The sequence below is a fragment of the Episyrphus balteatus genome, chromosome 2, assembly GCF_945859705.1.
Source record: "Episyrphus balteatus chromosome 2, idEpiBalt1.1, whole genome shotgun sequence".
NCBI lineage: Eukaryota > Metazoa > Arthropoda > Insecta > Diptera > Syrphidae > Episyrphus > Episyrphus balteatus.
This window is the reverse complement of record NC_079135.1, coordinates 72,412,024-72,533,919: the sequence shown is the minus strand read 5'-3', so window position 1 is coordinate 72,533,919 and position 121,896 is coordinate 72,412,024. Positions and strand designations below refer to the sequence as shown.

Genomic DNA, 121,896 nt, shown 5'->3' with positions numbered 1-121,896 from the left:
CTCCTTTCCGATCTACCTGCATAAACCGTAGACCCGTAGCCCGTAGGCAATTCACTTGCACCTGCAGCTATATGCCAGAGGTAAAAACCGACCGATAAGGCTTGACAAAATGTGGATAAAAAAAAATTGATCCACCGATTAGGAAGCCAATACACTTGCTTTCAATGCCGAATGAAGTTTGGGGTATTAAATTGTTATAGCCAGCACAACAGCACAACGATGATGTTAAAGATCATTACTCATGTCTTCGTGGTGTTCAGTATGTGGTTGGCGCAGTGCCATCATGTTTTGTTGCCTCGGAATTTTTGGTTAAAACCCGCTGCAGCTGAAGATCACTCTGCCAACTATACGACGGGGATCAGTGGGTTCCGCTAAAGTTTTTCTTTTAAACAAGTGAAGGCTTTGGATTCGTGGTTAATAGATATTTCACTTTCAACGCGTTCGGTTCGGTGAGCGAAAGGTGAATTATTTGATTTCGTTTTATTTTTTTTTTTTTATAATTTCTTTTACGCAAGAATTTGTAAACACGTTCAGCTACATTAACAAACATGAATTGGTCAATATTATCGAGTGTGATTGTTATAATCGGTGTGTTCACAGTTGTTCTAGTTGAATGTCGATGGTATCAAAGTGGATTGGTTTTCTACGATATCGCAACCAAACAAATGATTCTTCCACCCACCGTTTCGATTCATCGGGCGCGTAGTTTACTTATGCCAAATATACCAATTTTTTCAACACTGGGAAAACCGTGCACTTGCCAAGGATTAAAGTGCGGTTGCTGTGCGGGGCTTGAAGTTCGAGAATACAATTTTAATCAGAAAAGTATGTGGATATTGTGCAGAAAATTTTTGGAAAAATGAGTTTTTAAAAGAGATTTTTAAGGGTTTTCTGGTTTTCTGAATCCTAAGTGTGAAACTTACAATTTCAAATTGTTTAAAGAAAGGACCATAAAATACTTATTTTTTATAATATTTCACAAACTTCAAAATTTTTCCAAAGATTTCATTACGTGTGATTTTTTTTGGATTTTGGAAAATTTTTATGGATTTTCAAATTTTTGTTTTTATAATATCTTGCTTACAACGTGTAATGTTTAAAGCAATTGCAATAAAACTACATTTTTTCGGTTGGCTTTTTATTCAAACCCCTATCGTTCCATGAAATAAAAACAGACAGTGCGTTAATTTTTCTAACCATATATGTATAAGCCATAATTTATCTAACCATGTATAAGCTCTCGTTTCGTTTCTTCTACATGTTAAAAATTAAAATAGATTTTTGTTTTATTGTTTTAACTATTTTTTTTACTATGGTGTTTGTGCCTGATTTCTATACTTTTAAAATAGTTTTTTAAAATCGTTGGTATGCATTTCCTAAAAATCTAGAGCGCGTAGGTAGGCTGTAGGTTGGGCTGAGAGCCTGAGACAAGAAAAAATATAGATTATTCACCTTTGGAAAAAATTATGAAAATAATTTTTTATTCTATCCTGCCTGAATGTTTAAAAACAAGAAGAAGAAAGTTTAATGTTTCATAAATTAGCTCTCCAACAAGTCCACCCAAAACTAATTTGTTTTACAAATTTAGAGTTTTTCAAAAACTACTTCTTAGAACAGCTTTTTTAGTAACTGTTGAATTTCGATATTTTTTTTTTCCAAAGTTCATTATTTGATACATGTTGTTTGCATCATTAATTAATTAATTAAAATAAGAAAAAAGGAAGTGTCACACGGATTTACGATTTTTTTTGAACTTATAGGTACTTCTTTTCCGGCGTTTATACAGAGTGAAAATGTACTTTTTGACAAGGGATTATACAGTGATTTTAGTACCAACCAGTTTTGTTAGTTATAGTGTGAACCTATTAAGTGAATTGTTGTCAGTGAGAAATATAAATTAAATGTCGTGTAAATGTACACATACGCTTTTTTTTTACTTTTTTGTAATTTAAATTGTTTTCAAAAGCAGTTCGCAAACATTTTATTTTATTCATCGTGAGTTTTTTTTTTACACGCAGAAAAATATTGGACCTACCTAGAAGTTTTTTTGGTGGGTTAATAAAAAATGTGTTAAACATAACGTAGTCTTGGTTAAAAATTACGTAGTTCTCGTTGCTAAAATCAACGTAGTTGCCTCGGTCAAGTTAAATTGTTTAAAATTACCATTTGAGAAGGTTAATTTAACTGATCAACTTGTTTATATTGATGAAGAAACTCGGCAAAAATTTGAGATATTAGTAAAATTTAACTGAGAAAGTGGTTAAGATGAAACAATTTTGAATAACCGAGTCAACTCGTGTAATTTTAACCGGGTTAGTTTGCAGGTGCTATATTAACAATCTAGTTTTGTTAATTTTTACACGAGTTTTACGTTGTTTTTAGCCGACCATTTGCTGCGTGTAGATCCATTCAAAAGCGCGTTCCATAAAAAAAGGGCTCTATACGAATGAAAATGTTTAGCACAATTTTCGTAAGTTTTTTTTTATAAAATCGTCAATTGTTTTATATAATTTTATCAAATGAATTTTTGTTATTTTGTTAATGATTTTTGCAAAATAATTACAGCGGCAAGCACAAAAAACGTGCCGTGCTCAACTAAAAGACCCATTTAGGGTTATGTATTTTGATGTGCTGAATCCAAATCCGATGTTCGTTTGACCCGCAAATGGCCATTTATGGAGTTCACTCAAAATGAGGATCTGTTGGGACCAAACGGATTCAGATTCAGCGCATCAAAATACATATTTTTTTGCGTATCGGTTTAATTTAAAAAAACAATTTCAGCGTGATTGATTTTTTTATAGCTAATTTATTACATGTTGTGCAAGGTGCAAGCTAGTTTTCCAATGCTTTAATTTTCTGCCATCCTCATTTCATACTAGTTTAGTCTCCCATTCAAACTGTATTGAGGTTCATATAAAAGTGGAAAGTTCTGAAAAAATTGTTTTCTCTGATATTGGGCCATTGAATTTTTTTGTAGGACTTATTCCACTGAAAAGACTGTTAAACAACCTAAAAATTCATTAGTTTTGGAATAAAAAAAAAGTTTAGAATTCGATGGATTAAGTAGTAATAGATTTGTTCTCAATAAGTTTTTTTTTTTTTAAATGCATTTTGTATTTATTGAAATTTCAAACAATATCTATCGTTTTTATTTCTGTGGTAAATCTAAAACTAAAATTAATTGTTATTATTCTTTTATTAAAGACCCGACAAAGGGGATAAAGATCAACGAAAGTTGCAAAGTAGAAAAAAATAGGTACATTCTTTTAATCTTCAAAACTTAAAACATTAACGGCCAATTTCTTCACAAAAGTCCCAAGTCAGCTTAGTACCCGACCTAGCTAGACCAGGTACTAGTACTAGTACTCGGTCCTAATGAAAAGTTAGGACCCGAGCATTTCTTCACACATATAGGACCCGATCTAAATTCACAAGAGAGTCCTAAGAACTAATACGTATAAAACTGGTCTAACTGTCATTCTGACTATATTTTGATAAATGAAAAAATTTATTTTGATATTTTTGAGGGAATTTACAAAATTAAAAATAGAAAAAAGTATAAAATAATAAAAAAGAAAAAATAATGTGATGAAACTAACAAGAAACCAACAAGAAAAAAAATTCAATGAGTTTTGTCAAGAATACATTCATGAATGCTGAATATCTGGTAAATGTAGACGAGGCTAAGAAACGCGGATCCGTCGATTTTAATGCAGCAGATCCATCTTAAGTTAAAGAGAGTTTTTTTATAGACTTTTGCAACATAAATGTATTTTAATAAAAATAAAATAAAAAGACAAGTTTAAAAAACGCAGTCTTGTGATTATGTCTTTTTCTATTATAATGCGACTAGCATTATTTTATCATGGCATGTTGGCGAGCACGAGACAGCCGTAGGTTTTCTGACCACACGTTTCAAGACGTTGGTGTAAATTTAATTGTTAATGGCTTTCTATATGAAAAACTTTGATGCAGGCTCCAGGTCATTATTGACCTGGAGCCTGCATCAAAGTTTTTCATATATATACTATTTGAAGAGGTCACTACAAAAATTCCTATAATAGTTAATGGCTTTCCGCAATATCCATAAACAGAATTCTTAAAGCAAGAATATTTTGTGCTGGAAGTTGGATGTCGGGTGTCGAGAAATGTAAATGTAGAATGTCTATGTAAAGAGGGCCTTTCCAGTCTTAATTGTCTTTTTTCGAAAGAATGAGAAATGTAGAAATACTTCTTTATTAAGCAGTGTACATTTGTTTGTTCTTCCCGTTCTGGCATAGCATTTGCCATTTTTGTTAAATATTAAAAAAAATCAAGTCATTAAAATCTCCCAAAATGCTTGTCAAGCGAAACAACACTCAAAAAATTGAAAAAAAAAACTGCAATACCTCTTAAAAAATGAAATTCATTGCTTTGATTTCAGTATTACTGCCGCTAGACTACCGATTTTGAGGTCCTAAATATTACCGAGTCCTAACTAATACTCGGTACCAATTTGACAGTCCTATAGCTTAGTACTTGTGTGAAGAAATCACTTGGTACCGATTTGAGTACTAACGATTGGTATAATAACCTAATTTTGAGGAGCTAGCTAGTACCGAGTCCTAACTAGTACTCGGTCCTATATTGACAGTTCTAGGATTTAGAACCTGAGTGAAGAAATGAGTTGATACCGATTTGAGTACTAACTTTAGGACTAGGACCGGTATTAGCGCTAGGACTCTGTGAAGAAATCGGCCGTAAAACAGGTCACCAATTCATCAAATTATTTAATTTGTTTTGTTTTTCAAACACTTCTGCTTGAGCTTTAACCATAAGTAATACAAAAAATGGATAAGTCATAAAATGTTGGTAATTTTTACTTATTTTTATTTAAACATAAACTTTTTTTGTAAAAAAAAATCCCCTTTCAAGTACATAATACGCAAATAAGAAGAAAAAAAAAATAGTTTTCACTCTTTCGGTGAATTCTCAATGTTCACCGTGAAACATTTTGTTACACAACTTCAGCATCCAAAAAAAACGTATATTTAATCACCTCAGCAAAAACAATTATTTCACCAGAACTTTAAACTTAAAATGTTTTTAATTTGAGTGGACTATATCTAATATATATATGTATATATTTAGTTAACAAAAATAATTAACCGGTTTAAACTAAAAAGCTTATTCAGATACATATGTACATACATTACATTTATGTATATGATTCAACTCAGTATTATCCAATTTTCAATGATATCTTTACCCAATTACCATAATAGCAAACATTTTCCCTGTTACATAATTAATTTAAATTTTAATATTTTCATAATCATAAAAGACTCCTGAGAGTTTATAAAAGAAATGCAACACATTAAAACATATGTCATAACCGCATTTTTAAATTAACAAATTACGAGTGATAAAAAAATCAATCAATCATCTGCAGCGCGTGGCTGGGAAGAGGAATTAATTTAATAGAAAAATTATTCATAAAGTAGATACTAAAAACATACATCCGTTATAGGACCAATTAAAAATCGTGTTTCAAAGTAAAGAAGCATCTGTGAAGAAATAATTATATATTCAAGAGCATTTTGAATAATATTACTCGTATTTGAATGGGAAACAAAATTAATTTTAAATTCAAATTTTAATAGATTTTTAAACTTTGAAAAATGTAAACAAATAATAATGCCGGTAACTCGTTTAAAGTGTTAATTTTTATCCATATGGCATACCTTACATTAATTTTTAGTAATTAAGCTCGAGTTTTAAATCAAATGTGACAATTTAATTATAATGCCTTAACTTGAATCATATGCCACGGTATTTTTCCTGCAATCTAAAAATTATGGAAAATTTCAAAATTCATTTAATGTTTTTATTATGTAATGTAGGTAATACATTAAATTTATTGAGAATCAAATTGTTATTCATTATGAAATTTTGTGGTTTATCTGTTTAGCTTTTTAAGTAGATTAAGTAATGTGAACTGCATCCAAACATTCTTTTCTTTTATTCGGAGGCAGATATTTGAATACCAAAGTCTCGAAATAAGTTTTGGTTTTCAGATATCAGTTCACAGTGAACATTAAGGTAAAAAAATTAGAGATAAATTGTTTTCAGACTTTCAAAAATAGGAAATTTTTAGAAAAAAAGGAGGTTGTCTGTAAAGCCGGTTTACCGACGATGACTTTACGTGATAACGTAGTAAGAAAACAAGTTGTATGTTTTTAAAATGAGTCAATTGAAGCGTTTATTTTATTTCAAACAATCATAATTTACAAGAAAAAGCTAAAAAAAATTACCTTTTTTCTTTTCTCATTACATCCTTTTTTTTATTTTAAAAGCTTACAAAAAAATTATACCATTAAAAAACCAAATATTTCTTCTAAATAATTAAACCATTTTTAAATTTTTCAATGCGCAAAAAGTATTAAAATAATTTATTAAAAACAATCATTTCTTATGAAAAAAGTGAAAAAATCATTTCCATCACCCAAAAATTCATTTTTTTGATATAACAACCTATAATAAATTTTATACCACCTGAAAGCTTATTGCTTCAGCTCAAAATATATATATCGATCATGTCTATTAAGCATCTACAAAATGAGCTAGAATTTTTTGAACTCGATCATTTTCATCAAAAAAAGCAAAAAAACATAATTTTATGTTCTCACGCTATTGAAATTTTATATCATGTAAAAGCTTATAATTTCACCTTTCATATGACGTTTTAATCTTATTTCTGCGATGCCTAGAAAAAAAGTTAGAAATTTTTAAAGCCAACCATATCGAAATTCCAAACTGAGATTACGGTAGGTACTTCCCACACTGGTGGCATTTGGTATTTGGTATTATTTCGCAAGTTTTTTAATTTAACATTGTGTAGCTTGTAGTGAATTTGCAGTTATGTGTGATATACCAAATGAAAGGTAACATCATCAGGATGCTCAATAAAGTTAAATCAAATTTGTTTTTGTTTGTATTTATCTGTTGAAGAAAAAAAGATACAAATAAAAAACGGTCAAAAAAACTTGGGACAAAAAAAAACTTGTTTTTTCCGTTATTCGGTCAAAAACCATTTTGAAATACCAATTTTTTGCACATGTATGGGCACAGTCATACACTACATATTCTTTAAGTTTGAGATTTTTTGAATGCTACAAAAAATTTAAAAAAATAAAAACTCACCAAAAAAATACCCCAAAAAATCGTATTAGACCCCTAACTTTTTTTTTTTATTATTATCTTTCGAATGAAGTTTTTCAAATTGTCAAAAAAAATTTCCCCTACCTATAATCACTACTTTGTCAAAGGTGTACCTCATGTTTTACCATTTTCAGTCTTGCAATAAATTTATCTATTGATTAAAAAAAAATTCAACTCTTTACATTGTCGTGTTTAGAAATAGTCAATTTTTTGAAATTAGGTTTTACCCCTATTTACCCTATTAAAAGATGGAATTTTTTTAAATGTATTTAACTTTAGGTTATTATCTTTCAAATAAGCTATATAAGATTTTTGTATCTCTAATAGTTTATTTTTTACTTTTAATTGAAATTTTTGCCGCACTGTGAAAGTGCGAGAGTGGAACACTAGAAAATGGCGTCACTTTTTTGTGGTGGCTGCCATGGTTCATCGATTTATAAGACGTTATCACTTCAAAAAATTTATTTTTTTTTTTTTTATATTTTTTTATATAGGTATTAAAAGTTTCTATTATTTTACAAAAACAAATTGGGATCCCATTCTTAAGTAAAATGTTCATCAACACGTTTTCAAAAAAATGATTTTATCAAAAATAAAATTTAAAATAATAAATATTTTTTTTTAAATCCAAAAAAATGTGTTTTTTGAAAATTTTGTAAATTTTTTATGTTAATTCTACTTTGACCTTTTCAGCTTAAATTTTTTGTTGAAATTGGCTTAGTTGTTCACAAGAAATACAAATAAAAATTATTTTTTTTTACACATTTAAATGTTGATACAAATTGTATGAGTGGATTTTGACGTTGACATTTTTTTTCAACTATATCGATTTAATTCACCATATTGAAAATTAAATTCACTCCTTTGCAAACCAAATTCACCCTTCTGAAAATCAAATGCTAGAATATTCTTCTCTTGAATTAGGCAGGCTTTTAGAAAATGATAGGGAATTAATTGATAAGTTTCAGAATTAAAGAGTTTCACGAATCTTGTATTAATGAATTTGCAAAAAACCTAATATGCAAAAACTGTAGCATTTTGTTCGTAACTAGATAAAAACTTAATATTGACGTCTTGTCCTTAAAATTAATATATTTTTTTCTCGTTTTACTTTCATTTTAGTGTGCGCTAATGTGACTTACGTTCCAGAACAGGAAGAAGCCTTACTCGATGTATTTCTTAACGAGAAGAGCAGAGCCAGATATGGTGTTTCAGCTCGTAATCCATCACCCATATGTGTTCCGATCATGATGCCAATTCCCATGGCAGCGTGCATTCAAATGACACAAGTTGGCCTCAAAGGTGATAATTTACACATGTGCATGGATTTTGTGATGAGATTGCACACAACTGACGCCATGGAGCTTCATTTCAATTGCCTGTCAATGGGATTAGATGGATTTCAATATCTGGATCCAAACGGAAATCCAGTTCTTCCTCGTATTGAAGAAACAGAAGACGACAAAGAAAACAATATTGATGATGACGAGTACTATGACACTACGGAAGAAAGTCAGGAAAATTATTCTTCAGAAGTGACAGAAAATAATGAAGAAGAAAGTGATGATGATAGTCAAAACAAGGTCATTGAGGACAATGAAATAGATACTGAGTATTATGAAGATACAGATGATATTGCCAATAATGAAATTGAGAATTATTCCATGGAACAAGATCATCAAGAAAAAGAAAACAACAAAGTGGAGACGACAACACTGAAAGACCGCCATAAGGATAATCTAATCATAGTTTACGAGACTGTGTAATAGTTTTAAGGACTTGTTGTATAGTTTCATAGTTTGGTAGGTTTAAGTAATTTATTTTATTTATATGTAAATAGTTGTTATTTATTTATAACATTTAATTTAAAAAAGAGCTTTCTTTATACCCAATAAAATTCTTGGTTATGAAAGATTTTCATTTTTCTTCATAGAAATCGATTAAGGAGGTGTTTATGTAATAGCAAACATTTTTTTCTAAGAATTTTATTGAATCCAATAAACTTGAAAATAAAAAAAAAAATTATACAAATATTTTTGCATCATTCATCTATAAATGCTTCATATATTGAAACGTGACTTTCTCGCAACCAGCAAGGAATTTTTAATCGATTGTGCGTAGGTATAGAATACAATGGAGTTATCCCTCATGGCGTACATTATTACGTGTTAGTTTGAGATTATTCCCAAGCACTTAGGTATGTTCAAATAAAACATAACACTGAAGAATTTAGAATGGAATTTAACCCTCAACTGAATAGAACGTTTATATTATACGAAGTTGGATTTGCAATCTCATTTTCTAGAAAATGATGTACGAGTTACCTCACAACGGTGCACGATGTTGAATATTTAATTAGATAAAAGAGAATTTAAAAAAATAAATTTACGTCATAGCCGCAGTAAAGTACGATGATAGTTCAATAGGCAAAGTTGTTGTTTATTGCTTTCACACAGATGACGCATGGCACCCAATAGTCATCCTTAAATCCGTGGATAATAAATGAGCAAAATCAGGTTAAGTATACCTATTTATTAAATGAAGACCGACACTCTAGGTTTGATCAATTGAACTTTAAAACCAAAGCAGGTTTTCATGATGAGTTCTCAGAATCGAAGTTAAAAGCTTTGCTCGCTTATCCCAATGTGAGGAAATAGGCTATTGATAATCAATTTTATCAAAAAACAAAACCAGCTTCCATTTATCAAAACTGGGTTTTATGATTTTTCTCATAGTGTCTATAGCCATAACTGGACGAAATTGAAATGGGACCACACTTTTTAATACAAAAAGATTTATCCAAATTGGTTTACTTAGTCCAAAGCTATGAGGTAGAGAAAAAAAGTGGTTGTCTGTAAAGCCGGTTTGCGAATGATGATTTTACGCGATAAGAAAACAGGTTATGTGCTTTTGTTTAAAACGAGTCGATTGAAGCTTTTATTTGTTTCAAACAATCATAATTTACAAGAAAGAGCTAAAAAAAACCTTTTTTTCTTATTTATTTTTTATTATTTATTATTTTTTCTTATTTTCTTATTATTAATTTTTTTATTTGAAAAGCTTACAAAAAAATGAAGGTAAACCCCTTGCCTAAAAAATTGAAATTTTCAAAAATTGTTTAAAAACATTATACCTATTATATATCTACAGTCTAAATTTCATTTATTTATCTGTTGAAGAAAAAAAGGTAAAAATAAAAATCCGTTAAAAACGGTCAAGAAACTTGGGATAAAAAAACTTGTTTTTCCCGTTATTCAGTCAAAAATCATTTTAAACTACCAATTTTCATAAACTACATACATGTTCTATAAGTTTGATTTTTTTAACGCTAAGAAAAGTTTAAAAAAAAAATAAAAAATCACCCAAAAATACCCCAAAATAAGTAGGTGTTCTTCAAAAATTCATATTTCGAAACACAGAAACTTAAAAAAAAAATCTGTATTAGACCCCTAACTTTTTTTTATTATAACGTATGACGTTTTTTAAATTGTCAAAAAAATTGATTGAAATTTAGATTATTTCAATCAATTGTTTTCGCAATACTAGTGAGTTTGATAAAGAAAGTAGTTTTTTTATCTTTCAATAATTTTCTCAAAAAATGGAAGGCATAAGAACATTTATGATTTTCAGTATTTGATAAGAAATCAATTGAGGCAGTTTACTATATCCGTCAATTTCGTATTGAAATCCTTAGTCTACAAAAATAGTATTCAATGTGTTTTTAAGCCTTTTTCAACTGTAAGTGTTGCCGTTGTTTTTAATATTCTTTTTTTTTTATATAAGAATTTTGTTTAGAAAACGGGAGGAGATAGAACCTATTCCAATAGCAAACAATGATTGTATTAAACCTACAAAATCTACAAATAACCCATATAAATTCTTGGTTCCTAAATTACTAGTACTAATTTTTTTTAAATTTATAGCAATACAAATACATATTGTTTTTGGGATGACAAATAAATTTAAGCAGTGCAAAATTCTCAAAAATTATTAAAAAATAAATTCCGAAAAAAGTTTTGTTCGAATGATGCCAATCGATTTCTCTGGACCAAAATAAGGCGAAACAGCAAATGGTGCAGATGTCTGAAATTTTGACTTTCCTATTGTAATGCATAAAAAATTTATAACCATACCTTTGCGCCATATCAATGTACCAAACTAATTAAAGTAGACATTTATAATAATTGAAATCGATACTTTCCCATTCAAGCGTCACTTATCGGATGATTTAGTAATTTAATCAGGTTCGTATCACATCACATCACAACAACAATCCAAACAATGTCCTACGATCGAAGATATTAATTGGATGGTCATGTGCATCTCTACTTTCGCATCATTAGTAATTTTATTTTCCAACATTGCTTGTTATTCAAGGTATCTTTGACTTCAACAAACTTTTGCTTTCATTTGAGTAACTGCAAACAAATTTCATTTAATCCGAAGTAATATGGCCTATCTCTCGCTTATTAGGTAATAATACCCACAGTACACATAATAAGGTAATATATTCCGAACGTTGTCAAAATTTGTTTGTCAAAAATGGGCACCAATCTGTCAGGTCGGCCCTTAATTTTTATATTTCAATCGCAGTAAACAGGAAATTAGTTTTTGTTTTAATTTATAAAATGTCATTTTAAAATATTATAAATTGAAAAATAACAAATTTTCTTCGTGTTTCATCGCGGCAAATGGTAAATAATTGTTTAAAAATTAGTGGTGTGCGTGGTTTATCAGTTTTTGTGCATTTTTCGTCGGTATTTTAAACAATTAAGAATTCGGTAGCTGACATTGGTCGCCAAAGTGTCATGTTTTGACAATCTGGCGACCAATGTCAGTTCGGAATATATTACCTTTTTATGTGTACTGTGATAATACCTACCAGTTACCAGTTGTTTTAAAATTGAAATGGAAGCTAAAAATGTATTATCAGTTTTGATATAGAATGATTTTTCAAGAGCTTTGTATTGTTTAAGTTGTCACTTTATTTTTTTATTTTCTTCGAACACTTATGTCGTTTTCGATTGGCCGTCCGGAAGCGTCCGGAAACATTCAGAAACCTTCTGAAAGCGTTTTATTCACAAAAAAATGACAGCTAGAACGCTTCTCAGAAGAAAAATTCTCTTCTCGATTTCAAATCAGTACCCACGTTCTGTAACTTAGTCGAGAACTTCTCGCATCGAAAAATTGTGAAACTTAAATAACTTAACAATTAAATAAATATAAAACAGTGATAAAAAAATGTATCATATTGGTTTGGAAGCCCGAAGATGGAATGTTAATTCCGAAACGCGTTGCCATAATTTTAAAATTAAGTTGTATTAAAAGACTGAGTTATAATAAAATAACCTTTTTAAATATTTAATTTATTTCATTTTATTTTATTTATTTATTTCATTTGATTAATAACACAACTGGAGACGAAAATCTAACATCATGTATGGTAATATACGATGAGTACAATCGACGAAACGCTATGCGAATCGAGCGCCGGCGTCTTCGTGATGCTCAAGATCCGTTCGAAATGCCGGATGAGCAATTTCGTGCGGTTTATCGATTTACTCGGGAGTGTGCCTTAAAACTAATCGAAGAAATGAGCCCTCATATGGCAAAAGGGCAGAGAAAAACTTTTGTGCCTATCCCTTTAAGGATTTGCACCGCCCTCCATTTCTTTGCAACGGGCTCGTTTCAAAGAGATGTAGGGCAAGATTTTACAGCTGCTCTTAGCCGAACGATGGTATCACGGTCAGTAAAAGAGGTGTCCACCGTTCTACAAAATAAATTGATGCCAAAGTGGATCCAGTTTCCAACTGAAGAAGAATACGAAGCCATTAAACTAAGGTTAATATTGCATATGAATAAAAACCATACTTAGCAGATTTTGTTTTAGGTTTTTTGAAGAAACTGGATTTCCAGGAGTCATCGGTGCGGTGGATTGCACCCACATCCGAATCAAAAGGCCGGATGCCGAAATTGAAAGTGCTTACCTCAACCGGAAAAGTTATCATTCAAAAAACGTGCAGTTGGTAAGTTTTATTAATGTAATTAAAAAATCAAATACATTTTCCAACGCCTCTGCTTAAAGGTATAACTACATACCCTACTTTTTAAATAGAATTATTTTATATTATCTTGAAACTTGTATATTTACAGCCTTATTTATTAGATTTCACTAAACAGCTCTAAACGGCTGCATAGTTATACAATACATAAAGTTTTATGTAGCCTTTATGCAACGTTACATAAATTTCAATTTATTAAACATTTTCCTAGCCATTATTGTTATACTAGGTTTGTGTCCAAATAAGTACCTACTAAAAATGGAAAATTAGTACGACACACAACTCCATCTGTCGATAAAATAACTCCATCTGATTCAAAAATAAACAAAAAAAAAATAAACAAAAACGTGAACGAAAGTTCTCAATGTCATATATGTATGTAGAAGGAAATCTCTAATATAAATAAAAACACATTTCATTTGATAACAAATTGTTCACATGTATGAAAATGTAGACACATAAGAAAAAGATGAATACACAGACGCACATGAATTTATAAGCACTGCGGCCAAAATTTCTCGAAAATTATATCAGGAACAAATCTGCAAATTTCTTATTTTTTGATGTATACATCTATATACTATAGTTGACTTCAAGTTGTTCATTTAATTGAAAATGTAATCAAAAAAATAAATTTTTCAATGAAAAAACAAAAATATATACAATTATTGACATTTTTTTCTGAAAATTATGTGAAGTTCAAATGACATTTAAGCAAAATAAATTCTTATTCAGGCTCTAAACAACCTAAAAACGCGTTTAGCTTATACAGTAAAACCCGGATAAGTGCCTCTCGCTTAAGTGCCTAACCCGCATAAGTACCTTTGTTTTTTTAGAACCAAAATTTTAAGGGTTTTTTCACATAAAATTCATCTTTTAAGTACCTTTCGCTTAACTGCCTTTCCCGCTTAATTGCCTGGCTTTTCAAATACTTATAATTGAATTAACTTGCAAAAAATTCTTTTAAGTACACATTTGAAACAAGTTTGAACTGTAAGAAAAACTTCGTTTCCTAAACCGCTTTAAAATTCTAAAATTCTACTATAGGTAGAAATTAACTAGTTAGCTATTTTAAACTTTCAAAGTAATTTTCTTTTGTGAAGATAATGTTTTTAGTAATCAAACTTTTTTTTTTTTTATTATTATATAAATATAGAGATAACTGCCTATGAGCACTTAAGCGGGTTCTTGTAAGTACCTTACCCGCTTTAGTGCCTATCAAAATTGGGCATCTAAGGTGAGGTACTTATCCGGGTTTTACTGTACAACCTTTATTAAACGTTGCATAAATATTATAAATCACAATTTTTTGTTTAAATACATTATAAAGCGTACATAATGCTATGTACTCTCTATGATGAGTTTTTAAATAGGGCTGTTATTGTATATTTTATTTTTTTTTTTTTCACGTGCGTTGTTTAATCGATAACTCTTGAAAGCCTCATGGTTGTTGGGTAAGTTAGTTGTAAAGGACTTCTTAATTCTTAATCTTGTGTATTTTCAACATCTTAATTGAAGGTGATTCTGGTTACCCTTTGCGTCCATGGATAATGACACCATATCGCTCAGCAACTATCCGAGATGAAATTAACTACAACAAAATACATTCAAAGGCCCGAAATTGCATCGAGCGTCTGAATGGCAATATAAAGTCAGTGTTTCGGTGCCTTCAGCGCACGTTATTCAGCTCGCCGCAGGATGCAGGAACGATTATAAATGCTGTTTGTGTTTTGCATAACTTAAGAAAAGGTCACGGAATAAGCGATGACTCTATTTTTGATATTCCTATCAACATAGACGAAGACATAAGAGATCCTGAGGAGCCAAACGTTTTCCTAAGAGAGGCTGTAAATATACGTAACAGAATTAAAAGAAGTATTTCTTAGTTTACATATATCGTTTAATAAAAAAACATATAACCATATAAATGAATAATTAACGTTGTTGTGAAATTTAAAATTATTTAAAGGAAAACGAAAAATGTTTACATACATTTTTAATGCATGTTGTATTAAGAGAAAAGAATAAATAAAGTAAGTAATTAAATCATATGATAAAATAAATAATAGGTATACTAAAGTAAATAGGAACGTAAAATCTTTTAAATTCTTGAACAATTTAATGTGGTAATTTTTATAAAAATTTTTTGGGCGGTGTTTGGAGAAAGGTCATCCTCTTCATCAAGTCCTTTAAATACAAATATTATATAATGAATACAACTATCTTAAAACCCATAAAAAAATAATTAATTAATACTTAGTATTGAACAATATTTGTTGAGAGACAAAAAATTTTTGATTTATACAAAAATAACAAAATATTTAATAGGAAAATTAACTCAAATATATAAATATATAGTACATACTATATATTTGAGTTAATTTTCCTACTAAATATTTTGTTATTTTTGTATAAATCAAAAATTTTTTGTCTTTCAACAAATATTGTTCAATTGTAAATATAAATAAATTATTTGTTATGGGTTTAAAGATAGTTGTAAACTTCGCAAAAAAAATTGAATGAAAAATATATATTGGTCTTAAATCTTTAATTTAAACATCTGTTCGGAACAAATTAATTAATAAATCAACTTTTTGTAACAAATCATTGTTTTGCTTTTCAATGATTTCAATTTTTTTTTCCATGTTGTCGATTTTTGTATGTATTTGTTTGATGTCTTTTACCAATGCACCACGCATCTCTTTTGCTGTTTCAATTCCAGTCTTGAATCGAGCTGATGGTGGTGCTTCGGTGGACTTCGGTTTTAAGGAACTTGATGGATCAGAAGTTTTGATACTTGGCTCAACTTTAGATACTTTTGGTGGTGGCTCCAAGTTACTCTCATCGAGTGTTATATCTTCTAAGAAGTCATCTTCTAATAACTCGACGGAGAACATAGGTTCCTGTAAAAAAAAAATATTTACTTTTTATTAAATTAAAGTTTTTAAAAACTTACAGCAAGTGGAGCCACGCCTGATTCTACAGCCGTTGAATCACCATGCACTGCATGGGTTCCCATCACACCCAAAATTTGCTCCTCAAAACCGTTTAAGTCATTTGGAACATCTTTGATGCTCCCTCCACCTGTTTTATTCAAAAAGTTTCTTTTCAGGTTAATTTTTTTTTTACAGCAGATTTAAGATCTATCCAACACTAAAAAAAAAAAACATGTATGATAAAAAGCTATATAATATTTAAAGTCTTAAGATAAAGGCATTTCATCAATACCTGTGTTTTTTGGCATTGCTATCCGTATCCACAGTTTAAGTTTACATGTATTACAATAACAAGACCCAACTACCGATAAGAATAGAAGCTAAGTATAGCTGCGAATTGAATTTTTACGAAATATTTTTGTTTATTTGTTCCTTTATCTTGGTACATGCATATAACTTTTTTTAATATTGATATTTGGGGAATCCTACTGCGTATATCTTTGCCAAAAAACACAACTAATGACTGCAAAAAGAAAATGACACTACGCCTTGGTTAAACTGGACAAAAAACGCAGACGGGGCTAAACAATTTTCATGTTAAATGCAACAACAACTATGACTGCATTTTGCTGTCCTATTTAGCACAGATGTAGTAAAAAAACACCTAATAGTAAGCAATAAATAAATATAATTTGTTTAGAACCGTTATTTTTGTAAAGAAAAATGGTAGTAAAATCCTGTAGTTACCGTTATAATTTGACTTGAAAATTAAACAAATCATGTTTAATTTTTGTAATACATTTTAAAACTTAAAAATGAATTTCTATATAAGAAATAAATACTTCAAAGAAAAGGTCTTTCCCTTTTGCAAATCCAAGTGAAATTTGTAAAATGTTTACTATTAAATAGTGCGAACATTAACTAAGATGAAAAGCATACTATCAGGATATGCAAAAAAGGAATTCGCCAGGTGGCATGGAAAAATATACAACATTTTCAAAAGTTATTTTGATTATGTAAATAAGTATGTAAATAAACAATTTACATACCTTTTTCCACTGATCCGTAGTTTTGTTACTACCGCGCAAGGAGTTTAATTTTGTAGTTAAAGCCAGCCAATCTCCCTGGCTCTTAACATTAGCGTTGGTTGTTCCGAATTGCCCCCTTGCAAATTCTAAATGCGTGGACATATATTCCACCAGCTTTTCTTTTTGGTTTTTGGAAATTCTTTGGTTTTTCTATAATAATGAATTGAAAAATTCAGTTTTGTTTTTAAAAAATAAAATTTAAAAATATTTACCGGCTCTTTTTTTTCAGACATCTTTCATTGATTCCTTTCTCACATTATTTTTGCTTGTGAGTAATTTTGACAGAAAAATCGAGGAATTATCTCGATAATTTTTTTACAGACACAGTTTTATTCACATTTTTCCAGGCTTCCAGTCAATTTTATTCCGAAACGTTTCAAGTCGAGAAAATTCAAGATACAGACACAAGCGAATGTGAGAAAACAGTTTTTGTGCCGATTCACATTATTTTTGTTTCGATTTGCCTGTTTCATGCGAGAAATTTCTCGATGCGAGAGTTACAGAACGTAGGCACAGAATCGACTCAAAATTACTTATACATAGAAAATAAATGTCAAACAAAATTTTCTCATACAAAATTAAAATTTTATATTTGACTATTCACTAACACCGATACAAACTATCAGAATTGAGTGGAAGCGATTCAAGCTGTTTTATTGGATTTCAGAATGAGTGAATCCTTGAGTGAAACCAATCGAAAACGACATTAATCTAGATTCCATGTGATTTACTGTTTACCTTTTTTAAATTCGTGATTTTTCATACAAATTAAAATCTTCTCAAATCATGATCAACATGAGATTTTGTATATTGCAATACTTGCAGTTACGGTTCGCTTAACCGTCATCTTTATTCCTCAATTTATAAAACTGATTTGAAAGGAAGATGAAACAATAACAGAAACATCGGTTTTGAGTTGCACTGGTCGTTTGTTTCATCGCGGCTACCAAAAAGTTTGCAAGCTACACATCTTTGGCGCCGGGTACAAAGGGGTTAAGTCAGAAAAGGTAGTTTTGAGAAAAATGGAATTGAAGTTTCAATTTTTGTTTGTAAATCTGAATATTATTATTTAGAAAAAGTAATGACGCAGAAACATCATCTATAAAAAATAAAATGCACGACTGGGTCGCACGAACTTGCTCTTAGAGCTCAAGTTGCTTAAATATTTAAGACTTTTTATATAGAAACTTGGGAAATGTAGGTATATAAAAACAAAAAAAAAAAACAAAAAAAATTCATTTTTCAAAAAAATAAAACAATATCTGAAATCAAATCGCCCCACAAAACAAGTATGCAGTTGTATTTGATATATTAAGGTGCATTTTTAGAAAAAAAATTTTCAAAATCGTTAGAGCCGTTTTTTAAAAAACTAATTTTTTATAAATAATTTTTTGAAAAAAAAGTTTAAAAATAAAACTGGTATGCCATTTTGTAGAAATAACTAATCAACATCTAAAAACAAAATTTCAAAAAAATTCAATGTCCCGTTTTCGAAAATTTGATTTTTCAAAAAAAAATTTTGAAAATTTTTTTAAAAATCCAAAAATTATTTTTTTCAAAATTTTATTTTTGGCTTATATTTAAATTGTATAAATGCTTTTGTATAAAAAATTTCGTTGAAATACAATAAGTAGTTTTGCAGAAAATCCGATTTGAAAAAAGCGGTCCTATGGCAGGTACCGTTAATAATGATTTTCAAAAAAAAATTTTTTCTTCAAAAGATAGATCTTGTTTAAAAACTAACATTTGAATTTTTTTAACAAAATCGTTGGAGCCGTTTTCGTGAAATTAAACTTTTCCGAAATTTTTGTATGACAGGTACCGTTATTTTTGGTCCAAAAAAATTAATTCCAAAAACCCCTCTGGAGAGTCTCCAAAAACTGCTACATAGCAAGTTTGAAGTCAATCGGTCCATCCGTTTAGGCTCTAGTTCCTTATACAGACAGACAGACAGACAGACTGACAGACTGACAGACAGACGGACAGACGGACTTCCGGGACCCACTTTTTTCGCATTGTCTATCATCGTAATGTCATGGAAAAATGTTATCTCAACTTTTTTTTTTTGTACGAATGCATAACTTGATATATAGTACCTATATCGCAAGTAAAAAATGTGTTGACTTAACACTTTAGAGCCATTTAGTCATCAAAAATAAACTTATTACAAAGGAGTTATGTCAAGAAAAATCTTTGTTTACATTGATAACAAGGTTTAATTTGTAAAAGAAAGTTGGAAATATCAATGTGATTATTTACCAAATGTGAGAATTCTTTTTGAGCTAATATAATACTGTAGAAAAATGAAATTTCCTTTTCTGTCTTCCTCTTGACTTAACGCCTTAGGAACATTTTTTTTATTTTAAAATTAAAAATTAATGCAAAAACCAAGGAGTTAAAGCTGAAACACAATCACGCTTTGCCGTCGATTTTGACAACTGCCAAAAGTTCAACCATACGAAATGTGTATAACCTCCCACAATGGGCAGGTTCAGAAACGTTAGGGACTAAATATTTAGGTAATTTCTCGGTCTCTGATTGGTCAGCTGTCTAAAAAAATCCTTCCAATTTAGGTAATATTATTGGAAAGCTGACTGGAAAGTTAGGCAAGAAAATTTTACCTAAATATTTAGGAAAGTTTTTTTTGTCAACATGACAGCTGATTATTTTTAATTATAGAATTACTGTAACAGAATTAAATCTATTTGTATGAAAAACGAGTGAAAAGTGCATTATCGGTTGTAACTAATATTAAAGTGAATTGAAATTTGGTGTCTGCCCCTGGCGCTCTGTAAAATTTTCAAGTAAATTCCGAAATTTGACAATAATGGCGTATCCAAACTAATTTAGTCAATTTGCTCAAATTTCCGTTCGGAAAATGACGTTGCCTAAATATCTAGTCCCTTATATTTCCTGAACGTGCCCAATGACGCTTTTCTTACATACGCTTTTTTTGACAAACGTAAGGAAACGTAAGAAAGCGAGCAAAAGTTCAACCAGACTGAGCTTTTGCTCGCTTTCTGACATTTATCAGACATAGTTACAGTCACCCACAATATTATTGGGCCAAATGTGAATAAAAAAAAATTATTGCAAACCTAGGTGTGTTTTTTAATTTCTCTATATAGATTGTGCACAAAAAAACGACATCGAGATATTTTAAATCAAAACAATTTACGTATTATAACTATAAGATTAAAGAATAAACAAATTTCTATGCATTTTTTAATCACATTAATATCTTTCTTCATTTTTCCACATTTAAATCAAGATAAAGACTTGGCCCAATAATTTTGTAAGTGACTGTGTTTTTTTTTTTTATTTGACAGCAGATTTTATGTTTCAATCAGCTGTTCGAAGTCAAAGTGACAGAAGCGCGCTTTGAGGATTTCTCAACGTAACGCGATGACGCGTCTGGCAAAGCGTGATTGTGTTTCAGCTTTTAAGTCAACTTACGCCCTTAGTACCTACCACAAAATTTTAAAATTTTTTGACTTAAACCCTTTGTACCGAATAATTTCTAAAGGAAGGAGATACACTAGAACTTTGGCGATAGGACCAAAGGAAAGAAAAAATAAAACTGACTAAATTCCAATAAAAATCCGAAAATCGATTTTTTTTACTTAAACCCTTTGTACCCGGCAGCAAAGATATATTGAAGCAATTTGAAAGATTTATCTAAATCATTTTTGTTTTACAGATATGTACATGTAGGTACGTCAAATTGATTTAAATATTTACAGGAAATCTACTTTACACTTACCTACTAAAAGTGACACTTCATGCCGACTTTTCATCAGTCGATTTTTGCCGTGCGGGAAGCTTTTCCACTCGTGTGAACGTAAACCGCAAGTGACTAACGGCCATATTATTCACTAGTTTAAAAAATACATCTGCATGTAAAGAAATTGAAATGTCAAAAATAAATTCAAATCTATGATATATATAGAGACAAAAATAGTCATTTTTAACTATTTTTTTTTTAACTATTTTCATAGTTAAAATCGGGATAACTATTTTGGATTTGGATTTATTGTTGACATTTGACAATTTTAAATTAAGATGTATTTTTTAAACTACTGAATAATATGGCCGTAAAGCCTTAACTACATTGGCTCAAAAAGTGAAAAAGTACAGAAGTGAACATTTTCAAACGCATTTTTGTATAATATTTCGGCCTGAAAAATTAAAACAAATGATGCAGAAAGCTTATTTTTTGGTCTAATAAACAATGTGTATACTCTTTTTTACAAAACAATTGCGCTAGCCAGAAAAAAATATTTTCAATTTTGTACTTTTTCAAAAAGTGGTGTACCTATGTAGTTAAGCCTTAAAAATGTATTTAAAGTATATTTTCTGATGTTTGTTCTGGAATGTTTTGATATGTATTCCTATTATTTTGACTTTGATTATAATACTCTTATACTACGTATCCACCTACCCTTAATCTGAGATGATGATGCGAAACGAAATTTTCCATACAAAATTTCGTTAGCGAAATTTGAGAGAAATTAAATTTGTTTTGTTTTTGCTTTTAAACTTATTTTCTGATGTTTTTTCTTAAATTTTTTTACTTCTATTTTTATTATTTTTAGTTTTCTATAATACCCGATGGTATTTTTTTGTTAACATGTTCGCTGTTGACTTTGGAGACTGAAGCGAAACGAAAAATTTTGAAGTCTTCAAAGTCAACAGCGAACATATTAAAGAAAAAATACCATCGGGTATTAAAACAAAGAAAAAATAATAAAAATACAAATCAAAAAATTCAAGAAACAACATCAGATAATAAGTTTTAGAGCAAAAACAAAACCAATTTCAAGATTTCGTTAACGAAATTTTTTATTGAAATTTTTGTTTCGCTTTCGCTGAAGCGAAAAGTTAGTAATGAGTGAAAACTCTCCAATTTTTCGCTAGAGCTGCGTACTGAAAAACGAAAAGCAAAACGTAATTTTTCGTTCAAGATTTCCTTATCGAATTTTGTAATGGAAAATTTCGTTTCGCTTCAGTTGCGTACTAGGCTGTATCCAAGAGGACAACGAAATACGAAATCTCGACGGAAAAATATTCACAAATTATAAAACATAAATAATAAAAAATAAAAAGCAAACACGCATCTCAGAAAGGCATGCATGCAATGACAAAATGAACAACAAAAACAAACAAAAAACTCAAATGTCTTTTTTTCGGACACAATAATTAATTTCGATGCCAATTATTGTTTGTGTGCGAAAAAGAAGTGTAGACACGGTTGCCACAATGGTCAAGGTTGCCATTTGGTTATTTTTTTCTGAAGAAATGAACAAAGTATCATAGCCTGCGCTATCTTTATTTTCCAATGAAAATTTTTACCCGAAATATTTTTGTTCGACTAGTTTCTTGACTGCCACCAAAATTTAAATGAGACACGAGCTGTTGACAACCTACCATATAACCAGAAATAAAGTTCGAAATACGGGGAGTTTTCCGAACGTGAATAACTTTTCGACCAGAACTCAGAATAAATGAAAAGTGACATTTAATTTTTCCGGGTGTAAATTTGTTCAAGCGAAAGCCACGTATAAATCCACTTTCAATTTTCAAGTCCTCAAAAAATGAAAAGATGGCATATGTTGAATATGAAAATAAATATATCAAAAATATTACCTTCTTCTTGTCCAGAGGAACAGAGAATTTTGTTTGCGTATATTAAAGATGATTTTATAGTAAACAAATCTGAGAAACTTCTAATCTAAAACAATCAATTTTATCTTTAAACATTTTAAGTAACATCAATGATCTCCAATTCGGAAGTTTCAGTTTCAAATTTATAGATAATTTTCCCAATTTCAATTTTTCCTGAAAAGGGATAAAATTCTGAAGTTTCAGTTTCAAATTTATAGATAATTTTAACAATTTCAATTTTTCCTGAAAAGGGATAAAAGTCGGGTACTTTTCCATAATTAACGCTATTTAAAAAATGTTCCGTTGTGACACTTGAACCCGAAAAATTACGATCATTTTTGAGTAACCATAAACAACTCTACAAAACTTTAAGCAAGGTCTGATATTTGAATATTTGAAAAATTAATTCGGAGATATATTGAGTTAAAGTAAATACACTACCATTAAATCTTATGGCATGGGGAAAATTTTTCTTTGACAATTTGAAACGCAACACTTTTTGACCAAACTAATCACAGATCTGAAATCTTGCGCAAGTTTTTGTACCTACTAGATTTGAATTTATTATTCACTTGGTCCGTTATGGTTACTGTTCTATTGTCCCTTACGAATATTCTTTAGGTATATAATTTTGTTTTTAGTTTAAAGTTTTCAGAAACAAATTAATTTGGTCATTTTTAGTTGTTTTTAGTCATTTTTAGTTATGTCGTTTTCCAAAATTCAAGGAGTGACACTCCTAGCTATATAATCACTCCGAAAGGAGTGATTTCAAATTCCAAAATTGAAAAAGGAGTGAATTTTTGGAGTGAATTCTTCACTCCCAAAATTTTGAAGGAGTGACGGAGTGATTACCAATACTTCTACATTTGACTTCATGGACTGACTGTCAAATTGTTGGGTGGTTGTTTTAACTTTTTTTTTGAGGGAAATTATACTTATTTACAAAAAAAATTCAATAAAGTATTGTAAAAAATCACTAAAAGTGAATTTAAAAGATTGTGTTATTATTTTATTCATTATTTCGTATTACAAACACATGCAAAGCAAACGTCAAATCACTCCACTTGTCAAATTCTTCGTGAACAAATTCCAAAATTGCACGAAAAAGGAGTGATTCACTCCCATAATTTTGGAAAACGACATTACAATTTTGGTCACAATTTTTATTTCGAAGTGGCAAACGTTAGTGGAGACTTCTATTTCGGTAGTAGTACCCAAACAAACCTATTATCCTGAAACACTCCATCAATTTACAAAGATCTGAATGCTTTCATTTGAACTGTCAAACAAAAAAATCTCACTGCTTCTCAAACTGTCTCCCGCTGTCAGTTACACGTGCGATAAAACGTCAAAACAAAAATTTATTTTTTTATTGAAAGTACGAAATTTATTTAAAAGAAGAAAAATCTTAACTTTATTAACTAATTACACCGATTAAATATGGATATTCAACTAAATATTAATAACAATGTTGTAGCAGATCGCAGTAAAATAAAGGTATGAATAAAATATGAATTATAACTCAAAAAACTAACTAAATAAATTCAACAGAAAACCCTGCTTGTAAAAAAACCCAAAATAATCGCCAAGAAATCTTCCAAAAACCATGCTCCAGCAGGGTTTTCATTTGATTCACAACCTTCCAAAGTTAAAGCAATTGTTGCTCGACGTCGTCCACAAAAGACTAATGAACCAACAAAATCGAGTCCGCTAGAAACTCCTCCCAGGCGGCCCATGGTATTAAGACCACCTGATACCACCGCCGAGGATAAACAACATACACAAGGTGAACTTATGTTGAATATAGTTTCAGGTGTTCCAAAACCAAAACCACAACAAAATAAATCGAAATCATCTCGTTTCGACCGAAAGAGCAAAAAAGAGAATTACAAAAAGGACAACCACAAAAATGACAACAATAAAATCAATCCATTCACTAAGAGAGTTCTGTCCAACAAAGAAATCGATGATGGAATTCGTAAATTCTCTCAAAATCCTAACAAAAGACAAACTAATGATAATAAAGATGATGATAAATCACAGCAAAATGGCAACTCAAAGCCAGTTAAGAAGGTTTTCCGACCAAGCGATCGGGCAGTGAGTAAAATCAAACTTTTTACTAATAATCCCGAGACAAAAGTTCTTGGTCAGAGACTTGTTAAACCTCTAACTGAGAAAATCTTCACTGGCACACCAGTGTCATCGATTGACCTTCATCCACATTGTATCAAAAATTTGGCTGACATTCTCAACATCACAGAGTTGACGACAGTCCAACAGAAAACCATACCCGAAGCTATCAAAGGCAAGGATGTCCTCGTGCGTTCTCAAACTGGGTCTGGTAAAACTCTTGCCTATGCTTTGCCTGTAGTCCAAAAGTTGCAAGAGATTCGCCCTAAAATCACTAGAGACGATGGAATTCTAGCTGTGATTATTGTGCCAACCAGAGAATTGGCAATGCAAACTTATGAACTGTTTGTAAAACTCCTTAAACCATTCACTTGGATTGTCCCAGGTATTCTTATAGGAGGCGAACGAAGAAAGGCCGAAAAGGCTCGTTTGCGTAAGGGAATCAATATATTAGTTGGAACACCCGGCCGTCTTGTCGACCATTTGCTTCATACTGAATCTTTTAAACTGGACAAATCCAAATTCTTTGTCCTAGATGAAGCTGATAGGCTTCTTGAAATGGGTTACGAACGCGATGTGAAGCAAATTGTTGATGCTATTGATGAACAGAGACAGAAAGCTGCTGCTGAAGGTAAAAAACTTGATAACCTTCAACGGATGTTACTATCAGCTACTCTTACATCTGCTGTACAGAAATTAGCTGGTCTAACATTGAAAGAACCACTATTTATTGATAATAAGGATGAAGATCCTGCGACTACAGTTCAGAAAATGATTGGTGGAGAGATGCCAGATGTAGATGAGGAGGGAGCTCTTGTGATTCCGGAGAATTTGCAAATGAGTTTTGTTGTTGCTCCAACTAAATTGAGATTGGTTACATTGTCTGGATTGTTGGCCAAAGAGTTGCAAAAAAAGAATTTTAAAGCGATGGTGTTTATGTCGACAATGGAAATGGTGAATTTTCATCATGATTTGATGAATGAACAGTTGACACAGAAAGTACTCGATGATGAAGATGAACCTAATGAAGATGAAGATGATGGTGATGAGCCGTTGCTGAAGGGAATGCGATTCTTTAAGTTTGTTGTTATATTTAATTTTAAGTGTTTTAGTATTTGATGGTTGTTTTCTTGTAATTTCTTTTAGATTGCATGGTTCGATGACACAAAATGAAAGACAAGGAGTTTTTAATGCTTTTAGAGATGCTAAGGCTGGTGTACTTTTAGCAACGGTAAGTAATTTTATTTTATAATTAGAATCTAGAAAATTATTTCAAATCACTTTTGTAAAATATGTACAATTTTTGACATCAAAACTGCCTTTTCAAACTATTATAGTTGTAGACTATTTCTCTTTTAACAACTTAACTATCCCCATAGAAACTCAATATAAAACCTTATACGTCCATCATTATTCTCATCAACAAGTCTATACGTCCCATGAAGCACATTGGATTCATATAATTTTTTTTCCCTTGCCGCCAGAGTCCAATGAATCATATATGATACATTCACATATTTTCATAAAATAGAATTTACTGTCCCCATACAAACTCCTTCAAAATCATCTCTACGTCCAGTACTTTTTTTCAAAAACAAACATTACTATTTACAAATAATGCAATTAGAATTGGTTTCTTACCTGAGTAATTGGTAAATATTGTTAAAAATGTTTAGTTTTATGCTCCTATATGATTCATGGACGTATGATATTTGATTTTCATCGCCACAAGTCCAATGAATCATATAGGAGCATAAAACTAAACTTTTTTTTTAACAATATTTACCAATTACTCAGGTAAGAAACCAATTCTAATTGCATTATTTGTAAATAGTAATGCTTATTATTAATGAAAATGTGAAAAACTGACATTGATACCTTATAGGCTAAAAAAGTTATAACTTATAAGGGTCAAATGGTCCTTGAAATAATTTTTTTACAAATATCTCGCGACCTATTTCTCGAAGGTCATCAGAGGGCATTGTTCGTCTCTAAAATCAACCGTTTTGGGTGTAGAGCGCGGAGAATATGAACTAAGTTGCACTTACATATAGGAAAAAACACATATTTTTGGTTTATGTTGCTCAATTTTTGAGGTTCTTATCGAAGCAGCTTATATTTTTTTGGTCTCATTTACTTATGATCATTATTTTTATACGTATTGACTAAAAAAAGTGCAAAAATGTACACATTGAGATAAAAAGTAATAAACAAAAAAGAAAAAAAAAAAAAATGTTTGGAAATTGTGTATGTTTCCCTTACTTGTGTATGTTTCCCTTACTTTCTCTTACTTCTTAAAAGCACATATTAATTGTTTGGCTCTCTAATTAAAAAAATATTCATTCTATAGGAAAATTGTGAATTTAAAAAAGAAAGATAATATAATTTAGGGGCAAAAAACGTCCTTGCAAATTTTCTGTAAGATGAGTCGTTTTCGAGGTATTGATCAAAACGTATTTTTCAAAACGGCTGGCGTGTGGAAAGCCAAACAAGACAAATCACATTATCAGGCCTCTTTTAATTATCCTGCATTGCTGCATTCAAATTTTGATGCCTCTACAATTTTGACTAGATTTGTTTTTTCAGTCGCTGATACTATTAACGGTGTTTTAATTTTCTTATTATGAACCTACCTATGCAATAATTGTGAATCGTAGTTAAAAAAATATTCTTCCATATGTTTACATATAAGTTCTCCCAAAATAGAAAAAAAAACTTCAAAAAAATCAAGGATTTTTTTATGAAATAACTTTTTTTGCTCAAACATTTTTCGAATTTTTTTTGCAGTTTGGTAAAGTATTTCTTCTTTTCCTACACATTCATGAATAAAATATGTTCTACAGCCATATTTTCATATAGCAAACATGTTTTTAGAAACACGTCTTTATGAATCATATATGACTCATGGACTCCAGAAACACGATACAGAAAATATTCGATGAGTCAAATAGGACTCATGGGACGTGGAGTGATGAATCCTTCAAATAAACAAAATAATATTGAACGTAGAAAGGGTTTTTAATCAGATTGTATGGGGACAGTGAAGTTGTTTTTAGTAAAATATGTATATGAATCATATATGATACATGGGACTCTGTAGGCTTGGGACAAAACATATATTTTGAGTCATATGGGACTCATTGGACAGTTAAGTTGTTAATGTACTGATTCCGAGTTATTTGTTGGAATGGACTTTTTTGATTCTTTGAATAATAATGGTACATGATGGGTACTCGATTTTGAAAAATTGCAGTTTTCATAGGAGTCAATATCCCAACAAAATGTTTCAAATTCGAACTAATTTAATATTTCACTGCCAAATTAATATTTCAAATATTCAATTTTGATTTATTGAATTTGCTATTCACAATTGACTTAAAATCAACTAATTCAATATAAGTTCAAGTGACCTCAACTCCAAAAATTTATAAAGCGTTTCGCCCAGGTACGACAGTGGGCTCATCAGTTAGATCTGTCGTACTCTTACTAAGACGCCTTATTTTGGTCGACGTTTACCGACACTATATAAAACTCACAGCATGAATATACTGTCGTACCTGGGCGAATCGCTTTATAAATTTTTGGAGTTGAGGTCACTTGAACTTATATTGAATTATATTCAATCACTCCACTTAAAATAGAAATAATTTTAATAATTTTTTATTATTTTTATTTTTTTTTTTCGTTATTAAAATCAACTAATTTCCTTGATTGATACAAAATTTTGTTTGCACAAAAGGGGCCTAACCTTATTCAATAACTAAGTTATAAAATATAGATACTTAAGTACAAAACATAGATAAACTTAATTTAACAAGTTTGCTGTCTTCGGGGTGTTCACAAAATTCTTGGGAGGCAATACCATTAACTATTTTACAATTTTTACTTGCGATATAGGTACTATAGGGCAAGTTTAGGATTCGTAAAAAAAATCGAACTCGAGATAACAATTTTACATGATATTACGATGATGGAGAATGCCAAATAAGTGGGTCCGGCAATTCTGTCTGTCTGTCTGTCTGTCTGTCTGTCTGTCTGTCTGTCTGTCTGTCTGTCTGTCTGTCTGTCTGTCTGTCTGTCTGTCTGTCTGTCTGTAAGAACCTCGAGCTACAGCTTAAACTACTGAAGCGATTTTCTTCAAAAAAGTTGATTTATTTCAAAAACGGCTCTAACGATTTTGATTAAAATTTTTCTGCTTACTGTTAGAAATAAGAGCCTCCTTTTATAATAAAAAAATATTTTTTGTACCGTTATTAACGGTACCTGCCATAGAACGGTTTTTTGGATTTATGAATTTCTCAAAAACGACAAAACAGATTTCGACCAAATTTTTAATACAGAAACGTTTAAACAATCATTATTTAAAAAACATTTAATTTTTCAAAAAACACATTTTTGGATTTTTAAAAAATATTTCAAAATTTTTTTTTGAAAAATCAATTTTTTGGAAACGAGTTGGTGAAAAATTTTGAAATTTTGAAATTTTGTTTTTATGTGTAAATTAATTATTTATTCAAAATTGCATATCAACTTTTTTTTTGAAAAATGTTAGAAAATTTTTATATATAAAAAATATTTTTTTTAAAAAACGGCTCTAACGATTTTCGAAAATTTTTTTCTAAAAATTCCTTTTTATACTAGAAATGAAATGGCATACTTAGTTTTTTGTAAAAGATCATTTAAAACGGCATTTAATTATTTATAAAAACAGATTTTATTTTTTTTGCACCACTAACGAAATTCCGTGAAAATATCAAATGTTAAATTTTCCCTTATTTTGTTCAATGAAAAACTTTAACATTAGAGTAACTTTTACCATAAGAGCAAGTACGTGCGACCCCAGTCGTGCAATTTATTTTTTTTTGATTTTTTAATGAGTTTTATTCAAAATAATATTTTATAATTTTATATTACATAAGTTTCATTATAAAGCAATCTTAAAGATTAGAAAGGGAACATTATTATTAACGAATTTCAAAAAAAGTTTTATCTCAAAGCATGTTTAGTGAATGCTTGAAGTTGCATATTTTCCCAAACTTGACACTATTATCGAGAGATTTGACATCTAGAAGACACACAGCCTTATTGTGAACTACAACTATCAATCGACAGATCTAACTTATGAGCCCACTGTCGTACCTGGGCGAAACGCTTTGGAGTTGAGGTCACTTGAACTTTAAAATTGTATTATATTAAATCGCTTCACTTAAAATAAAAATAATTTTTATTATTTTTTCTTCGTTATTTATAGTTATAATACTTTTGTTCTAAGCTTTGCATACATAAAATTTTATTAACGCGCTTTCCTTGAATCCTGTTACGTTGCTGGTTTAAAACTTGTGAAGCTTTTGAAAAAAAAAACTTTCTGATGGAACTGAGCTTGCTTTCAAAGATGTGAAGTAATTTTAACTGTAGATTTGGCACAGTGTGAAGATCATATTAAGAATGCATTTTCCGAGACCTATTCATAAGACTTATTCATAATATGTGATCACTAAAGAATAAGTAATAAAATTACTTTGCATATGATTCCAAATAATTAAACATATACAAAGGTCTTATGCTTCTCTTGGAAAATGTATTCTTAACATGAACTTCACACTGAACTGTAATATCTCTATAACCACTCATTCGATTTTCAAAATTAAAAATTAATTCGATTTTCAAAAAAAAAAATCACAAAAACCTTCCGGTTTGATATTATGGAATGCTAAAAACTGAAAAAAAAATTCGCGGTTTTTCGGGTACCGAGGTATCAGCACCGGTCTTTCAAAGTGGCAAACTTGGTTTAAAATGACTAGTGTTTATCCTTACAACATCTCAAAAAATCAGTATAGTGCAATTATTACTTACACTTTTCCAAACAGTTTTGTTTAAAACTCATTCGGGTTATTACCGTTTTTCAAGAGAAACTTTTCGTTGATTTGACAAGAACTGTTATTTTAAGCCATTGGAAATGGTTAATAAGTTCGTATTAAAAGTTCTTCTTTGCAATAGACCAAGTCTGATGGCTGTCGGTCCACCCAATCGATCCGTATTTAAAAAAATACACATACACAAAATTGCACGCAAGGTCATAATGATGCAAATAAAAATTTTTGTTTGTCATACTTAGTTTATATTTAATCAATCCCTTGAGGTCTGTTTACTTTTAAAGTCTAAAACTAACCAATTATTACGTTTTTATCGAAATTTAACAACATACTTTCAACTAAAAAAAGTCAAAAATAAAGAAAAAGTGCTAATTGAAAATGTACATTTCTGTTGTTTCTTGACAAAAAAAATTGCGTATTATCAAAGGATTTTACCTCTTCTTTATCTTATTATTACAAAGTTTGGATGTACCAGGTTCATACACCAACTGTCCCCTGATTTAGTAAAAAAAAAATAAAATCCTCAATTTTGTAAATTTTTCTTCATTGATTTTAGTATTTTAGTCAAAACTAATTTTTAAAATTTTTTAACCACCTTAACTTGATAGAAAATTTAATTTGCTATAAAAAGTGTCTTTGAACCATTCCAAAGTTATGCTTGGTTTTCGAGTTAAATACAAAAAAAAAAAAAACTGAAACCGACCATTGTTGCCGTGTTCTCATAAATGCACCAATGGATTTAGTCGCATTTATGGCTGGAGTATACTTTTATGCCAAGGAATCAGTTCACTGCAGTATAGAGCTTGTGTCTGTCCTTATTAAAAATAACGTTTCTAATGACCTAAACTTAGTGAAATGTAAAAACATTACTAGGTCTAGTGGAAGAGTAGCATCATTTAAAGTTTCAGTTCCCGAACCTATGTTTAATTTGTTGATGCACCCTTCATCATGGCCTGATAACACATTTATTCAAGAATTTGTAAACAAAAACACACAAGGGTCAAAAATCCATTTAAATGCAGCTCCAAAAAACTAATATGCTTGTCCCTTTATTATCAAAATGTAAGGGGACTCCGCTCCAAAGCTTCTGATGTATTCTTAAAGTCGCAAGAGCTTCCTTTTGATGTTTTTGCTTTAAGCGAAACTAATTTAACTAATGATTTTAATAGTAATGAATTTTTTTCATCAGACTATAATGTTTACCGTAAAGATGGTCAGTTAGAATTAGGGAATAGGTGTGGAAGAGGGGTTCTTATTGCTGTTAACACTAGTTACGACAGTTCTCTGATTGAAATTCCTAATACCGAAAACATTGAAATGATTTGTGTAAAAATTAAACTTATGCGAAAAAACATTTATATTATGTGCTGCTATTTGCGACCTTGCAGCCCCATCGAAACTTATCAAAATCTCATTAATGCAGTTGACTTCTTGGATGACACTATTGAAGTTCATGATAACTTATTGGTCCTAGGTGATTTTAATCTTCCTAATCTGTCGTGGTCAAAGTCCGATGATGACTCACATTTTATTGCAACTAACGCAACAACCGAAAAAGAAACTTTATTCACTGATAATCTGTCTGATTGCGGCTTACTTCAGATTAGCGATATAAAAAATAACTTGAATAGGCAACTCGATCTGATCTTCTCCAATGATGCTCATAACTGCATCGTAAAGGAAAGTAGCCTTATTCTCTCAACTATTGACCTGTATCATCCACCACTATGCTTAAGCTTCGCCTATGAACATTGTAACTCAGAAGTAGAGTCTGAAAAACAATATTGTTTTAATTTCCGGAAGGCTAATTTTAACAAACTGAATGAGCTTCTAAGTAATATAAATTTTGATCTTATTTTAAATAGTGTCAACGATAGTATCGATAGTTTAACCACCAATTTTTACGTAGCCATTTTCGAATGTTTTTACCAGTCAGTACCATATTCACAAAAGAAAAATATGTCTTCTTCACCCCCATGGTATTCAAAGGAGCTTCGTTCTCTACGCAACTCCCGAAACGCTCTATGGAAGAAATATTTAAGATCTAGATCAGACATGGATTTTTCTCTTTATATGGATGTAAGCAATGAATTTTCGAGCCTTTCAAAACTTCTCTACGATGACTACATCAATCAAATGCAATTTGATTTAATTTCAAACCCTAAGCGTTTTTGGCAATTTATTAATCTAAAAAGAAAGTCAGACGGTTATCCTAATACCTTAAATTATTTAAATCACTCTTCTAGTGATTCTAAAGTTATAACTAATTTATTTGCCAATTTTTTCAGCCTTGCGTTTTCTGATAGTAACTTTGTGCCTGATAGTAACTACTTCACCTACATGAATAACTGTAACCAAACATCTTTAGTATCAATTAATATTACTGTTGAAGACGTGATACAAAAAATTCATAAACTTAAGAATGATTTCTCATCGGGTCCTGATGGCTTGCCCGCGATTGTACTAAAAAAGTGTGTAGCCCATTTAGCCTCACCTATTGCCACTCTGTTTCAAAAATCCATAACTCTAGGGTTTTTTCCATCAATCTGGAAGGATTCATTCATCATCCCTATTCACAAAAAGGGGTGCAAAAGTGATATTGCTAACTATAGACCAATTGCCAAATTATCGTGCATCCCAAAACTTTTTGAAAGTATTATCTTCGACACACTATATTTTAATTGTAAATCATTGTTTTCAGCCAGACAACACGGTTTTCTGAAAGGCAAATCTACGACCACTAATTTAACCGAGTTTGTATCGTACACTTTGAAATCATTAGAAAATAAGAACGAAGTTGATGTCATTGCTACAGACTTTAGCAAGGCGTTTGATAGAATATCACATAAAATTATATCGTTTAAACTTAAAGCTCTAGGATTTCCTCCCGGTTTTATTCAATGGATGAATTCATACCTTTATAATCGTAAATATCAAGTACTTTTTAGATCTTCAATCTCAGATCCATTTATTGCAAAGTCGGGCGTCCCACAAGGAAGTCATTTAGGCCCCATAATTTTTATTTTGACAATCAATGACGTAGAATCAGTCATTCAGCATTGTGAAGTCTCTACGTACGCAGATGATATGAAAATCTTTAGGACAATTTCATCGTCAAACGACCCTTTGCTTTTGCAAATTGATTTAGACAATTTCTTTGTTTGGTGTCAGAAAAATAACTTAGATCTTAATGTTGAAAAATGCCAAGCAATCACATATTCCCGCAAACGACTCCGTCCTCCACCACGTGACTATTTTATCAATGAATGTATTGTTTCAAGAGTAACAACCATTAAGGATTTGGGTGTAATTTGTGATAATGAACTTAACTTCAGATCCCACTATGACAATATTATATCTAGGGCTAATTCTGCTTTAGGTTTCGTCAAGCGCTGGTCTAAAGAGTTTTCTGACCCTTACGTTACGAAATCACTTTATACCACGTTTGTGAGGCCTTTACTTGAATATGCTAGCCAAGTCTGGTCCCCTTATCACCAAGTCCACATCAAGAGAATTGAAGCAGTACAGCGTAGATTCCTCCGTTTTGCCTTAAGAGGACTTCCGTGGGTTGATAATTTCAACTTGCCCCCTTATCAAGAACGTTTGCAACTCATTAACTTACAATCTTTAGAAAAACGTCGCGAAGTTGCCGATATTATTTTCATACACCAAATTTTATGTAATGTAATTGAAAACTCCACCCTCCTTGAGCAAATTAGTTTTAACGTAAGTTCCTATTCTCTCAGAACGACCCCGCAATTTCATCAAGCTCTTCATAGAACTGATTATGGCAAAAATGAACCGATTACGAGAATGTTAAGGAATGTTAATAAAAATTGTAATATTTTTGATTGTAATAACAGCAAGATCACACAAAAAAACCTACTATATGGTATTTCATAGCCCTCTTGGACCTAAAGATTAGTAAAGATTAGTAAATAGTGAAATAGTAAAAGAGAAACTGAAACTGGACTTTTTATTTTTTTTACTGATCTAACAAGTGCTTAAGCATGCTTTTTTATTTTATTTATTGTTTTTTTTTTCTACACTTTTTTAATTTTTTTTTAATTATTTTTAAATTTTAACTTTATTTAATACTTTATTTTAATTTTGTTTCTATTTGGTTGTATGTTTCCCCATGCTCCCATATAGATACATATTTATTTTTACATTTTGTATCTGCTTGTAATAAGCAGCCCCGCTCTTATCTCGTGTTTATTTTTTTCTTCAAAAAACTCTAATTTAAGTGCCGATATGACTAGCAACCGCAAGTGCCATCATACTCGGTGTAAATGGACCCCAGCGCGTGCGGTATCTGGGGGGGAAAGAGGCGTGGGATAATTTAATACATTGTTCACTGCAGTATAGAGCTTCCCTTTCAGTTTAGGGAGCATTTTTCGGTTTCAGTAGATTGTTATACTGAGGGTTCTTATGAATTTGTTTAAATATTTGTTGCATACAACTTTGCCATCCATAATTTATTTTAGTCTCAACTTATTTTTTATAGGCTTTAAAATGTTTTCCAGGTCTCGAATACATACTTTTCTTTAATAATTTATTTTTTTATATCATTCCTATTTCCTAATAATATCATTCCTATTTCATATTTTCCCAGGATGTTGCTGGTCGTGGATTAGATGTTCCTGAAGTGAACCTTGTCATTCAATACTCTCCACCTCAAAAAGTATCAGATTTTGTTCATCGAGTTGGACGAACTGCTCGCGCTGGCAAAAGCGGTCGAGCCATTCTTTTCCTAACACCAAGTGAAACAAATTTTATTCGATTTTTAGAAGACAAAAGGATAAGGTTTGTTTTGAATACTAAATCGAAAGTTTTAACCAGACTGTTTTTTGTATTAATTTGTTTTAGAATTTCACAAGTTGACATGGATGTTTATTTAAATGCTCTAGTTGAAGCTGATTCAGAAGCGAGGAATATTCAAGAAGCTGCTTCGAATCTGCAGCATAAATTCCAAGAACTATTAGCTGATGATAAAGAAATGCATGACAAAGCTTGTAAAGGTAAGACGAATTAATTTAAACTTTTCATAATCAATAGAAACTTGTTTTGTAAACGAAGCCTTATTGAGTTATAATTTCTATTTCAATTAAATCTACCTCAACGCCAAGGATATCGTATTAAATTTCGTATTCTTTTTTCCTATCTGCTCATATATTGCTATTTATTGTTCAAGGTTTCATTTTTCAATTTTGAATTGAGTAAAGAAACAAATACTACAATAGTGTGGTTTAATTTTTTTTTGTCTGTCTATTTGAATTATATGTTAACCTTGCCAGAACAAACCAATTCTGGGACTAAATTTGTTGGGTGGGGAGATTTTTCACTCTTTCGTGAGCACTCTTTTGCGAAAAAAAACACAAAGTTGGGAACAAACTCTACATACTACATATATTTTCCAAGATTAGGACATTTATAATTATTTTTTTAATGGGTTATGTACTTAGAATTTAATCTCATTATATGTCTATTTTATGTAAATAAGAAAGAAAAGTACTTTTTCACTCTCAAATCAACTACACATTTCTTTTTGTCTGGGTAATAGTGTCTTCGTTCGGAGACTGTAAACGTTTTGACCGTTTGATGATACTAATGTGATAATACTAACGGCATATTGCTGAAACGAAACTTAAATATTTAAGTAGAACATAAACTCTTATTGATTGTCTCCTTTTTTCTTGGCTTAAACTGGCACATAAAGTTTTATGTTGAAAAACTAAGCCATCTTGTGTTTTATATTTCAATGACATCTCAATTTAGCAAAAGTTTAGAAGTAGCTTCTTCCTCTGTCGGGCAAAGTAAGCATTTCTATTTCAGTTCTAGTAAGTTCATCCGCTTTACTACTTTACGGAATCCCTCTATGCTTCGTTACCCAACAGAGGTCAATATTGAACTGTTTCTACATTTCCATCTCAAACGATCGACATTGAGGGATGTTGACTTGAACATTTTTATTGAAGACTAGCTAAAAGTTCGTGTAGTCGAAGTGACTTGGGATTGAATAATTTCAGGATGGTTGTTTTGCCAATAAAGTTATTGGAATTGAATTGATGTGTTCGTGGCCATTCGCACATTGTAAATATTGGGGATGTGAGATTTATAATTATGTTAAAAATAGCTAGAAATGTAGAATAAGAGGCTATGCTGATACACAGGCTATCTCATCGCTGGATTTTTTATAGTTTACCTTGATTAGTCGCTTAACTAAGACAGTCCATCGCAAGGTCACTCTATACGTTAGTTTCTGGCTAATCATTGTATTTAGTAACATGAAGAGGAAAGTCCCATTTGTTTTTCTACGGCTTTCTTAAAAAAAAGTGCAACAGTTCGTTTTTATTAGGTTAACTCCCAGATCTCATCGATAATCCTGTTTGATTAGATTGTAAAAGTTTTTCTAGTGTTTTTAAACGTAAAGATGATAAAACAGGTCTTAATCTTACCAATTAACATGAGAGCATGCACCAACTTTTGGAATAAAAACAATTTTATATTTTCTCCATAGTGAGAGAATATGAATCAAAAGTATTTTCAGAATTGTCTCAAGAATGAGTATCCATATCCATGCTGGTATCCAAATGACTCGTATGGATCAAAAGAGAAGTGTGTATCTAATAGCAAGTTGAAAGATTCTTCACATGAATTGGTACAGGCTGACTGGGTTTGTTGAGGGCATGGTTCTAAATTTTAATGCTTCAAAGGTATCTTTTATTTCTCCTCATTTGCTTTAGGTAGCTCCTCACAGATTCATGTAGTCCCAAAATAAAGATTCTTTTGTATTTGTATATATCGCTCGGTTGAAAAAAAAACCAACAATGAAGTTGAGCTCCGGTTTGATTAGACTTTAAAGGGTGTCCCTATGAATATGTGAATAATCATATTACAGTTTTGTATTTAATCTTAATAAGAAAAGAGGCAGCACACATTTTGATGTCGAAATCTTATAATTTTGATACAGTTTTCGGTCTGCTCACGTCGAAAGTGGTTTTAAGAAATATTTAAGACGGAAAAATATACATATTTTTAAAATTGTTGCCGAATAAAGTTTGTTTGATACAGTTTTTTTGTTTTCAATATAAAATAAATTTAAAATTGTAGCACCAAACCATAAAACACAATGCATAGATGAGTGCACGCGATTATGTTTTGCTAAAAAGCTTTAATTTGTTCTGTTCGTAAAATAAATGTCGCGTTTTGTTCAGATTAATCAATGTCATAAGCAAACATGTGACCCTCAATCTGACCTACTTGTATTTGAGCCTCCAAAAAATACCAAAAAAAAAAACAAAATTCCCTTACCAAAACCAGAACTTCCGATTATAAATGAACAGAACATTTGACCTTACATTTGAAAAAACTTTTATTCCACCAAATCTATCAAGCTGTTCTATTGGTCATTAAACGAACCTAATCTAATGAAACCACCCACCGTTGACGTAATTAAGGTCGCAAGCGTACTAACCATAAATCCTCTTAACATAAAATACTTCGCCCCCAGTCAATGAGCCACGTGCTTTCTCTCAAATAAGCGTTACTACACACAAAATCAAAATGAAAATAAAACTCATACTCAAATAAAAATGCTTGTATCACAAAATACAAAAAAAAAGAGAAAAAACGCGTATACAATTTTCCAGCCACATAAATTATGCCACGAAATACTAATTGCTGAGGTTTTCAACGTTGTTCGTACGAAAACTTTGGTAACTTTTAATAATAGATTCAAAAAAGGCGGGCATTAGTCACTGTCTTGAGTCTTCCATTGCTGCTGCGAGAACATTTCGTCGATAGGATATTGTACTGCTGTGTTTATTATTACTGTTGAGGCGATAAGCGGAAGGACTTCATTGCTGTTAGCGTCGTCATCGTGGGGGAGTAAAGTTGTTTTCTATTTATTACAAGAATAGGTTGGAGAAAAGTACTTTCTCGTAAATACCTTTTTCTAGTCGACGCGTGGATTGGCTCTTTGGTTTTGTTTAGTTGTAAGAAAATGGGTATACGATAAAAGCAACTAAGTTCACTTAAGAATCTGGAGTTTGGGGCTAAGAACTTTGCTGTTTTATTGCCACAATTATGCTGCAATGCGATAATTAATTAGCGGTTTGTACGGTTAAGACTGTTAAACGGTTTGTGCTTGGGAAATTAAAATAAATTGAGAGAATTTTATGAAAAATGTTGTTGTTGGGAAGTCATAAGTCATAGTCAGGTGAAGGCAGAACTGTATAGTACGATTAGTACTTTTGATAAAAATATGCAAATGAAATTAATAGTAAAATGTGAATAATGTTGGGTGAATAGTTTATAACATACATGCCATTATTTTATGTATGCTAGTCTTAAAAACAATAAATTTACAAACCTATGTACCTTTTGTTTACCATTTAAAGACCAAGGTGGAACTTTTTTTCTATTCGTAACGCGTAACAAAGATATTCTAGACTTTTTTAATTCCAAAAGTATTTATGTTTGGAACCCTAGTTAAAGAAATACCTTTATCCATTTCAGTCCTGCTGGGAATTTTTATACTAAAAGTGAGTTCTTTGATCGGAATATTAACAAAAATTTGTTTTTAGATAAATAACGGTAAAAATAGATATTAGATATGTGCTTATTATTAGAAACAAAAAAGGGCCACTTGTTTCATAAGAACCCAATAACGGGTAACTAGGTGCTCCTGATGAAAAAAATGTTCTTCCTTAAATCGGGAGGTTGTGCATTGGTTTGGAAAGAACAAGTTTTTACAAGAGAGTAAGCTAGTTTTTTTAAGTTAAAAAAGATATTTTTCTTTTGTGTTAAATAATAAATATTAGGAACGATGAATTCTTCAAGAACATAGTTTTTCTTGGAACCTTTTTTCGTACAAATCTAAAGGAGTATTAATGTGGGTGTTATTCATTCTTTTTTTTACTAGTAGATTCAATTATCTGTTATGTACTAGGATGTAGGGGAAATAAAATAGGATTCTCCTATTGAGCTACATAGGTATAACTGTTTCCCAGAAGTTTGCAAGGGGTTGGGGTCAAAATTCTGCCGGGGTCAAAATTCTTTTGTCAAAATTCTGCTTTCAAAATTCTGCTTTCAAAATTCTGCTTTACAAAATTCTGCTTTCAAAATTCTGCTTTTCAAAATTCTGGGGTCGAATGCTGTAAATACGATTACGATTTAACGATAATGATTACGATCATTCGTTAACGTTTTTACTATTTATGTCTCTATTTATTTAGTAGAAAAAGATAGGGACACATAGCAACCATACGTTAACGAACGTATGCCGTAATTCGACCCCTGTTTTTTTTAAATTCTGTTTTTCAAAATTCTGCTTTTCATGATTCTGTTTTTCAAAAGCGCGCGCTTTTTAACATTTTCCAAACCCTTTTTTAATTTTTTGCAGAATTCTTTAAAATCTCCTTCTTGAAAAATTATCTGCTTATTTGATTACTTACCTTAGTAATTTGTCATTCTTTGAATGCAAATTAATTTTTGTTTTATAAATGAATAAATTTGAAAATATTGAGAAAAGGTTTTTAATACTAAACATTTCCGAAAAAAATTCAAAATTTTTTTATTTATCAAATATAAAGATGAATATTCAAAAATTTTGAATAAGAAAAGGAATATTTTGTATCAAACAACATCGGTTCCAATAAGTTATAGAATTTATTTGAAAGAAAGTCAGTCTATGCATTTAAAAAAATATTTGCGACACTTAAACAAAAAAATTTAGGAAAGTACCAATGTTGAATTACATTAATGAGGTGTATTTGTCTTTAGTCAGCGCATATGCTCTAAAAAAAAATACAGAGTTGGCAGAATATTTTTGTTTAAGTTTAATACTGGCAGAATTTTGAAAAGCAGAATTTTAAAAAACAGAATTTTCGTTAAAAAAGCAGAATTTTGAAGCCAGAATTTTGACCCGATCCCATTTGCAAGTCCTTCCAGCAAATACGGTCTGGAGCTTTGATTTGTTTTTTTACACAGATGTGAATGGTGTAAAATAAATCAGGGGTAGGATTCTGTATTGTGTAAACGAACAAACTTTAGCGGGGTATTCGTCGGAGTAGTTGATAGAATTGATATAATTAATGTTATTCTGAAGAAAAGAAATTCTAAAATTCGTATGAATTTTGAAAATTTCCCTATCCGATGAATAATTCAAATATTTCCAAATCTGTTCTTTGCAGCAACAAAATAATCGAAACATAAAACGAGCAATATATGGTAATTTTTTGTTTGTATTTATTAAAACCAGAAACATTTCGAAATGAAGAAATAATAATTTACGTATTTATAATAGAAATATGTTTTCCGAGGGTTATTGTGGTCAAATAGTTGTAATGAAACAAATTTTGTATCATTCACTTTTCCCGACGTTTTGCTGCCTTCTTCAGAACTTTTCATTGGGGTACACAGTGGTGTCTTTCATACTTTTTGGTGTAAAAAATCATTTGAATGGTCATTACTTGACAAAAAGTAATAAAATGAATGAAATGGAGAATACGAAAAAGTAGTCAATTTTTTCTCAAAATGACTGACGGCTTTAAAGTGGTGGATCGTATAAGCGTTGAAATTTAACTCAATTGGAATCAAATAAGCGTTTGATCTTAGATTTGGTTGAGTAAAGCTGTTCATACACTCAGCGAAATAGTTATAGGGACAATTTTATTTAATTGTTTTCAGATACATAAAGGATATAATTTTTCTTTTATAAATAAGAAGACAAATATATGGGGGATTATTTCCATGTGTTTTTATTTAAATCATTAGAATAAACGTTATTTTTTCCGGGTCTGGAGCGAAATAATTATAAGTCCACAGCTGTTTTTCTCTCTAAAAGTGAAGTTTAGCGAGATAGCATGTAACTAAACGTAATTAAATTAATTGGAAAATTAATTTACAGCTTTTATATCAATTTCATAAGTAAAAGTTTTTAGTCATATCAAAATGCGACCTGGAAAATCTATGACATAAACTGTATTTGGCAAAATAAAGGCTGTGCTACCAGGATATCGCTAGAGGATAAGAAAGGTCCAATGGAGTGATTAATAATTTTACTAACAAAGGTGATTGGTTTTGTTACCTTTAACTTCCAGGAAGAAAACCGTGGTTCAACGATTATGTTTAAAACTAACGATTAAAAAACATCGAATCATACAATATTACAGTGTTCCACAAAATTGAATATTTTATTTTTCGCTGAACCAAAATATATTTTATTATTTGTTGAAAACAGCCTAATAACAGTGGAATATTTACAAAATATATTTTTCTATGAAATTTTAATAATCTTAGTTCGAATTCAAAGTAAAAAAAACCTATGTAGTCACGGTTCAACGTTCAAGGATCTACAAGGAACTGCGAATAAGAAAAAAATCACAATTATTTTTTCAGGAAGTATCTATGAAACTATCAATATGTGTTGTTTTTTGTTTCTTAAACCTGCTACTTTAACCTGCTACCTACAACTTTATTTGTGCTTTGGTGTCAAAAAAGTTCATGGTTTTGAGTGAAGTGTTTTTTTTAAGCGCAATTTTGCATTTAAAAAAAAGTTTTAAAAAACTTGGAACGTTAAAGTAAAATTAAAGCAAATATCTTAAGTATCTACTTATGTGTGAATTTGGGTGAGAACGAACCCATCATATTTATTAAAAATACATTTTTTCTATTTTTTCTCCCAGCATTTTTATTCTAAATGCAACTTAAAACTCTTATGACCTTGATTCACCAGTTAAAAATATGTCTCAAAATTAATAATTAAATAAATATGTATACATTTTTAAATTGCAATTTCCAACCACTTTATTGTATACTCACGAGTTCATTAAAAACAATAAAATAACTTTTCCGTTGAGAAATACAAAACAAAACAAAAAAAACTAATTCCTATTCAAAATTCAATGAAGTGAATTACAAGCCACAAAAAGCACTTAATCCATTCGATTTGTTTTCTTCTTTCTCGCGTATCACTTCACCTTCTTATAACTACCCTCTCTCCACTCCATCCCACCCTTCGACCATAATAGTGTACAGAAATGCTTGACTTTATATGTGTGGTAACACTGGTAACTTATAAAAATCCAAAATTGACGGGGGTTGCTGCTTCAGGATTCTCCATGTAACGGTTTGACTAATAGAAACACCACTTAAAGCAAATAAAACTGTAATAAAATCACCCCGAAAAGCAAACACTCAGCAGGGGTTCGAGCAAAACCGAGGACAAGTTGGAACACCCAATCCAACCCACTCATATACTTCGAAACACTTATCCTTTTGCCACGGAGCCACGAAGACTGTAAAACAATAAACTGAACCAATCAAAAAGCCATTTCGGCTATTCATTTCAACAATGGAAACGTCGTCGTCGGCGTCTCCGTCGTCCTCAACCTCAATCCTCATCCTCGTCCTTTTCGACGTCGTCGACCGGATGACGAAAGAATTTCCCTTAGTGCCGCACTTTTAATGCACTAAACTTAGTTGTGTAGTAGATCGGGCTGTCCAAGTTCTCGTCGACTTGGGCTCTATATAGGAAATCACTCTTTATGGGTGGCAGACTGGCAGGCTCTTCGACCATAAGGACTCGGCGAGAACTTTGGTACTTGGGAAAAGATTCTTTTTTTTTTTTATTTTTGTAAAATGAACATCGGTAAAGGAACCCTTATTGCAAGCCTCACACACAAGTTATACAATTGAAATTGAAAGTTAAATTGTTAAGAGTCCTTATTTTATTTTTAAGGGTTTGAGGGTGAGTTTGCATTTTATGTGTAGCGAATGAAGAGCGGCTTTTTGTCCACAATTACATTGATTTTTACAATATGGATTGTGTGTGTTGTTGTTGAGCTTCGTTATATAAAATATACATACCTCCCTACTCGTACGTACATATATTTCAACGAATGATGAGAAATTGAATTTTAAACTTTTCTAAATGGGAATTTTATTGAAAACGATACAGAAAATGAAGAACAGTTTTTATGGCTTTTGTTAATGGGAGAATGAGTTTGCAGTTCGAATTTTTAGTATAAATTTTCTTTTATGTTATAATAAGAGAAAAGATGATGTGAGGATTTTTAATATTTTTATTGATTTTCGTTTCCTGGGAAAAATGGAATAAAGTTTAACAAAAAACGTGGTTTTATTTATTTGTTTGACTGTTAATCGCAGTATATCTACATATGTAACTACTATTTTTTGAAGAGATCTTCAGGAAGAATTTACAAACATGAAGAAAATGACATTAAATTTTGTAAAACTTACTGTCAATATAAAAAAAATTATGAAAAAACCCCACTTGTTATACTATACCTACTGTTGTAGATAATTTTTTTTAATAAGTTAAAGGAATATGCTTCAAAGGAAAATGGTGGAGAACCGCAAATGATCGCGGTTTATCTCGAAAATAAAAAACTGCGGAGAATGATGAAAGAATCCACGGTTCATCGTGTAGGACTTCGGAAAAAAACGTGGAATTTCGTAAACGACCGCAGAAAACAAAAATGCGATTCTTAACGTTTTTTTTTCATTCGCGGTGTTAGCGTTTTTTTTTTTTGCGATGAACCGCGGTAAATCCGCGGTTATTCCTCATGGCTTTTTCGTAGTTCTCCACGTTTTTTTTTCACTGTCCTTCACGGATTTTTTCCGCGCTCATTCGCGGTGTTCCATTATTTCCTGTGAACCGTGGTTTTTTCACGATCGTGCACGTTTTTTTTTCTGCGGTCATTTGCGGTGTTTTACGTTTTTTTTATTAACGCGGTTCTCCTCAAAGGAGATGACCCATTTTTCTATGGAGTCTGGGCCCAGGGCGTACACCAACGAGACTATTATCAAATGAAAGCTTATATTGAGCCCTATTAGTGAGCTAAATATTTTTAAAATTGGTTTTGGAGATTTTGAGATACGAGTATTTGAGTCTGAAGTTGGGGACGAAAAAATCAGAAAAATCGGATTTTTTTCGAAACAAATCTTCATAGCATCCTAAGTATAGAACCTAGAAAAACAATTTTGGTACCAAATGAAAGGTTAAAGTAATAACTAATACTAATACCTTTTTCCTATGCTCCGTTTTTTGTTTGTATATGTGGTTCTTAGACTTAAAAAAAAAAAATCCTTAAGACTGATTTCTACGATTGATATCTCGAAAAAATAAGTTTTGACATACACTTTTTATTACATCAATGATAACCTTTTATTTCATATACATAAAAGTTGCTATGAAGATTTGTTTCGAAAAAATCCGATTTTTCTGATTTTTTCGTCCCCAACTTCAGACTCAAATATCTCGAAATCCCCAAAACCAATTTGGCTCACTAATATTGCTCAATATAAGCTTTCATTTGATACTAGTTTCGCCAGTGTACGCCCTGAGCCCAAAAATGGGTCATGTCCTTTGTCCGCGATCATTCGCGGTTTTCACTGTGTTTTCGCGATGAATCATAATTTTTTTTTATAACACAGTTTTCCGCGGTCATCCACGGTTTTTAATGCGGTTGCTTGGTCTTCTGCTTCACATAAAGGTTCATTCCGCGTTCTTCCACAGTATTCGAAACTACTTTGACGTTTTGCTTCTTGGAACCTTTTAAATCTTCAATACTTAAGTACATAAGACCATATTCATAAATTTTGTCTCTGGTTTGTAAAAAAATAGTTATAAAAAGTAACAGAAAATAAAAATAAATAAAAATTTTTATTTTCAACCTGTGATTTGAACAAGCAATCTTCAATCATGCAGAGTTGGAGAAAAATGAAGTGTCAGCTGTCTTAATCTAACCATTTAGTTTTAGACACACATTTAAATACCGAACTTACTCATTTCCGGACATGTTCTAGCAGTCCATATTTTTCTAATGCAGGTACTTATTACAGAAATAAACAATGTAATTTTAATTTCCTTAACAGATAAGCTTTATCGCAACAAACGTGAAACACCGCGAAAAAATGGTGGATCAACCCCGTTAAAGACTGCGAATTATCGCGGAAAAAACCGCGACTGATCGCGAAAAAAATCGAGGTTCATCGCAAAAAAAAAAACTGAAACACTGCGTATTACCGCTGAAAATACCGGGGAACATCGCGAAAAATATCGCAGAAAAAAAATTGCGGCTCAAGTGGGGGACCGCGGATAAAATCGTGGGACACCACCCACAAAACCTTAATCTTAAAAAAAAACTGTGAACGATCATGTAAAAACCGCGGTTCATCGTGAGGGACAGATAGAACCGCGGTGGAATTCAGCAAACGACCGCGGAAAATAACGCGCTTCAATATGAAATAACCATTTGTTGTTCTACTGTAGGGCGCTTAATGTCTGCGCTGACTTGCAATACGAGCCCCATCTTCAACTACCTAATTTTTTTATAGCAGATGTTAGGAAAACAGTAAAAAGTGAGGACACGATTTACAAAACTTAAGTGACCATTTTTTTATAGGCAAAAAAACGATATTTTTGATATCAAACTTCCCTTGAAATTAAATATCTTTTATCTTACCGTCAAAAATTAAATTTTAGCATTTTCAAAATTTAACCTTTTTTTTTTACAAATGTCGTGTTTTGTAGGACTTTTGGAACAATAAAAATGATAAATCATCTCCAACAATAAATTTTCAGTTCTGCGAGTTTTGTTAAGGTTTGCGAATTAGTAAATCTTCCAAAACTTTCTCTTTGCCCATTTGCATTGATACACAGAATTTATAAACCTGTTTTGAGAGTAGATGCATTATTTCGTATTGAAAAAAAATTCTAACTCCCTCTTTCCAATTATTATTTATTTATAATCTTCTTTTAATTTTGTTTGATACACAAAAACAGTTATTCAGTAAAAATAACCTGTTCCCATTTGAAATTGACTTTTTTCTTAATTATTAATCCTTTCAGTTTTCACCCAACAATTAGTCTTGAATATATATCCAAGACAACCGAAAACCCCACTTATTACTTAAACATACTTAACTTTAACCAAAAAAAAAAAAAAACTCAGCCCCTTTTTTTTCGTTGACATAATCAAAAATAATGTCACAAATAAAAATCAAAAGAATTTGTAATTATGAGCGGCCAACCTGTCATCGCTGCATCAAAATTACAACATCGGTTGTGGTTATATCCTTCCAACTCCCACTCCCCCTCGTTGATACCTAGTTATTAAAAAAAAATACATTTCCAGAAATCAAATGGACTTTTAAAAAAACATAAAAAAAAACTTTTAACCAGAAAACTTTTATCACCCCTTTTGTGTCCTTTTGCCTTGATTTTTTTTCTGTGTTTTTTGTATTTCTTTTTTAACCATCATCATCCCTCTGTGATTGTTGGCAACAACAACTGTCTAATTAACTCGAGGTCTAATATAACAGTTTTTATCGCCTCACGCAATCGAAATTAACTTCAAGTTTAACAGGAAAAAAAATGCAGCCACCTCCCAGTCGGTCTCACAGTCAATACACCAAGCGACTTGTTTGTAATAATTTTTGTCCGAAAAGGACTTTCTCTTTAAATAAAAAAAAAAAAAAACATGGAAGGGGCAGCAGCACAATCAACAAACGATGATGAAATATAAAGTTGGAAATTAACTTTTGCTATTTGTACGTCAAATGAAACAAAACAACCAATGAAAATAGAAAGAACTTTATATAATACGAGAACCTATAATATTGGAGAAGTTTCATTAATTAGGTTCCTCTGACCGAGCGACAAAAGTGTAATTACTTGACTATGTTGGCGATCTTTCTTAATAATCAAGAAATAATGAAGGTTTATACACTGGAACGGAGTTGTATAAATGTTGGAAATAAATTGACCGTCAAATTTTAATAGAGTCCTGAATTTTCACATATACATGCCTAAAAATAACTTTTATCAAAAAAAAAAAAACAAACAAAAATGATTTACCCTTCTTATATCCCAACATTTGAGTTTCTTAGCTGACATAGATAAAAATTATAATTGATGTCAAATGAAAGAAAAGTTGATACTGAAAATGAAAAATGTTGCTGCTACTTTTAAAATGAGAAATTTTATGTGGAAACCCTGGGAACGTATCTGAATCCCGTTTTTCGAAAATCCCAAAAAAAAAGTTTCAAAATCCCGTCTACTAAAATACCAACATTATAAACCCCGTCTTCTGAAATTCCGCTTATTTAAAATTCCGATCAATTATAATACCGCATTTAAAAATCCCGTCAAATCCCGTTTTTTTTTTTTAAATACATGCTTAATACATAAATTAAAAAAATCATGAGAAATAGACAAAAAATTAGTAAACTGATTTTTTGCGTCGTTAAGCCCACAGAATATGTACCTACAACACATTATGAAAACGATATTTATTTTATAAAAACATAAAATGATTAAATTTCATTTAATTAAATATCAAAACTGTTGAAATGCATCCAAATATTAGTTGAAATATAAATAAGCCCTAAATTTTCAATCGTCAGTTAGACTATCAGAAGAATAAATGGCAATATAAAAAAAAACTTTTATTCCTAAGAATTAGCTCTATCTGAGATTTATCTGACTATTGAAAAATTGGACCTAAATGAAATTTCTTTTGATTGTGTAGTGTGTACTTAATTTAAGGTGTTGTGATCATTTTATTTAGATATTATAAATCTTTGAGATTATCACGATTTGATTGTTCTTCTGAAACTTTAAAGTAAATATTAGTTTGTGAATTGATTTCTTCTTAATATAACATTCCTTACCTTTTCATATTTTTTTATATAATATATTATATTTTGTTTAATAACTGCGTTTAGAAAAGTCTTTCATTTTTTAATTTGTTTTAATTTTTTCTATTCCGATTTTTAAAAAAATTGTCAAATGACTAATTTTGTCATATTTTTGAATTTTGATTAAATGAGAAAATTTATAAACCCAGAAATAAAAGCATTGTGCAAATAGTGAACACTATGGTAACCCTATTCAGATAAAAAAAATATAAAAAAAATTTCTTTGAACAAAAAGTATAATTTTGTATACACTAAAAAGCTATAAACTACACAAAAATTTAACTCTTCTATCTAAAAAAAATTGTCAGGTGCCATTTCTAAAATGTAAGATATGATGCATGTTAAAACCTTTAACTTTTTCAAATATCATACATCCCGAGTAAAAATAGAAATTGAATTTTTAAAGAAAAAAAACAAAAAAAAAACATTTCTTGGCCGCTGCACCAAAGCCGAACCACTGTTGTTCGGCGGAAAATTACGCCGAACCAACGCCGCATATTAAGCCAGCTTTTTAATAGTCGATATATCAAAAACTTAGCACCTTAAAGCAATTCTGATATAAAATCTAACTGGCCAATATTATTGTCATTTAAGGAACAATTGATCTTTAAAAATCGTTTTTGTTTTTTTTTTTTAATGTTTTCCCAATATTTTCCTTTGTTTGTTTTGTTTTTCTAAATAGTCTTAAATAAAAGGTTTTATTCTTAAACACGGCATCCTCAACATTTTAACAGTCAAAAGATTTGTCGGTACCTCAAGGCTATTTTTCGTCAAAAAAAAATTAAATTTTGTAAAAACATAAGAATGGAAGTTTTGATTAGGTTTTATTAAAATCCAACTATTTTAGTAAAAGATAAAAATACAAAACCAATAGAACGTATTTTTGCATTTGTCTCACTCTTATTGAGGTTATGTACAAATATTATTGAAGTAAAAGTTGTAAGTACACCTTTTTATGATCTGCAAATTTTGCATGTATTTTTTTCGGTAGAAATCGTATAAAACACCATTTTTGACACCTACCCCACTTTTTCACCAATCTTTTTCACCCCCTTTTTACCAATTTGTTTTTTATGGACAATTTATTATTCCCCTTTCATATACCTACTATTTATCCTATGAGCTAAGTAACTCAACGTTCTCCGCACAGATAATCTCACATTCATACTTTTTTTTACCGACTTCCAAACTTTTTTTTGTTACCTCATAACTTTGGACTGAGCGAACCAAATTTGATAATTCTTTTTGTATTGGAAAGCTGGTGGCTGCAATGTTTCTATTAGAAAAACCATAAAACCCAGTCTTAGCCATAGAAGTCGGTTTTGTTTTTTTTTATAAAAATGATTACCTATTTTGTTTATTTTTTCCAACTTTTTATGTTCTCATTCCCCACTGTAATCTGAGGCACACTCGTTATGTATTTTTTGTTCAGTCCTTCAAGTTAACCTGCTTTAGAAGATTCCTATCTAGAATTATTAGAACATTAACTATTTACAATCCAATATTCCTTAATAACATCTAACTCCAATTTTTTTTTCTACCCCGTTTAACCAAAACCAAAACGAGCACCTATTTTAACTTGTTTCTTTTTGGTTCACCTTGTTTGGTGGCTATTAATATCGCATCAAAACTTATAACTAACAAAAGTCCTATTTAGAACTTACAACCGACGCGAACAACAACGTTCCGTTAAGTGGTTCTGCTAATGAGTTTACTATATATTTGAGGCATAGTCGTCCTTTTTAGTGTTATTAACAGAGGGCGAAATATCGGTAAATGCACGACATTACTAGGTTAGTGATTATTATTATCGTATAATAATATACAAAATACCCTTGTATTGCATTAATCGAAATTGAATTAATGTGTATTAAAAAAAGAGAACATACATTTTTACGCATACCAAAAACATATTTGATATGGAGGGGATTGAGCAATTTGTGTACCATGCGAAGGGATATTGTTAGGAAAGTTGATAGTTTTAATAGAAAACAAAAGTGCTTATAGGGTTTTATCAGCAATTAGTTGTGATTGTTGGCTTTCATGCTGACGAAAAAAAAAAACGGACAAAAAGCTGCATTTCCATTGATTGATAAAGTGACACCTTGAAAATAATGCTGTTTCATGTACCTAATCCGTTTGAAAAGTTATCCTGACCTCAAAAATTTTAGGGTTCCTTTGCCGTTTAATTTAATGAAACTAGTGGCATAGAGAATGTTCTCGAATTTTGATGTTGTATATTTGTGCGTTTTTTGTTTTTTTTTTTAAATTTTTTTTTTGTTTTTGATTTCTAGATTTACCCAATATTTTACTAAAAATTAAGAGAAAATAGCAAATTTTCGTTTCGCTTTATCTTCACTGAGAAAAAAGAAGACACTTAGAATCAAGATGATTTTCTTTTTAGATTCTTAAAATAATAAGATTTCTTATAAAAATAAATGGAATCCGTTTAACTTTGTTAAAATCATTTTTTCTTCTTACAAAATATAAGTGTAGGTGTCTTATTAGAATTAAATGTTTTCTCATTAATTTTATGTGACTTAAAAGATTAACAAAAATAAGAGGTTCTACCTTTATTGAAAATGATTCTTATGCTAAATGTTTTGTTTAGGTGCAAGAAATTAAGAAGATTAATGCGCTTACCGATTCGGAGTCAGTTGCCAGGAAAATCTGGGAATGACTGTCACATGAAAGGTTTAGAATTCTGTAGTCATAAGAACTATTTCTAAACATTGCCAAGTGTTTAGATAAGCACTTGAACTGGTCAAAAAATGCTTCCTCAAAATTACCATAATTCTTCAGGCGAATGTCCACAAGAGCCTTACTTGGGATAGCGTCTTGACAAAACTTGTTGCAGAATTTCGAGCAGAAATTCTCTCGGAAGCGAGCAATACCGTGACCAGGATGGAAATTGGATACCCGATCTGCTCAGAACTCCTGCTGTTTGGATCCCTGACTCAAGGAATTTTTTCATTGAGAGAAAAGAGACAGAAAGAGGCTTTACATGGGTGAAAAGTGAAAGGCTGATAGTATGTAGCATATATGGCCTCACTATTAATAAAAGAGTCAAAGAGTTCCATAAAAAAAGCTGGAAGATTTAGAATATTTTCTAAATCAAACCGAGCGACGGAGATATCCTACCGGCCGGAGATTTCAAGTTTCAACGGCAGATGACTGAAGTGGGATATGCCAACTACCAGACTCTCGACGAAGGCAAATACTATAGGACGACGCGAGACGTGGAGCTAATGAGGAAGGGACAGATGATGTGCTCCAAGTACAAGGACCTGCTGAAACTAAAACTGAAGCCGCGATGCAACTAATTCGGCTCGCTTGCGACTACTCAATGCCCCGCACGCGATGTGTCAACAGAAATAGAGATCTGTCTGTATAATGCCATGAATCAAAGCTGTCAGACTTTCAGATTCGCAACCAATATGCATATTCCTAAAAAACTCCGTATTCACAAAATTTTCTTTGTTCTACTATATGTAAGTTTTTTTTTACCATACATTACAAAAACCTATATTATTCTCTTCGTTTCTTCCACAAAAAACATGCACCCAGAGAAAAAACGCATAGTAATTTTTAATCCGTTCTACATTGAATCAATGGTGAAAAATATATTCATTAATTTTCTAAAAAGTAGTCCTATGCTTAAGTTACAGTTTGTCACATCAATTTTTATAAGTGAGATGGCACAGTGGTAAAGCACAAGCTTGTCAACCCAGGTATAGCAGGTTCGATCCCCAGCGGATGCCAGTTTTACTTTTTTTATTTTTTTAATGTGTGAACAACTTTGATTTAATGTGTGAACAACTTTGATTTAATGTGTGAACAACTTTGATTTAAAGTGTGCTACTTTGATTCAATCATTTTCCACTTTAGGCTAAAAATGTAGTGATTTTCCATTGATTCAAAGTGGTTTAGATTGATTTTACGTTGTTTTTTGGCTCAGTGTGGAGTAGGTACATATTTTTTAACCAAATTATACTCTAAACGCAACCATAAGTGCCTTTGACAATTACCATCGATAATATCTTCAAATTTTCGAGCAATTATTCAAAATGCAGATGGGTTTTTACCTAACGTACTTATACCATATCTATACAGATAGGCATGTTGGTGTAGTATCTTCAAGAAGATATAGCAAGGCATAAAGCATATCAATTTCATCCATTTGTTAGTTAATTCCCCGAAGAATGTCTGAAATGTCCTTGGGGGTATGAGAGAGAAAGAGAGTGAATGCCACAATGAATATTATTGATACAACACTCCAGCCAGGATATACCAGCATCAGCTCAAGCAAGTCAGCTTGGTTCTTCTTTTTAATTGGCTAAATAAAATTATTGCCAAGAAAGCGTATCAGGATATAGTAGGTACGTGGCACTTCCACATAATGGCTTTCATTCGCATGTATCGTCTTCTAATGGAGCTCCGTTTTGTGGCATAACAATGGATTCATTATACGGATAGCTACAAACAACGGTACGAGACAAGAAAAGAGGATATTAAGAACAACAAGCATTATATAACAATAACAAAATAAAACAAAAACACAAAAAAAAAAACGAACAACTTAACCATCTCCAGAGATATATAGTATCTTCTTCTACAAATGGGATGTTTTGTGTATCCTTTATCTAGACATTGAACTACATATCACATCTTACTCTTTCTACTCCTTCCTAGCTCTCACATGTCGAATGAATTTAATTTCCAACGAACGATTGTCTCGTATAAATTCGGAAATTACCGTCATCCTTAGACACTGAAGGATACAAATTAGATTCATAGCTCTATCTATTTGAGACCTATTAAGGATGTATACATAGATATACATTCGTTAGATTATACTACACGTTCATTTGTTTAAGGGAGGTGCACAACTTTTATAATGGAAATGGAGGATGTTGGCAGATTTTAGGATCAGTATGTGTCAACCGACCACAAATGGATTACCATCAACGCAAAATGTTGCTGATATGTACCTTGTACCTACTATACTTTGTATAGAGCTTGGATTAAGGAACAAAAACAAAATGGCAGAAACAACGACGCAAGTTGGTTGATGCAGAATTTCAACAAACAGCGAAACAGCTGCTGCCATTATATTGTCTTGTTGTAAAATTTTATACTCCTCACGTCAGAAGGAGGTTTTGCGTTTACATATTAAATTACGTACGAAATAATCCTCCTTTAGTACTAGCGTGTATTATACACTTCTGACATTTTTATTAATTGCGGAAAATAATATTCACTGTCGTGAAACGGTTCAGGTACTTTATGAAAATTAATAACAAGTATTAAGCAGTCCTTGTTTTGTTAGAGCTTCTTACAAGGCTTTTGTTTTTGTTTAACAGTTCGACAGCCTTTCGATGATTGAATAAAGTACATCAAATGTGTTTAACAGCTTTACATTTTCTACAAACACCTTCAATCCTAGAAATAAATTAGGCTTGGATACGAATTTCCAATGACTTAATCGTAATTTGTAAAATATCGACTTATTACAAAATCTTGAAAATGCCCAAATCAAAAACCGTCAGTCAGAGAATACTCATGCCTAAGTTAATACTTTTTAACTTCATTGCAATGAATCCTGAAAAATTAAGTTCAGTAGCCAAGCACATATAAGAGATGAGAGAAAAATCACGACCTTTGATATGAGCAATTCTCAAATAACCTGTGATTACCTTAACCGTGAATTGAGTATCCACTATTCACTTTACAGTTCGTTTTAGGATAAGTTCGTTTGGTCAACCATAAAAAATTTCTCTATGTTTGAAGTTTACACTGAAAGTGAGACAAAAGTTTGTTGTCAAAAGTAAATTTAAATGCATTTGCGTATATTGCGGTTAAAACAATTCCCTTTTACACTAAAACTATTGCAAAAGTTAATTCTTCCAAAATCACAGGTCAAAAGTAATTTTCAAAGCATTTTCGTGAACTATGTACGCTTAAAATAATTCACGTTTAAACTTGACCTGTTGCAAAAGTTATTTCTTACAAAATCACTGGTCAAAAGTCATTTTCAATGCATTTTTTGTGAATTTCGTTTAAAATAATTCACGTCTTCACTTGAACTTTTGCAAAAATTATTTTTTTCAAAATCATAAGTCAAAAGTCATTTTCAATGCATTTTCGTGATTTCCTTTAAGACAATTCACGTTTACACTGTTGCAAAAGTTGTTTTGGGGAAAATCACAGGTTAAAAATAATTTCGAATGCATTTTTTGGTGAATTTCGGTAAAATTATGTTCCCGTCAAATCAATACCGTTTTTTTTTTCATGGTTAAAAATCACAGTTTTAAATCACAGTGAATACGAAATCACAGTCACAGAAATACTTAGCTCAGACTTAGCTCATCTCTATCCCTTATAGTTTCTTCCTTGCTTCCTCCGTTTTATTTTATTTTTTTCCATACCACAAACCGTACTAATGAATGTTTTTATTTTCTTTTATTTACAGCATTTGTATCCTGGATGAAGTTCTATTCAACATTTCCTAAACAACTTAAACCAATTTTTAATATCAAAGTTGCCCATATGGGTCATTTTGCCAAAAGTTTTGGCCTGAAGGATGAACCAACATCATTTACAAAGAAACATGCAACTCCAAAAGCACCACCACCAACAAATAGATTAACATACACTGAAAGGTAAATTCCATTTATATTGTTTCAAAAAAGTACTAATTTTGATTTTGTTTAATTTTTTAAAAAGGAATCCTGAAAAACTTAAAGAAGAAAAGAAAACTAGAAAACGATTATACGCAACAACTGTTACTGGACCAATGCCAAATAGACTAAATAAATTCGCTACGAATTCAAGGACACTTACAACATCTGAATATGGCAGTGGACTACCGGAAATTAAAAGAAAAAAATAGAAAACGAGGAATTTATTTGTTGTGAAAACTTTATTGTTAAATATGTAATTTTTATGAATTTAATATATTTTACATTATTAAAATGTAATTTTAAAGTCATAAGAAATATAACTAGATACTGAAAACAAATTTTTAAAAACGAATAACTTTTTCTACTAAGTGTTTTGATCTCTGGAAGATGCAAGTACAATTTCCGAAAATTCATTTTTTAACTGCATAGGTAAGACAAAAGTTTGGAACAGAAAAATTCACCATTCCTCAGTATTCCAACATCACCATAGTTAAAATATGATGGTTTTAGGTTTTCAAACTAGTCCTTAAAAACGTCTGTAAACAATTTTTTGTTTGAAAGATAAAGAAATACGTAGAAATTTTCAGTGTTTAGAGTTATCATAATTTGTTCGAAAAAAATAAAAATGTATGTTTCAGATCAGGAAGATTATATAAGAACCAGCCTAATTCCCTAATGATTTCGAACATAAAAGCCTAAGCTATTTTAAAATTTATTTTTTCTGAGTAATTTCAATTCTTTTGAACAATAACTTTACATTTTTATTCCTGAGCTTTAGCCCCCCCATGGGATAAGTCAATCGATTTTCTGCTCAATGGAATGCCTTTCAAATTTAAATTTGTTTATGTCAATTCTTCGTTGCTAGACGTCATGTTTATGCCACAAGGCCTCATAATCATTTTTTTTTTGCAGAACAAAAAAAAAACCATCACATAAATCAAAATATTTGACAAATCTTATGATGTTGGGGGTTGAAAAAGGACCACCACAAAATAAAAATCCAGATTAAAAATATAGAAAAAAAAAATACGCACCGCACTGCCACCATCATTGATGAAAAACATCAACGACAATATCCTGGGAAAGGATAATGCAATTTGTTATATTTATAGAGGGCGGTATGTCAATATATAGGCATATTATGGGATACGATACGGAAGATCAATGTATAAGTCGACCGACGCACGTGTCTATAAGAAGTAATCGGCTCATCGACAAACATATTGTTCGGCGACACGTGGCAACGATACACTTTAAGTGCTATTTACTGACGTTTTCAAGTGACCACAAAAGTGTTTTTTTAAGAAAATCGAACAATAACATGATAATTGGTGAAGTATTTGTAATAAAAAAAGTTATATTTACACTATGTGACTTTTAAGATGTTATACGACCTATGCAGTCGTATGAAACGGTCTTAACATAAATAATGAGCTATAAAGTAAAGTAAATACCTACACATATTTTAAGGATCAAAAAGTTCAAATAATGTGAGAACTGAGTACCTACATATATTAAGGGTTTAGGTAAAACATTTAATAAACACAAAATAAATATGCAAACTCAACAAAAAAAATTGTGGGAAGAAAAAAATGTGATTTCGGGGTAACTCAACGAAGCTAGTTAATGTTTCGAGCATTTAAATAAAATAGATCAATATAAATTATTATAAACTTATTTACAATTTGTATTAAAGGTATCTTAATATTTTGTTATTTCTTTTCTTTTGCTGAGTAGATAGTAAGAAATAATTAAGAAATTAGGCCCTTATTGCGAGTGTCGTTCAACTTTCGATTCGATAAAAGTCGATCGAATCAATAAATATCTTTTTTGGTATTGTGTATCTCTTTCGACAAAAATATTTTCTATTGTGGACTATGAACTTGATTTGATTCGATGGCAAAATTGTAAACGAAAAAGATCGATGGATAAAACGAAAAATTTCGTTCACAACAGATTTTTCATAGCACCTATTCGATAGAGATTCACAATACCAAAAGTCATATTCGATGATAGACTTTTGACAAAAGTCGTCTATCGATAGACAAACGACACTCACAAAAAGGGTCTTAATTTAATGATTGAAATCTTGAAAAAGAGGTTAATTAAAAGAAAGTAGTTGAATTTAATTTAATAACCTTATCTCAAAAAATGAAGTCCAAGAGCAAAATTGTATTTTAAGATTATGTATATGTATCAAGAATTAATTCAATCCTTTGGGATTACTTATATAATGCTAGGATATTACACATTTAACTTTTAAAACAGCAGAGAAAATTTTAAAAAATCCGATTGGATTGATTAAAGTTACCAATTTTCAAATTTTAAACATAAACGGTCACTGTGGTGTATGTGGAACATTTTTTTTTTTCAAACAAATTTTGGTTGGTGTTTAGAAAACTTTACTTTTGCTTAAGTAAGATATTAATTTTTTTTTTGGTTTGCAATGTTTTTAAGCGAACTTAATGCATTATATCTCAAGAATATTGTGTCAAAATTTTAGGTACATTGGAGTAAAAACTAGTGTTTTAAATATTTCTCTTTGAACGTTTTATACATATCAGTGTTCAAAACTTTAAATCGTTTGCCCATACAAATCATGTTTTCGAAGTCAGTGCCCCTCAACACAACAACGAGTCAAATTACGAGTCAAATTTGTTAATAATTTGTATTTTTCAATAACAAAAATTGCGTTTTTCTCTTCAAAGTGTTCCAAAAAGTGAAAATTTTGAAATTTTATAAGACCTTCCCAGAGCACAGTGCGGTATTTTTCGGTAAATTTCTCAATTTTGGCCCCAGGATTAAGCTTATGTCCCATAACAGATAGATAAACAGGTTACTTTTAAGTGAAAGCTATCTAAAAATTGGTCAACCCAGTTCGCGACACCATCAGTTGCAACTTGCACTATTTGGTTAAACACGATTTTTTCTGCGGTTTTATAAAAAGGGGTTTTTTATACGAAGGGGTTGAAGTACACACTTTAAAATTTGAACTTTTTTGGTTGTTTTTTTTTTTCTTTTAACTTTAGTGTTTTTAAAATCTAACCTACATATTATTAAACTGCTAAATATGTAGAACAATATTGCATTTCAAGAGTTTGCCCGAGTTTGTTGGGAGAACGATTTAAATTTTTGAACTCTGGAATAAAACAATATTAAAAAAAAATGCAAATAAAAAATTTTAATGCAAATAAATTTTGATTTTTTTTTTTCGATAATCCAGCAACAAGTTATGTGGACCACCGCAACGCATTTTTACTTTTTCCCCGAGACACGTAAAAGTAATTTTTTTAATATTTCTTCGTGAAAATTCTTTGGTATGAATTTAGGAGGCGCTCAATGCCGTCTTTACCATAAGGGCACACGGGGCCCTTGCCCAGGGCCCCCATTCTCAGGGGGGGCCCGAAGGAACGAATATTATATTCTCAAAACATTTTTGTCGGTCAGACCATCTACCAAAAAATTTTAGTTTTTATATGGCAACCAAACAATCAAATAAATTTTTTTCTACACCTATACGGAAAATAATATGTTTTCAAAAAGAAAACAAACTATGTTCCGTTGTATGCGGACAAAATTTTAAATCCAAACCACCAAACCCAAATTCAATTTTCAAAAAAAAAAAATAAGACAATAATATTTTCAAAAAAACAAGAAAAATACCTTTTTCTCCACTGTAGGTAAGATTATTTATTATTTATTAATAAAAACAACGAATTCTCTTCCATTATCTTTTTCCTTAAATAATAATTTCGTTTGAAGTTTGCAAAACTGTCAAATTTGTAGTGCGTGTTAAAATCAGTGTAAAAATATGAGTAATTCGTATTAAAAGACGAAAAAGAATCAATTCGTCGTCAAAAAACATCCATACTTTTTCCGTTGAAAAACGTTTGAGAAAAAACTATTGCCGGCTCGTCGACGGTACATCAATGCTTTGGTTCAATGGAAAACGCCATGGTACAATGGTTTTAATTTGAATTGCGAATTGCTCTCGTATTTGATATAGATTGACACATAAAATTCATTAAATAACTTTTAAAAAAATTGTTTTTCAAAAAAAAAAAATTTATTTTATAATCCAAAAATAACACCGGCACACAAAAAAAAATGTTATGTACCAGGAACCAGACCTATCTTTCTATATGTTTTAGGACCCGCTGAATTGGAATTTCAAGTCTGTTTGCAAAAATGCAAAAAACTCAAAAAAAGGAAGTTTTTTTTTACCTTTTTCGGGGTCATTGTTGCATTTTTCTCAAAACTGGAGGGTGACCGGGAAAAACGGACTTGAAATTCGGATCCAGCGGGTCCAAACACATATAGAAAGATAGGTCTGGTTCCTAGTACATACAACTTTTTTTTTGTGTGCTGGCACTGTCGCGACATGTTGCTGTCATCCCCGGCACACAAAAAAAAAATACCCAAAATAATTTTTTTTTTAAGTTTTCTTAGTTTTAATGTCAGTATAAACCTTTTTATGTAAAAATTTTCATTAAAATCGGTTGTGTCGTTTTCATTAAGAAATCGGTTCTATGGCAAGTAGGTACCGTTAATAACGGTCCAAAAAATATTTTTCTTCTTTCAAAAGTGCGGCCTTATTTGCAGCAAAACATATTTTTTTTTCAAAGCAAAATCGTTATCCGTTTTTGAGAAAATTGCAATATCTCGAAAACTTTATATTGTAGATATCCGTTGAAAAAGAGACATTAAAATAAAAAGGCAAAAAATAAAAAAAACGGCTCTTGAAAATTACGTAGAAATCGTCTGTACCGAGTTTTTAGCAAATCTATCAATCCGTTTGAGCTCTTTTTTCCAATTCTTTAAACTGAAACTTATAAAGGATACAGGGTACAATTACACTGGTCAACAAGCTTTTTGCCACAACAACCAAAATATACTTTTCTATATGTTTTTGATATGCTGAACTCGAATCTGAAGTCAGAAAATGTTTATTGGCCTCTGTTTTTGAAATATTACCGTTAGAAAATGCCGAAAAACGTAATTTTGGCTGTTTTCGAGGTTATGTTTTTATGTGGGGTAATTCATTATGAAAAAAATATTGTAACGGTATCTATAAGAACTGGTTTTATTCTTCCAAAAAATGTTTAAATCTTTCCGATATCTCTTTTACTGCCCGAGATATTTAAAATTTAAGGAATGGTCTTTGACTCAGAAATAGCACTGGCCAAACAAATTAAACTTTTTTTGCCACAAGAACCAAAATATACTTTTCTAAAGTTTTTTGGGTTGCTGAACTCGAATCCGCAATCAGAAAAATTCTATTGGCCTCCGTTCGTGAAATATTACCGTTATAAAATGCAAAAAAAGGTTTTTTTTGTAACGGTTATATTTCAAGAACGGAAGCTAATAAAATTTTTCTGATTGCGGATTCGAGTTAAGCGACCCAAAAACCTGTAGAAAAGTATGTTTTGGTTCTTGTGGCAAAAATTTTATGACCAGGGACTTAAACTTTAGATTAAATTTAGTTTCTCTTTGGCTTACTAACTGAAATTTAAGATATCTCGAGCAATAAAAGAGATATTGGGAAAATTTAAACAGTTTCTGAAAGAAGAATATTTGTTTTTATAATCACAGGTACAAATTTGTTTATAATGAATTACCAATTTTAAAATCAGAAGCTAGAAAACAGCCGAAATGACGTTTTTCAGCATTTTATAACGGTAATATCTCAAAAACGGAGGCCAATCAAATTTTTTTGACTTCAGATTCGAGTTCAGCATATCAAAAACCTATAGAAAAGTATATCTTGGTTCTTGTGGCAAAAAAAAAGTTCAATTTTGTTGACCAGTGTTATTGGTAGTGGCAACGATTGATGTCTCGATGCATGTATTATTGGCACCCCCTTTACTTTATATGAAACGATATATTGGCACCCCTTTTTAACCATAACCATTGCCTTTAAGCCAACAATTGTACTTATTTTACTTACCAAAAGGGCCCCAAATTCTTGTGTGCCCAAGGGCCCCAGGATAGTTAAAGACGGCCCTGGAGGCGCTAAACCTCCTTAATAAACAATGTAACATTGTGTGCTGCAAGTATGGAAATATATGAAATTTGAATAATAACTTTTAATGATTCCCTTCTTTAAATAAACGAAGTGTCGGTATTCGATAGAGTATGGAGAACAATCTGAAAGATATGAATAACTATAGCAAAATTGGAGGGGCTACTAAAAATGTTGGTTCATAAGCTAAAAATTAAATAAAAACATAGACAATGACAAAACCATGCAGATTGTTTTGAATTTATGGGAATTGCTTAGGGGGACTCTTGCCTAAGTTGCAACGTCATTTAAATAAGGCAGACAATCAATTGAAGATGATTCTCTGGTAAAGTCCGGGCTTCAAATTTTTGGGATACGGAACGTTCTTTATTCGACCTTAAAAAACTTACACAACGTGTCGCTTATGAACTTTTGTCTTTTGGGTACGTATGTATTTCAAAATAAAAATAAACACATTTAGGGGAAAGGTGCGAACAGTAAGACGTGCAAACAGTGAGACAATCCATTTTTCTCTTTCTGAAAATAAGCACAGTAACACGTTAGTTTGGGTCAAAACGTTTATTTTCCCGTCTGCGTCTTTTAATTTTGCCCCGACTAAATTAAAGCTGTCCATTTTTCTACACCGTAAAATATCACACAAAATTGGGTGAAAGTAGTTTTTGAAGTGTTATAAAAAGAGTGTATGTATAACACAAAAAAATCTAGTTAGTGGACAGAACTTTTTTTTTTACATGTATTATATTTATATGTTCTTTCATAAAAAATATCATGTAATTAGAATTAATTCTCGTTTTTTGTAATTTTATATTTTTCCGAAAAATGACAAAAAGTAAACAGTGAGACATTATTAAAAAGCAAACTGTGAGACATAGATTTTTAAAAAATCTATTATTTTAGCATGACATCAATATAGTCTAAGATCCGGCCATAGGACGACCTACCCTCATCGTTATACCAGTTGAGAGTTATATTTTCTGAAAGCTAGTGTCTAAGGAAATAAATTGCACATGGGTTGCCAAGCGATATCCTGTCAAGGCATAGGGTTGCCAGGCCTTAAAGTTCATTTTTGCAAATTTTTGAAAATGCGACCCTGCTTATATGGCAAGCCCAAGAGTTATAAAAAAAATATAATGTCATAGGAAATTTAATTTAAAAATTTTAATTTTCAGGATTTTTTAAAATTTGAAGTTTGAGTAGGGTAAACAAAGGTAAATATAGAAAAAAGGCAAAAATCTATTTTCTAAACAAAACGTGATAGAAATAAAATTGAAATTGGAATCGATAGATATTATAAATATATGAAAGCCACACATACAAATAAAAAATGTAAAAAATCTACAACGCGAGATATAGTCTTTTTAAAGTCATGATACTCCAATTCGATATTTGAGAAATAATTCACCAAAAATCAGAATGAAAGATTTTTTAAATAATTTTTATGTGATAAGTTAGGAAAAATAAAATAACTTGACACGTGTCTGTCAAATTTTTAATTTAACTTACCGTTTTTGCGAGGGGGTTTTTTGAAAAGGTGCTTATTTTCGTATTTCAACATATTAAAGGAAAAAATCCCGTCATGGGACGACCTATCCACCTCATTATACCAGTTGAAAGCTATATTTTCCTAAGGATAGTGTCTAAAGAAACAGTTTGCACATGGGTTGCCTAGCGATATCCTGTCAAGGCATAGGGTTGCCAGGCCTTAAAGTTTATTTTTGCAAATTTTTCAAAATCCGACCCTGCTTATATGGCAAGCCTAAGAGTTATAAAAAAAATATAATGTCATAGGAAATTTAATTTAAAAATTTCAATTTTCAGGATTTTTAGAAATTTGAAATTTTAGAAGGGGAAACTGAGGTAAATTTAAAAAAAGGTCAAAAAGCTATATCCTTAACAAAGAGTGGTAGAAAAAAGATTGATACTGGAATCGATAGATATTGTTAAATTATATAAGTCACACATACAAACCAAAAATGTAAAAAATCTGCTACTCGAGATATTGACGTTTAAAAGTCAAAACCGTGAAATTCGATGTTTGAGAAATAATTCACCAAAAATCAGCACGAAAGGTATTTGAAATAATGTTTATGTTATTAGAGAGCATAAATAAAATAACTTGACACGTATCTGCCAAATTTTTGATTTGACTTAGTTTTTGGTTCCTGTGTATTTTTGAAGAATTACAGATTTTTACAATTCAATTCACTGTTTCGGTGTTATTCTTCAAAAATACACAGGAACCAAAAACTAAGTCAAATCAAAAATTTGGCAGATACGTGTCAAGTTATTTTATTTATGCTCTCTAATAACATAAACATTATTTCAAATACCTTTCGTGCTGATTTTTGGTGAACTATTTCTCAAACATCGAATTTCACGGTTTTGACTTTTAAACGCCCATATCTCGAGTAGCAGATTTTTTACATTTTTGGTTTGTATGTGTGACTTATATAATTTAACAATATCTATCGATTCCAGTATCAATCTTTTTTCTACCACTCTTTGTTAAGGATATAGCTTTTTGACCTTTTTTTAAATTTACCTCAGTTTCCCCTTCTAAAATGTCAAATTTCTAAAAATCCTGAAAATTAAAATTTTTAAAATAAATTTCCTATGACATTATATTTTTTTTATAACTCTTAGGCTTGCCATATAAGCAGGGTCGGATTTTGAAAAATTTGCAAAAATAAACTTTAAGGCCTGGCAACCCTATGCCTTGACAGGATATCGCTAGGCAACCCATGTGCAAACTGTTTCTTTAGACACTACCCTTCGGAGAACATAGCTTTCAACTGGTATAATGAGGTGGATAGGTCGTCCCATGACGGGATTTTTCCCTTTAATATGTTGAAATATGAAAATAAGCACCTTTTCAAAAAATCCCCTCGCAAAAACGGTAAGTTAAATTAAAAATTTGACAGACACGTGTCAAGTTATTTCATTTTTCCTAACTTATCACATAAAAATTATTTAAAAAATCTTTCATTCTGATTTTTGGTGAATTATTTCTCAAATATCGAATTGGAGTATCATGACTCTAAAAAGACTATATCTCGCGTTGTAGATTTTTTACATTTTTTATTTGTATGTGTGGCTTTCATATATTTATAATATCTATCGATTCCAATTTCAATTTTATTTCTATCACGTTTTGTTTAGAAAATAGATTTTTGCCTTTTTTCTATATTTACCTTTGTTTACCCTACTCAAACTTCAAATTTTAAAAAATCCTGAAAATTAAAATTTTTAAATTAAATTTCCTATGACATTATATTTTTTTTATAACTCTTGGGCTTGCCATATAAGCAGGGTCGCATTTTCAAAAATTTGCAAAAATGAACTTTAAGGCCTGGCAACCCTATGCCTTGACAGGATATCGCTTGGCAACCCATGTGCAATTTATTTCCTTAGACACTAGCTTTCAGAAAATATAACTCTCAACTGGTATAACGATGAGGGTAGGTCGTCCTATGGCGGGATCTCCTACTAATATGATATTATCGTAGTGTTTATTCTTTCGTTTTTTTTTTTGCTTTTTGTTATTTTTTTTTTTGAAAAAATGGGTTAAAGTAACATAAATTAATTAATTCTATACTTGTCAATTACCTAATTATTTGACGTTTTCGTTAATTTTTTTTCAATTAAGAATGTCTCACTGATCGCACCCCTTGCAAACAGTGAGACGTTTTGACTTTTTCTACATTTTAGTCCAATGTGATGCTCTCATTCATTCTTTAACTACAAGTTTTTTTTTCAACATTAAGATAAAATATGTCTTAAACTGAGTTCAAAGTTTCGTTAAGCTATCTTGAAAACATTCTAAGATATACCAATTTAAAACAATTAGTTTGATATTTTTTGTTTCCTGTTTCGTCTAATTAGTTTTTTTCAGATCCCTATAATATAACTTTGAAGGCAAACATTTTATTTCTGATACAAAATGTCCTGAAAACTTTCTGTTTGATTTATTAATTAATTTTTGTATTATTCTTACATAAAACAAAGATATTATGTAGACCTTAGGCGATATTACATATGATTGATGCCATATCTTTTGAAACATTTATATCATTCATCAAAACATCAAAAACTAATAAAACCAAATGAATATTTTATAAGTCGATTCGCCAAAGTGTGTGGCAATATAAAAATACAAAAAATTGATGATGTAGGTATATATGTAGTAACCAAACCTACCACTTTATTAATTACATGTGTACCTATTTTACCTTTCCAATGTATACCTACTATAACTTAACTATACTATAAGAGTAATACAATGCTGCTGAAAGGCAAGGTGTTTTCATTCGCATATATAAACTTGTTTCCCTTAACTGATTCCATTGAATAGAAAGGACATTCGTGTACTTTTAAAGTGGATTATTTGTCCTTTTCGTTTCTTGTTTTTTTTTTATATTTTTTCTGTTGTTGTATTGAACATTTGTCCACTTATTGTCCTCAGTTAAAGTACTCCCACTCCGCTGATAACAACGACAACAACTATACAACTATGGCGACATACGGGACAATCGAGAGGTGATGTTTTTCAAGGAACCAGAGACCCCAATAAATGTGATTACATTAATGGGTTGAATTATGTTCGCATTAGTGTGAATTAAACTCGTTCGAATGTGAAATGATTGCCAGGTGCAAGGAGGGCTAACTTTGTCACGGAGTCAACAATACCACTTGGCCAGGAAAAATTGAAAAAAAAGGAAAAACCTTTTAAAGGGTAGGTATACTCCTAAAGCACGAACACATCCAAAATTGTGAATATTTACAAATACTTTATCAGGATATATGTCATAATAAGATATACAATGATTTCAATTTTGAAGGTTTTTCGCATCCTATTTCATTAAAAATCCGAAAACTGTATTGATTGTCTGAAAAAGACCGTTTAATTGAGTCATGTCGCCGTGGAAATCATTCACAATAACTTAACAATCAAAAAAATTACTAAAAGTTGTTGGCTTCTTTAATGACCACCAGCCAGATCACACGCAGGAAGTCATTTGGTAGATCTCAGTTAAACAGGTATAAGGAAATCAAACAACAATCATAATGATGTGCCGCTTTTATTGCTCAATTTTGAAGTCAAGTGATGCAACATCCGTCCGTCCGTCCATATTATATGAATGCGGGACTCTCAAACTGACTAACTTGTAATTTGCGCCAATCAAGTCAAAGTTTTGGGTTAAATGTGTTTTTAATTCGATTGTAACGTATAGGTCTGTCGGTTGTCGGTTATCTAATGAGTTGAATTAATTTTATAAATTAACTTTTTATATGGTGGGGGATCGTATATTTCGTATAGAGTTTTGTATTTAATTTGTAATTTTGAACGATTTTGTTTTTCTTATGATTTTTTTCGTTTTTTTGTTCGTTTGGTTGGTTGTTTATTTTTTATAACTAATTGTAAGTGAAGGTGGTGGGGTAGGTAGGTAGTATATCTTAAAAGATTAGATTGTTATACACCTATGAAACGTTTTCCACTTTGAAGTGGGATAGTCTCAATTTATTGTAGGTACCTATCTATATAGAGGTTGGACTTGATTATAATTTGAAAGACCTAATTTGTTTTTATTTCTTTAATTTGATAATTTAAAATTTTTTTGTATAGTCTTTCCGGTAGTAGAGTTATTCAAAGAGTGTGAATAAGAAAAAAACATGCTTTTTTGTTTAGGTACTTTGAAGAATATGATATGTTGGCTACTACATTTTTTTTTTGCGGAGTCAAAATCTCAAATAAAATTGCATTGTTAATTAATGCTAAACTATTGACATGTAAACATTTTTGCCATCGATGAGAAAAAATCTGCTACAAACTTTTACCCATATATTAGTTTCGTTCAAAAAACGCACGCTTGGCTGCTAGTTTTGTATAAAATTTAGCATTTTTAAGCTGGGTTAAAATCGTTTGAAATTGTTTTATTATTTTTATTATTTATTATTTAACAAATAACCATGAACAATAAATCTTTGGATTTGGAAATAAATATCGTTGAATATACAAATAAAATAACCAGAAGATGAGAAGAATTTTCGAAAATGTTTGTTAAAATTAACAAAACTTTACGTAAGTAGTAGAGTAACTAAAGCAAATTATTAGGGAACCCGGCCTGATTTTGACTATTTTTTTTAAACGTAGGTAATTAAAAATACTTTAAAGTCTATAGATTAAAAATTGCCGATGTTGCCGCATTGTTTTTTTGCTCAAATTTTATAAAACAAATGATAGCAAAAGATTCTCAAGGTAATTTAAGGAAAAAAAATATATGGGAGTAAGGCACAAACTTCCATCCTTTAGCGATAAATGCAATTTTCTCACAAACTGACTTCAAACACAAAAAAAAATATTTTGAACACAACGGCAACACCTACAATATTTTCAGACACGTTTTTAAAAAGCCAGAATCTCATTTCTATCAGCAAAATTTAAATCCACTAAATTTAGTCAAGAGTTTTTTAAAGAATAGTCCTCAACTCAAAATTTTGGAAAAAACGTTATTAAAATATTTTAAATGGCTTTTTTTAACTTTTTCGTAGTAAAACATGAATTTATTTTAAAAAAATATTTTGGCAATAATATTATCAGTTGAATTCCAAAGAGGAAAAGGTAATATATATTACAGTTTTGAAAAAAAAAAAAATATAAAAATTACTTCAGTTTCATCGGATTTTCTTGATAAGAACTGAAGTTTTGCATTGAAATATCTGAGTTCAATTACCATTCTTTCAAAAGCCCTTCATTCAATTAACTTAATTTAATTTTACAAATATGACTAAGCTTCTAGCTTTTTTAAAAATGTATATTTAAATATTGTAGGTGTTCCTTTTGTGTTCAAATATTTTTTTTTTTATTTATTACCTTCTTTGTTTTGCTTCTTTTAGTTCAGATTAATTTAAAAAACGCATCTTTTTATTTTAGAAAACTATTTATTTTTGGCCTATACCTATATTTCGAGGTCTTACTTGCCTCATCTTCAGGGTCATTGAAATATTTTTGAAAAAATATGAACAATTTTCTAAAAAGTTTTTTCGACATTTAAAATAATTAAAAAATCAAACATTAAATTTTCAAAAATATTTCAATGACCCTGAAGATGAGGCAAGTAAGACCTCGAAATATATAGGCCAAAAATAAATAGTTTTCTAAAATAAAAAGATGCGTTTTTTAAATTAATCTGAACTAAAAGAAGCAAAACAAAGAAGGTAATAAATAAAATAATTATAAAGTTCAACATAAAAAACAAATAAAATATATTTTTTTTTGTTTGAAGTCAATTAATAAGAAAATTGCATCTATCGCTTGAACGATGGAAAACTGTCCTTCACTCCCATATAATTGTTTTCCTTGAATTTCCTAGACAATCTTTTGGCATCAATTAATTTATGAAATTTAAGCAAAATTAAAAAAAAATTTTTTGTTCACAAAAATCTTAAATTAAATTTAAAAAATCAAAACGGCAACACCGGCAATTTTTAATCTATAGACTTTAAAGTATTTTTAATTACCTACGTTTGAAAAAAAAAGATCATCAAAATCTCAGCTGTTCGGCTAATATTGCCATTTTTTGAGCTTTAGTTACTCCACTAAAGAATATGAAAATATTCTATATATTTGTTATTATAATAATTTGATCTTATATATTTATTATTTTTTAAGTTTTTATTAGGACTATGCTATGCTTCAAATCGGTCAGTCTTCTATAGAATATGTATCTAAAGTTCGTAACCTTAGAATTATGTACCTATTTTTAACGATTCTCTCACTTGGACTGATCATGTTTCGGCTACAATTGGCAATGTCTGCCCATAATCTCGTAAAGGCTCTAACTGCATTTTTCATATACTTCTGAGTTATATAGAAAAACACCATCAATCAAATCAAATACCGCAATTTGCATATAAAAATGAAAAAAAAACTTTCAAAAATATTTGGAATTTTCTGACTTATTTAAAGACCTAGGCTAAAAAATAAATGGGAATAAATCAGAGACAATGACCTAACTCTAAATATCCAAAAAAAATTCACATTTACCACTGTAAAAAAATCGAAAATGGGTAAAAATTTGACGAAGCTAGATTTTTTTCAATGGGTGAAGGTAAAAAAAAGGTTTTTTGCCCCTAACTCCAGATTTTGGGGATGTTAGGGACTTTCAAAAACCGTTTCGTAATCAGTGCGACTAGCTCTACGTGATAGGTCTCCGCCCGCGTATAATTTGTGTTCCAAGTCAGCTCTTTCTTTAATCAAATATATTTGATTTTTTTTTTGTATGCCACCACAAAGTGTCCGCCAGAGTAAGGGACATGTACTAAATTACTTGAAGAGATTTGAGACATTTTGCACACTTGTGAACTCTTGAACATTATTTTTAATACAAAAAATTTGGGGGCATATTTTTAGTTTTTATGTTAATATAACATGTATTGGATAATTTTGATCTGATAGTTTTCCAGAATTTTTGTTAGCGATACACAAATCCACCTAAATTATGTAATTTTTCTTCTGACTTATTTTTGCCTTCATTAAATTTACCAAATTATAGCTATTAGTTAGACAATAATCGATATTATAAATTCATTAAAAATATATCTACTACACCTAACTCTCAAAACTATGGAAGCAGACAAATTTCATAGTCCAATCAACAAAGAAGGCGTCAAAGCGTTTAATAACATCATCATCCATTCCAATCTCTATCATAATAATTATCATCATAAAAGCTTCCCCAACATCAAATTTGCACGAAAAGTGTTCACAAATAAATACCAGGATCCATATTTATCCAACATAAAAGAGGTCCAGCAACCCCCAAATGGATTCGTACAGAGGGCTGAATTTATTCGTATATATCTATATATAGTTGTTGATGAAAAACACCCCTATATGAAATAATTGAAGTATTCTGACATGTTGTTTTGTTGTTGTTGTTGATAATAAATTGCAAAATCGTTTCAAAAACAATATTCACCGCACCAAGCCCCGAAAGCAATTACGACCCCCATCATGGGTGTTAATATTGAGAGCCAATATTTATAGCTATACACTTGTAATTACGGTGATTTTACAAATTCTACCATCCGCACCCCTTTCTTCTTGATAAAAGTGTCAGAAACATCCAAACCCTGGCACTTGGAAGCCTCGAACAGGAGCAAGAGCAGGAGCTCTCGGATTTGCATTCGAACCAATTAATATAAATTGTGTCATTCAAACGGAAAGGGTGCTTGACGATAACCGCATCGCGTACTACCAGTGTTATATTGCTGGGGTGTTTTTTGTCAAATTGCTTTATATCGTGGGGACAGACTGGCTCGGCTCGACTCGTTCGTCAGTTGTCACAACTCGATTACCTCTTCTTTTACTTTGGCCATAGTGAGTACGAGTTGCCAGTATGATGAAGGTGATGTGGGCGGGTGACATTTTGGGGGATGAAATTATAATTTCATCAAAATCATCGCACCCTGACGCTTTCCTACGACCAAAATTCCAACTTCACCGCACCACCATGATTGTACCTATCTATATAAAGAGTGAATATGGAACTTCTGTGGCAATTAATTAAGTTCAAGATCCAAAAAGGTGTTATAGTTTGTCAGTCATCATCGCACCGCGTTAGTTTGGAATTTTGTTTATTTTATCGTTTCGATTGGGTATTTATTTGATTAAGGGTGCGAAAGTGCGCTTTCATCCTCTGTGTATTTAAATTTATGATGATTGAATTGTCGTTTTGTTGAGTTAAGGGGGGAAAACCCTCTGGATTTTTTTTATTTTTGCATTATTAATTTTTTGCCTAAAAAAATCATTTATCAACCGAAGAAACTATTTTAGTGGTCTTAGCCTTAAATGAAGCCTCAAAAGTACTCAGATAGTCCTGAAACCCATGCGTTCCAAGCCTACCACAGTACAAAAATTAAAAATTTTAAACGAATTTTTCTCGAAACACGTTTTTTTCCGCGCCGGGCAACGTAACTCAAAAACTAATAAAGCTATCGACTTGAAATAAAAACCAAATTACTCGTTAACTCATTGGTCATTGCATGAACCTAAAAGTTTAATATAATTTTCACAATAAATATTTTTTTTAACAATTTGTTTATAAAAAACATTGTGTTTTTTCTTTTTTTTGGTCTCTAATTTTTATTTTACACTTTTTTTTTGCTAAATTTAGGTTCATGCAATGCGTATAAATGTATTTTAATGGAAAAAAAATTCTCTTTTGATTATAAATAATTAACTGGACCTGGGCATTGCACGGCGCAAACGCGAGGCATCAACTTTAAACGGGTGTAGAGCCGCCATTTTGTTTTTTTATTAATTCAAAAAAATTGTGTTTACACTTCATGATGTCAATAATATCATGTATTTTTCCAAATTTTAATTAATGCTTTCAATTTTCCAAAAAAAATTCTGGAAAACCCCGTCGTCTAGAGGGATTTCCCCCCTTAACTGGGTTTCGATAGACGATATTATAATGTAAGTGATTTTATGGGGCTGTTGATAGTTATCTAGGTATTCTATTTTTTTTTTTGCTCCAAAAACGTGTGGTTTGGCCGCCATTTTGAAAAAATGCGTTTTTGTGATTTTCTCGGCTCCTGCTTATCGTAGAACGGATTTTTTTGTCGTGTTTTGTAGAAAAACGTATTTTAATATGTTTTTATTAAATCATTTTTACTTGCGATATAGGTACTATATAGCAAGTTATGCATTGGTACAAAAAAAAGATTGAGATAACATTTTTCCATGAGATTACGATGGTAGAGAATGCCAAAAAAGTGGGTCCCGGAAGTCCGTCCGTCTGTCTGTCTGTATAAGCTATAGCCTAAACGGATATACCGATTAATGTCAAACTTGGTATGTAGCGTTATTTGGCAACTCTCCAGAGGGGTTTTTGGATTTAATTTTTTTGGACCAAAAATAACTGTACTTGTCATATACCGATTTTAGTATAGTTGAAATTGCTCAAAAACAGGTCCAACGATTTTGTTTAAAAAATTCAAATGTAAGTTTTAAGACAAGGTCTATCTTCTTATGAAAAAATTTTTGTTTGAAAATCATTATTAACGGTACCTGCCATAGAACCTTTTTTTTTTTTTAAATCCGATTTGCTCCGAAACGGCTTATTCGATTTCAACGAAACTTTTGTGAAGAAGCATTTAAATAATTTTAATATAAGCCAAAAATAAAATTTCGAAAAAACTAATTTTTGGATTTTTAAATTAATTTTCAAATTTTATTTTGAAAATTCAAATTTTTAAAAACGGGACATTGAATTTTTTTGAAATTTTGTTTTTAGATGTTGATTAGTGATTTCTATAAAATGGCGTATCAATTTTATTTTAAAACTTTTTTTCCAAAAAAATAATTATTAAAAAAAATTTGTTTTTTAAAAGACGGCTCTAACGATTTTGAACATTTTTTTTTTTTAATGCATCTTAATATATCAATCAAAACTGCATACTTGTTTTGGAGGGCAATTTGATTTAAGATTTTGTGTTATTATTTTTAAAAACGAATTTTATGTTTTTTTTTTTTTTTTATTTATTTCTTATACCTACCTACATTTCCCAAAGTTCTATATAAAAAGTCTTAAAAATTTAAGCAACTTGAACTCTAAGAGAAAGTTCGTGCGACCCAGTCGTGCATTTTATTTTTTTGTAATGTTGCTCTATAAAACAGTTATTGACGAAAACATGTAAAACTTTTGGAGATGATCGTGAGTTTTACATTTTTTTTTCAGTTTAGGTTCATCTGAGCGAAAAAGTTTTTATCATAACATTGAATTGATAGAACTCTTAATTTCCTACATTTTGGTATATTAAGTTTTCTTGTACGTCAAAAATTATTTCAGTTATAACGTGACGAATTCAATATTTTGGTTGGCTACTGCTAAAAAAATTTAACTTTTTTTTTGGCAGAAGAACCAAAATATATCTACTTTTCTGAATATTTTTGGGGTGCTGATTTTGAATCCTAAGTCAGAAAAAATGTAATGGCCTTAGTTTTTGAAATATTACCGTTATAAAACGCAACAAAACGTTATTTTGTATTTTTTTTGAGGTTGAGTTGTAGTGTGTAGCAATATATTTGAGAATTATTTGTAATGGTGTCTATAAGAACTACCTTCCTACTTCCAAAAACTGTTCAAACATTTCCGATAACTCTTTTATTGACCGAGATATCTTAAGTTTAAGCTTACCTATGAGCCAAAGGCTAACTCAAATTAATCTTATAGGTAAGCTAAAACCTTATTTTCTTATTTTATCCTATAATTATTCTTATTAAAAAAATCTATATGTCTAAAAAAAATCCGCATTCAAATGTTTAACAAATCACACCCGCAGACATATTTAGAAAACTGACATGTCATTTCGTAAATCACACTCCAACTATCAAAACACAATCAATGGCCATTAGGGTTGTGAAATGATTGCAAATTGCTTATTTAATGTGATTAGCTCAAGGGTCTGGTTCTCGGGATTCTTTCATTACCATCCCATTATAAGTGAATATATTTTCTAACGCGTAAATATAATCGAAACAATGGGTGGTATCGCACATTATACAAACAGAAGGGAGAAATTTCAATTCGGATGCATTTTGACAATGAAAATGATTTGTATACTTTTGCGGCCTCAGGCGAAATTCACACCATAAAATGATTCAAAAAATTTCTTCTGTTACTTATTCCACTTGAATTATTCAAAATAATCAAAAATATATTTCATAATATTTTTAGACACGCGTAGTGTCAGATGTTTGGGTCAATCCTGATTTCTTATAAAAATGAAATAATAAAATATTTAATTCTCCTTCGGATAACGTGTGCCTGGATGGCCCATCACAATGTTAAGCTGCGGGGCATCTTTTTGAACTTTCCATCGTCAATATCGAATATGCCCAGATGAAGCCTAATTCGATACAAAATCGAACATTTTGTCCAATTTAAATTCAATTTAACTTCTGGCATTACGTGAAAATCAACTTCTGATTGAGAATGCGGCATTATGGAATGTTACATGCACGCAAGAACCACATCTGAGGCCAAAGCATTCGAAGTACACCCAGCCATCAATTGGCCGCAAAAGACGCATAATTTTTGCGGTTTTGGATAATTCTATTTATGGTTGCAAGTAATTTGTGATCTGATGTGATGATGGTAATGTTTGGAAGCTCAATCGATGGCGCCACAATTCGATTAGACGGGGGCCGAGCGGGCGGGTGTAATTTACTTCTGGTTAAATTACTTATGAGCAAGAGGTATTTCAAGAAGTATTTTGATATTCAAATTCAATAAGGAATTAAGATCAACTGAGTTATGTATGTTTTATGTTTGGAAAGAAAAAGTTCATAAGAATTACCTCTTCGATTGAAGTGAATATGATGAAAGGAGATTGAAATTATTATAGTAGCGGTCAGCGGTTACCTGATTACTGTCTTTCAATTCGTTAAAACTTATATCCAGATATTCCGACTTACATTGTTATGAATAATATATGTGTAGACTACCTATTTTACCAGCTATTGAATATGTTTTGAAAAATACAAGAAAATACAAGGAAACACATCTTCTCTATAGACCCAAAGTGATATTCCTCAGAACTGCCAAAAAGATACTATTAACTGAAGGCGTGAAATAAATAATGTAGGTTTAGATAAGATCCTTGAACTATTTTTAATAAAATATTTAACTCGCGTTATGTCACTTTACTTCGAAATGAAACAACCATAGCGTTCTTACAGATTAATAGATGGGACCTACTGAGCCTTGGTAAACGCACTTTCTATTTGTGTGCCCCGAGTAAAAATAGAAATTGAATTTTTAAAGAAAAAAATAAAAAAAAATTTGACCGCCGCACCATAGCTGCACCACCGCCGTTTGTCGGAAAATTTCGACGTACCACCCCCGCTACACCACGACTGCGCCACGTCCGAACCATTTCATTTTGTATGAAAAATTCGCCGCACTTTGATACAAAAATAACTTTAAAGACGACTTAAACATTTGTTTAAGTATGAGAACAGAATTTGAATTGAAATGGTGCGGCCTTGGTGCAGTAGTGGTGCGGCGGTGGTACACCGAATTTTTTTTTCCAAATTTTTGAATTTTTTCAAAATGAAACGGTGCGAACGTGGCGCAGCGGTGGTGAGGCGGTTTAGAAATTTTTAAAATGGTGCAGGCGTGGTGCAGCGGTGATGTGGCGGTTTAGAAGTGGTGCAGTGGTCTTGCGGCGCAATAGAAATTTCTGATAATAGTGCGAACGTGTTGCAGCGGTGTGGTGTGGCGGAATTCCATTTTTACTCGGGGTACAGACAAATAAAAAATTTCCTCATTTTTAAACTTTTTAAAGCCTTGATATAGGTGATTTAATTCGATGAGACATATGTATGACCAGTAATAACGAAATCGTAAAATTGTGGCTAATTACAACTTTCTTTGATAATATCTAAATATTAAAACCTCTTTTCCCTGCAACTTATATTATATGATTTCATATATGATGCAGTTTCAACTCAATCATCTTGAATCAAAAGCTTGTGAATTTTAAGTCATGCATCGTTTTGAACTCCCATATGAACAACCATTGAATATAGCAAATAACTTACCTGCTATAACCCACCTTATGCATTCGATGTTACTGAAATGACGTTTTGATGATGATACTAAAAACATGAATAAAAGGATAAGCGCGGTAGCGGCAATAGCAATGCAAATCATTAAATTTCTGATGCACACACAAAGAGGCGATTATGCGATGCAGCTCCTGCGTTAAAATTCTTCCAGATCTCTTCTTCTCTGGTCCATATCAGGCAAAGCATGTTCGCAAATTGGAAATTGCAATCATTTCCGTAATTCGATTCGGGTGGTTGGTCGGTAGTATAGCAGCGAGCGGTGTCAGTGGCGCCAGGCCGACAATCGATTTGGCGGAAAATTTCACATCAAAAGCTGGCAAAGACTATAGCAACAATGCGGTCGATATGATATCTGTTTTTGGTTGTTTATTATCATCATCAAGTCATCATCGATGACGAGGACAGGGCAGAAAATCCAATTCTGGTTAAGTCTTGATTTGCCCAGGACTGTGGAGTATGTGTCTAATATAGTGACTGACTCAATCCAGGTATAGGTATTTCCACTCTAGAACAGAAGACTAATTCTGTAGTTGTTCCTCAGAGAACACCAGTGATGGATAGAACGATTTGTGCATTGTGATGTTGCATTTGCTACGTGTGCTTTTTTGTGGTTGAGTCAATACCATGTACTTTTAATAAGTGGTACACTATAGGTAGGGATTGAAGCAATATTTGACCCAGCTGATGAATCGAGAATAGACAAGTGTTCATAGCAGAGCATTGCTTCTGAAATTCTAAAAAAATAATTTTTCAAAATTGTTTCAACTACTAAATTGTTTAATTAAATAAACTCATTTATTTTTATTAACGTGAGCTTCCTTAAAAAAAATATCATGAAATAAATGTCATCCCTTTTCAAATTACCCTTGAACGTTCGGTCGGTCGTTCATGTTACAGTCTTGACACCGCCCTTATTGTTACCAACTTGTCACTTGCGATCGATTAACAAGCGAAACATCCTCAACAGTCAAGTTTGAGTGTGTCAAACGTGTAAAGCACTCGTTGTCGTATACATTGCCAACTGCAAACAATAATAAAAAAGTAGATTTAATAAATCTGAGTTAAAATCTATTTGGCATACAACAACGGTAACAATATTCATAGCAAACATGTCACCCTTAAAATATAATAATAACAATTCTTATAGCTCTATTCGAGAGGGTAGATATAAGTACACATTAAATAGGGGATGCGCTGCATTTTAAACAATGCGTCAGCATTCGATTTAATCCGATTGCCCACAAAAGAAAGGAAGGAAGTTGAAATTTGTCACGTTAGTGGACTTATATGGCAGCAGAAAAATAAATAGTAATGTTAGATATAGGTTTGCACACAAATTAGCTTTGAAGTATTTTTTTTTTTCAAAATATAAAGAAAGAAAGACATCATTATTAATAGTGGTTTGACTGTTGCGAGTTTGTTGCGAGTTTGTTAAGGGATGTACAGTTTTTAGAAATTAATTGTTCTTTTTGACAGATTACCATAGTCATAAAATACTTTTTTTCAAAAGAAGTAATGTGCTGAAAAAGTGACTGTGAAAAGAAGTATGAAAAATCAATTTTTCAAAAACAAAGAACTGAGAGTTTTGAATTTTTTTTTTTTTAAGTCTTGATAGTTTATTGCTGTGCTATAAGACGAAAACTTAAAAATCATGACGTCATGACTCTTTTCGAAATTCAATGAGAATGATTTTTTTGAGGAACACCGCCTTTTTTAGCAGTTATTACTTTCCCCTGTAACTTGTTACCCCACTCTACCCTACATATTATCAAACACTAAACAAAAAAATTTTTGTCGAAAATATTCATCATAAAAAACTTAATTTTTCAAAAAATTGTTTTAAATCCACTAAAATATTTTAGAAACATTTTAAAACATGGTAGGTATTTTATTTTGAAATAGATAATTACACTGGTCAACAAGGTTTTTGTTACAGACATCAAGACATACTTTTCTATAGGTTTTTTGGGTGCTGAGCTCGAATCTGGAGTCAGAACAATTCTATCACATCACGTTTTTGAGATAATCCCGTTAGAAAATCGAAAATGCCGCTTTTTACCAGTTTTCGAGATTATTTCTTAGCTTTTGGTTATTTGTTTTAAATAAATTTGTAACGGTTTCTAGTAAAACTAAATCTTGTCTTTCTAAATCCGTTTAAATCTTTTAAAAATTTCTTTTCTTCGTTGAGAAATCTGAAGTTGAAATCAACGTGTTTGGTATATCTTATGTTTATTTACTTTTAATAGCGAATCTCAAAAAGTTCTTTGCCAATCGCTTTCAAATTTTGACACAACGTTCTATTTTGAATCTTTCAAGTTTTTATATCTGCGAAAGTGGTGAATCGCGGTGAGATACATCAAAGCGTGACTGTGTCAGATAAGTTATACTAAATAATTACTAGTGAGAAAAATATAATTTTTTTCTTGTTAAAAACAAAACAAGAACTTAATGGAATGTAAACGAAACGTTGTGTCAAAATTTGAAAGCGATTGGCAAAGAACTTTTCGAGATTCGCTATTAAAAGTAAATAAACATAAGATATACCAAACACGTTGATTTCAACTTCAGATTTCTCAAAGAAGAAAAGAGATTTTTAAAAGATTTAAACGGATTTAGAAAGACAAGATTTAGTTCTACTAGAAACCGTTACAAATTTATCTAAAACAACTAACCAAAAGCTAAGAAATAATCTCGAAAACTGGTAAAAAGCGGAATTTTCGATTTTCTAACGGGACTATCTCAAAAACGTGATGTGATAGAATTTTTTTGACTTCGGATTCGAGCTTAGCACACCAAAATCCTATAGAAAAGTATACCTTGGTTTCTGTAACAAAAAAAAAGTTTAATTTTGTTGACCAGTGTTATTATTCGTTTTTGAAAATTCGATTTTTCAAGAAAAAAAAATTATTCAGTCAAAAATAAATTTGTTTTTAAATTTGGCAATAATGGTTTAACATAAAAAGAAGAGTCATGTGTGCAACTCACACGTGGTAGAAGTGAAACCTTAAAAAAAAAATGTCCTGCATAAAAAAAGAAAAAATTTACTTATTTTCTATTCTATCTCTTTTAAATACATGTTTTTTATATGACACCCTATAATAATTTTATATCATCTGAAAGCTTATTGTTTCAGCTCAAAATATTTATATCGTCCATGTCTATACAACATCTACAAAAAGAGCTTATTTTTTTCAAACCAAATCACTTTTCAGCAAAAAAGCAAAAAAAATCAATCTTTTTTCTCTTTTAACACCATTAAATATATTTTTTTTATATGACAACCTATATTAAATTTTATATCATCTGAAAGGTTATTTCACCTTTTATAAAAAAATAAGAATTTTTTAAAGCCAACTATGTCAAAATTTCAAGCTGAGATTACGGTACTTCCTACACTGGTCATCGTCAACAGATCTCCATAGGTGTTTTGAGGTATTTTTCAAGTTTTTCAATTTAAGATTGTGTAACTTGTAGAGCTCGTACAGTTTATTGTGATATTACAAATGAAAGGTTATGTTATCAGCATCCGTATTAAAGTTAAATCAAATTTGTATGTGCCCTAGATCAAAAGATATAACGTGTGTAGAAAAAGAACATCTTTTTACCGTTATCTCAGAATTTTGAATATGAAATTAATTGAAATTTTGTACGTTTATAGTTTATTTAATTACCTATCTACAGTACAAATTTCATTTATCTATCTATTAAAACAAAAAAGTTATACCAAGTTGAATGTTCGTGTCGCGTTTTCATTTCATATTGTTTCAAATCACTACGATACTAAAGAAGTTTTCACTTCAAAAAATCTGAATTTATTGTAGATTTTTATGATTCACATAATGCAGTCCATTTTACCACTTTATTTTGTTTTTGTATACTAAAAAAACAATGAAAAAATTGGCGCATATTCGAAACGACCCAAAGTCCAAATTAAGTACAATCTGAAAATTGAAACCTAATTTCAAAGACGAATACTACACTACATAACGTTGAAACCATATTATAACAAACCATTTTCTTTTTCATACCTTATACTTATATTATTTGTCAAAAATAAGTTGCGCTGATTCCCGCCATTTTGTTTGTTAGAAACACATACATTCATGTAAAGATTCAATTATATTTTTTTCAGTGTTTTATTATACAGGAAAGCGAACTTAGGGGACACTGTGGCGTATGCGTAACATTTTTTTCATGGAAAACCTAATCTTGAGCAACTAACCGAAGATCTTTCTTCACAGTTTTGTAACATTCCAAATACATATTTTAATTGGTCAAGCAAAGGTTTTAAAATGAGTTGCAGCAGTAAAGAATCTTAAAGAAAAAAACTTGTTTCGTTGAAATAGAGTTGAAAGTTTGAATCGGAGCTCAATAAAAGTTTTTTTTTTTACAATTAAAAAAAAAAAAAATATAAATGGTATTTTTGAGTCATGCTAATAGTATGCAGGGTACTTCAATTTTGAACATTTTTTTTTCAAAAAAGCTGAAGCTGCTCAGGCTCTCGAGGTATCTGGCTCTAAATATCTATTATTGACGATTTTGGTCATTTAATTGATATTCGGAGGTTGGAATATATTAAAATTCTACGTTATAGATAGCGATTTTAGATCGTGAGATTATAAAATTAATTCAACAAAAATAGAAAACTTTACCAAAAGTTTTTAATAAAATCATAAATAAATAAAATCATAAGCCCTTAAAAAGTTTCAAATTGCAATTTTGAAAAGTTTCATCTCAATTTTCATTGCCTTTATCCAATGGTTTAGCCACCACTGAATAAAAACTTTGACAATAATAAAAAAATCATCTTCCAAATATGTATCAAATCAACACTTCTTGCCTCTCAAACTCATATAATTTGTATAAAAATATTCCTACTTTCATAATATTCCAAGTCATGCGTTCAATTTGAAAATCTCGTACATCTTAATAATTTTGACTTAGCCATCAAATGATAAAATAGCCTGCGTGACCGTTTTTTTATTAGATATTTTTATTTATGTAAGTAACCGAGACAAATGTACTAAAAGTGTCACCACATTCAATTCACCCTTATTCCGTTGATCCACGTAATAACACCCATACACAATATACTCATACAGAGGCAAAAAAAAAGAACAAACATAAAACCAAATAATGTACACTTTCGTCAGGAATAATATTTGATAGACCGTTTCACCCGAAATCTGAACTGAATTATTATGAAGAGATTTTATTATAAAAAAAAGGTCCTCGGTTAGGTTACATGGATTTGCTCATGCAAGGAATTTTTATTTACAATTTTGAGATACACAGAATTGCTAATACTTTCAGTTAAAAACTTTTTAAAGGAAGTTGCATTTTTGGGTGACTAATATTAGTCTTTGAGTGATTAATATTTGTCAAAGTTATCCTTAAAGGGCCAAATCAACTATTAAATAAATTTCAAAAACAGTATACTTCATCCTTAGCTCAAGTATCTAACAAAATCAAAGTAAAAATAAAACTTACTCATGTATGAAACAAACCCCATCCTAACCTCAAACTCAAATAATCATAATAATAAATAGCTAAGCAGCTTAGCTTTACCCAAGAATCTTCTCCTTCTAAGTATTTATATTCGGCTCCTTTTTCTATTCATATTAAAATGCTCATATAACAGCACTGACAAAAAAGAAAAAAGGATATTGTAAAAATCTGAACCAAGCCAATGCCTTTTGTGAACGATAAAGACGGATTTTATGCGAATCTTATTTGCAGATTCTCCTTTAGCACAGTTCACACTTGAGATCTTCATCACAATTCCACAATGTAATACGCAATCGGTGTATGAAGGACCTTTTCACACATATCCTTGATGAATAATGGAGCATAAAGATGTGCCAAAGCCAGGGGACTATAGAGGACTTAAAAGGAGCAAACATGATTTTTATTTTATATAATATAACTTAAGCGAATAATGGTTGGCATTTGAGTTGATATGGGTTCACAGGATGGGGTTGTAAATGGGTGGTCCTATTATAGATCTGAACTTAGTGACGACAACGCCACGACCAACACCCATAATTTGAGTGACGACTGCCGACCGCCAGCCACTCGACTCCATTACGATGAAATAACCTTTGTATGTTTGCATGCTCATTTTGTACGCGCATAGAACTTTCAATAGAATAAGGAAGCTAATTTATCATTCTTGAAAGGGACATTAAACCACTTGACTTCCTGGCACGTGGCAAGTTCAAGACTTTAGAAAGTATTAGATACATCTATTGTAGATATATGTTTAGTTTGACAAGAGGTTGCACTGAAAAGCGATGACAAAGCGAAGCTTCAATTTTTGTTAATTAATCGGAACCACAGAAATTAACCGAGGACAATACGACACACGCTTTTGCAATGGAAGGTGGATATAGTTACACAAATATAAATACAAAAGAAAGGATATATGAGACTTTCAATTAGTTCTATTTATTTAATTGTAGAAAGGACAAGGAGAGATTGAATATACTTACAATAGAAATGGGGGATTGGTTGTTTGTTTTCACAGTAACATGTTTTGTTCGGGAATAAGATAAATGGGTTACTTACAGTTCATATCTACCTTATAATAGTATCGAGAATATCTATCTACAGAATTTTCAGTATAAGTTCAGTATAAGTCATGTTTTAATTAGTTCAAATCATACCTACTGTGAACTAATGTATACCTAATCTTTGTAGGTATACATTGCTGATTTGACCGGGATAACTTGTCATTTTATCCGAAGGATATCGGTTTTAATTCTTAAGAAACACGATTTCACCTAAGCGATCAAAAACCAAAGAAACATAAAGAACAAACTGACATAAAAATAATCATTTTTATCAAAAAAGAAAACCGACTTCCATGGATCAAAACTGGGTTTAATGATTTTTCTAAGAGTTTATATCGCCGGAACTGAACGAAATTGAAATGATATTGCAGCTAGCAGCTTTCCAATACAAAAAGAATTATCAAAATTGGTTCACTCAGTCCAAAGTTATGAAGTAACAAACATAAAAAAAATAAAATGCATGACTGGGGTCGCACGTACTTGGTCTTATGGTTAAAGTAGATCTTATCTTAAAGCTTATTATAAAGAAATGAGGCAAAATTATAATAAAATTTAATTAAACCAATTCACATAATGTAAAAAAGTACATAAAATCTGTTTTTATAATTAATAAAACACAGTTTTTAAATATTTTGATCACAAAACGAAGTATGTATCTGATTTCTTGTATGAAAAGGAATTTTGAGAAAAAAAAATTTTAAAATCGTTAGAGCCGTTAATTAATTTTTTATAAATAAAAAATTTCTAACATTTAAAAAAAAAAGTATGCCATTTTGAACAAATAATTAATTTACACTTTAAAACAAAATTTCGAAACATTTCAAAAACCTGTTTAAAAAAAATTTATTTTTCAAAAAAAAAAAAAAATAAAAAAATAAAAAAAATATTTTTTAAAAATCCAAAAATGTGTTTTTTGAAAATTTTCTAACATTTTAATATTACGGTTAATTAAGCGCTTTTGTATAAAAATTTTCGTTGAAATCGGGTTATTCTTGTATGAGATATTTTGAAACCAAAAAAAAGGGTTCTATGGTAGGTACCGTTAGTAACCTTCAAAAAAATATTTTTTTAAATCAAAAGTTGGGTCTTGTTTGTAAAATTATACACAATTTTTTTTATCAAAAATCGTTAGAGCCGTTTTCGAATTATTTGGTATAACTTGAAAAATTTGTATGGGAGGTGCACTTTCTATGTGAGATATAAAAAAACTAAAAAAAAACCAACTTTCAGAACGAGGGCTTAACATTGATATTCTGAATTTGATTTCGGACTTAAGTTTGACCTGTTTCAAGAAAGGAGGGCTTTTAACATTTGACGACAAACCATATAATAAACTAACGAACTCTGAAGAAATTTGTATGAGGTCCTAAAATTGATAGTTTAGGCTTCGAGACAACAGATAGAGGATTTGGATCGACGCAGTGAATAGAGAGACCGATTACAAATAAAATGACGCATTAAAGTGAAAATGTTCAAAAATTCAGAATCGCGGTTTTGGCGTTGTGCCGACGATATAATCTCAAAAATATTTCGTTTTACAGTGTGTGATATAAAAAGTGTAAGATGACAAAAATTTAGGACTCTGAATGTTTTTGGTATCTATTATCCTTTCCAATTCCAAGTATGGCGATGACACTTCGAAAGTAAAAAAAAACGATACCCCTGTTGTCGAACATAAAATTAGATTCGAATGTAGACATAGAAATACAATTCCTATTGTTGAACAAAACATAATTCCTATTGTCTCAAAATTCATAAAAATCATCAACTTTGCAGCCCCTAATGTCTGCCGATGAATGCGTGAAAAGCCCCCATTATGAAATTCACCATTCCATCATCTTAACTAACCCTTTTCCTGTGATTTTCTTAATATCCTTTTTTTTTAAATCAGTCTAGTCTTGATAACAAATCATGAACTTCAAAGAATTATTACTTTAATTGGTGCAATCATTGCCAGACTCATTTCAATTTAAACTGAAGAAAAATGTAAATTACAGTTTTTCCTGAGCAGACAGACACACATTAATATAAAATTGTATTTTCAAAATCAAAAAAATCTCTGGCTTTCAAAAATTATAATCGGTCTGGTAATGTAAACAAAGAAAACAGCCCCTTTTATGAATTTCAAAACTATGAGTAAAATTATATTTCTCTATGGCCTTTGTAGATAACCCCAAAACTATATAAAGGAACACCTGTAAAAATATCGATAAATCACATAAACTTCAGCAATTTAAAAAGAAGCATTTCCATCAATAATTGAAAGCATAAACACCTCTGCAATGACCAACAACCCTCAACGCAGTAAATCGCTTACTACCTTAATGCGGAAAGCACAATAATATGTACAACTTATGGGGTTTTATTTTTAAAGTCAACAAAAGAACGCATTGCGAATGCACTTCAATGCAATCGCATGTCAACTCTCTATTATTATTTTTTTCTTTTCTGTTCATTATTTCCACCTGAAGTGGTAGCCAAATGGTCAGTAATAGGAACTACAATTTGTGGCTATAAACTACTATTCTAAAGGAATTAATGTGTCATCTCCCTTAACGTAAACTGGAGCTTGAAAAAAAAACCTTTCTTTGTAACTAGTCACACATGGCATTTCATCGCAACTGTGCGGTGATTCTGGAATGCGTAATCGATGACAGTTATTAAATAATTGGTCAAACTGCTGCCATATATAGATTTATCGAGGGAGGTCTTAAATGAAAAAGCTTCAAGTATGTAGAGCAATAAAGGTTTATTTTTCATTCAGAAAATTACGGTAATATTCATCACGCGATATTAAAAATAATTTGGAAATTATTGGGGTTGTTTATTCAACTGATATTGTATTTAATTTTTTTTCCGTGATGGTAAATGAAACGGTGATATTCAATTTAATTTGTTTTGTATTGATCATTTTGTATGTTTGGGGTAGAACATGGTATAAGATAATATTTCAGTTACTTGGAAAACCTTTTTTGTGTTCAAGTTCCCATAAAATTATTAGTAATTTGTAAAGCCTTACATCCAAAATTTCATCATAAGACTATTCATATTAATTGGTCTAGTAAAATCCTGCAAATAATTAAAAGGGAAAATAAAATACAAAACGGGCGCTTTTTTACTTTTTGTTTTATTTTATTTTTAAAAATGGCGTATCAAACTCAATGAAACAAAATCTTCACATATAAACTTTACAAATAAAAAGATAAACAATATTCCAATATTCATTAATAACACTGGTTTACAAAATTAAACTTTTATTTTGTTGCCGGAACAAAAAAATACTTTTCTGAAGGTTTTCGGTGTCCTGAACTCGAATCCGTAGTCAGAAAAAATTAATCAGCTCCTGTTTTTGAAATATTACCGTTAGAAAATGCAATACTTCGGGCCTTATTCTTTTATATAAGTTAAATTGTTTGAGCATATTTAGTAACGGTTTTTATAATAACTATTTTCCACCTTTTTAAATCTGTTTATATCTTTCCGATATCTGTTTTACTTCTCGAGATATCCTTAGTTGTTTGCATATTTCATAAATTTTATAACGTCATTATCTCCTTTATGATATATGAAGCCAAAGCCACTTACTTCATTTTAAGATATCTCGGGCAATAACAAAGATATCGGAAAGATTGAAAAGTTCTTGAAAGACGGAAAATAGTTTTTATAGAAACCGTTACTAAATATCTTCTAACAATTCTTCTTATATTAAAGAATAAGGTCCGAAGTAGTCAAAAAAACGTTTTTTTGCATTTTCTAGCGGTAATATTTCAAAAACGGGAGCTGATCAGTTTTTTCTGACTTCGGATTCGAATTCAGCACACCGAAAACCTTCAGAAAATTACATTTTTGTTTCGGCAACAGAACCCTTGTTAACCAGTGTAATCAAGCTGTACCTTACGCCAATACGGCCAAATACCTTGGAATGACTTTGGATGCAAAGCTAAAGTGGAAAGAGCACATCAAAAAGAAAAGAGAAGAACCAAACTTGAAATATAGAAAAATGTACTGGTTACTTGGTACCGTAACAACTTTGATTTATCAATCCAAAACAAAATAATGCTGCATAATCAAGTACTAAAGCCTATTTGGACCTATGGAATCCAATTATGGGTGTACAAAGAAAACAAATACCGAAATCATCCAAAAATTCCAAAACAAAGTCCTTCGTGGAATAGTAAATGCACCTACATAAGAAATAGCGATCTACATCGTGACTTACAAATAGAAATGGTTACAGAAGTTGTTAAAAAATACGCTGTATCGCACAATCAGAGACTGCAAAGTCATACTAATTCTGAAATGGAGCTTATGGTCTAAAAAAAACATGGGAAAGTATTAAAAGTTTAAACTTTCCCCAAAGTGATTGTACAAAGTTAAGAAAGAAAAATCTGATGTCTATCCTTCAAGATTGGTCCTGATTAAGAGGTGGTTTTATTGGTTAAGAGTCCCACACTACTTGGTGTCGAATACTGCCAATACCAAGTGTCTTTTGAAGATTTCCTCCTGTCAAAAAAAAAAATTATTTTTGCAGAATTTTGTAAAATCATACTCACGCTTTTTACGAGTAAGCAAGATAGAGGAGTAACTAAAGAAAATTATTAGGGAACCCGACCGAACAACTCTGATTTTGATGATCTTTTTTTTTCAAACGTCGGTAATTCAAAATACTTTAAAGTCTATAGGTTACAAATTGCCGTATTGTTTTTTAAAATTTAATTTTTTTTTTTTTAACAAAACCATTTTTTTGCTTAAATAAAATAAATTATACCAAAAGATTGCCTAGGTAATTTAAGGAAAAAAGAATGTATGGGAGTAAAAGACAATCTTCCATCGTTTAAGCAATAAATGAAATTTTATCACAAACTGACTTCAGAAACAAAAAAAATATTTAAACACAACGACAACACCTACAATATTTAAAAAAAACCAGAATCTCATTTCCATCTGTAAAAGTTAAATCCACTAATTTTAATCAAGTGTTTTTGAAAGAATGGTCGTCAAGTCAGAATTTTGGAAAAAAAAACGTTATAAAAAATTTGTAAAACTTTTTCGTAGTAAAATATGAATTTATTTAAAAAAATTTTTGGCCATAAACACTATCAGATGAATTCCGAAGAGGAAAAGGTAATATTTTTTACAGTTTTGAAAAAAAAAAAAATTAAAAATTACTTCAATTTCATTGGATTTTTTGATAAAAAACTGAATTTTTGCATTGAAATAATTGATTTTCTCAAAGACTTTGGCAAATAAGAACTTTAAACTTTTGCTATTTAACTTTCAACAATAAGGGCTGTTGAATGAAGAAAAAACAACATATTATACATATTTAAATGTTGAGCTTGAAAAAAAATCATATGAGTTAATTTTTTTTTTTCGAAACTTCCATTGAAAAAAGTTCTTCGAAAAATAAATACGTTTCAATTTTTTTCATAAACTGTAATACATATTGACATTTCCTTTTATAATTTCAAATCATAATAAATGTGGCCAAAAAAAAATTGAAAAATAAATGCATTTTATATTACGAAAAAGTTTTAAAAAGAACATGTTAAAATTTTTTCCTTATATTTTTTTTTTTTCAAAAATCTGAGTTTAATTACCATTTTTTCAAAAACTCTTTCCTAAATTTTTCTTAATTTTAGTTTTACGAATGTGAATAAGCTTCTAGCTTTTTAAAAGTGCATATTTAAATATTGTAGGTGTTCCTGTTGTGTTCAAATATTTATTTTGTGTTTGAAGTCAATTTGTGAGAAAATTGAATTTATCCCCTAAACGATGTCCTTCACTCCCATATAGTTGTTTTCCTTTAATTGCTTAGACAATCTTTTGGCATTTATGAAATTTAAGCAAAATTTTTGAAAAAATTTGTTTTTTTCATAAAATTCTTCAATTTAATTTTAAAAATCAAAACGGCAAAAGCGGCATTTTTTAATCTATAGACTTTAAAGTATTTTTAATTACCGACGTTAGAAAAAAAAAGATCATCAAAATCAGAGCTGTTCGGTCGGGTTCCCTAATATTGCCATCTTTTGAGCTTTAGTTACTCCACTAAGAAGCCCTCCTTATATTGAGTAAAACATACTTTTTAAGAGTTTCTTTGACCTTTTCTTTGATTTGTTCGAATTTATTTAAAATTCTCTTCAGTTGAATATCAAATGGAAACATTATTGTTATCTTATTTAAGCTGTTGTACTTCAGATGGCAAATATTCATATGATTACTTTCCAACAATTTCTAAATGTGTAAAATCTTATCAATTCTTATCTCCAATATGTCAGAATTGTAAATTTATTTCACTAAGTAGCCAGTTTAAACCACCCTGTAACAAAATACTTTTCAAATAGTGGTAACAATGTATACCAGTTGCAAATTAACTTGATCCAATTACCATATACCCAGCAGAGTATTCACTATGTATGCTTGTAGCTTTCAACATTCATCAGGAAAAAAGGACAATGTTTCTTTTATTAGAGAACAAAACAAAAAAAAAAAAATCCTAGTGACAGTTGCAACCAATAAGAGAAATTACCAAGGGTGTCTGCGGCCAGCCACTTGGAAGGATTTATTCAAATGTATTTATTCAAAATGATTTTGATGATTATTAAATTACACTATTAGTTGAGAGTCTATACATTCGTACATGAGGGAGCAAGAACATGTAGTAGTTAAGTATACTGAATGTATTTTAATTTTGATCCTTTTAAACATCAATCAGCTTGCATATGGTTCATTTATTTCACAGAAGAAACATAAAAAGTATTCTACTAAATTTAAGTACACGTAAGCAAGCATTCAGTTAAACTTTAGATAATTGTTTCGTTTTAAAGGACCGTGCGAAAGTTTTCCACATTTAACATCAATTCATTTCTATAAAATTCTTGAGAAACTGTGAGAAAAATATTGCTAAATGAACATCTACGCGTAGGTAGGTACATTTGACTTTGCTCAAGCTGAATTTACTTCTCACATATAAAACCACTTAAAGGTAACCTTCCAATTTGATTTTAAAACAGTCAAGAGTATCGATCAGTTTTTTTTAGGTTCAAATTGCAAGAATGTTCATTTGTTGTCAGGAATATTGTGTTTTTGTTGTAGTCCTTGACAAAAATTTCAAGAGTTATTTTCAAACTTCAACTCTCACACTACACGCATATCATGCATCATGCCTTTGCAACAAAAGAGATTTCTTTTCAACACCCCTCCTTTTTAACATAGGAAATACGCATAATCATTGTAACTTCATGCTACATTCATATGTGTAGGTATATGGTAAAGGAAAATCCAAATCCTTACAATGATTCATTTTGATTGGTATTTTCTCAATTGTATTTTTTTGACTATTGTTTCGGGGGATGATTTTTGGTACGGCGTTAATACTGCAGATATGCCATTGAATCTGAATCCTGCTTCTCTGCTGCAAAGAGGGTGACTATAATAACAGTATTATTTCCCTTAAGTGGTCCTCTAATGTGACTTAAATTATTTCAAATTAACCCAAATGGAAGAGGAATGACAAATTGCTAAAGTTGCAACGACAGGATAAATGAGAAGGAGGAAGCTCAGTGTGGAAATAGAAAAAAGATGTCCGTTAATCATGAAAATCTTTTATGTAGATGTACCTTTTATAGTTTTAGTGCGTATAAAGAAAACTTGACTAAATTCTATTCAAATTACAAGGATATTTTGTGGTAATGAGTTTCTAAAGGTACCTATTCCTGATTTTTCTTAACTTTAACTCTCAACCAAGGAAATTTCGTATTCAAATACATACTCAATATTTGCAATGAAATTTGACACTTATTCAATTTCAACAATTTTTTTTAAATAAAACTTTTATATAACGTTAATATTAATCAGAAATAAAATTTTGAAAACAAATAATCTTTGGATTTTTAATTTTTTTTTTGAAAAATAAAACTTTCGAAAACTGGACATTGATTTTTTTTTTTTTGAAATTTGAGTTTAAGATGTTGATTATAGTTTTTTCCACAAAAAAACATACTAATTTTAAATAGTTCTTTTTTTCAAAAAATTACCTATTTAAAAAATAAATAAGTTTTTTTCTAAAACGACTCTAATGTTTTGAAATTTTTTTTTTTTTCTAAAAACGCATTTTAATAAAAAAAAAACCAAACTGCATTTTTGTTTTGGAGTTCAATTTGATTTCACATGTTTTTGGATAAAAATAGTATTTGAAAACAATTGTTGAATTGAAAAATGGTATGAAAATTGTTAGACAACTTATATTTACATATGTATATAAAAATTATTTAAAAGAAACGACTTTTTATATAAGAAATAACAAATATCAAACTTCTTTCATTGACAAAATCAAAAAACGGTTTTAAGAATGTAACTATAAAAACAGACTTTATATTTTCTTATACAATACTTAAAAATTCACTTTAAAAAAATGGGAAATTGAAACAAAATTCTTTGCAACATTAAATATTTCACGAATGTTTTAGAATTACATGATATTAAAAAAAAAATGCATACTTTCACAGTTTTTTTTAATCAGGTCTTAGGTAAATAAAAAATACCTACTGCAATTTTTTAAATTGTTTAATTATTTCTTTAGTGACCTTCTTCTTCTTAAAATTGTTTAAGTGTTTTGTAGGCTAAAACAATTAAAGCAATTTCTTAAAAATAGGAACTGCCTTAATACAAAATTTGGACCTTTTGATGGAAGGAAGATTCTGTTCTCTATTTTTTTTTTTTCATCTAAACTTAAACTTAACTTAGTGTACCTATTTTATTTTATTTTATTTTATTTTATTTTATTTTATTTTATTTTATTTTATTTTATTTTATTTTATTTTATTTTATTTTATTTTATTTTATTTTATTTTATTTTATTTTATTTTATTTTATTTTATTTTATTTTATTTAATTTTATTTTATTTTATTTTATTTTATTTTATTTTATTTTTTTTTTTTTTTTTTATTTTATTTTATTTTATTTTATTTTATTTTATTTTATTTTATTTTATTTTATTTTATTTTATTTTATTTTATTTTATTTTATTTTATTTTATTTTATTTTATTTTATTTTATTTTATTTTATTTTAAACGCAAAACAAAACTGCACTAGTATTTATGTATTTGTTTTATTTTTGCTTTGGGATTAAAATCAAAAAATAAATTTATACTGAGTTGTAGAAAAACACGGCCAAACGTCTAATATGTTCATAGCTTTAAAGTTAATTTCGCGTCGAAATGGCTCAAATATATTCTCACTCCACACTTCTCATATTTACACCAAGTTTTTAATTGAATTTTTGTGAAAATTCTTATATTCCGTAGGAGTGGTGCAGAGAACTCATGATTGCGAAGATTTTCAAACTCAGAGTAAAATTACGTTTATAGCAGACACAGTTTCCATGTGGTACCCAATTAAACTGCCATGATGGCCGGCGCGTCGCGCTGACTATAGCGTGAATTTTCCTGATTCAATTACGACCATGATATAATTGCAGAACCACATATATGGCATATGAAGGCTCTCAGTCAGTATTTCTTTTCTTGGTGATGATATTTTCTATTCATCCTCTTCTTGTTTGCTTTGAGTTTATTTTATTATGTTTTAAGCGAATATTTCATTTGCATATCGTCCCGATTTCTTTTCATAAAGAGAATTCCACTTTTTGTATGAACAAAAGTATTTTATTCTTTAAAAATTTACAAAAAATAATGCACAACTCTCAAATAAGTAATCGTTTTTAATAGTATTTAAAAAAAAAAAAATATTAACTACAGATGTTAAACTCTAAAATGAAGGTAATATTTTTCGAAAATAAATGTTGATAAATTTCAGTATTTTACAATCTGCGAAAAGTCTGTAATGTTCAGTCCGTAAGGATAACAAAAGCCTGTAGGATTTTCTACTTTTGACTTGAATTATAAATTAGATGGAGAGTATGAGTATCTATGTATGTAGTTGTAATTTTTGTATTCCATTAATAAAACTAAAGAAAACATTCCTAAAAAAGTTTAAATTTCCAAGAAAAATACGTAACAAGACAAGATACATCTAATAAAATCATTGACATTTCTATTCTTAAATGCTATTAAGATACGAGAATAAACTTAAAAGTTTTCAGATGTTAAAAAAAAACAAGTAAACTGAAACGGAAGTTTTAAAATATCCACAAACTTTTATCTCATCTCACACAAAATGGAGTTTAAATATCTTTTAAATCTAAAGTGTCCCAAATTTAGCTCTTCCCACAAATCATTCTAAATAAAAGTATTTTTAGTTCACAAAAAAAAATCAATTCAAGCATCAATAAAACGAATAAGAGAATGAACCACAAAAATCCACGTCCCTAAATCTAAAAATAACGATGAAAAGAAATACAAAAAAAAAAAAAAAAAACAGAAAACCGTCAACTAACATTCTGCCAATTTCTGTTCAATGGCAGAAAATTTAAAATTTATGAGACCATTTCCAGTGGCCAAATAACCATTGCGCACCGTTCTCTTTGATGTCCAATTTTCTATTTCAAAAATAAAAAAAAAAAAATGAACAAAAAAAAAAACAATCTAGACAGGCAGAATAAAAATAAAAAAACCAACACAAATACACTCTAACACAAACATTTGTTTGCTTTTCCAGCCCAGGATACATTTAGATACATTTACCCCATTTTAGGTGGTCACAGCTCACTAGTTAACAAACCCAAAATAAAAGGAATGTTTCCGCTTAAAAAGCCATCATCCATTTATTTCGCTAGCGGTCTTTCTCCATGATGGACGAAAAGGACGAATTCTCTCTATATTTCTATACATAGATATAACGTATAGATACAAATAAAAATTGGTATTTTGGGCAGGATTGTGGTGCTGGTGCCGTTGCCGTTGGACTATATACAGCTAAAACGGGAACGAGAACGGGATGGAATTGGTGGCCATTAAAATTCAATACAATTTTAGAAAGATTTATCGAAAAATTTCAAGTGAATAAATTTACCTAAGTGCATGTCATAGCACCGTTTTAGGTTTTTCTGAGTGGATATTCGATATTTTTCTATGCCATGGAATTGCTTTGAGCTCGTTAGTTTTTTGCAAGGTTGAATGGCGATTGTGCATTGATGATGGGAATTAATAATTTATCAACGGAATTTAGTTGCAATATAGAAAAAGTTTGTTTTTGATTATTTTTTTTTTAATGGATACGATAAGTAAAGCAAATGTTTTCTAACTTGATTAAATTTGCACTTATTGATAAAATATAATGAAGAGAGATTGAAAAAAGGTAGTTCTATACGTACTTAATATTTAATTTAGAAATAGTTAGGTAGGAGGTACTTTAACATTAACATATTTCCAACTTTGAATTCGAGTGTTTTTTTTTTTTTTAATATAAGAGCAAGTTTCTATGTGATATATTACCAAAAATCCCAGTATAAGATTTAGATAAAATCGAATTTTTTTTCAAAAACCACAAATATAGACACAAATGTAAGTCCATATTTTAAAATACTTCATCTTCAAATTTTTAAAAATTTTAATCACTTAAGAGTCCTTTGGTATAAAAAACGCAAGCAAGAAATTGCTTACTCTGAACATTTTTTGTTTGTTTTTTTTTTTTTTTTTTTTCAAATTAAACTCACAATTTATATTAAGTACAATGCTTTGGCGGTGTAGTTTGACGGAATTCCGTTTTAACTTGGCTCAAATTTGATTTATTTAATGATTAAAGAACTTACCCAAAATTAGTATTTTGTAAATAAAAAATTTAAAATATTCAACAATTTTTAAAGAGACACAAAACAAAACATCCAAAAATTAATTCAACATGAGTGATATCGCACAAAAAGGCTAATTAAAAAATACAAAAATTACTGCTATTAGGTCCAATTTATTCACTCTTCATTATATTTAACGCCACCATTAAAAATTAGAAATCTGTCAAATCGCATATACAAATTTTAAAATTTCCCTTTTTTAATGGCGACATTCAATTTAATGGAGTGTGAATAAATTGGGCCTTAGTGTAAGAGATGGGTTTGCTTATTTTTTTTTTTTTTACTACAGTAGGTACATAGATAGCAGTCAAAAGCTCTAGCTTTTTGGTACTTTCCTCCCGTATATCGTTCATCTCAATGGGTGATATGCATAAAAAAGTAGTACTTACTTAAAGTAAAAGGTGAAAGTAAATACTATAAATTCTAGTAAAAGGTAAAATTCATAGTATTTACTTAATTTCGTATGCATACAAAAAAGTACCTGCTATCAGGCAAATACTTTAAGTAGATACTAAATTCATTAAAGTAAATACTAGAATTCACCCAAAAATGATAGTAAATACTTTTTTTTAGATGATTGGTATTCGTTTCAAATTTAAGCCTGGTACGTATGCTGCTAAAGCGATACGAAAATTTTGTTACAAAAAAAAAGCACAACTAAATTGAACGTAATTCTTAGCTATGCCCGCACATTTGGAAAAATTAAAATCATTAAAAATTAAAATCATCATTCACTAGTATTTAATTGTCCAGGTCATTTTACTTGCTAAAAAAGAGTTTTTTGACTTTGGAGACCTAGAAAAATTTTCGTTTAGCTTTAGCAGCATACTAGGGCTTACAAATAAATTGTTCTGAAAGTTTTACTCTGTAATCCAAGTTTGTGATGTGAACATCTGTTCGTGCTTTTTTTGTGAGTCAAAAGTGAACTTTTAACAGCAGCATAAAAAAAATTAACTTCAGATAACAATCAGATATTACATGATGGCTGTAACGATTTTCTTTACAAAAATTTAATATTGAAAATATGGACCGTAATTAACGGTATTTCCCATAGAACCTTTTTCTAGTAAACGACACCACCAATTTCAATAAAAAAATATGAACAAAAACTTTTTAGAGGCCTTAATATTAAAATAAAACAAAATTTTCAATAAAATCATTTTTGGATTAAAAAAAGATCGAAATTTTGTATGAAAAATCTATTTTGAAAACGACTCAATGATTTTATTGAAACTTTATTTTTATTTATCAATTAATATACCCTCTTTTTAATGGAATACTATTTTTATTTTTAAAAAATTTTGTGAATATTTTTAGGTATATGAAAAAAACTTCTTTTTAAAAAAGCGGCTTTATATTTCCTATTCTTTGTGATGCATTAAAAAAAAAAACGTTATTTAACTTTAAACCAAATTTTATATTATTTTAAAGTTTTTTTTATATTTTTTAAAAATAATCTTTTATGAATTTGTAAAAAGCTTTAATATTTCAAGCAACTTTTGACATAAGAGCAAGTACGTGCAACACAGTTTTGCATTTTTTTTTTTCATTGCGAATTCCTTAAAATATATTATTCATGGTTAGTAAAGTTAATATACTATTGGCAATTCAAATATGATTCAGAGTTGAAATTATCTCAACAGTTTTGAAACTTGACATTACTTAAAATAAAAACTTATTGAAAAAAAAATTACTACTCATTTACAATAATGACTTATTGATAAAGTTTTCTTAAAATTAACTCTGAGCCCGATAATCGATCATTCTAAACTTTTTGGTAATTGATACATAAAAATTCTGCCATTTCGACAAATATTAACAACCATCCATTTTTAAGAAATACCATGAAAATATTGCGTCAAAATATGACTCAAGAGTCAAGACTGCTATTCATAAGTTTCATGGCTTCATAATTGCGGTTTTAAAACAAAAAAGTATATACTATCAATTTTACAAGTTGGTATTTTGTAACCTTGAAAAAATCTAGTAATTCCTAAAGAAAAAAAGTACTTACTAGTTTTTATGCATATGGAATAAAGTATTTGCTGAAAAAGTTCATCCAAAAAAGTAGTTACTATGACTGATAGTAAATACTTAATTTTCAGCATTTACTTGATTTTTATGCATATCAAAAATAGTATATACTTGAAAATTCTCTAGTAAAAGCATTTACTATTTTTTATGCATATCACTTACTATATCAGTTAAAGTTAAAAAGAGATTAATTCTATAACGTTTGGTTGTTTGTTGATAAACTGTTTCTAAAATACCTTACACATACCTTAAAATATCTCATGTTGAAGTTAGTGTGCACGGTTCTTTATAATCTTAAACGCGATATTATATAATTTAGTGCAGGTAAAATAGGCATTTAAAAAAAAAAAAATTGTTACACTCATGAAACTTGGCAAAAGTTTGCTTTTGGGATAAGAACCAAGTACAAAAAAAGTCTATACAAAAAAGTAGGGTGGTAGGGTGTTTTTTCGCGGACGAGAGGGAGGGGGTGAAGGTTAAAAATATACTGAAAAAAATTGTTTGTCGAATATCATCATATGCCACATGTTTTCAAGGTATTTTTGATGCTGAATCTAATGACATAAAAATAAAGTCCATACGATTGCTCTAAGAAAAGTTATTGCCGATTAAAAACAAGGGTGCTTGTTTTTTTGACTTCAACAAGTAAAATATAACCGAAACCCATGTAAAAAACATGCTAAAGTGATAAAATTCGGGATGAAGGTTTAAGATAAAGCAGGGACAAAGGATTAATAAATTTCTTAAAATTATTTTTGGTGAAAGGGTGTTTTTTGATGGGTTAAGTTGTGTGTGAGGAAGGTATCATAACAGCTTAAATTTTATTGATTTTTAAAACTTGGTGTAAATGTTCTGGTTGGTATAAGAATTAAGAATCTATAAAGTTTACAAAATTATCTTGACTAAATTATCTTGACTGAAAGGGTGTTTTTTCTTAAGAAATGATGAAATTCGGAATTAGTACCACAAAAACTACACTGAGGGAAACGCCACCATAAAACAACGTAAAATCAATGAAAACCATATTGAATTAACTATTATTCAGAATGATTTTGCGTTGAAGATGAGCGTTTTAAATTCAACGTGGAAAAAAGGTTAATTTTTGATGGTTTCGTATCTTAAAGTCACATAAATCAAAGTAGTTCAACTTTGAAACAACGACGTTTCAACTTCAATTTATTTTTTCCCTCAGTGTAGAAAAAAATTGTTACACCAATTAAAATTGGTAAAAATTTCATTTATAACAGAAACCAAGAACCCGAACAGTCTATACAAATATTTTAGCTTAAAGGGTGTTTTTTTAGGAAATTGGGAAAAATCCGCGATAAGTCCGATAAAATCAATGGTATAAATGGTACCGTTACGAAATTCATTAAATATGTTCTCTTTCCCATGGGAATTACGAATAATGTAAGTCTATAAATTTTTTTATGTGAAAGGGTGTTTTTTTTAGAAGTAAAGAAAATATGGGTATATTTGAAAAAGTGTGTAATACTAGAGTAATATTAGTGGTACCCTATTGAAATTTAGCAATTATGTTACTTTTAAGATAAGAAACAAGAATCTAAAGTGTCTATAAAAATATCATGGTTAAAAGGGTGTTTTTTTTTAGTGAAAACAAAAATGATGGGTGACCCTAAAGAAATTTGGTAAAAACATTGATATTGGGATAGAAAGCAAGAATAAAGAGTTTTCATAAAAAAATTTTTGGTGAAAGGGTGTTTTTTCGAAGAGACAGTAAAATCTGTAATTGGTCCCAAAAAGCCAATGATTCGCGTAAAACGTATAAGAACTTATTTATAAATGTTTAATTTGTCATAAAAACCATAAAATGAATCATTGGCTTTTTGGGACCAATTGTAGATTTTACTGTCTCTTCGAAAAAAAGACCCTTTCACCCAACTTTTTTTTATAGACTTTTTTTGTACTTGGTTCTTATCCCAAAAGCAAACTTTTTGCCAAGTTTCATGAGTGTAACAATTTTTTTTTTATTTCTTGATTTCATATACTATTTTACCTGTACTAAATTTGTTTGTAGAGTAAAGTGACTAAAATTATAAGGACAGAAATTCAAAATTTTTGAAAACCTAAATTTATTTTGTTCGCTTAGCTGGGCTCTACACAGTAAATTTTGTTTTGAAATGTTTTAATACTTCGCAAAAAAAATGTTATTAATTCTATTTAAATTACATTCAATTAAAATAATATTTTCTTCCAGTAATAAATGTTAAGGTATAGTTTATGTAGTAGACACAGAACGTCTAGAAGAAGGTTACTTTGTTTGTTCTTTTATTTCAAATCACGTCATACTTTTGCTTTAATTGTTTATTTTTTTATACCTTCATTTATACTTTATAAATTGTAAAAGTTCCACATAGTCTAATACTCAACCAAATACATTTGAAAATTATTATGCAAACGTTTTCGATTTATGACTAAAATTCAAACGAGCACAAGCAAGCATCCAGAGTAAACAAACAAAATACATTTTATATCCAACATTTGGACGGGATTTCCGAAATGTAATCGTTTGCCTAAATTCACCCATTTGAACGGAAACCGGAACTTGTAAATTTTATTGCTGAGCACCGTTTTTTTTTTGGTTCAGTTTTGTCGTCTACCCTTGGTCTTGGTCGACATAACAAAATGGAAATATCAATGTGGATAAATACCCTGCATGCAAAAGGATATTACCCAAGCATTTAAAAGAAGCATGGCCAACGTTCGAGAATGTTTTACTCCCATTGTCCTTTCCTTGCCTTCAACTGTTTGTTATGTGTTTGTGCTCATGGAAAAGCTTTTCTTCCGATCCACAAATTTTGGAAAAAAGAGTTGCGTTGCGATTGCGATTTCTATACAAATACAAAAAATAGAAAAGAGAGTATCCGATTCGTTTTTTTATTATTATTATGTTTTTTTTTTTTTTTTAGAAATTGTCCGAAACAAATTGCTTGTGCATTTCGTTTTTTTTTTTTTTTTTTTTGTCTGTGTGTGAAAGCAAACCATAGCAAAAGGGCAGATAAACAAGAACGACAAATGTGCAAACATTAAATGGTCCTAAAGGATGAATAGCTTCCGTTTCATCCTTTTCATTGGCAACAAATCGAATGGCTTTGTGTGTCTAAATGGGATATTTATGCGCGTCGCGTGTCTGTGTGTCCGTGATGAATTCTATGTTCTCTTTACTTTACGGCACTAACGAATAAGTTGTTTTTTTTGTTTCTTATTTATTCCTAAAAAAAGCAACAAAGTGAGTAGGTATTGGCTGTTGGCATTTTTATCGTAGTTCCTGTTCCGTTAATTTAGTTAGTTGTTTTTAAGATTGCAGGACATTTATTTTTTCTCTCTTCAACAATAGTTTCGATAGATTTTTTAACTTTGGATTAGTTTTTCCTTTTTCTCCATTGTCTTCCTATTGTTCGATAGTTAGATGGAAGAAAACTTTTAGTCAGTAAATGCATCTTACTCGGCAACGCCTTTGTTTGTATTGTAAAAAAACATTTGAACAAATTCAAGACCTCCCGGAAAATGTTGCTTTTAGAAGCACTAAAAAAGTCTTAATTTAGACTTTTTATTGTCCAATGAACATTTGTTTTTCAAATTTGTCTATATTTTTAGTGAACAAAACCGAACCGAGCTAAAAAGGAAAATTAGTCAAAACATGGACATGAAATTCCATTTTTTGCGGGACAAAATATAATTCATGGAATGTGTGTTCGGGTAGTTATCCTTATCATAAAAGTCAATTTGTTGGGAAGAATAGGAGGTCAGAAGCAGCCGCCATCTTGGAAAAGAGGTTGAAAAGCTGTATTGTTAATCATTTTAACAATAAATGACAAAGCACAGACTTATTAACAATTAAATTATCTAAAAAATAGTATAAAAATTCCGTGAGTTGATTAAATAAAATTTTATAGTTGGTCAAAGTGCGGGCTTGCCTAGCAAGGTAGGGGCAAAATAACATTTTTTCATACCTATATCTGACGATCTTTTGATTTGTTTGGGCAATTCTTACAGAATGAATTATTATCTATAATGAGGTTATTTTTTTTTTCGTAAGTTCGTTTTGTTCATCTATAAATATTAATTCAGTGTGCTACATTATGTATTAATAACAAAAAAGGACAAGTACTTTAATTAATTGCTAAAATAAAAGAGCCTTTTTCTTTAAAAAAAAAAATGATATTTTAATTGCATTCTGAAGTAAACAAGTAAACATGTTCTAATCTAGTAAGAGGAATCAAATTTTCAGAAAATGTTTTCCTTTTTTAGCAAGCAAGCATAATAGGAATCCTTCAAACAAAAGAGCTGAGCAGCGAACTTGATTTTTATTTTTTTGATAAATTCGGTTTGTTCTTTTCTCGAAAAAAGTAATGGAAATATATACACAATTAAAACGCACAGTTAGCTATCTTTAAGTATCTTGCCTTAGAACAATAAAGCCACGTAGTTCAAATTTTACGGGCAGTATAGAAGCCGCAAAGAATTTTGTTTTATATTTTTGTATATCTACTTGTTTTTCAAGCACGAGATTTTTGAAAGGATTTACAAAACATGAGGAAGCGATGTTACCAACCGATTTTATTGATCAAATCGGTAAATTTTCTTGATTTTTTGTTGGAGCGTGATCTATTTTTCTTATTACTTGTTAATTCCTATACTCTGCATTTCAATAGAAAAGGTACACAACTTTTCAAAGTGTCAGTATTCGTTTTTTCTCCCATAACTGCGTATTCTGTATGCAATCAAGCCGATTTTTTCATTGTTTTTTGCCAAAAATACTTATACACTTATTTTAAGTTGAAAATATTTTTAAATGTACCTATGTGAAGGCCTTTTAATAATAGCTGGCAGCCACTGGGGATTGATCCTACAGCTGTTGAGCCACTATACGAGTGCTTTATCATCAGGCTATCGCACTGCTGAAAATCAGTATGAGCAACTAAAGCTGAAGTCTGATAAAAATTGTTTTTTCAAACTAACAAATATTTAGACGATTTCCACAATAATTTTAAATGATTCACTTAAAAAAACTTTTTACTATTACGAAATCACTTTCTTAGTGGTTGTGTACTTAAGGAAATTGGAACTGTTTATGTTTACTGTTCATATGTCCATACAGCACGAGTAATAATATATTTTAGCTCGATTTCTTGCTGTTTCTTGAATGTTTGTCAAGCTAACTGACATAAACTTCGAAAAGAAGCTCTGGAATATTAAGTTGAAAAAGCTTTGTTTTTATCAACCTAGGAGAGTACTAGTACTAAAAGACAAGTCAAATACAATCCAGTAGCTACCTAATGCTTAGAAACTTTTTTCATCTGCAATTTTTGTCTTACTGACAATATTATGATTCTAAAGACCAAATTTTTTATTCATAAGACAAACTAAATATCAGATACCAACCAAACAAGAACAGGAAAAAAAGGAAACAAAATTAGTTGAAATAATAATGGCTAACTAAAACAAAATGGACGTTTAAATTTAAACAAAAAGAAAAAAAATTATAAAATGATTTGCCTTGGGCAAAAATAATCACTATCTTATGCGTTATTTCGTATGCCCTTCTTATGCTCAAGTCTGTTATTTTTATGTGTGGACATTAAAAGTTTAAACATAAGGATGTATTTTTATATATACACATATGTATAGTACTACATAATATATCATTTTGTATTCTCTGCGATCAACCACAAATCAAAATGTTCAATTTGATCTGCAATTGATTCCTTTTTGGCTAACAACCACCTGGATCTGGTTGGCTTTGATCTGATACCATCCCAAGAGAGTTGAATGCGATGCATGTGGATTGTTATATTGCAATTTTATTTTTGTTTTTTTTTTTAACTTGTATGCCATCGATCTCTAGCAAATGGCTGCCAACAGCATTTTGCCATTCGCATTGGTAATTGCTGCTTTAGCTGGCACATAAGCGCAGCTTAAGTCCAGCCTTGCGGCACCGCTTCCAGTAATTGCATGCATTTAATACAGTCGGGTGCATAAAGAAAATTACATATACCATTTTTTCTAACTACCCACAGGTCTTTTAATCCCTCATTTTATTTGGAAATCAAAATCCCAAAACCCCAAAAAGCCGAAACTGAAAATTCGCAAAATTTTAATTCTCCAAAACTAAAGCAAAAAACATATTCGCAAAGAAATGTACCTACAACCTACATTGTAATACAATTATTACAATCATAATAAAACAAGTCCTTAATAGAGAGGACTCTAGATCGTGGAAATGCATTAACGTCCGGAAACTCTCGAATCTAGAGATTAATAATGTTTTTGATTTTTGAATTTTTTGGAAAAAAAATTTTAAAAAAATAAGAAACTTTGAGTTTTTTTAATTTAGGTTTTCATGTACGTTTAGGGTATCCGTTCAGCCAAGATATAGCAAAGTGTACCATTTTTTGCAGCACATACTTTAGTTACATACTCCGCCAGTAGGTACTTCACCTCAAAGTCCATATATTATAGGTATAGGTTGGTACCTTTATAAGCTGTATAGAAGGTACATATAAATAACAATTTTCGAATGATGCACTATACTCGTCTTCTTTCCTCCAATAATATGTCCAGTTCCCTGTAATTTATTCAAAGACTTGATCATTTCTGATCTGGACAATCAGCGGCCATTTTTATTCTATACAATCGCTGGCAATCCCTTTCGTCTCATCTCGAATAATATCGACGAGTATATCTTTCGAAATAATTGTGCACTTTGTGTGCAAAAACAAAACGCAAAGCTATATCGCAGCGCAAAATGTCGGATATTTACGAATTATAGTTATTTGAGAGTTTTTATCGGTTGGACGTGAATTCTGGACGTGTCCGCCGCCACCATGTCAACGTGCATTGTCATAACGTTGTCGTTGTTGACGTCGTCATCATCATCATCATCGTCATCTTTTGACTTGAATTTTTTTTTGTTTTTAACTTGGCTCTTATAATAAATTGCACCAAAGTGGAATTTAATATGAACAAAGGTCCTTCGCTTGGCTGGAAATTACATTGCTGGTTTCGGTTCATGCCAATTATATATTGGTTTGGATTGGGAACCAGGGATACCGATAGCCATAAACCTTTTGCCTGGCCTGTCCATGTCCCAGGTTTGGTCTGATGGCTATAATGCGCGGGATCTTGAATGCGGATAGAAAAACTCTCTGGAAATGATGAATTAAGTGCTATCGATGCCATCAATTTGATGTCATTTTGTGGTCATTGGTTGACTTGACGTTTTGGGTTTTGTTTTTGTCTCGGTTACGATTCAATGATCGCACAAAGTTGTTTTTTCTTAGGCCTGGGAATGTGTTCCGACAATTTTGCGAGTTTGGCATCAAATGATTGTAGTGTGATTTAGGTGAGGGGTATACTTGGGGCTGGAGTACAGGGGATCTCTAACTTTTGTTGATTGGTAGTCTATTCATTGAGCATTGAAAGGTAGGTTTAGAGCTTGGAGGTATACATTTACGAACAATAATAATTGAGAATTGGGCCCTGCCCGTTCGAGTTGGATTCACAAACGATTGAACGATTTATTCATCGAAATTGCTATGGGATTCGATAGGAAATTAAATGAAAATTCAATTGGATTCAAAATATGTATTTAGGATGGAATCGTGCAACTGTTAATAGCCTTCAGACGGGTCAGGATTTATGATTTTTTGTGATTTTAAAATAATAACTGAAAGGTCAGTTGTAAACTGCATGAGTCAGAGCTCAGAGTTAACTTTCAACTTAGGTAGGGTATGGTTTTTAAAGTATTCGATATTTGCGACGCGCTATGAAAAGTTCCGGAAATTGAAGAACTCGTATATTATAATAATCGTAATATTAAAAAATATTCCAAAAACTATTCCGCATTTCAATCCCAAAAAAATATTGTTTTTCCAAAAATAAAAAAACGAATATAAAGAGGAAGTTTAGAGGGACATACAAAATTGTTACCTTCATGAAATCTGGAATGAACTATTTATTTGCCATGACATGCCTAGTGTTGTCATGCATGAGAACACTTCTAGTTAATCAAAAAATCTTTTTGGTAGCCCTGTATTTTTACAAATTAAGAACTACCAAAAGCTTGTACTTCTTTTGTGTCTCATATTATAATAATACAAATTTTATTCGCAAGAGTAAGTGGATAAAAACTACAAAAGGTTTTTTAAGAACCCCATATGCAAAATTCGGATTTTATAATTTTGGTAATCAGTGAATGGTCAACAAAAGTCAACTTATTTCAACTACAGTCAATGATTAAATGAGAGCTAGATTTTAGGGTCACTGTAGAGTATGCGTATTTTTTTTTTTTTTTGAGGAATCTTAATAAAATCTTTCAAAAGATACCCACCTGTGACCTTTCTAATGAATTAATTGACATTGCAATAGTTAAGGGCTAGACCTTTAGACTTGGAAGGATATGGCTTAACAGATTAAAAAACATTTTCTTGAAAAAAAAAAATAAAAAATGTCATCCTAAACCAAGTTTCGACTCAAAGCATTTAAAGTTTCAATAGGAATACAACAAATATTAAATATTGTTTTCCATCTGCTTCTCAGTCGTACATTCATTTTGAATAATTTCAAAATGTATATGCATTGTTAAGTAATTTTTGCTATTGAAGAGAAAGGTATTAAATTAGCAACTTGGATCTCATAATTTTATATTGTCTCCATACTTTTTCAAACGTGTACTTGAATGAAAGTAGGTGAAACCAAACAAGATAAATGTTGTAAGATCGCCAATTCTTAATTTTGAAAAATTACAAGTCCGAGTTTCATAAGAAATGTGAAAAAAAATATAAAATTTCTTTTAATAATTACTTAAACCTGGTAGAAATTTGATATGATTTTGAATGTAAAACAAAATACACCATTTGATTTTTTTAAATAAAAAGGAAGTAAGGCCCAATTTATTGACTCTCCATTAAACTTAAATCTCCATTAAAAATTTGAATTTTAAATTAAAAAACAAAATTCGTTTAATTCAGTCTCTTTTAAGGATTTTTTTGAAGTTTCTCATCATTAATTAATTGAGCATTAAATTTTAAAGCCCTTTTAGTTAAAATGCCAAATTCGACCTTTTAAGAGGAATTTTTAGAGCAAATTGAGGTTTTAAACAGGATTTCTATTTATTCACTCTCCATTTCATTTCTTTATTGTTTAATTTTATTAATTTATTTGAAAAACGTCAAATGAGCTACAGAATTATTAAAACATATTAAAACAACTAAATAATTATGAATAAAGTCCAGGCGCGAATTTTTTTGTACGTACATACATACATATGTAAATGTATTTATTCCATAAATAAGTTGTGCATATATAAAATGACTGCAACTCACCAGAAATTCTTTAATCTTTATTTAGAGGGGAGAGACAACACTTCATTTTAGATTTTTAATAGACACAAGATTCAAAGAAAATGCATTTCTTAGCTCAGAAAGGCACATATACATAGAACTAGATCTACTAGATTTATCTTCTCCAATTAAAAAAAAAAAAACTACTATAGTAAAACCAATCCGGGTTGAGGTGATGCATTATATAATCATCTCAAAACATTTTAGAACACTTTTGTATATCGCGACTCTCATCTGTGGGATTTCGTCTTGCGTTTTCAGCTACAAAATAATTACGCGCCTTAGTTTTTATGTTTTTTCATATTGTTTATAATTAAAATCTTCAAATTCAATTTGACAAAATCGTTGCTTTTGACAGTTGTTGAAATATGAAATCTAACGTAAATAATTCTTTCCTTCTCCAAATTCAGTAGGTATTTATTCCTTCAAATTAAAAAAAAATTGATTTGACAAATTTCTGCTTTTGACAGTTTTATTTTTCAAAAAATAAAAAAATCCTAGGATATTTTTAATGGAGTTTTAAATTTAAAGTTTCCATTAAAAGTAAAGACTTTAAGGCCCAATTTATTCACTCTCCATTATTTTTAAAGGCTCCATTAAAAATTATAAAACTGTCAAATCGCATACAAATTTTAAAATTTCCCTTTTTTAATGGCGACTTTAAATTTAATGGAGTGTGAAGAAATTGGACCTAACTAAAGTAGAGTGAATTAAATTAATTTTTTAATGAGATGTATACTTAAAGGCGTCAATAGTTAACAACGCTGTTAACTAAAACGATAAATTTCAAAATTTAATGGAGGCTCAATAAATTGGCCCTAAAAGGAATTTAAAAATGAAAATCGGTAGAACCGTTTTTTTTTTTTTAATTAACTTTTATATGCTACACCTATACTTTAACTCTATTAAAAAAAACGTTTGTTTTAAATCCAAAAATGTGGTTTTTGAAAATTGTTTAAAGTTTGATTATTACGGGGACTTTAAGACTTCTGTTTAAAAATCTGACTTAAAGGAAATATGTAGATAATATGTATAACGAAAACTTTTTTTTTGTAATTTATTTTTTAATATTTAATATAATATTTTAATTCTTATTTGAAAAAAAAATATTTTACAACTTATAAAATTTTTAAAACTTAATGATGTTTGCGACGTGTTTCGGAAGCTATGCAATTAAGTTTTTTTTGATAAAAATTAAATTGATATACATAAATAAAAAAAAAAACAATTTTTTTTCATATACCTACCTATTAAACACAACTTGGGAAAAAAAAACAAAATTTAAATATTTGAAATTCAGAAAGTCTCCGTAGTCTACTTTGTGAAAATACTAACGAAAATATCTCATCAAGTCAAAGTCTCATCCGTTCAAATTTAAATTATATCAAGAAAAAAAAACATTAACGGCCGATTTCTTCACAGAGTCCTAGCGCTAGTACCGGTCCTAGTCCTAAAGTTAGTACTCAAATCGGTACCAACTCATTTCTTGACTCAGGTACTAAGCCTTAGAACTGTCAATTTAGGACCGAGTACTAGTTAGGACTCGGTACTAGCTAGCTCCTCAAAATCAGCTAGGACCTGGTTATTATACCAATCGTTAGTACTCAAATTGGTACCAAGTGATTTCTTCACACAAGTACTAAGCCCTAGTACTGTCAAATTGGTACCGAGTATTAGCTAGGACTCGGTAGAAGTTAGGACCTCAAAATCGGTAGTCTAGCGTTTAGTACTTGAATCAAATAAATGAATTTCATATTTTCATGTGATATTGCAGTTTAATAAAGAAGAAAAAACGTAAAAAAAGAATAATTTTCATTATTTTTTGTTTAAATTTAGTGGACTTTGTGAATTTTAATTCCATTTGAAAATTTAAATGACCTGTTGTCCATATTACAGAATTTTTTTAATTACTTGGGTGTTGTATCGATTGATAAGTGCGTTTTTAGTGATGCATATTGTACGGCACTAGTTAGAAGGAATAGAAAGATAGGAAAGAATTTCTGTTGGCAATGAATTTAGAATACGATGATTATTATCTCATATAATCCCACGGGTGGCGTCCAAGCTGGGGGGTAAATAAAAAAATGCTGCCTGAGGTGGGGCTCGAACCCACACCTCCCAGGTTAGCAGTGAAACACTACATCCACCACACCATTGACCCCCCCCCCCCCCATTTTGATTTTGAAAGTTTTTTTTAATTTACCAAAAAACACGAGAATTGGACTTTTGGACAAAGCCCACAGAAGATTTCGGGTGTATTTTTAAATTGTGCTTATGATATGTACAAGCCTTGCAGTAGAGGCGAATTGCAAGACACTTGCTTTTGACAACGAGGCTGTACAACCAATGAATAAACATCACCTCGGGCTCGGATAATTTTGAGGACCGTATCACAAATTAAAATATCTGTGGGAATTTTCGTACTATAAAATCAGAAATTTTAACTCCGATGGAGGTCAATTATGGAATGAAAACATACATAATAATACCAAATCACTAAATACTGCGTTTTTAAAAGCTTTTCTTTTATTAGCACAATGAACATAAATCTATAAAAAATATTTTTTTTTCGTTTATTATGGTTTATGGTGGTCCTTCTGCCTTTTTGGCAGGCTTTCGTGGCTGCATTCATATTATTGAATAATTCCTCGCCATTTCTGGCTGATTGATTCTGCATTCTTATTCTTGTCTTCATTCTTGACTTTTTTTTCTTCATAAAATGTATGAATTTTGATTGCTTGTAGCGTTTTTAATCTTCATAACATTTTTCCAATATTTATTTTAATTATTTGCTTCTTGTTTTCTATTTTTATTAAATTTTTTATTTGTTAAATTTGATCAAATGTAAAAATAAAATATTTCAAACTTCAATAAATTCTCAAAATGACAGTTAGACCAGTTTTATACGTATTAATTCTTAGGACCTCGTTGTGAAATTAGATCAGGTCCTATAAATGTGAAGAAATACTCAGGTACTAACTTTTCGTTAGGACCGAGTACCAGAGCTAGTACCTGGTCTAGCTAGACCGGGTACTAAGCTGACTTAGGACTTATGTGAAGAAATTGGCCGTAAAAAAATTATTGTTTTAAACAAAAATTCTAAAAAAAATAGTAAGAACGGTCAACGAAAATTTTTTTGCACAAAAAGAAAAAAAAAAAGAATAAAATCTGAATCAAAATCAAAAAGCGTACCTGAAATCGGACTGCTTAATAGCTTTGTAAAGGAACTAGTTATGAAACATAAGGTAAAAATCCTGTGATACTAATGTTGTGTCATTAAGTTAGAAAAACTTAATTGATTTAAACATTTTAACAAACTAGTTTCCAGTTTGAAGTTTTAATAAAATTCCATTTCTATCATAAATCTTAATGCAAACCCTACAAAAAATTCATGGATTGATTGGTTTATTGACGTGATAACGCCTTATAAATCGATGAAACCCGGCTGCACCCACGAAAAAAAAGTGACTTAGTTTCTCCCGTTCCGCCTGAGTCTGTTCACAATGTGGTACAGATTACAATTTCATCTTATAGGCCAAGACAAATGAAGTCAAGAGTCAAGTCCAACATAAGACAGACATACGTTTTTTAAAGTCATCAGATAGGTATTTATAAAAAGCTGATTGATTTGTCTTTTGTTCCAGTCCTGTCATTGTAGTTTTCAGAAAGGTTAAAAAGTTTTTTAGAGTTGAAAGATATTACAATTTGAATTCAACAAAACACGGTTCTGTAGACTTGTTCATCCCATACCAACATACAATTTCGAAGACCTTTTTTAAAACTAACAATAACATTGTGCAATCATTCACAATCCAATCTGAACAATAAATTCGGTTCCGTTTTCTAAAAAAAAATTTAGAAATTATGGATTTGTTAAGCGCGATGAGACTGTAATTTGAGTGACCTTAACTGAAAGGAGTTTTTATTAGTTCCATATACAAACTGCGAAGTGATCTTCAGTTAATCATTTGACAAGTTTTGTTTAAAAATCATAAGAAAAATATGAAGGTAGAGGTAGGTACCTATAGGAATTATTGATAGAAAACAATAAAAACATATATACAACCTTATAAAAGGAACAACCTAAAAAAGATTAATCTTAACGTGTTTAAGACAAAATTAAATCTTCCAACTAGTTTGTATAAAATCAAGGTTGATTAAAAAAAAACCTTCAATTATCTCTGATTTTATTCCCTCTGCTGAAAGCCATTAACCATTTTTTGGCGTTAAACTGGTCGCTTATTGCATATAAACATCCTAATGCCATGTTCTTGTTGCTTTTAAATTAAACATCTTAGGTATATATTCTTAAGCTCTATTTCAAGCCCTCAAGGCCTACCAATCATATTATATTCAGATTTTCTTTCAACACACTGCGTGTGCACATCAACTCTTCGTGGTAGGCAAGCGCGCCATTTCTTTAATTTGACTTCATCTGCAAATCTGACTCCAAAATCAAAAAACAGCGCGCGGTGTACTTATATGAACAATTCGGCGATTCTGTTGAAATATACTAACACACTACAATTAAAATTGCGTTAAAAACCCATTTAGGATGCTGGCCAGCCCACAGGTGCTTGCCATCTTAATGGCTGCTCCATAAATCCTTTGCTAACGAAGCGTTGAAAAAATCACTTTACCAAAGGCGTCCGCGTCGTCGTCGTCGCTCTCTCACTCTGCGTTGGTTTTTTTTGGAGCCGACAAAATATATAAATATATTTCAACAAATGGCGCACAGACTGTTAATTTATTAAACAATCCGCCTCCAGGGGCTGGTATGGGGCGATCCAGCTACTTAATACTCGTCTGTGGAGCGGGTGCAATTAATTCACCACCAAAATACTCACAAAAGTAAAACAAAAAAAAAGGAATACACAGCAACAACTATAACAAATGTCATTCAATTACTTCGTTCCAATTATGGCCGACAGAGGCGTTGCATCATTAATTCGCACCGCAAGCCGCCCGTCTGTTGCGCCAGTGCAAAACGATGACCTACCTCGTTGTATACCGAGCGATTCGCGACGACTACAATCCATTACTCTCTCGAGTGCACTTCTATGACATCTATACCTAGAAAGACCTTCGAGCGGTGGAACTATCAACTCGGCCGGGCGCTTTATCTGCGCCACCAGGATCACCGACAAAATGACACATGAAAGATGATGAACTCACCATGGACAGACAGTAGCCGCGGCAGCGTCATCTCAGCATCAGATAAAATCGATTGTTCAACCCTTTGATGGCCACCGACGAAATATAAAATAAAAAAAAAAATAAAACAACGCTCCAGATCGGAGTCACCACAAAGGCCACAGCGAAGGCATATAATCCACGCTTCCTTGGTTTCTTGATCTGGAACTGAACTCTTCTGTGTAGGTAATTTTATGGAAGATCATCTCGCAGGCCTCATCAAGTCAAAGTAGCAACGGAGGTAAAGTGAGGGGCTTTTGTCCTCCGGTGACGTACCATTGTGATTAGTAGGTGAATTTCTTAAGCATAGTTAATTTGAATTAAAACAAAAATTGGAATCTAGTGTTTTCCTTAATAATTTAGATGACGGACAAAAATTGAAACTTGTGCAATGGAGGGAAGGTCAAATTAGGAAAAATTGAGGGAGTTGTTATAGCAGTGTTTTAGAAAGTTTTTGATCCTTTCTCAATAATAACTTAATTACATCGTAACTCTTTATTTACTCTAAAACTAACTCTTTAACGTAACTCTTTAGTTAAAATTATTATTAACCGATTTCCCATTTTTTTGTGCATGCCCTCATTAATTTTCTCTTAAAAATTGAGAATCCTTCATCTTGAAAAATTAAAAAAAAAAAACTGGTGAAATTCCTCTTTAAATTTACTTTACTGCGTAGCTTAGCCCATGTCCATCACGGTGCGAGGAAGCATTTAGGTTCAGCATTGATAATTGCAATGCCTCCTCCATTAAATGGTAGCGATGTTGATTGATTGCCCAATCGATTATTGTATTATTTGGAGGCCTTCGCTTCGAAGAGCCGTTCCAATCAGAAGACTTGAGATTCGAAGAATCGTTAATGATCTAGCCTCTACACACCTCATTCTTCTTAGCCCTTTCTACTGGCATAGCTTCTTGAGAGGAACATATTAAAGCGTTAAATTAACATATTGACTAGCGCGTTGCGTGAATCGAAATACCTGTGGAGATGGATGAATATGTGAGGAAGTTTTAATTGATTTTTGGCGGTCCACAAAGTATGAATGTGTGTTTGGTAGGAGTTGAACTTGAAGTCATTTATCATAAAATATGCCAATGTTCTGGAGAGATTGGCATTAAAAAATGATTAGTAAATGAATGAAGTTTAAGTTGATGCATTCCAAGATGCCTAGCTATGTATATTGTTACAATTAACACAATGTATAAAGAACTTTAAGAGGAAGCTGTTCGTATTGTGTTGGTTGCATTTGCGGAAAATCGATTGAAAAATCCATTAGCCTCTTGTGTGGGTTTTTTTTTTTGACTTTTGAAAAATTAAAAAAAAAATATTGAGAAAATATACCTAGGTACGAAGACGCAGTAAACTTATGTATTTTGATAATCAAAATGAAAGTAAAGAAAAGAAAGTAGATTATTTTTTAGGAAAAAAAATCTAATTGGAGTAAGGGACAATTTCTCATCGTTTAAGTGGTAAAATGGAATTTTTACACAAAATGGCTTCAAAAAAAAAATGTTGGGCCTGAAATATTATGAATTTATGAATTAAATAAAATTTTAATAAGTTTTAGCCCTGATTTTTCAATCTTCAGTTAGACTATCAGAAGAATAAATTTCAATATAAAAAAAAACACTTTTATTCCTAGTAGTCTAAGATCCCGCCATAGGGCGACCTACCCTCATCGTTATACCAGTTGAGAGTTATATTTTCTGAAAGGTACTGTCTAAGGAAATAAATTGCACATGGGTTGCTTAGCGATATCCTTTCAAGGCATAGGGTTCCCACGCTTTAAAGTTCATTTTTTGAGTTTTTTCGACAACACCACCCTGTTTTTATGGTAAGTGTTAGAGGTGTAAAAAAAAATTATGTCAGAGAAAATTAAATTTAAAAATTTGAATATTCAGGGTTTTTAGAAATTCGACATTTTAGAAGGGGAAACTGAATCAAGTTTAGAAAAAGGTCAAAAAGCTATTTCCTTAACAAAAAGTAGTAGAAAATAGATTGATACTTGAATCGATAGATATTGTTTAATTATATAATTCACACATACAAACCAAAAATTTAAAAAATCTGCTACTCGAGATATGGATTTTTAAAAGTCAAAACCGTGAAATTCTATGTTTGAGAAATATTTCAACAAAAATCAGCACGAAAGGTATTTGAAATAATGTTTATGTTATTAGAGAGCAAAAACAAAATAACTTGACACGTATCTGCCAAATTTTTGATTTGACTTAATTTTTGGCCACTGTGTATTTTAGAAGAATTACAGATTTTCAAAATAGGGAGAGCTGTGAGATTTAAATGTTTAACTTATGAAAATTTTGTTTTTTGAAAAAAGAAGACCATGGTTATTTTTAAAAGTGTTAAAATATTACGATGGATTTTAAAAGTGCATTTTCAAGTTGACACTATTACTCTAAATCGCTAAAACTCACTCAGAATATATATGTAAATATTATGGTTAAATATTCAAATTAAAAACATATTTTTTTGGAAAACAAAACTGCGAAAAGTTTTTTTTTTGTTTTGAGAATTTTTTTTTCATTTCCAAAGCGATATCTTTAAAAATACAAATTCTAACATTTCATTTTTGGAACAATGGCTTTTAACCCTTTCGATATCAAGCTATGAAAATCAATATTAAAAAATGTTTTTTCAGTATTATCGTATCAAAAACATCACAACTAAGCAATATCAATAGCAAAAAGTTATTTTCCAAAATAATAAATAGCTAAACTAATGTGTTATTTTCATCTTACATGTAAGTAACATGCACTGCCTATGACCACCAAAAAAAGTCGGACAACTGAGAAAATAATTTTTTATGGAACAGTAATATATGCTACTTCTTCTAAGCCAAAAAGCAAAAGCAGATTAACTTTTTTTATATCTTTTTTTCAAAATTATGACCATATATGTATATGTATATAAAAAAATTTTTTGCAAAAAAAAACAAAAAATGTTAAATTCAGTTCCTTTTTCGATAAAAAAAAATTAAAGGTATGATATTTGACTAAATTTTTGTAATAATCCAGTAACTAGGCATCATTATCTTTCAATTGAGTCATCGAAACCTAAAAAAATATTTAATGGAATATTTTTTACGAATTTTTAAAAATATGTCACATGAGAGTAACGCTGGGTCCGAAATTGTTAAACTTAAAAAATCGAAAAAAGGATTAGGTACCTATGTTTTTTTTTTGCTAAATCTCATGGAACTAAAACCAAGGGAATATGAAAATAGTGAAAAAACACTTTATAATTTGAAATTAAGAATCGCTATAGCAACTTCCGGGATGGTTTTTTAAGAAAAAAATTTCATTGATGCCCTCTAAGCAATATAGGTCTCATTTGAATCAAAAATTTTGTTTTTGGGTTGAAAAAAAAAAAATAAATATTAATTTTCCATTTTTAAATTCCTTTCAATTTTTTCAAGGCTTAAGATGTATCTATCTTTTCTCTGATTTATATTCACCAAATATTTGGTCATTTTTCACCATTAACAAACCTGCTTAAGTTTTTCCTAAATACAAAATATTACCCTAAATCTTACATGAGACTTTAAAAAAGGCTCATGTTTGCGACCTTGTTTTGACCTCAGAAAGCGGTAACAAGCGTCTCGTTATGGAATTGTTTCATTTCGGAAAACTTTTCTTGCATTTGCTTGTACTCCAAGTATCTACATTGTAAGTTTTCCGATTCGAACGCAACATTGTCAGTAATGCAAAAAAAAAAATGTCTAGAAATAATTTAATTTTTCTGTAATTTTATATTTTAACTATACATTTGATTTTCCATTTCCACTTGATTATGGTTTCCAAGACTTCGCTTTTCAAACTTTATTAATTTCGTCGAAATTTAATACATTTTTGTAGTATTAACTTTAGTTGGGACTTTGTTCTTATGTTATAAAAAATGATGATTTCTAACATTTGTAGCTTTGAGTTCTTCAGTCATATGAAAACTGAAAATGGCATCAAAAATTAGATAGCTAAAATCAGAATTTTGAGATGCCCATAAGTGCATTTCATCAAATAATGTGAAATGTTAATATAGGTAGGTTTTTTTGCAATGAAAACAATATCAAATAAAAAAATCACCAATGATTTCAGTGGTTTTTGACATATTTTGACAGGATTTCATTCCTATTAAAACAATAACGAATTCAATTATTTTATTTATTGAATTTTTCATGAGATTATGAGTAAAATCGTCACAACCGTAACGATTAAAATTCCTCACGATTAAAATTCATGTCACTTTTGAGTCACTTACTGCAAAGGAAAAATATAGCGATTTGTCCAAAAAATTTATTTTTGAGAAATATTTTCTTTTATTTCTTCAAAAATCATGAAACGCAAAGAAGCAAAATACTTTTGCAACACTTCCTATTTTTCATTTCTAGGTTTTCGATTTTTCAAAGGCAAATTTTTATAACAGCTTACATTCAGGCATAAAAGAAATACATATTTTGAGTTCACAATTTGAAATAGTTTATTTTTATTACCTCACAATTCAATTCACAATTCATTTAAATAAGACACAATATTTTTAACATAATGCATGTATAAGTATAAAAAGTAAAAAATATCAACAATTAACAAACCACAATAACAATTTATTTGCGGTGCATTAAAAAAAATATTGTTTTTCTTCGAAATCAACTTGACATCATCAGACTCAGAGAGAGAGAGATAAAACTTACATCAACTTATACAAACTTTTATACGATTTGGAGAGTAATACAATCCTATCCTGTCACAAAATCAATTGTAAGCACTTAATTGCATGACATATTTATAACTGTAACTTAATCAAATAACAAATAAGTCAACTTACAAAGCAGTAACATACCGTAAAACATATGTCTGAAGCGCCCACCCGATCAAATGTAAACTTATTGCTTGATTTACTATGAAATATAGTCACCGACAGATAACTCCATTGGCGGCATAATAAGCTAGAGCTCCAAAACCACAAAATGAATATAAAATCTCTGAAAACTGTTTGCAAATCGAACATTAAATTTGAATTAAAAGTAAAGGTTTTTATTTATTTTTTTTTTGCAAAATTTATTTATGCAACAATATTATTGTTTTTGCTTTGTGTCAGTTAGTAGGTATATCAAATTTTATTGACGTTGACGTTTGATCTTATTTCCATATTTCGATGTCTATATGAAAATAGTTACGCCTTATTGTTAAGGTCTTAGGCAAAATTCAATGCAAAATGCACACATGTATTGTTTTAGCTTCGAATGCGAATATTAATACACGCCATGATAGAGGATCTAGAGACGAATACGAAAACCATATTAAAAAAAGAAAAATGCTTGACAGTATTGTCACGAATCAAATCAAGCTGAATAATTTATGAATGACAAAACCATACGACTTAGTTTCATATTTTGTATTATCAATTCGACTAACCGTGAAACTATATTTGTATCACCATACCCCCAGATTAGGGTGACCCCTATTTTGGAATTTCTTTTCATGAAAGCACGGATGTCTGATAAGTCCTTCAACATCAACTCCAAGGATGCTATTTTCTAGTAATTAATTCGAAAATCTCTTCATAATTCGGCATTCTAACCTCAAAGTAGTCAACCCTCTAAGAATTTCATATCATCATAATCATCAGCATTTAGCAAACAAATCTCACTTTGATAATAATCTCAATAAACCTAGCACTTTATTAACATCATCATTTTGTTGGCAGACAACTTGTATTTCGGTAGGTACTTGTACTTGCACACATGTAGGTATTTTTCATGTATCTTGCATGTTAAGTTAAAAAATCACCTAACTTAAGCATTTGACACACGACACCCTCAAACAGAAGCACGACCAGTTAAGTGACATTCGATATCAGCAAACGATAGGGTGAGAGGATTTACAGTCCAAAAATCGTCCAAGGAATTATAAAAAAAATCACAAAATAAAAAAAAAAATATTTTCTACATGAATTGCCACACAGAAAGACACTAAGGTACAAAATTTTCAAAAAAAAAAAAAAAAAAAAACTGACAGAATAAATTTTTATATAAGCGGATTGAAAATATTGTCACATTATGGTCCAGAGCTCCATCATCATCATCGGAACCAGAAATAAAGAAGCACAAAAGAGGACGATTAAACAAACTAAAATGTAATCATGTCCGGATTGCGCTTTTAGAAGAGACTGGGAAAGAGCCCTTTCGCAATACCTACCTTATCTTAACATTCAATCGATACATCCCTTCAGCACAATTTGTGAATTTCGTGTCGAATGAAGTGGTGAGTTTTTAAAAACATAATACACAAAGATACTTATCAGAGAGACGGAATTAGAAGGATTTGTTCCATCAAACGATTATGTGCGAGTGTGATTTTTATCAAACAAACATAGAGAGACAGAGTGAGTTCGGTGCACACAGCATAGCACATGTTCCGTTTTGCCAATTTTAATCCTTGGTTTCCAGTTTGAAATATTCGTTTATATAGAGACAAACATATGGTGAGGTAGATAAAAAACGATACATTTATTTAAAAACATTTTGAATATAGGTATGCACAGATTTTTAGAATTTAAAAAAAAATTTGTGTACCTATATTCGAAAATCAAAAGCAAAATCTGGTTTCATTCAAGGGATATAACAATTTTAGGATTTGCAAAACAATTAAGCCCCAGTTTGTTCACAGTCGATTATCTTTTAATCAAGGATTATTCCATACAAAATTCCTTGATTAAAAGATAATCGAGTGTGAACAAACCGGCCCTAAGTGTAAGAAATAGCACTTCATTAGTTTGTGTGATACCAGAACTTGATTAAATTTTTTTAAAGGGGGGATTCCATTTTTTCTTTTTTTTTTATTTTTAGGAAATGATAAATATTAAATGTGTACAGTGGGTTGCCAAATTAATAGGGACAAGCGAAATTTTTTTTTTGGTTTACTTTGCTCAATTGTTTTCGTTTTTTTCGAAGTACCTACCTGAATTTTTTTGTCTCATTTAGTTATACTTATTAAGTACATAGATATGAAACGACTTAAAAAAAAGTAAAAAAAATCATAATCTTGGCTAAAAAATAGGGGAGAATAGGACATAAGCACAAAAAGATGTTCCCATGTAATTCATGCCCATAAAATTGGCAGACCGGTCCAAAGTACAAAATATCATGTTATTCTTCGATAAGAAAAAATAAGTATTGAACGTCTTTTTGTGCTTCTGCCCTATTTCCCCTTTTTTTTACCAAAATTATGATTTATTTACTTTTGTATGTTAATTCATATCTACTTGATTAGTATAAATAAGACAACAAAAAATTTCAGGTACTTTGGAAAAAACGAAAAAAATTGAGCAAAGTCAACAAAAAAAAAAAAATTGTTTGTCAGTATTAATTTGGGAATGGGTGGCAAAATTGCATGACAAATGAAAAAACAATCCAAAATTTTATGGAACTAGGTACAGTTATTTTTAACAGTTTTTATTTTACTTGTTGACCCGCATAAATGTAATCATCTTTTCATAAAAAGGGTCGATTTTTTTTTAAGTGACCGTATTGAAATGTCGCAGTCCTTTTTCAGTATCAAACATAATATGTATGCCTTAAATCAATGAGTCTTATGGCCAGAGCCCTATTTCACCAACTACAAGTTACAAGCACAAATTTGTAACTTGTAGATCACAAGTACAAATTTGTACAATGGAATTCTGTTTCACAAAGTAGAAATAAGTAATTCACAAATTTGTGATTATTGAAAAAAAAATATTACAACTAACTTTTGAAAACTACAAGTTTGTAGAGTTACCGTTTCACCAATTATATTTTTTTCTTGTAAACAGCAATTTTATTTCACAAACTTGTAAAGCTTGTTATACTCTTTGTGGTGACCGTTGAGTTACTTTACTCATAACGACAGAGGTTAAAATTGGTTTAGAATGAAAAATAAGTTGATATTGAATATGAAAAAATAGTATTGCCACTTTTGAAACTGGGGCTAGTATGTGGCAACGCTATTTTAAACGGAAAATTGTCAAATAATACTAATACTGTCATATTTTTGTAGTTTCACTAAATAAGAAATTTTTTTAAATGCCAGACAAAATTCTAAATAGTGAAGAAAATTAATAAAATAATATAAGGAATGAAGAACTAAAAATCTGATAAATAAAAACACTAATAAAAATCTTTTTTGATCAAAAGAGAACGAATTTTTACACACTTAAGAGGCAGGTTATAGCGATCAGGAAAAATTTGTAAATACACTGAGGGAAAAAAAGCAACGTAGAATGTAATATGTTCAATGTTGATTTAATGTTGAAAAAAAAAACATGAAACATCTTTAAACTAAAATTGAAACAACGTAAGAATTTTTTTTATTTTTGTCGCACTTCAGCTTTTCTTGCATCTTGCACCCTAATTTCAAACAGTGAGATAGCACGTTGGTAAAGCATTCGCCAAGAGACCCAAGAGTTGTAGGTTCAATCCCCAGTAGCTGTCATTTTTTTTCTTTTTTTTTAATAAATTGATGCTTTTTTTCAAAGTTGAAATAACTCTGATTCAAAGATGTTTTATAACGGCAAACCACTTTAAACTAACGATATTCTACTTTGATTTTAAAATTTTCTACTTCAACGCAAAATCATTCCGAAAAATAGTTGAATCAACGTGGTTTTCGTTGATTTTAAGTTGTTTTTTCCCTCAGTGTAGATATTTTGTGATTTTTTCATTGAATTTGAAACAAAAATAATGCTATTCCAATTTTCAATGCTTTTGTATTCCATTGCAAATTAAAAAATAATATTTGTTACAAATAAATAAAATTGCATTAAGAAAAATATTTATTGCAACTGAAAAAAAATTGCATTAAAAAAAAAAATTTGCATTAAAAAAAAATGTTATTGCAACTCCAAAATATTTGCATTAAAAATAAATTTGTTATTGCAAATTAAAAAAAAATGCATTAAAAAAAATTATCGCAAATAAAAAATTTTCTCAATATACTTAAAAAAAATCAATGCAAAATATGTGCATTAATTATTTTTTCTTGATATTCGTGGAATATCATACAATTTTGGCTATTTCCGAAGAATCTATTTGTATTTGTATGCAGAAATTTTTTTATTTGCAATACAATTTTTTTTAATGCAAAATATTTTTAATGCAACTTTTTTTTCAGTTGCAATATAACTTTTGTTTAGTGAAATTTTTTTACTTACAAAAGAATATTTAAAGTTTAGCTTGATAAGAAATTTTATTGAAACTTCTGCGCAATACCAATAAAAAAAAATTCAGGAATTATAATTTTACTGACCCCACCTCCAATCTTTCTTGTACTAAAATTCGATTAATTTGTAGAATTGCTGAGTCTTTGAGAAAACAAAGACTCAGAAAATATTAAAAATGAAAATAAAATAAAGCTTAATGAGTTTTAATTGTTTATTAAGAAAAAAAAAACACTAAGCAACAAGACATTATTTAAGACACTTACGAATTTGATAAACAATTCAAGTATCAAATTTAAAATCAAATTAGAGTTTAGTAAAATTCACAAAAAATTATATAAAATTTACGAGAGTATCAAAATATCACCAGGAAAAACTAAATAATCAAATGATGATGTAAGCAACTCAAATCTTAAAGACATGATTGCTCTGTTATATAAAAATGCGACAAGTATAACAAGAAGTGCGTCAGGTGCTACAAGACGCAGGTTTAGTACGAATTGACGTGCGTCAATTTCGATAAGACGCGCGTCAAGGGCGACAAGTTACATTTCCAACATGTGTGTCAAGTGCGAAAAGACGATGGCGTCTGAATGTTTGTTCATCCACTAGCTAGCATTTCAAATAAAATTACGCTTTTTCAATGTAAAAAAAAAAAAACAAAATATAATTGCATAAGGCTTTTAAATTTGTTTATGTCCCAATTAAAATGCTATTATATACTGCAAGCTACAATATCAAAAAACTCCTAAATAACACTTTAACTTGTCTTTTATTTTAATTCACTACAATTACCTACTACAATTTTTTTTTTGCAATCAATAACCCTACCCTACACTACACCGAAACAGATGTGTTAAACAAACATTTGAAAAATAATATTAATTTAAGGTTACATGTTTTTAACACTCTTGTAGCGGTGTCTTTATAAAGCTATAAAATTTCAAGCTTGTGACTTAATTTTGGTCGAAGAGCAACATTTTTGTTACATTGTAGAATTGAATCTACATTAAACACACTCCCGATGTTTAAAAACACACATATAATGATTGGGTAACATTTTTTGGATAAACCTCTAATTTTTGGTTAACACAAAAACATTCAGAAGGATAAACTATAGAATTTAAATATAACTCATACCCATTGATTAATTCTAAGGCGCGATTCAATTATTCGCACTTCGTGTGTGTTTACATATTTCGCTTATGCATTAATTTTGCAGCAGTTGGTTGGTTATTTGAATGAATGTTTGACTTCGAGGACAAACAATTATTGCTTTCGATATTTTGCGTTATGAAGTTTCAACCCAGCCGTCAGCAATCAAGATTTACTTTAAAAACAATAATTGTAAACGAAAAAACTCATTCTTAACATGTCCTTAAACTTTTTTTATCTCAAAGTCAAAAATTACATTCTTCAATAGATAAATATCTTGAAAAACCAATAAACATCTTATAAATCGATACCTACTGAAATTTTGTCAACTCAATAACACTTTTTTTCTTGGAAAGAATACAAAAAAACAAAGAGACAATTTATTTTTTAACCAAAAATGTCTTATCTTTCAACCAATCTGTAATTTATATTCAATTTATCAAAAACCAAAATAAAAATAATCTTCATTATATGCTTTATTAATTAAGAATCGTTTCGAATGTCATGCAAACTGTCATCTTGATAATTTTACCAAAAACAAAACAAAAATAAAACAATGTTTGGTGTGAGTGTGTGAGTTACTTACGTT

General features: G+C 30.3%; 3 protein-coding genes across 3 annotated transcripts; 2 read left to right on the top strand and 1 right to left on the bottom strand.

The window, feature by feature from the left end:
• The first annotated feature begins 468 nt into the window (after positions 1–468).
• On the top strand, positions 469–9,162 carry LOC129911976 (uncharacterized). The gene is made up of 2 exons (XM_055990020.1): positions 469–825; positions 8,326–9,162. Exons 1-2 carry the CDS (start codon positions 549–551, stop codon positions 8,967–8,969), a joined length of 921 nt encoding a protein of 306 aa, XP_055845995.1. The 5' UTR covers positions 469–548; the 3' UTR covers positions 8,970–9,162.
• Positions 9,163–15,803: 6,641 nt separating this feature from the next.
• Positions 15,804–16,459, bottom strand: LOC129912722 (uncharacterized). Its single transcript, XM_055991091.1, has 2 exons — positions 16,222–16,459; positions 15,804–16,168 (listed from the first exon to the last, which is right to left on the bottom strand). The coding sequence occupies exons 1-2, from the start codon at positions 16,282–16,284 to the stop codon at positions 15,818–15,820; spliced, it is 414 nt and encodes a 137-aa protein (XP_055847066.1). The 5' UTR covers positions 16,285–16,459; the 3' UTR covers positions 15,804–15,817.
• A 7,810-nt stretch (positions 16,460–24,269) lies between these two features.
• LOC129909316 (probable ATP-dependent RNA helicase CG8611) lies at positions 24,270–55,707 on the top strand. Its single transcript, XM_055986401.1, has 7 exons — positions 24,270–24,450; positions 24,505–26,162; positions 26,230–26,314; positions 35,572–35,762; positions 35,826–35,977; positions 55,159–55,348; positions 55,413–55,707. Exons 1-7 carry the CDS (start codon positions 24,394–24,396, stop codon positions 55,576–55,578), a joined length of 2,499 nt encoding a protein of 832 aa, XP_055842376.1. The 5' UTR covers positions 24,270–24,393; the 3' UTR covers positions 55,579–55,707.
• The last annotated feature ends 66,189 nt before the right edge of the window (positions 55,708–121,896 follow it).

Excerpts from the sequence above, each read along its gene's own strand:
- LOC129911976 (XM_055990020.1), top strand. The coding sequence starts at position 549 with ATGAATTGGTCAATATTATCGAGTGTGATTGTTATAATCGGTGTGTTC. Across the intron at positions 826-8,325 it reads ATACAATTTTAATCAGAAAA|TGTGCGCTAATGTGACTTAC; the intron begins GTATGTGGATAT and ends CTTTCATTTTAG.
- LOC129912722 (XM_055991091.1), bottom strand. The coding sequence starts at position 16,284 with ATGGGAACCCATGCAGTGCATGGTGATTCAACGGCTGTAGAATCAGGC. Across the intron at positions 16,169-16,221 it reads CAGGCGTGGCTCCACTTGCT|GAACCTATGTTCTCCGTCGA; the intron begins GTAAGTTTTTAA and ends TTTTTTTTACAG.
- LOC129909316 (XM_055986401.1), top strand. The coding sequence starts at position 24,394 with ATGGATATTCAACTAAATATTAATAACAATGTTGTAGCAGATCGCAGT. Across the intron at positions 26,163-26,229 it reads AAGGGAATGCGATTCTTTAA|ATTGCATGGTTCGATGACAC; the intron begins GTTTGTTGTTAT and ends AATTTCTTTTAG. Across the intron at positions 55,349-55,412 it reads AGATTAACATACACTGAAAG|GAATCCTGAAAAACTTAAAG; the intron begins GTAAATTCCATT and ends TTTTTTAAAAAG.